General features: G+C 38.3%; 2 protein-coding genes and 2 long non-coding RNA genes across 16 annotated transcripts in view; 2 read left to right on the top strand and 2 right to left on the bottom strand.

Annotated features, from left to right (window-relative positions):
- The first annotated feature begins 46,718 nt into the window (after positions 1-46,718).
- On the top strand, positions 46,719-105,122 carry DEUP1 (deuterosome assembly protein 1). The gene is made up of 15 exons (XM_033514393.1): positions 46,719-47,024; positions 63,623-63,832; positions 64,807-64,871; positions 68,676-68,847; positions 70,140-70,235; positions 75,379-75,513; positions 78,274-78,384; positions 80,769-80,981; positions 85,711-85,856; positions 86,474-86,576; positions 88,180-88,377; positions 89,369-89,455; positions 91,886-92,085; positions 98,275-98,575; positions 104,626-105,122. Exons 1-15 carry the CDS (start codon positions 46,719-46,721, stop codon positions 104,794-104,796), a joined length of 2,514 nt encoding a protein of 837 aa, XP_033370284.1. The 3' UTR covers positions 104,797-105,122.
- Positions 105,123-111,426: 6,304 nt separating this feature from the next.
- On the bottom strand, positions 111,427-138,913 carry SMCO4 (single-pass membrane protein with coiled-coil domains 4). 13 transcript variants are annotated; one of them, XR_004498334.1, is made up of 9 exons: positions 138,716-138,913; positions 134,602-134,722; positions 127,904-127,970; positions 127,158-127,293; positions 126,811-126,918; positions 125,872-126,005; positions 124,381-124,493; positions 123,219-123,305; positions 111,427-112,501 (listed from the first exon to the last, which is right to left on the bottom strand). XR_004498334.1 is itself a non-coding variant. In XM_015621850.3 (3 exons), exon 3 carries the CDS (start codon positions 112,368-112,370, stop codon positions 112,191-112,193), a length of 180 nt encoding a protein of 59 aa, XP_015477336.1. In that variant the 5' UTR covers positions 112,371-112,501; positions 123,219-123,305; positions 124,381-124,493; the 3' UTR covers positions 111,427-112,190. The 13 variants fall into 13 exon arrangements, 1 of the variants encoding a protein (XP_015477336.1); XR_004498360.1 differs by lacking the exon at positions 127,904-127,970; XR_004498333.1 differs by lacking the exon at positions 134,602-134,722 and having other exon boundaries at positions 138,716-138,911.
- Positions 138,914-139,018: 105 nt separating this feature from the next.
- Positions 139,019-139,823, top strand: LOC117244728. Its single transcript, XR_004498325.1, has 2 exons — positions 139,019-139,440; positions 139,568-139,823. It is a non-coding gene; the product is annotated as an uncharacterized LOC117244728 (long non-coding RNA).
- A 4,330-nt stretch (positions 139,824-144,153) lies between these two features.
- Positions 144,154-144,179, bottom strand: part of LOC117244730 — a 7,997-nt gene continuing 7,971 nt past the window's right edge. Inside the window, exon 4 of the long non-coding RNA XR_004498327.1 lies at positions 144,154-144,179. This exon is cut by the window's right edge and continues 106 nt beyond it. This is a non-coding gene — a long non-coding RNA (uncharacterized LOC117244730).

Genomic DNA, 144,179 nt, shown 5'->3' with positions numbered 1-144,179 from the left:
GAAGTACAGCTCAGAGCAACTGAAAATCCACATCACAGCATGCACTGAAGGGACTTCTTTCATGTGTCTTGCGAGGATTGTCCCTCCACCAGCTGCAAGGCTTTTACAGCCCTTGTATTTCTGTGAAGCGGTGTTCAAAGAGGGGTGTGAAGAGGAGGATGATCATATGCCTGCTTGAGCTTCTTGAGGTAAAAGTAGTTGTAGGACATTGCAAAACCATAGCCAGTTAGTGATTAAAAGATGATACTGAAAATACTGTTTAAAGCTCCAGGAAGTTTTAATTATAGGAATTTTAAAATAGCTGCACAGATAATTTCCATTTACTTCAGAGGACAAATCAAATCCAACTAAAAAAAAAGAAGAAAAGCCTCCTGGAAAGGGTTAGAAAGCATGAGATACTAGGAAATCGATGATCATTCAGACAATTGAGCACTGGAGTAAGGACATCTGTAGGATATTCCTAGGATCATTTTCTTACTCTGAAATTTGCAGCTGCTGTATACATACAAGTACCTGCATTGGTAATGACGTACTCAGTGAACATGGTAATCAAGCTCTTTCTCATCTGCTCTTAGCTTTATTTAATGTCTGTGAAAACGGAAGTGTATCATTTGGCATTTATCATAGAAACTCAGGTCAGCTGCTCATGTTCAGGAAGCATTTAGAAGCTGTTCTTTCATGCACAGGAGCCACCCTATTGAACAGCGTAAAAATCAATGACACACCGTCTTTATAGCCAGACCCAATGTGAGTAGTTTAGAAAATAACTGATGGCCTGTTTCTGACTGCATAATGTATTCAGTGTGTAAGCAAACAATTGTCTGCCTGGACAGCTGCACTTTGGCTGTTGTGCTTGAGAACAGCCACCATTTCCACCCCCTGCATGCAGCCTCCTGCCCACCAGATGTGCATAAGCATGGTTTCAGGTTCTGCCCCTCTTCTGAGCTTCTCTGCTTCATGCTGGAGGTAATGCTCTTCTGGGTATAAAGCCCACTGTGGTGGGTTGATCTTTGCTGTCCACCAGATGCCTGCCAAAGCCACTTTATCACTGCCCTCCTCACCTGGACAGGAGAGAGAAAATATGATGAAAGGTCTGTAAGTTGAGAAAGGACAGGAAGAGATCACTCAGCTTTTACCATCACATGTAAAACAGACTCAGCTTGGGGAAATTAATTTAACTTATTGCCAATGAAACAGAGATGGATAATGAGAAATAAGAAAAAAATCTAAAAACACTTTTCTCCCAACTTTCCTTTCTTCCTGGACTCAACTTCCAGGACAAGGGTAGGGAGGAGTAAAAAATTCATTTACTTCCATTCATGGAGTGTCAGTATCACAAATTATCAGCCATTGTTTCATCTTTCTGTTTAAACACAATGAAATGTTATCTTCCATTCATGGAGAAGTTCTGCTACACTGTAATTAGAAGACAATCTTACTACAACCTGACAGGAAGCATTTTTCGCCTTAAAGATCTAACTCTTTGTTGACAGCAGTGTTTGCTTTTGAACTGTCAGTTGCATAAAACTCCATACCAAACCCCATAAATAAAGCATTTACCAGAACAAAAGGTTTCACTGACAACACTATCTTTTTCTGGAGTATTGACTTTGAATGGTATTTATCAATACAGTGAACACCTCCCCTTCTATACAGAAGTTCATTCTGCTCTTTATTTCCCAAAGACAGTTTCAGAATAATAAGCATATCCATCTTTCACATGTGCTGCACATTTAGACTGAGGTAAATAATAATTCATATTAATTTAATGTTGAGTATTATACTTAGCTGTGGACTTCTAACAATAGAATGGATTCTGGTACCCATTTACAGCTACAGTTCTGTATGTAGCATAAAAAGAAATTACACCATTAACTTAATCCCTTTTTCTCTTTTTGCTAGCCCTTTTCATTATCCCTTCCTCCTCCTTTCTCAGCTGAAGAATCTGAGATAAGCGTGATGTCTGCAGCAAAAAAAGCAAAGCATTTAACAGTTCAATAAAGGTGAGACTACAAAGAGGGACTGAGGTGACAGAGAGCTGCTTCATGGAAGCCATGGCTGCTCCTAGTAAGATCTCTGCTTCTGGTAAGGTCTCTGCCTCTGTTGGTTTGCATCAAAGGATTACATACAGTCTGGAAATAATTCATATATGTGTTTCTGTGTATATATATATAATGTGTGTGTGTGTGTAGAGATATAGATATATAGATATATATTTGGAAATCCACCAATTTACATCACCAAATTATATTCTAAATAGGAAAATTTTGGTGGAGACTGCTATTGATTAACAAGGGGAAATCATGACTTTGAAATCCAGAAGGTGCATGTGTGCCAGTCCTGGTTTGTGGGTAGGCTGCATATCCCAAAAAATAGGCATATAGACGGACTATACCAGTAAGCTTATTAGATGTAAAATCAATGTTCTGTGATAATCTATATTAAATTCTAGTCCAAAACCTGCATAATTCGGAGCTGAGGTTGCACTTCCCCAGGCACATCTGGCCCATGTACTATTCCAAACAAGGTTGAATGTAGCAATCTCATTTTGGAGGGCGGTAAACATTATAGAATCCTATCTCATGCTCAGAAAAATAGGATCATGCCTTGTTTTGGTTACAAGTACAGAATTTGTTCTCTGGTATAGATGCATTGAAGAGGGGGTCAACAAGCACATGGCTCCTGAAGGAGCCAAGAGGATCCAGAATTTCCCTTTTCTGAACAAGAGCAGAGCATGAGCAAGGGGGAGAGAGAAAGCAGATGTTTGCTGTGCAAGGTGCTTCTTTCCTGTGTAAAACAATGTTGTGAATCAGCCATATCCGGTGTAGCCAATGGATACAGAAATGAATGCCAGAATCTTTTGAGTCCAGTTCTCTCTGCCACTCCAAGTAAAAATGCCTGCAATGTCCTTTTCCAGTCACAGCTTGCTCTACATCAACCAGACCCAGTGATAACCACTAATGAAAATGGGACATAGTTATTTTTCCCTTGGCTTGTTCAGACAAATTAAGACAGTATGAAAACAGAAATATTAGCTGATGACATTTACCAGCTGGTTCTGGTGGCACAGTAGCGGGAGTCTTGAAGGAAAGTATGGATGTGATTTCTGTTCAGTTCACTCAGTCTGAGTCAACTTCCCTTCTATACACTACACCACTATAATTAGTAGCAGTTCAATTGCATTTCACAAATTAAAGTGTTGTGTAAATTCAGCACAACACTTCTGCTTGTAAGGGAGAACCCAGGCCAAGGAAGCATCCTGAGACTCCATAGAGAAAGACTATCACTTCCTGCAGACCGGAGCGGAGAGAAGCAAATGAGCAATGTCTATTTATATTTCTGTATTCTAGGTATGTGGTAATTTTAGCCAGAAGTAGGAACTAGATGATCTTTAAGATCTCTTTCAGCCCAAACCAATTTATGATTCTAACATTTTGCTAATGAAAGGCTGTAAATGTAGGGAAGAGGCAGAAGCAGAGGAGGAGACCAGATATTGCTGGGATAGGAAACTATCCTGAACATATCTTCCCTTCACTGTATAATTAAGTTGGTTAAGAAACAGGAAGGAGAGAGGAAAGGATATCTGAATGCCTAGTCAAAGAGTACAAAGGATTTAAATGCTACTTAGTCCTCCATTAAGATTTTAAAACTGTACTGAGGACACAAAAGGCTTTTTAACATGGCCTAATGCTCCTGTGTTAGCAGAACAGTGGGTCGTGTAACTGAAGTGGCTGCCTCATCCTTCCTAGATATCACAGGTACAACAGAGGACAGCAGCTGTTTTGGGACATCTATATATATTCTTAATCAGGCTCTGACCTCTACAGCATTATTCAAGGTTAGAGCTCCAGGGTTAGACAGGGCTCTTACTCCTTCTGGCATACAGACACACCTGTCTGAATTTGGGCAGCAGCAAATAATGAACAGCACTGAACAGAAGGGTTGCAGTGGTGAGCTTGGGGATACCAACCCTTACTCTTAATACTGGACTGCACCTGGGCAACTGGTAAAATATCTGGAGTGAAGGACTAGACTGTGCATGTCAGGGGATTGAACTTTGGAAGCTCAAATTTATATCTGCCAGAATATGCTCCTCCTTCTCCAAAGCAAAATCCACCTTCTCCATGTATCACATTTGAAGCACAATCTCAGCAACAGGTATGCAAGATCTATTACCAATCTTTGCAGTGTGGCTAGTTAAAGTACCTTCTCAGACAAAGAAAAGTGCTTAGTGCTTGGGGTTTTTTTTGATAAATAATCAGTTTTATGGTATTTTGGTGGACTAAATGGGCACAGAAGTTAAAAGCATTGCTAAGACTCAGTGTGAGGCTTTGGGTGCTCTTATTTGTTCTTTTTTTTTGAAGAATGTTAGTATGATTCTGTCAGCTGCTCTGTGCACAAGCCAGCTCTATCAGCAGCATTACTAAACACACTGTCTTGGCTAAAGGAGGAAAAAAAGTAAGAGAAAAAGAAAAGACACAAAATAGGTGCAGGTGGGGGGGAAAGGCAAAAGAAGCTCCAAATCTAATATTGGCACATTGCCAAAGCTGGTAAAGGTGGAGATGAGGCATCTTTTGTGTCCCTCTGCCTGTCTCAGGAAAATTACTCTAACTCCCAAGATGGGATGTGCCAGCATACTGGATTGCACTTCCAGGTCCTACCAGGATGTTACAGAAGTCATTTGTCACAGGTCCAAATTACACTGTTTGTGTCGCTATGTTAAAAGCTTCAGCAAAGAGTCGAGGGTTAAACTGAGTATTTTCCTACTTCCTTCATCTGGTGTTCTTAATTTCTTACATTACCAGCTTACTCTTCTGGTTACTCAAACTACACCCTTTTTGGTTAATACTAGTATGTCTCTTAGTTTCAAATTATTCAGTTTCTTAATTTTTTACTTGGTCTGTTTCTACAAATAGCTTTAGGTAACTGGCTGGATCAGATTCCTGTTATCCTGGCTAAAGTTAAATATGAGAAGCCACACAAAGCTTTGAAAAATTGTGATTTTTTTTTCTTATTAAAAAATGTGTCCACAAATGGCTCAAAGACATTTCTATATTGTGTAGTATTATGATAGCACATTCTTATTATTAACATAGTATTAATCTCCACTGGGGAAGACATGAAATTCCATTATATGCCACTTCAATAAGGAAAAAAAAGAGAAGTCGAGGAAAAACTGAAATACAGAGAAAAAAAATCAGCTTGCCTAAAGCGACACAGAAAGTCTGCAATATTATAAGGACTTGAGTTCCATCCTCCTAGCACATAGGCTAATACCACTCCAGCCCAATAAAAGCCTTTGGCAGTTTTATTTGTAACAAACTTCATGTAGACGAGTTAATGTGAACAATGTTCATTTCCATCAGCCCTGCAGATGAAAGAGGAGAATTTCCTAAGGCTAAAGCCATTTAGAGGCATATAATTAACACAGTTATTTTTAAAATGTCCCACTCCTTCAACAGTTCATCACTACCACGATATCAATTAATAAAAAAACATGCAGTTTGGTGAATAACCAAACTGGTAAAAGTAGTCCCAGATGTGTTGGTGTGCAGCTCCAGGGTGGTATGTCACAGCCTGCAGTGGCAGCTAATAGGAGTTCTCTAAGTGCAGCTCCAACTCATGCTCCCAGTTACTAACCAGCTCTTGCCTCCCATCTAGTGGCTACATCTATGCACCAGATTTTTTTTATTTTTTTATTTTTTTTAATTAATGTCCTGAACAAGTAAGAATCTTGTCTGCAGTAGAATAATGTAAGAAATTAACCCACATTCTCCAAAATTTCTTAATAACTTTGCATAACTTTTTTGAGTAACTTCAGTAAACTCAGATACTCAAATATTTTGGTTCCTTCAAAAGTCACTACAGGATCTTCAGAGCTAGGAGACTGAAAAAATAAAATTGAACATGGAATCTTCTATTACCTCCATGACTTTGAGCCCTGCAAGGAATCTGTGTACACAAACATTTCACTGCCAATGTTAAAATAGAAAGCTTACTTCTCATCTCCAAGGAAAAGGTTAAAATCTTGTGTGAAAACTCTCTCCAGAACAGCAGCCTATAAGGAAAAAACTAGGGGACTGAAAGAAGAACTACAAAATCCCAAAAGTGAGCACAGACTGTTGACTTTACAACCTGCAACAACCACAGAACCTAAATGGACCTCCAAAGATCCATTGGACCATCCAAAGGTCCAGCCTTTCATGGGACGGGGAACCTCCATGAGATTAGGACCCTGTCCAGTCATGTCTTGGAAACCTCTGGTGAGCAAGGACTTCCCTTCCTCCAACCCTGAGCCAGCCCCCTCCTGTTTTGCACAAGCCATCTCCAGAGGAGGCAGTCTGTAGCTACATCACCTGAGCAAAAAGCAGCACCAGCTGAAGTCACACCTATGTGGTTCACACAACCAGGGCTGCAGCAATGAGGTGGCAGGAAGGATGACAAACAGCAGAGCCTGGCTCCTCATTGCTCCCAAAAAGCAAATACGTGTTCTCAGGGAAGGCTGCAGCTGGAAGTGCCACTCAGCATCAGTAGTGTACAGAGTGCTGTATGTGGGGAAGGGAGGGCAAAGCAGAGATGTTTTGAGGGGATAACAGGGCTCAGGACCAGCCTTAGCGCAGCTGGCTTCTCATCCGTTTGGGACTGTTACTTTTATAGGACATCGATAAACATTAATCATCCATCTTGTTGGCTAGAAGAGCAGGAAGAACACAAAGCAGGGAGTTAACCCATGTGAGAATATGCTGGCATGTATTGCTAGTCAGTAGGTATTTGTAGCACTTTTGTGGGAAATATCTCCTTTAGAGTTTATTTCAATATAGGACCTATCTATTTCTGGACTGTATTTAGCATCTAAGCACAGCTCAGAATTGATAAAGCCTGAGATACTTTATATTACCAGCATGTACTTCTACTAGCAATAACAGTAAATTAAACAAAGCCTGGGCACAGTCTTTAGACACAGCAAGTGATTGTTTAAACTGTTTAATTGTTAGGATAGAGCCTGGGGTATTTTTATACTCAAAGTTTCCTAAACAACTCCCAGGCATAATTTAGGACTTGGCATATGCCATGCATCATTCTCAATTAAACTGTCTCCCTGTTTTGAAGGGGAAAATGGCTTGCAAGTCGGCGCCGGTGCAAAAGAAGTCATTTAATGTGGTACTACAGGTGTTACCTTTGGCTACATCCATGCTGCTGGGAAATAAAAGAAGCAGACTAAAAGTTTAAATAATGTTCCACTAAATACATAAGCTCTAGAGTTTCAGGAGCTTCCATAAACAGCTTCCCCTCATCATGGGCTGCAGAAATCAGATTTTTTTTTTTTTCCCCCCCAGGAATCAGCTTGCAGAGTTGAAAAGTTCTACCAGTACTTGGAGCAGTTATTTATAAAAATTGTCTGCTCTCCTAAGAATCTAAGGAAATGCTGAAATTTAAATGTAGAATGAATTTCTTATTTGTCTTGCTGTTCTTTAAATAAAAGACAAAAATTCCCTGGTGGCATCTATTCTTAAGTAAAGAATTGTGTTCTGGATCTTTCTGGAGTAGTGGTATAGGGAAGCATTTCCTTGATAAAGTCAACAAATTATGAATCACAGAATGGTTTGGATTGGAAGGGACCTTAAAGATCACCCAGTTCCTATCCCCCTCTCACGGTCAGGGTCACCTTCCAATAGACCAGGTTGCTCAGAGCCACATCCAACCTCAGCATTAATTAGATTAAATAGTTAATTCATTAATTAACTAATCTGCACAATTATTTAACAAATATTAACTTTAAAATATTAACTAATAAGCTCAATTTAGTTAATTTCAGTTCCAAAGAGCTCTAATAACTCTGAGAATGTGTCCAGCATTTTTAAACAGTCCTAATTAGGTTGTATACATCATAAAGGCCATGCAGAAAGAAAGAAAATGTGTTTTACCTAGAGAATAACAGGAATTACCAGTGTGCCATTGGTATGTAAAGAATTAATACTGAATGATTATAAGTGGATACACAAAAGGTTGGAAATTTGAAGTCCTCTAACAACTGGCCCCTTAAATGCACCAGGTAGCCTGATTAAAAAAATATTATCTGAAGTACAAGCAGCCTGAAAGAAACAAAAGTACTGCCTGAAAATGATGTGCTAAAATTTCTAAAACCCCCCAAGGAATTACCTAATTAAATTTAATTCCAAAAATCAGCCCTTTTTTTCACTTTTCAAATCTCACTTGATCTATTTCTGTTTTACAAGTTAAATGGCAGCTTTGCAAATGGATTGGCCTGATTCTCAGTCTCTTTTAGAACTCTTATTCTCTTCTATATCCAATATGATATAAAGGAGCTTCGCCATAGGTAGTCTGATCCAGAGTCTGACAAAGATAACAGTAACCTTCCCACAACTTAAATAATTTTAGTGTGAGGCACTAAATAGTGACAGTTCTCAAAGCCTGAAGTACTAATATGGATAGATGTATCAATTAATAAAGAATCTTATACTTATTTAAGCACAACCATTTTTATAAATACTTCTATAAATAAATACATGCAGAAATAATACTTTGAGCCAGTTAATTTAGTAATGATTTCCTGCATTGAAACTAATGAGATCCCACTGGAATGAATATTATCATAGTTGATCCAAGGCAGAAGCATAATCAAGCAAGACTGGGGAAATAACACACTATCATCATAAATGCTAACCAGATTTGTTTAATAAGTGATGCTTCAGGCAAAGTCCCTAAGCAAAATAACCTTAAAGCACAAAGATTCTTGAACCCTGTTTCTACTACTGAAAGATGGATGTGAAAATCTATAAATCCGTAGAAGAAAATGGCCAGAGCAAGGTCACAGAAGAGGCTGTTAAAAAAAAAATTAAAAATATGCAAAAAATAATCATGGTATGCTTTCCTTTTTCCACTGAAATCAGCTGTTTTTCTAGAAACAGAGTTCTTCTAGACACCATACTACAGTGATGGCTGTGGTGTGACTGGTGCCTGAGATAGAGTTTGAAGTCTACCTGGCAACAAAGTCCCAGCTGTGTCTTTGTCTCAGGTAGTAGTTTTGTGTTGAGATCGATTGCAAAATAAGAGATCCTTGCAGATATCAGCAAATGAAGGTCTTTAGTGTGATGTCTGCACAAAGATAGCATGTAGTTATAAAGCTGTTTTGCACATGTCAAGCCCATTGAGTTTGTACCCAAAGCATATAACTTGCTAGGTTTTGAAGCCTGCCTAAACCTGATTTTCTAGTGACCATCATGGTTTTGTGTTAATGTGTACTGTAGTGCAAATGTAGATAAGCAATGCTAATTCCACACAGGAGAAAATATATCATTATGTTATACTCTAATAACCTTTTGTAACTGCTTCTAAACAATCAGCTCCAAAGTCTTTTTAACTCCTTTTATCACTATGAAGGTATTACGACCTTAGTCTTTGTCTTGGTTACATACTTAATTAATTCACATTGAACTCTTGGGAATTGCTGGTCATATTGACACAGGAGACCATTTTATTTTTCTGGTGCAAACAGTGAGATGCTCATAAGTCCACTGAGGGTAGTTTGGGAAGCAGATGTTAGAGATGGGGTGTTATTAGTTTGTATGAAAACACGGTTCTCATCTGTGCTGCTTGCAATGCTGTTATGGCAAATACAGGGTTGATAAGCAGTGTGTGAAGGGCAGTGTACATGCCCTTCTCACTGCTTTTCTTCTGCCTGAAAAAGTTAACAGCTACTTCAGTTATGAACATATTCTGCAAAGAATGTGTCTGTATAGAAACTATACATCTCTAAGTCTTGAGCTGCTCCTTTTCAAACTCAGGGCAGTTGAAGCAGGAGAAATGGGTAGGCAAATAACAGCACTAAGTCAGTGTAACTCTTCTAAGTATTCTGCACCATCATAAAGATCCCTTTGCAACATCCACACATAACTATCCAGCTAATTTTAAGCAATCCTTAAAAAAATAAAATTTTTAGGCCTTGACTTATCTTGAAAGTAGTTTCCATTCAGCAATGAGTTGTCAATAATAAATATGGCAATAGTTGTATCCATTCTTCTGCTTTTAAGATTTGGGTGTTTCACCATTCAATAATCAACACAAGTGTCTTTATCTATTCCAGCTGGTCTCTTAAGAGGGGGAAATTTTCAAGCAGGGAGAAAAAAGCCTAAATATTCCTAGAGAGAAACCACATGCCTAAATGCTATTTAGATACAGCAGGACAGGATGATAACAGAACATGTTTTAATATAAGCCAATAGTACTTCCAAAGCATGTATTTGAATACTTTTCTGGAAGAAAACAAGTTTGGGGTTACAATGGCATTTGGGTGAGTGATGTTTGCTTAAATAAATATTTGCCTTTATTTGAAGACAGAGAGTGGGTGTTTTTTTGTTTCCAGTTGCTTGTCTTAATATTCAGCCGTAGCAAGGCCAGTTTCTTTGATAATATTCTAATGGGTTTGATCCCTACAGTATGAAGACATAACTAAACAATAAATGGGACTGTTCACTCTTAGCTGCTATGGCTGCTTAGTAAGGTTGTGTTTCTTGAGGAAGAAGAAAGTTAAGGAACAGTCCTAATGAAATACTGTCACGGCTCCCATTATAGTAATTAAACTCTGAAAATTACACCAAAATGTCTAATGTGGAAGAAAACAGCTGCAAACAACATTGCTCTGTGGTGCCATTTGGTGACAGCAGTGAGGGCCCTATTCTGTCATCAATGGTCTGGTGTGATTGCAATGGGATCATCAGCATCAAGGGAAGTTAATCTCAAAGTGGTAATGTGGTGCAGCTGAACAAAACTGTTCCCATATCAATAAACAGTGTTGCTTTTTTCTTTTTTTTCCTTTCCCTAATTCTTTTCTACATGAAATGGACTTGTCATTTAATGTCATTTGCAAACTTACTTAGCTCAGTCATAAAATAGTGATATTTCTTCCCCTGCTGCTTCCTCCTGGAGGATTGTCCCAGTCTGCTGAGTGGGAAGAGTCAAATCTACATGCAAGACTGTACTTCTTTGGTCAGCATTTTCCTGAACACAGAGTGCAGGTAAGTCAGCATTGCCATTCCTAAAACAAAACTCAGGAAGAAGCAGGCAGGTAGGTAACATAGCAACAGCCCCAGGCCATTCACACATGCTTCTTGCTAAAAAAAAAAAAAAAGTGCTTTAAAAAACTTTGTTAACCAAGATAATCTCACTCCATATGGGAGGGCATGGGAGCATTGAAAAACAATGAAAGGATCTTCAGGTCCTTCAGAAATTGAAGAGGATCCTCACCTTTTTCAAAGAAATGATCTCTTAAGTAAATCAATGATAGGAACTGATCCCTTAAATCAATAAAACCAGTAGAAATAGACACAGTAACAGAACAGCACCACTTCAATTTCACAATCAAGCATGCTGAAAAAAATGTCTTGTTTTTCATTAAGAAAAATGTCAGGTTATAAACAACAAAAAACAGTTGAGGAATATACTTTTAAATCAAAATATCTTCTCTACAGATGCAAAGATGTGTGTATGTACATGTGTGTTTAGCAGGCAGTTTGGAAAATCTGGATAAATTTTTCCCTGGTGTATCTACCACACCCTTCCTAGAGATGAATGACAAAATGTCCAGCTCTACTCTAAACAGTGAGAGCTGTCATTCCAAATTAAGTGGGCCAAATAAATCCTGGATTTATGACAGATAATGTTAATTAATGCTTAGTGAACTGGTGTTTCACCAACAGAAGGTCAGCAGTAGATAGGTCACACCAGCCTAGGCTCTTGCCCCTGTACTGTGACTTAGCTTGGAGCTGAAGGGCACACAGGGGACAAGCTGGAGAGCAGTGATGACAGTCATGCTGTGGCCATGCTATTCAGTCCTCTGTATTATGTTCTGAAACTCCTTGTAAGTTAGATATAGTCCAAATATTATTAAAAAAAAATAGGTGAGAAGCAGTTTGGACAGAAATTATTTTTAAAATACATTCTTCCAAACCAACATAGAATGGAAAACAAGTTCTTAAACAGCTTTTGCATTTTAATTCTCTTTGGTTCTAGCTTCCTTTCTGGAAGCACATTTCTTACAACACTGGCCACAGAATCATTTGTTTCTTTGTGCCTGGGGAAAATGAAGTTTTAGCTGACTATTTGTTAATTTCTGTTTATTTACACAAAATGTTTCCCCCCATGTGATAAGCTGTGTTATTTTGCTTCCCAGTCCTAAACCTGAAACATTTTCAATGGAGTTCCCTTGGGGACAGAGGAATGGAGCCTTAGGATCACTAATTGTGTTTCTAAATATGTCTCACAGTAGCCTAGCAGGCTGTAAAGAATTCCAATATCTATAAGGAAGAACTGGACAAAAATAAAATCTTATTGACAAAAGCCAGCACATGGCTAATACAGATGAATGGTGGAAATCTGCCAACAATGGCAATGTCATTTCCTTCCCAGCTGTTCTTGGGGGCAATGCTCAAATTATTTTCCTCATTGACCCCTTTCAGAAAAAAAAAAAATCCTTTCCTACCCACTATTTATTGACCATATTTAGAATGGGACAGAATGAAATTATATTGACATAGGTTAGCCTGTAGGGTTTAATTAACACTGCTGAGAAGTCTGATGCCCAGAAGGCAGAGCTGCTTTCATATGGCTTGAGCTGGTAGAGCCAAAGCCAGGAAGAGAGCCCAAGTGCCAGTGACGAATTCTGCATCTGTCAGAGCAGGGCTGCTGGCAACCTGCTGGAGTTGATCTGTAGGGTTAGCATGTGCTCCTTGCCAAAACACACCACATAGCCCACAGCCTTGAGGTGTAATACCTCGAGTTAGAATCAAAGTGAAAATAGCCAGGCAGGGAATATTGGTGAATGGGTCTTTTGTGTTCTACAGAGAACAAGGGAAGGGCTCCAGACTGCTTTATTATACATCAGGTATGCACATGCACACAAGAATCATCTGTCTTCATCCTTCCTACTGCTTTGTTATCCAGCCCCTGACTAGAGTTCAAGTAACCCACCCAAGTCAAAGGTTTGATTGCCAGCAAAAGATGCATGAACTGATAACTCTGTGATACAGAGGTGTGTAGTAGGTTGCACTGTTCCCGTCTGAAGAATCCTGGCGGTCAGATCTTAGAGCTTTTTAGAAGTCCAGTGAGGACTGAGAAGCGCTTTTGGATAGCAAAAAGAAGAGCTACTTGCTCCCTGCCTTAGAGAGATACCTTTTTACCCTTGCACATGCTTTTGTCACCTTCTTTGTCCTCATTTTAGAGAGTATGAGACAGATGTAACAGGGAAGCCTTTCTCCAGAGAGGAGGTACTAGAATGGAAGTAGTACAGCCAAGTGAAATTGTTCAAGTCCTTCCCATGGAGTTCACTGGTTCAGTCTCAAAAACATTGGCATGAGAGGTACCTGAGCCAGTTCTGAACAAGACAGTTGAGGTACCAAAAACTGCTTAAGAGCCCTGTTTCAGCCTGCAGCAGTCAAAGAAAGTGGGGCAGACTGAGAAGGGATAGCAGTGTGCAAAGAAAAAGGCTGGAGAAGCCTGGCCAGCAACCAGCATCCCTTGTAAGCTGTCCATAAAGTGTCTTCATGCACAAGCTAAATTTTTTGTCCAGGGTTTAATTTATGCATGTGTACTAGTCTGCTACTGTAGGGGGAGCTTTGGGGGTACAAATGCCCTTTCTGAAAGAGTAATTTGGCCACTAAAAGGAAATTACAAACTAATCACAGGAAAGAACTGTAAAAGCGGCCTTTAAGCAAACTATCAAAGCTGTATAATGTTCACACACACAGCTGGCCTGTGCTACTGCACAACCGCCACAGCACACACAAAATCCATCACTCCTGACACTGCATAAGAAATATCCCCTCCCTATCATAACTAAGAACAGAAGATGGTCCTATGTGACCAATTCTCCTGCTGTAGGAAGGGTTCACACTATTTGCAGGTATTTTTTCTATGTAGAGATTGGTCATTTTGCAGTAGCAACACCCTGAAGGAGTTTCTGGGCTGGTCAGATTCTGCACCCAGGATATTCGTCAACTCATTTTCATTTCTTGGTAGTCACAACTGGACTTCAGCTATAATATATATAACATATTCTATATACCACATAGAAAGTACTGTGTACCATATATCTATGTATCTTAGCTTGCTGTTTGAAACTATCATGGCAATAAAAAAGTATGAGGCATCTAAGAGCAGATGAAGATCCAAATAGTTACTTACATTTTCAGGCCTGTAGGAATCCTTTGAAATATGGTTTTAGATTTGAGCTGCATAACAAGTGAAGCCTGTTTGAACCTGAAACTGTGAAGCTCTGCTTGGCATAAAAAGTAAAGGAAATTTTGGTATCATTTACTTTTTCTGGGACTAGGCTAGATGAGTCTTCTGCTGCTGCTTCAGCGTCAGATCACCCAGGAGTGGAGAGATAGAAGTAGACAGGGATGATTTGACAGTGCTTAATGAGGGGACATTTCTCACTCTGCCATTGGATTTTGGCAGCTTATTTTGCAAGATTTTATAAATCTTGCAATGTTTGCATGAGGTAAACAACAAAGAGCATTCACAAGTTAAGCTGACACTATCCATCCAAGTTTTAAAATGTGAGTAGCTTCATTACCAGGGAAAGATTTTATTCTTTAGGTATTTTTACTTTAAAATTGTTAAACCTGTTTATTCTCCTAATTTCCCTGGCCAATAGTCTGGGGTTTATATTTCCATTTCTGTTAAAAATCTTCTGATACTAGTTCTGAAACAGAACTTTCCACATATGTGGGGGAAGGCATTGCCCATCTGATTAACTGTGGAATTGGCAATGTGAAAGGAAACAGATGAAGTTATATTTTTCTGTGCAAATTTGCCTTAACCAGACTAAACTCACTGGCCTAAGTAATTAGTAGAAGATAAATGCAACACAGATAGCTGCACTATTTTTAGATGAAAATATCTTATCAAGTTAGTGCTTGACTTGATGAAATTCATCTGATATACAGTGATTTTGCTTTTTTTAACTATCACAGCTCTCTTTTCCTCATTTATTGTTCTAACAAAACTGTTGAAGGAACTCCATTTAAATCTGGAGCCCATGGAGTTAGACATATAAATTTCAATCTTAAATGAAGTTAACATAATTAATGGCAATTTTAAAATTTTCCATTAAAATACGGTGGGACCTGACTCTCACAGGATCAATAACTATTTTACTTTTTAGTAACTATTGTCTGGAATAAAACAAAATTAAAGGAAGTCAATAGATATGATTTGAGGACTGGAGGTTCAGAATTCCCATAAAGCACATGTAAGGTTGTCAGAATGGTCAAACTGGGTACATACACACAAAGGTGTTCTTCAAGATTTGAACTTGCATGTCATCTTACCCAAGAACAGACTTTCAAAATAGTTCAGTTTCCATTTAGACCCAAAAAATACACAGTCAGGTACTTTTTGGTCCATTTCAAGTACTGAGGTGGTTTTAAATCCTTATTTCCACAGCTTTCCTGAAGCTTGAAGTTTGCAAGAGTGTGGTTCTTGTTATGATGCTCATTCTGGCCTGCCAAAGATATTTGGAAAAATCCCAGCTAGCTCTCTGCCAGGCAATACTCAAGTGGATCTGAGAAAGATCCCCAGCACAGCTCCCAAAACACAATGTGGGTGAGACTGCACCAGTTTTTGCCTTGTTCCTTCAGGGGAGAAAAGCTGACAGCTCCCAAATGCCCTCAAGCCATGTGTCCAGCTGGCAACATGTACCTGCAGTTCATGTGCTGAAGACACCACACCGGTTGGCTCAGAATCAGCTCTGACAACATTACAGACACCCCAAAATGTGAATATGCGGAAGAGTAACCTCATTGCAGGGCTACAGGGGCACCAAACATCATCCAGAGGAGACTCATGTCCAAGCCTAAGGCAGCATTGATGCCAATGGACAGCTTATATTCAGCTGGGTGGACTCGGCCAAAGGTACCAAGAACCACACTCATTTAATTGTGTGAATGTGCCCTCAGTATACAGTGTGGATGCTAATGAGCTGTAGCTCTCAGAACTGCAGCCCTCTTCACATCCACACTTCACATCAGTCCCCTTCCTCTGAGGACACAGTCAAGTGAACTTTCAAGTACCTCCAGGAGATCCACAGAAGTTGAAACCATGATAAAACTGCTAAGTTAAGCTTTCATCTTCAGTTTTGGAGTTTTGTATAGTTTAACTTATTTTATTTTCAGACTTATTCCTCATTTAGATGGTAAAGCTTTCTACAGCAAAGAGAATTGTTTTAGTTGTCTGGAAAACAACTGCCCTCCCTACCAAGCTCTAAACCCAAAAGTACAACTACATAATATAAACCATTTCTAGTAGCACCTTGACACCTTTTTTAAAGAATAAGATTCTGCATCAATGCTACATTTGTTCTGCTGAAGTAACCAGACCTGCACTGATTTACACCAGCTACTGCTTTGGTCTCTTTTTAAAAGTACAGCAATTCTTTAGACATATCCATGGTTAATGGTACAGGCCTTTTATGAGTTAGCCCAGCTGGCATTAATTTTTCTTTGAGATTTCTTATTTTTAGATCTATACATTAGGTACAATTAAGCAGTCTTTAATTTGAAACTTTTATAACCCATTATATTACTTCTAAATTGTCAGCCAGATGATATAACAGGTAGCATGATGGATACATCTGGCATCAATTAAGACTTAAAAGCTAATAATGGTCTAAAAATATAGATGATTGGAATTGCGTGAGAACAATTTTGTCAGAGCATCTTTAGACATGTGTAGGTCTATTATTCTAATGGTAAATGATCTTATCCTATGGCTGTCTTGCTCTTCTCAAGTACAGCTGAAAGTCAGACAGATATTCCAGCCAGATTTCCAGAAAGTGGAAGAGACCAGCAGAGGGATTATTGTTCTCTAAAAGTAGAACAAGGGTTCCTTCTCAGTAATGTTTGTTGCACATTGATTGGAGGCATCTTTACATCACTCATACATGAAAAACAGAGAAGTTAGAGCATGTAGAAAAGAGCTACAAGATGCACACTGAGACTTGCAGCTTTTACATCTAGCAGAGTTCTCCATGGGAATGGGAGAAAAGAGAAGATTTTTGGTTTGTTGACTAAAACCTTCAGTGGGATGAAGTTTTTATAGTTTTTCTACCTTTTCTCTTTTTGTTTTCTCTATCTTCTCAGTACTAAGAAGAGTTTTGTTTCCCTCTTGCCAAGCTGCTTTGTTATTTTTCAATTTAAAAAATGCAAAAAATAAAACTGTTTTAAATAGTTCATTTCATTGCATTTATTGCCAGAGGAGTGAAAGAGGAGGAAGCAAATATTATCAAACCCATGAAAAGTTTTAACATTTTATTTCTAAGAGGTGAAAGAACAAGAGTTTTTTGTTTAATTTTTGAGACATCAATAGATGTCTAAATGAGGAGAAATAACCCACCCTCAGTTGAAGGAATCCAGCTGATAAATTAATTTCCATAGGAAATTAAGCTGACACAGAGATTCTTTGCACTATTTTTTCAGTCTGTCCAGAATAATTTCTATAATTTCTATTCATCCTGTTGCTCTGTTCAGGACTTTGCATGAGCATAAGGTAGTCTCAATTTTGTTTAATTGGAACTTTGTTATCTAATGTACACCAAAATGATTGAAAGTGTTGGACATAAAAGCCATATAATGTCTGAATAAAGAAATTTAGTCTCCAAAACTTTCTAGCTGTAACTTAGGTGTCTCTCATATCTCTGTCACTATACAGCAACTTCAAAAATATTTCACCCCTGGAATCAGTAGATCATTAATACCTTTCACACTTTGTAAGTAAGTGACAAAATAAGTGCTTAGACTATTTAGGGTATTCCTAGAAAGAAAATAAAAAGTAATTCTTTCCAGAAAAAAAAAACATTAAGGGAAAAAAGTTTACAAGAAGAGGTTTCTATGTGTGTATGTGTGCATGCATGTATATGAAGAAGATTCTAGTCTGACAGGAAAATTACATACTTGGCAAAGAAAAGCTTCCAAATATATATTTTCCAAATATTTGGAAAAGCTTCCAAATAGTCTTTCTGGGTGGATCTGAATGGCTGACTGTCACGTGTAATGTTTTGAAAGGTTTGAAATATGTAATTTTGCAAGACTGCAGGGCCCAGATCATGCCCATCTCTGAGAAAATGGCCTAACAAAACCCTGGGTAAGAACTAGCAGTTGCCATTATTCACAATAACCCTCAATTTGCCTTGTTCTATCGTAGCAGTCACCCCCTGAGATACCAGGGATCCAGAGTCTGGAAACCATTATGCATTAAGCAGCAGTGTTTCTATTACCATCTTTACCAGGTCACACTGAGCAACCAAGGAGGTAGAAAGTATATTGGTATTTTATTCAAGAGCTATTCCAGCAGCAAAGCTCAGAGCTCACATCTGACTGATAGTCAAAGATAGTCAAAAGGAAACTTTTCATCCACTATTAAGTACTTCTAACTCCCCATGCTCAGTGCCTTCAAACCCTTTGTAATTAAGTGACCAAGCCACACCAAGCACTAGATTGCACATTTTTATGCTGTTTCATATAGCTGTTAGGTAGTGTGTGGAGCAATAAACATCAGGGTATACCACAGTTTGTATGAGTGGTAGCGCTGAGTTGTAAGAGCAGATCTGCTTATTCACTGGCAAGTACCTGGAAAGCCTTAATTTCTGCACGTGGCACAAGAGAAGATGCTGAGAAGTTGTGCCAAAGCACTGTTATTTCCCACTTCCACTCAGCCTCATGCTTCTCCACAGGCAAGGCTGTGTCATTCTCTGAGGAATACCTGGGACGCCTCCTACCAAAACAGAGTTAAATGCAAAATGCAGGTGGCCCAGTCTCCATAGCACACACCAAAATAAGCTGTCCATTGGAATCTAAAACCCATTTCCCAGGTAAAATGTCTCAATCATGGCACTCAGCAATATTAACTTCAGAAAACAAGGTGAAAAAATCTATCTCCAAAAGATGACTTAAGAGTAGGAAGGGTCTCTGTGAGCAGAATTAGTCTTCTCTCCAGTGGAGGCACACACATCCATCTCACATGGATTCCTTAAGAAGCTCCTGTCAAGATTCCTGCCTTTGATTGTCACAGGCAAAGCAGCATGGCAGTGTTTTCTCTTCAATGAAATACTGTGCCCGGTGTCATTCAGCTTCAGTGCTGGGTGAATCAGGCAGCAAGGAAAGAAAGGTGGTAATGGCACTGCAAAAAATCACAGTGAACGTTATCTAAACCCCTGTGCACTACAGGACAAGAAGGATAAATTCAGCAGAAACAGGTGCTTTGAAGGATGGTCATTTCAGTCAGAGGAGGAGAAAATTGGAGGGGAAAGCTCAGAGATGGGCTTGTTTAGTCTAACAAAACAAGAGCTGAGACATAGCTGGCAGAGAAGATAAACAGCAAACAGAAAATATATGTATGGTAAATCAAGAACAGGTAGCTATAACAGGTTATGAATAAGTTTTAGTCTTTGGATTGGAGGAATGTCTTTGAATTCTGCCTGAATTAAAACTACTTTTCAATTTCCTGGTTAAAAAAGAGGATGATGCATGATGGCTTTCTGTACCATGAGAACCTGGACCCACTGATCCAGAAAGTCTTTTTGCAGTTCCCAAACCTCTATTTCTGGGCTGAATTTTTTAAAAAAACTCTCCAAATCTCTTGACAAATTTTCACAAATAGTGAAAACATGAAGAACTATACAGGGTTCAAAAGACCTGAACATTTAATATGGAAAAGAAGCTGTTTGTTTGATTTTTATTATTGGATTTCCATATCTATTTGAAAAGTGACACCTAACCTAAATGCCTCTGCAAATCACTTTCCCATTCATGTCACAATTTCAAAACTTTGTGAATAAGAGTAATTGAAATCTGTCCACACCACTGACTGTTACCTTCTAAATAATACCAAAGATCAAATAGATGCATCAATGAACATGTAGGTCTAATTACATTAAGTATTACAATGTTATAAATGGAGTAATAATTATGTTTAAAGCAGATTATACTATATGGAAAAGGAAATTTTTATTATATCATTCTTTTGATTTGAACAACAATCAAATTATATCTATGAAAATGCTGAATGCCTTAGTGCATAATTAAATGCACAACAATAGCTGGATATTCACTGTAAGCAGTAAGTATTCAGGTGGGAGCAAGATTTTGATATAGCCAGCAGCATTAAGCAATTATTTATAGGTAACAAACTAATTTGTCAATAGAGCAAAGGAGAAAAAAAAAAATATTTTCCATTTGTTACTGTTTGGAATCTGTCACCAGCTTTCCCTTTGATCTGACCTTGTCTCACTGGCAGTAGTGTGGAGCGTTTGCTCAAAAAACTCAGTTGCTGTAGAAGCAGTGCAGCTGCCTTGTGACAACTCCATCCTGGGGTATAGTGCTAACACCGGATATTGCTTCATGAGAAATTTCACAGAAATTGTCACCAAGAAAGTTCAAATGTTTCAGAAAAATAAGTCTAAATCAAAGTTGCCTGCAAGGGAGGGCTGCAAACATTACTGCGTGTGTAATAAATGTCCTAGTAAATGGTTATTTCAAGAAATGTAGCAAGCTGAATGCTTATCCATGACCACAGGTTAGAAACACTTTTCATGTGCTTGTGCTTGATTTACAACTACAATATATTTGTAATGATTAATAACAGAATTAATTCTTTAATAAACCTTTGAGGAACATAATCTAAAGACCTAAACAAGTTTTAAATTTTGACATTCCTGGCAGTGATGGTTGTGTCAGAGGCTTGTAACATATTCCCTAAAGATGATAATAAATTGTGATTCTTGGAATTTTAAAAATGTGTCATGTACTGCAGCCAAAGATAAATTTTGGTCAAAAAACAGTGCATATCAATGTAGATGATGAACAGATTTTCTCACACGATCCTATCTCAAAGTACTGAATTAGCAAATAAGAGTTAATATTGGCTAATGTGACAGATACCTGTAATGTACAGAAGTTACTAAATCACAAACATATGCTTCAGTAAATGAAAAATCATGAAATAGGGAAACACATTTAGAAGCAGTAATTTTTAAAAAGTTCAGGAAAAGAAAGTGGACATCATTCTCTGTACCTCTCTTGTCTCTGGCAGCTCCCTTGACCATCATCCCACCTCACATGCCATAACCTCTCACAGTCTCCGCAAAGTTAATCCTGTAGGGTACTTGAAGCAGGGGAAAAAAAATGAAAGCAGAAGCTGGATTGACATGTCCACTCTATAAGGTCTGTCTTCATTTCCCTGAGCCTTCCTCATGATAAACAGAGGAAGAACTTGGAAGTAATTCAGTCTCGAATATCACTGCTATTCCTCCTAACTCCTTCTATGGCCACTGCAGTATGTGGAACACCAGAATTCCAGTTGAAAGATAAATAGATGTAAGATGAGACAAGGAATTATCTACCCTCCTGTTTACCTCTTCCATTTTTGTAACAAAGTGCTTTTTACCATGGCTTTGGCTTCATAGGGTTTATGTTCTTTTGAAGGGACACAAGGTGGTGGGGTGGTATCTTTTATCTAGTTTCAAAAAGAGCAAGCATTGTCAGGAATACACTTGTTAGGGGAAGCTGTAGATGGGCTTTCTGGGAACTTCTGGTTTCTTCCATTAAGTTTTTCTGCCCTGCTCTCCAAGCAGCAGAAATAACATGGCACTTGCAATTCCACCAGAATCCAAGAAACACAGATGTCCAATGGAGTTGATTCTTTTGATGACTGGCTTTTGATGATTGGCTCTTTCCTTCAGTTTACAGAGTATATAACTTTACAATGAGAAACTAAGTCTTTTTAAAAACTATTCTTTTTCCTTGCAGGAAAAATGGAGAGCCATTAAATAGCAGTGGCAACCATTTCCAAGATTATGAGAATAATATTTATTTCATTTTTATACTGGTGTCTGATGTGATTTGAAAAATATATATACCGTTTCTCTTAATGTAACCTTGGAACAAAGACAAGAATGAAGAAAGCTGCCTCTGTTTCAGACCTTGCACTATGCCAAAATAGTTCAAAAACACAGTAAATTATGCAGCTGTCAGGTGACATGTGGAGATAGGGATCAGAAAAGTTCAAGCTCCTCTAGTTTACTCCAAATGATGTTTTCCTCCAAAGATGATTAGGCTCTTAGGAAACACCTGCAAATGTAGACCTAATTAAAACCCTGACTTGCCTACAGAGCAGCTGACTACCTTGCCAAAAATGCTCTTTCTATAAATTTGTCCTTGTTGCACTTCTCTGTTTATTCTCTGAAATTCTCATTTTGCTTCTTCTGTGGACACTTCCCTGAAAAGAATTGTAAAGTCCATGCTAAAAACTGGTTCAGCCTCATAAATGATAAACTGCTGGTTGCCTTCTAACTGCACAGCACACCAAAATTCAGAACAAACTTTTATACTGAAAGCACACAAACCCAACACGAACTATGAAATATTTTCACTGAATTTTCTAAGAAATGTTGATGACACCTGGTCTCATACATAGTTACAGTGGGGGAGATTTCATCTCTTGCAAAAGACCCTGGTTTTTTGCCTCCCATCTTGGGAAACAGGCAGGAGGACACCAGTTCTTGTCACAGCTGGTCTCACTGCCACTCCACATTCGCAATCCATATTATTATCCATTGATCCAAATGATCCACATTATCCAGATATGCTGAATATTCTTCACAGGATCGTCCTTTTTTGCTGTGAGGGCTGATCGTCTGCCATCCGCCATCAGTAATAACCAGACCTGCTCTCAGACCTGCCCGCTCCCGTTGCTGTGGGCTCTGCTGCCATCAAGTGGAAACCAGCACGAACTCGAAGGACCTTACCTCAAATTCTTAAGGACCTCTCCACAAAACCCGGGGGGTGCTGGTGTTTTAGTGCCTCAGGAGTCGCCCTGAGGCTGCGGGGATGGATGGATAGCCCACAGCAGAGCGTGGCTGATAGCAACGCTGGCTCCTCCAAAATACTCCGCCAGAGACTGTGCCATAGGGCAAGCAGCGAGCAGTCATTCAAGTCTGCTCAGTGACAAAGGAGCTCCTACTCATCCTCACTGAAGTGTTTGAGTCAGCAGGGCAATTTCTAATGCACATAGATGTACCCAAAAGCTCGCATAGACTGAGATGTCCCTCTGAGTATCAGGCAGAGGTGCAGCAAGGGCAGGAGAGATGGGGGCTGAGAGTGAGGGCAAGGGCGATGCCATTCCTGAGCACAGAATCATAGAATCATGGAATGGTTTAGGTTGGAATGGACCTTATAGATCACCTCATTCCAAACCCCTGCTGAGGACAGGGATACCTTCCACTAGACCAAGGTGCCCAACCTGGCCTTGAAGGGATGGGACACCCCCAACTTCTCATGTCCCACCGTACCCAGTCAGAAAAGCACAGTAGGTGAAGAGACAAGGACTGGTGTCAGCCATGGCCCAGGGGTGGCCAGCCCAGCCAATGGGCACAGGCAGGTCTCAGTCTGAGCAAACAGCACAAGTACAGGCTGGTCCCAGTGATGCCTTCCCATCACTGCTGCTGAAGCTGAGCTGCTTTGCAGAGTAAGCATTCAGACCAGCACCACGATCCCCTTTGCTTCCCCTCCCTCTGGGCATACATATATCTCACAATCACATTTTTGGTGCAGAGAGTGACTTCTCTATTTGCACCACTGACAGCACATGGAGACTTACCTGGCTGGTTTCTATGCGCTACAACATCATTTAGAGTCATATTCAACCCACAGATGTGAGTAAGAAAATGTGCTGAGAAAGAAAATAGCTAAACAATTTCTGCCTTGTAGATTTTTGTGCTAGTATGTATTGGATACTGCAAATTATGCAGAAATCTTTTCTAGACATTAATCAGTGAGTGATGAGTGCAAGGAGAGCAGCAAACAGCAGCATTTAACCCTTCACAGAGGGGCAACCCCATTTCCCTTCCAGCACCAGGCACAGTGCTGGTTGAAGGTTGGCCAACTCTCCAGCACAAACCACATCACCAGCCACAGTAGCCATCCAAGCACCCTAAAATGTTAAATCAATGTTCAGCTGCTGTCTCTCACAACAATTTCTGAGACTAGCCTGTATCTGACAGCAGGTTTCACCTGTGAGCCAAAGACACTTTCCCTAAGCCAATTTAACCACATCTGCAGAACAGGCTACAATTCCACATGTTTAGAATTAATGTGGCCCACTGAGAGGTGGTTTGTTTTCAGTTTGGTATAGACAGTTTATATTGCAAATCTCAACTCTTTTAGGAATGAGATGACACCTCAGTTTTTCTGGTTCATGTTTGCCCAGGATTCAAGAATTCAAGAATTCTGTTCATCATGCAGATACATTTTAGCAAATTCATATTTAGCAATTCATCCATGTCAGTATTTACGTGGTAGCACTGCTTTGATCCCTTGACACATTTAATGCTGGATTTGTAGCTAAAGAGAGAACCTCTGTATACTTCTGTAAAGAGAGAATAAGGCAAAAATAGTCACAAAGGTCTGGTTTTTATCCTAGGTTACTATGTCATGTAAGTCTTTTTATAAAATGATCAGGTTACATCCTAAACAGACTCTTCTATTCCCTTTTGTCTCCTTAAATTTTCTTCACAGGGAATTAAAATTTTTCCTAGCTTAATTCTTTCACAAGGTCATTTGAGCTTTTTCATCAATGTTGTCTTCCATTTTAAATCATCTTCACTCAGTGAGTATTTTCTCCTTTCCCTGACATGTCTCTCCTGATGTATTTATATGGAGCAAATATATTACTTGCTAACTTTGGTTTGGAAGGATAAACAAGCCAAAGTTTTGCCAGATTTTTCTGCATTAGTAATATCAAATTGGGTTGTACTTGTCTTCCATTGCACAAATTATATGACCAAGTAAAAGAATGGCAATTGAAAGTAAGAACCAAAAATACTGTGGAAAGGGCAAAGCCACTCAAAGCCCAGTAAATAGGGGTGGGAATGTGGTAGGTGTCTCTGTTCCACAGCCATACTGGAAAACCACAGCATGTATTTGGCCTGAATGGAAATATAAAAACATTTACATTCAAATGTTCTACTAAGAAAACAGAGACAAATAGTTTTGATTTACATGGAAGTCTCTTCAGTCCCAAATGAAGTGCTTAATTTAGTTGTCTTTTTAATTATTTAGTCTTTTTGTAGGCCTTGCACTCCACTTTCTTTTTTAAAAAGAACTCTGTAGGTTTCAGGTACATAATGTCAAAACAAACAATTTAACAATACCAAATATATAATACTGAAAATGTTAAAATTAAATGCTTTGACATTTCCCCAATTTATCCTCCTCTTTTGCAGTCTTAACTATTTATTTGTTTTGACTTTCCCTTACAGTTTGCTTAACTAAAATGACCATTTTTGGCAAAGTTACTGATCCTCAGAACAGAAAATGGTCCGTATCTACCTACTGGATGTGCCTCATCTTACCCTTCATCCTGTCAGCAAAGGTGGTTTATAGCATTATCAGCAAAATGACAAGTGAAATGTAGAGGGTGATCAGGTTTCAGTTATTATCTGATTCTCCAAATAGAAAAGCTAAGAAATACCAAATGTAGTAGCAGATGGCAGGTTAAAAAAAAGTATTTTTACCACCAAGTTCCTTTATACAGAATATTATGAAGACTAAGAAACTTACATGGAGTAAAGGGATAAATTTATGGAAAAGAAAGCTTAAGAGGGTGGCTGAAAACACAGACATCACCTGTGGCTCAGAAAAATGCAAAGCTGCAAACTGCTGAAGGTTGGAATAACATTTTGGCAAATGATTGTTGCGTGCTTCCTCTGTTCCCTGTGGATGTACCTCTGGAAATTTTCTGAGGAAGGATACTGAGCTAGACAAACCCTTGATGTGACCCACTCATCTGGTCTGAAGTGCGTTCGTGCAAATAACGCATAGGAACAGAATTAATGAAAAAACCAAGCTCGGCTGCTCTGCCCGTTGAGCACAGCTGTGTTTCAATGGTACAAACCTTATTAAAAATGTCAGATTTGATGTCTGAAATGCTCTTCTGAGTTCCTACTGAAAAGTGAGCAGCTGCCCATCTGGGAAGCTTTAACAACCCAGATATTATCTGTTTTATTTCCCTATTGGTAAGCTTATGATAGCTTGACCTATCAAACTGTTTACTGTGCCATACCAGTCTACTTTATTTCTTTTTGTCTTATGAAGGGATTCAGATATGTTGAAAACAGCAGTGTCAATAAATAAGCAGAAGGCATCTGCTAATGTCTTGTGCCAAGAAAAGGAGAGTGGGGAAAACAAAATAATTTAATTTAGACATTTACTCAATAGCTTTAAGCCCATCAAACACCAATACTTTATAGTTCCCTTCACTTTGCATAAACATTTAGCACAGCATCAGGGGAGAAGCTGCTCCTCAAACCCAGCTCTCCCCACTCAATGCTGATTTCATTGCATCCTTTAAAGAAAGGGCTGGCAGCATTACTCTGCTTTCTCTTCTGAAATGAGCAGAGAGAAAATTAAACTGATTAAGTTTTGGTTTTTTTTTGAAGGCTCAGTCCTTTAGCTGGGTTCCTAAGCATCATGGTGACAGCTGTTGGTCTCACTTGAATATGTAGCCTTGAAAAACTACTTGAAAAATCTGCTCTGTGATTAATCAATAGCATGTTAAAATCACTGTCATTGGAGTTGAAGAGCCAATTGTGGATCACTACAAGAAGATTCAGGCTAGAGAGAGGAAATTCCTGGTTTTGTAACACCTGTAATAGCTTTTCCATTAATTACAACTCAAAATAGTAATTGTTTTTGCCACTTTTAGAGACATAGGAAGTGTCTTCTCAAATAAAAAGATAGTAATGCTACACTACATTTAAAAGTTAAATTGGTTCTCAAAGCCTTGATTCATGGATCACTTGCTAGAGGTTTGTACACATTAAAAAAAATTCAGTTGGTGTCTTCTGAATCTCAGCTGCATTAAAAAATGCAAATACTCAATATTGTCAAAATAGTATTTTGTCTGTCAACAGCTCCTGATTTCATTACTGGAATGGTGTAATTTTGTAATTGGGACTTTATTATCCATGATGGTGAAGGGGTGACAAATGTCACAAAGGGTTACATGAATCACACACCAAAAATCAGGGTAAGGTTGCAAAAGAAACATTATGTGATGACTCACTGCTTAAGGACTATGTTAATTAAATATTAGTCAGGGCCTGAAGTGTCACACTGAGAGCTCATTTCAATTTGTGGCCCCAGTTACAGCTACAAATAGTTGGAAATGAGCCCAGTGAGACACAAAACACCCTGCTGAAGTACTTGGGTACAGCTCTTCAAGGTGTGCATGCTACTGCATGAAGGGAGAGAAAATGAGGGTGGAGAAAAACAGTGGAGCTGTAATAATTTGTGATTGAGAGATGCTACTGTAAGAGGAATAGTGGGGGGCAGGTAGGTGTGGGGAAAGAAGAGAGGAGACCACTGTTATTAGGGAATCTGCCAAGAGAAATGATGGGCTCAGGATGAAGGAAGCCCATCCGTGCCCTGCACTAGTCTACCCTTGCCTCTAACCTAGTGCTCCCCATGAAGTGCCAGCCACTTGGACTGGACATCCTCCAGTGAGGCTGGGACTTGCTTTCAGCCTAAAGAAGAGTTGTAAACTAAGTCAGCTGTTGGAGCTGCAACTGGGAAGCTGATCCTGAGGATCTTCTCTGAAGTGGGATGTTGTACTGATGCAGCAGTGGCTGCTAGGTGGGTGTTCAGGAAATCCCACCTGGGTTCCTTCTTTCACCAGGGAAAGGTTTCATTTCTGCTTCTCAATTCTCATTCTGTAAAATAAGATTATCTCCCTTCATGATTTTGTGACAGTAAATACATGTCTAGATATTCTGGTTATAAAAAAAACACACAGAAACTTGCAAAAGGAAGTCAATATCTTTTTGTTTTCAGAGTAGGCTTCAAAGTTTTAAAGCAATAAAGAGTATTGGTCATTCACTGAAGAAAGGAAAAGCTGATGATAAAAGACAGCCTACAGATAAAATATTTGATAATGTATGTGGTAATTAAATACCACGTAATAGTGCAGCTGCACAAGAAGTCTGATGTAGGATTGTGCAGCGCTAACCTTGCAATTTTAATAACATTCATTTACTTCTGACTGGGTAGCATATATCAGAGATATCTCAGACCACCAAATGATAGAGCATTCACTCCTTAATTGCTCTAAAATATGCAGTAGGTCTTTGCATGTAGTTAGATGTGCTTTTTTGAAAGTATCTTCTTTCTAAGGTGCTATCAAATACTTCAGAGATTAGAATCTCAGAAAGCACACAAGGAACTGAAATTAGTAGTTGCTTCATTGTAGCTTTATGCACCAGCTAGCTCACAAGTACAATGGTAGGGTTGATGAATCCTTATAAATTTTTCTGATATGCAAGTCATACCTCCACAAATAGACACACACATGCACACGCTTACCTCTCTCATCATACCTTTCCCTTTGTCTGAGTCTCTCTCATTGAGGGTATTTCAGAGTTTCAAAACAACCTCAGTTATGTTCTCCTGTATTTTTCTTCAAAAATGTTTTCCAGTGTTTGCCATTCCTCCTGTTTTGGTGGCCTCTGCAAATCTGACAAGAGGGCACACTCTCCTTTCCACACTGTTGGTAAAGATGCTAAATGGGATAGATCCCAGGACCAACCCATGCAGTATGACATGTGTTAATGGCCTCCAAGGTAGAGTGTCATCCAATAAATGTGACCCTTTAAGCCTAATCATGCCACCAGTTCTTCTGATTTTGTTTTACCTCCCAGCAGCTCACAGTGCCCTAACTTGAATCATACTTGTTTTATCCATTTTCCTTTCCACATCCCTATGTAACATCAAAAAATCAAAAGGCTGATGGTAGCAAATGTCGATAAGGTGTATATAGGAATTTGTGTTCTCCTGGGAGACAAAGGAAGCTGCATCATAATAAACTTCCTTACAATAACACTAAGTAGTCTTATTAATGTAGTGATTGTGAAAATGCCACAAGCCAGACAAAAATCCAGGTTCACACCGTGCAGGAATACAAGAGTACAACCGTCATTAGCAGAGACGCTGAAAGAATAGAAGATGCCTTAGAAAAAAGGTACTGAATGCTAATTCTCTGCTGCTCCTGGTTATTTCAGGGAAACTGGACTCTTTCCAAAGTCAGGCACTTTGTGCATTGCTGTGCAACAATGAAAGAGCCATTTGGGGTCAGCAGTAACTGTAAAATGAATGGACAGCAAAGGAGTGCCTCATTACTCAGCTTGACTGAAGACAGAAGAATATTTGATGATCACTTTTATATTCTGTCTCCGAAGCTGACCACAATTAAGACAAGCCAAAATGTTGATGGCTAATGGGATGCCACTGAGATTCAAATGTTATGTAGAATCCCATGGCATATGAAGTCAGAGCCAGCAACAGCTTTCTGTGGTCTAATTAAAAACAATTACAAAAATTTAATGAACACTGTGTTAGTGCAAAACATTACCCTAACAAGAGAAGATGGAACTCTTGCAAGAGCTGAAAAAAAGCTCAGCTGGCCAAAGGTTCAAAAGGTCAAACGTATTTCACCATTGTTTTTAGTTTCCTGCAGGAATTATAAACAGAAGGACCTTTGAGAAACTTAAGCAAGAAAAATAGTTACAGCAGTACCTGAAACTACAGTGGGCAGAGGAATTTCAATGGCATTCATTGTAGCCTGAAAGAAGAAATTGCTCACTTCACTGGGTGAAATGTATTAACCTCTAAAAGGCAGTGAGTCAATAAAAATGATTTAAGACTTCTTTCTGGCCTGAAATTCCATGAATCTATGAATACCAGATGACACCTGTGCAAAGCCAACTGCTTATCATTCACACCATGGTCTGCTTTGTTTCCTCAAGTATTAAAAGGACAATGTTCTTCTCTATCTGCCTACTTGCACATCTTAAAAGAGTTTGTAATCATATACCAGAGACTCTGACTTGTTGCTGCCCTCCATGCAACCTACTTGGGAGCTGTGAACTTGGGATACATGCACAGAATCAAAGCTGTGCTGCTACCAGCATGTGATAAAAGTGAGAATATGACTAGGCCCTGCTTCTTTAATTTTTATCAAATTCTTCATTCCAAATGATGGATTTCCCATAAATCCCATAAATCCCAGAGTTCTCACAACACTGCCAGGACATAAACAGCAACAGTGACTTCAGATTGTGATTCCTGGTCCAGTCCCACCACAAGACGCAGAAGGAGACAAGGGCATCTTCGAGTGAAACATTTCCTTAGCCATAAAGTTTTGAAAAGATCTTCCATGAGCTAGGGAAGAAAATATATTAGGAAGAATGAATGGTTTTCCGAAAGTCAGACAGATGGGGAGGGTGACAGACAGAGAGGGAGTTGTTTGGGAATCCTCTCTTGGTGCTCAAGCTTTGGTGTTATGGAAAGCACTCTGTGTCTTTCTCTGGCTGCAGCAATCAGCTGCTTCCCTGGAAGATGAGAGGAGATTTTATTGCCCTGTGCCACAGCCTGATCAGAGGAGTCAGTCTGCAACTTGTGAAATGCCAAGAGTTTTCTGTTTTCATCTCTGCTGCTTTTCCCCCACTTTTTCCACTGCAATTAACAGTTACCTTCCTGTGCAACTATGCACCCTCATATCTCAAAGGTTCTGTGGCAGAGTTTTGTACCCCTCTATCCAACATGCTGTCATCCTCCCAGCTTTGCACTCTGTGCTCTGGACCACAGCCATGGCCATTGCATTGGATTTCTAACAAGAAGCAATTGCTACCACTGTGTGAAGCACTCTTTTTGTCTTCCTCTTCTTCTTCCCCCTTTGTTTTGTGGCTTTTGATGTATAACATTATGTTAGGGAACATGGATTGCCTAGATGCCAATAGGAGATAGCAATGATTTAGGTAGCCAACTGGCATTACCCAGTGATACATTTGCAAAAAGCTGAGAAGACCATTAGCATGGGCAATGTGTATGTAATCAAACCATGCTCTGAGCAGTATTATTAGCAGAAGAAATAAGGACGATTAATATAGAGGTGGAATCCACTAGGGTGAAACCACATAGTTACTATAGAAAGAGTATCTGGAGAGAAAACCAGACAGAGCACCAGAGAGACAAAGACTCTCGGGGAATGCCCACCAGTACCACCAGTACCAGAACTACCACCTCACCTCCCAGCTAGCTGTCATGGAAGACTCACTTTTCTGTATCTCTTCCCTTTTTTTGTTTCTCATATGCCATTTCTCCTTTCTTTTTTTCCTTTCCCATTTCCTTTTTACTTTCTTAAATTTGAGGATCATTAAATCTTTCCTTGAAAATGGCCATTCCTTCCAGAGCTGATGTCACTCAGTTTTTTTTGTTTTGTCAGTCATATACAGACACGCTCTCTGTAAAACATCTATGTGGATGTTTTTTGGATAAAACAGCTGGGTAATGAGTCATTTCAGTGATATATTGCTGCTGCCTGGGGTGCACAGGGTTTCCATTTTGAAGTTTTGTAACAATTTCCTATGAATTAATACAAATTAATACCTAACAAGACTAAAAGATCTTGCTGCTTCTTGTCTGTTCTTTCTGCATATAAAAACTCTTGTCCACAAAGTTCTGTATCTTTGTCTCTAAGACAAATGCTTCTTTCAAAGAACTGTGCTCTCTGCCTCTCTGGCTTTCCTTTAACAACATGGAAAAATTCCTGCTGGATAGTTACTGTCTCAGGAGTACTACAGGTCATCTCTGAAAACTGTTTCGTTACTCATCTGTGGGAGGCAGCAGGCACCAGTAGACAAGGCAGTATACAGAGACTCAGGTTGCTGGGGTACATTCCTGCATATGACTCCCTTTTCCATGTTTTTTGTCAAGATAAGCCACCTTTGGGCCTTAATTTCTTTATCTGTGGCAAACAGAGCATTGGTACAAGGTTCTTACAGTTATTACTGCAAAGTACCTCGATGCTAAAGATGAGAAGGGACTTAGATAAGTACAAGTGTTCTTGTGAGATTGAGCTTGTTGGCTACTTAATCTTTATGAACAAATAGGTCCTAAAATTAGACCATTATGAGTTCAGTTTATTTCATTTTAGCAAATCTAGGAACTTAAATGACAAAGGAGAAAAGAAGCTCATGCAAAATGCATGGAGAGGTGACTGGTCAGGTTCTTCTGCTGTTTTTTATACAGTCTGTTCAAATGAAAAATCCATCATTCACATTCACAGCTAATTAATAGAAGTGTGACTTTTTTCACCTGATTTATCCATCTAGAAAGTAGGAGTCTAATTCAGACATCTAATTTTCTGCTATGTTTGAGAAGGAGACACTCCAGGATAAGCAGTCCCTCCAGTTGTTAGGATACTATCCTGCGCAATGGTATCTTAATCTGGTATCTGTTTTTCTACTAAACCTACTGTAACTACAATGCTCTGGAATAATTTATACAGTTTTGTCATTGCATTTCTTTGGTTGCTCATAATCTTTTTTGTGAAAAAGCAGTCTGCTGAAATCTTCCTTCTCAGTTTGGTTTTTTTTTTTCAAGACATGTCTTGTTGAGTGACTCCAGAAATTCTTTTTACTATTCCTTAAATTCATGATAAAACATTTTTTCTACATATGTGGATTTTTTTTCTCATATCAAGTATTTTGAATCTGAAGTTCATCTATTTATTGCTTGTGCTATTCTTCTATCTTAATCATGTTCCATAACACAATGTCATAAACAAGTTTTGTCAGCATGTTTTCACATTTAATCCTAAAAGAGTGAAAATAGTTAAGACATCAGTCACTGGACCACTCCTTAAGGAACTCCACTCCTGACTTTCCTCTGCATAGTGCATTCCCCTTCAAAGGCACCTATTGCTGTCTCTCCTCTAATTCCTATTCACCTGAAATGTCTTCCACTAATTTGCATCTTTTCCAATTTCCCATATGGCTGGTAGGCCAGACAGATGACATCAATGCCAATTCTTTTGTCTAGAAAATAAGTTAGCAAAGAAGGATGTCAGGCTATTCAAATGCAACTCGCATTCAGTAAACCCAAGCTGAAATTTATCTCATTCTCCATTTTTTCATTGTCTTTGCTTTCTTCTTCCATGGAAATATGTGTCAAGACCCTGAGGGCACTCATAGTACTTAATTGCCTGATCAGCCTTGCCTGAGGTCTCCACCCACCCCTGCCAGCTCCTCCACAACTGCCAGCCCTGCTTGTTCCCTGACAGTATTTTCTTAAACTTCTCATACCTTTGGGATCAGAATAATGGGCCTGCAGTTACACTCAGAACCATCCCTAAATAATATCACTGGGTTTTTATGCTTTCCCTGACTTGAGGTCTGTGTGGACGGACTGCTATTAGACCAATAGTTTTGTGTACTCTCAGGTTTCTTTACAGAGGAATCTGTAAAGACCATACTCTGTCCCTGACCTGAATTCACCAATTTCACTGACATTTTTGTGTGTGCCTCAGTTCTGGTAATTTTTACTTCTACATTCTTAATCACAGAGCTATCCTGCCTTTCCCCATATGTTGAGCATGATCACCTTTACTAACAAGAGAGAATTTGTTAGTAAACAACAATTAATGCTTCATCAGAAAACTTATTGTAGACCTTCCCTCAGTTTGTTTGTTAGGTATATGCCAAAGTTAGAGGCCATTTAGAAAATTTGAATGTTTAAACACTTCACTCTACTGGAAATCTGCACCCAGTTGCCAAGGTTGCTGTCACAAGATTAGTGACATTCTGCACTTCAGCTCATATAATGTAGTCTTCAGGCATCTCAAGAAGCTGACACAGGTGTCAAGAGACACTTTCCAAGGCTAAATATTGGAGTTTGCATTTTAATACAGTACATTATTACCAGCAAATATTCTCATCTAGCAGCCATGCACCATATGGTTATCTAGTTTCAAACAGATTGCTAACCCCAGACTGCCTTAATTCAAATAAATCATGGCATTCTCTTAATATATTGGAGACTGCATCTGTTATCCTGCACCTGTCACTGCTGCAGCAATAGAATGATTTATGGTTCTCAACTTCAGGCTGTTATGAAGTGGCAGATGGATAGATGCACGTGCCACCATCAGCTGGGGGACAGATGGGAGTGTAGCCATGTCATAAACTTCAGACATTTACTGATAATATCAAAGCTCTTTTTTCTTTTGGGAAACACACCTTGGTTAATGGTTACTTGCCAACATTTTCATGATTGTTTGATAACTGGAACTGTGCTTAACATCTGGTTTAACTTGTCATACATGACATAAAATTTGCTTAAAAAATTTGTCCTCACTGGAGAAATGAAGATCAGTACATAGCTTTGACATACAAACAAGAAAAAGATTCTCTAATTATTTGTTGTTTTGCAACTCAATTTAAAGGTGATTTTGGTGGAATTTGTGTGTGTGTGTGTGTGTGTGTCTATGTACAACTCGGAGAAAACAGACCTCCTACTTATTCAAAAACCAGCAATGAAAAATATTCATAACTTAGCAAATAAAAACAACTACAATCTTATTTTTAAGTTGCTCCTTCTTAAAGATAGGATTCATTTCACCTAGCCTTAAAAATCTAATAAAAACATGTCTCTTGTGGCCCTATGGGCAATGAAGGGCAGTTCCACCCAGGTTAAAAACACATGCCAAAGAGAACTCCTTTTTAAGTAAATGCAGAATACTTTTTTTTTAATTGTTTGCCAAAATTTTATTGCTTAAAAGAAGGTCAACCCCAAGACTTTTTTAATCATTAAGATTAGGAATATATTAAGGTTAGGACATTGTGTGACTTGCTCAGTTTAAATTATTAATTCATCTGTTTGCCCTATTATTTTTTTTACAAGTCCTTGCCCTAGCTTTCATCAACCAGTTGATTGAATAATCATATATTACCAAGAACCTCTTGTTGATGTCTGCTCTTTTCAAGGTATTTAAACATAGCTGTTAATATTTTCAATTACAGACTGTTTGAACACCATGGAAATAATTCAAGTAGCTTGAAGTATTTCCAAACATCTTGAAGACATTTACTTTGAAGACTCTTCTTGTCATTTTATGATTTCAGCTTTCATAATTATCCCCATTGTATGCTTGGAGAGCAGCAGAACATGGTTTTCTCCCTTATCACATAAGCATAATACCTTAGACAACAAGATGAGATGGATCAAAAATATATTTCTATATAGTCTTTCTTCTCTTTCATGACCAAATTGGAGCAACTGAATTTCTAATGCCATGTAATGTCACACATTAGTACAGGCAGACTATTTTCTATTGTGCTTTTCATTCATACCAAGGATCTGTAAATGACACCTGAGGTGGTCCAAAATTTTCTGTAACAAATTATAACATATGAAATTTTAACAAACCTGTAACGAGAGTCTTTCATTCACATTACTTTTTTGATGATTGCTTACCTGGTTCCATGCCAACCTGCTTGCTTCCTCAGCAGCCACCAAAGGACATAGAAAAATTTCAGCTGCTTCAGGTTTTGACCTCTGTGACTATAGAGGATTAAACACGACAACTAAATTCACTGTTTCTTCAGAAAATTATTGGTGGAATAATGAAAGAGCACTTGATTAGTTACATCTACACTTTTGTTCTTAAGGGCTTCATCCTGTCCCAAACAAAAAACCCTGTTAGAGCTGCAACTGCAAAAATCCCAGACTCTCCTACAGGCCACCAAGCAGGTTATTGTGGAACAGAAGACTTCTAGATCCCTGGAGTATATCTGCAGCTAAATACTAAGGAATTTTGACTCCATTAAAAGTTAATTACTCATCTCTGTTCTCAAAACTATTTTTTATGATGCAGAATTTGCTTTTTCAGCAAGCTATGAACTAGACACTGTGCACTAACAGATGTTACTATATATCTCAGTAGACATCTCACAGCTCACTTGAGTTTTCATATTTGTTTGATGCCATGCTGCAAGATTTTCAAGATTTTTACTAACGCAAATTTGCAGCTAGAGTACTTTAAAGGCTTTTCATAACAGCCTATAGACCTCTCATTCCACTGATTTCAAAAGTGCTTTTGCATTCTGTGTCATGAAAACAAACATTTCTGAAGTTATCATTATTGCCTCTGTGGCAAATACTCTGCAACAGGAGACCATGGTCTGTAGTGTAGAAATTTCTCTATATATTACAAGAATTACTGATTCTACGGTTGGGCTTTAGAGCCTAGAAGGTATTCAAAATGCAAAATTATTGTTAAACTGTGAGAAAATTAGCATTGTTTTCTAAAAATTGCAGATACGGATTTCCATTTCTGAATGGAAACTGGTCTTCAATATAACATAAATAAACTTTAGGACAGCAGGAAAAATTCTGCCTTCAGAAACACAGTAATTTCTCTGTATTTTCCTAACAATGAATAGATTGTAAATCAAGACAGATTTTCACCAGTACTGAGCAATGGAAAAGTACCAATCTTGGAGAAGATATAAGTTAATTTTTCTATTAAAATTGAGCTGGCTCAGACAAACCACAATTCTCAGTCAACAGCTTTACCCATATGAGAAACAGAAATTCTATGCCAACCTTATGTTTTCAAGTGAAGATACATTCTCAGAGTTATTAGTTATTTAAGGATGTCTCCAAAACCTGTGGAAGTCTGCCATGTATTTTAATAGACTTTGGAAAAAGTCTTTCAAAATCATAAACAGATTAATAGTAAATAGAAAATACTCCAGAAAGCAATCTCAGTGATCATTCATTATTTTAGAAAGCCTACCTTTGGAAAACTACCTATGGAAGTTATAAACACATTTCTGATTTATGAAACTACATGGGCAGAGAAACCTGCACACAGAAATAAACGTTCTTTGTTTTTTGTCTTTTGTTTTCTGCATTATATACACAGGTTATTTCAACCTGAAACTCAGCAGCCTGAAGAAAGCCCTAAAGTTGGTAAAAATTCTAAATAAAATAGAAAAGGCAAAGAAATCGTATGTCTGAAAGTCTAAGAGAAAGCTTAGTTGAGTTTATAATGTTTCTATAGATTACCAACAATTACATATAAATGGACTTAAGAAATCAATGGTTGTCAGTTTGATATTCTTGAAGGAAATTACTAATGTCACCAATTTTCTAAAACTAGTCATAATTTTTGTGATATTTAGTGCTATTCTAATAGTTCTAGATTCTTTGAATACAGTAATAATGTAGTAATTCCAGGCTTCATGAGAAGCCAAATTAAGTTTCTAATCCCTAGAGCGAAAGAGAAAGCAGCATGCCAAGGCACAAAACCAAAAGCTAACAAAATGATCAATTAAATCTACAGGGGTGTTTTATCCCAAATCATACTTTTTTGAACTACTAGGATTTAGCAGCTCTTAAGAACTACTGTTAAGAATACAAAAATGCTAATCTTGCATAACTTGGGGTCTTATATTCTCATTATATTATTATATGATTATATTCTCATTCAGGCTTTGTTAATCAATGTCATTTGGGGGCTGGAAGAAGGATTTTGTTGGTGAGCCAATTTTTCTTATGTTACTGGCAGTCCCTTTATTTCCCTCCTGAGATGTATACTTGTCTCAAAAGAAGACTGGAATTCCAGGCAGTGCCCCCAAAGGAGTCATTTGAGCAAAATCATTCAAAGAGAGAGCAGTAGCAAATGTTAATACTTGGTTCAGAAAATGTGACCTGCTGGGGGAAGTTGAAAGAATCAGGATTGTTTAGACTAAATAAAAGAAGAGACACCAATTTTGTACGCTCTTATATAAAATGTTGCCAAAAAGCAGAAGAGACCAACTCATTCTTCATTCCTGTGACGGACAGGATGAGAAGTCACAGGATATAGCTGCAAGAAGGCTCATTTAGGTTAGATATTTAGTAAATTTTTGACATATTTAATATTTGACACAGTTTTACAATAGCATTTAATGTGCCCCTCACCCATCACTGAACATGTGCTAGGGAAAAAGCAGATGGATAGAGAAGATATTCCTTATATTACTGGTAACAGAAAAAAACCCAGCATTCAATTCTAAATATGAGTAGCTTCCTAGGTTCTTTAAAATGTGGAAAGAAAAAGACCAAGAAGGCAGAAGAGTTGAAATTAAGAGGTGACTTACGGATGATTTTTCTGTACTTTTCAAGTGTACATTTTATCATAATGAATTCATAATTATAATTCTAGATATAATAATGCAGGATTCCCCACATGCTGAAAGAATTATCCCATCATTCCCATCCAATTAACAAAAATTAATCATTCTTTTTTTGAACCACACTAATCCAGTCCCTTTTAAGACATTAAGTTCTAATATATAAACTCAATCACAAGTTTCATATAGGAAGAGTTTGACGTAAAGGGCTCATTATGCCAACCAGTGAAATTATAAATAAACTTCTGCAAATTGCAACTTCTTTTTTTAATCCACTGGAAAAATTATGTCATTAAATTTATTTACTCTTTTTACCTGGAGATATCAAAACACTTGAGAAATTTTCATTACCCTCAGGACAATCCAACAAGGTAGCAAAGTGTTAGTGTGACCTGCTTAAATCATAAGAAAATTGAATGACAAAGACTCTTTCCTCAAATCATACAGAATATAAGTGGCTATCATTAGAGCAAATTAAATAATTCTTCTTTTCTATTTACTAGATAGTGCTTCCTCTCTAACCATGATAATGTCATGATTGCTTATTTATGGCAGAATCGGGCAGAAGTAATTCCACTACACTGTAATAACTGATGGAAATAAAATGAGAATCTGGTCCATCAGGTGTGGCATTTCTACTTCTGCTGTCATTTGCTCTTTCCCTCAATTTTAACATACAAATTTGGTGTTCCATAAAAGTATCTGAACAGATCTGGCTTCCAGAACATCCAATTCACTGAAGCTGAAAGTGGAATACTTCACCAGGGAGAACAGACTCAATGCAAGTGGTTAAAGGTCAGCTGCAAGATATTCTGCTTTCTAAACTGCGTGTGGAAATCCTATTACTTGTGCAGCTCCATAATAGAATAGCTGTCCATTAGACAAAAGTAGCAATGCAGAAACCTCATTGTGATAATACTGTCTTTCAATAATGTAATTACTTCATTTACCTTAAAGCTTCATTTAGGCTGGAAAAGATTGAGTTCACCCATTAACCCAACTGTAAGTTCACTACTAAACCATGTCTGTAAACACCCCATCTACACATATTACATACCTCCAGTGATGGTGATTCTACTACTTCCCTGGGCAGCTTGTTCCAGTGCTTGACAACCCTTTCAGTGAAGGCTTTTTTCCTAACACTTAATCTAAAAGTCCCCTACTACAGCTGGAGGCCATTTCTTCTCATCCTGTTGTTTGTCACCTCAGAGAAGAGACTGACCCCAACCTCTCTTCAATACCCTTTCACGCAATTGTAGAGAGCAATAAAGTCCCCCCAAGCCTCCTTTTCTCCAGGTTTAATCATCCCCTACTCCTCACTGAACTTGTGCCCCAGACCCTTCTCCAGCTCTGTTGTCCTTCTCTGGACACAATCCAGCTCCACAATGGCCTTCTTGTAGCAAGGGGGTCAAAACTGGACACAGGAGTCAAGGTGTGTCCTCAGCAGGGCTGAGTACAGGAGTACAGTCACTGCCCTGCTCCTGCTGGCCACACTATCACTGATACAGACCAGGATGCCATCGGCCTTCTTGGCCACCTAGAAAACACGCACTGGCTCATGTTGAGCCACTGCTGACCTGCACCCAAGTCCTTTCCCACAGAGCAGTTTTCCAGCCATTCTGACCCAAGCGTGTAGTGCTGCCAGTGGTTGCTGTGACCCAAGTGCAGGAATCAGCACCTGGCCTTGTTGAACCTCATACAATTGGCCTCAGCCCATCAATCCAGCCTGTCCAGATCCCTCTGCAGAGCCTTCCAGCCTTCCAGCAGATCAATGCTGCTGCTGTTTGTGAACTGACTGAGGGTACACTTAATCAAAATTTCATTTTGGTGAATCCCAGTGAATCAGTCTTTTCTAAGTTTATGTTTGCTGTAATGCAGTTAGGAAAAATGGTATGATCCAGAGAATGTACCCCCAAAAATGTAGAATTGTAAGTTTTGTTCCCTTATCTTGTTCTCCCCGGTTCCCCTTACTGGTTGTGCAAATTCCCTCCACCCTTTTCCTCCTGTCTTCAAAAAGGTATCGATACCTCTTCCTTTTTTCCTCCTGCTACCTCACCCCAAAGGATCCCAAGAAATAAAGCTGTAACTGCCATCTCAGCAAGGGAAAGAGCTCGTTTTTAGGCTCTTCTTTGGCAAGCTAATCTATCTCCCCTGTCTCCCTGGCTGCTGCGGGGCAGACAGTGGTGGCAGAGAGACAGGGGACATTAGAAATTATAGCATACTTTCAGTTGTCTTCAATACATTTTTGTCTCTTGAAGAGTTTAAAAAACTATATTAGGTTCCTGAATTACTGTTTCTAGGCTTCATCCATACCTATTACAGCATAGAAACTAAAAAATAATAAATGCCTTACACTTCTAATTGACATTCAGTAACTCTAGTTTTTCCTTGTCATTCTGGGGTGATTCTTAGATGTTTCTGAATACTTTGAGAACTTCATTTCCAAATTACCCTAGCAATGAGCATATACCAACTCATGACATTTTCAACTACACCAGATTTCTCAGAGCCCTGTCCAATCCCACCTTGAATGTTTGCAGGGATGGGGCATCAGCTCCAATCTGGGCAAGCTGTTCCAATGTTTCACAGCTCCCATAAAAAAACTGCTAAATTTTACCTTCTCTGACCTGACCTCTCACAGTTTAAAAACTTTACCCCTTGTCCTATCACTTTCTACAAGTCCTATTAAAAAGTCTCTCTCCATCTTTCTCCTTTTAAGTACTGAAAGGTCTCAATGAGCTCTCCCTGGAGCCTTGTCTTCTCCAGGCTTAACCCCAAGTTCTCTCACCCTATCTTCATATGAGAGGTGTTTCACCCTCTGGTCATTCTTCATGTCCCTCCTATGCACCTGCCCCAACAGCTCTGTGTCCTTCCTATACTAAGGACCCCAGAGCTGGACTCCACTGCAGGTGGAGTCTCATCAGAGCCATTTTCTTTGGCCTGCTGGCCACGCTGCTTCTGATGCAGCCCAGGATACACTTGGCTTTCTGTGATCCAAGCACACACTGCCAGGTCATGTCCTTTTCACCCACCAGTCCTTCTCTACAGGGCTGCTCTTGAGCTAGTCATCCCCTCAGCCTGTGTTGATACTAGGGCTTGCCCCAAACCTGGTGCAGCATCTTGTACTTGGCCCCTCATGAGATTCCCATGGGCACACTTCTTGAGCTTGTCCAGGTCCCTCTGGATGACATCCTATTTTCACAGGTGTGTCAGCTGCAGCACTCAGCTTGATGTTGATAAAATTCCTGAGGGTACACTCAATCCCACTATGTCAGCACTGAAGACATTAAACTGCACTGGTCCCAACACAGACCCCTTGAGGGACACTACTCACCACCGATCTCCATACAGACACTGAGGCATTCTCCACCTACCCTCTGAATGCAAACATCCAACCAATCCCTAACCCCCTGAATAGTCCATCCATCAAATCCGTATTTCTCTAATTTTGACAGAAGATGTTGTGGGGGACCATGCCAAAGGCTTAGCAGAAGTCTAGGTAGATAGCACCAGCACCTCTTCCCTCATCCACTGATACAGTCACTCCATTGTAGAAGGCCACTAGTTTACTCCAGCTCCTCCCTGTCCTCCATGTGTCCCTATGTGTCCCCTATTAAACCATTCAGATTACTGTGGATAGAAACAGATCTACAGCAGATGGGAACAGACTCTGGTTCCTCAAATGAATGTTTTTATCACCTAGCAGAATACATGTAGTAGGTTTTGTCCAGCTCTGCTTTACTTCTTCTGAATTACTGTGCAAAGTAGTTGTGTAGTTATATTAATATCTCAGTGGTTTTCACTGAGTGCTCACTTAGCCATCTCTGCACTGCTTCTCAGAGGCCCTCTTAATATGGTTAAGCAAATAGTTCTCAAATGTCTTAAACTTTCTTCAGTGAAAAGCTCTCAACAGAAAACCATTATTATAAAACTGGATCCACATATTCCTTTGTGAAAAAAATACAACAAATCAAAACAAGAGAAGTGAGTTAGTTCTGTGATATTTTTCAAATAAAACTATATCTTTAAGAACACAAAGGTGTTTGTTATTTTATTTCTGAATTCTTCACAATGACTTTTTGATATTGAGGTACCCATAACAATTCATTGTTGTGACAGCCTCTAATATCTAATAGCCCTTTAACATCTCTGTGCACTCCAGTCTCCCATATCTTTTCACAGTAGGATCTATATATCCTCCCTGCCCCAAGGGTACTAAAAAGTCTGTAGTTCTCTTTTTCTCCTATTTACTTACTTTTTCTGGGAAGACACTATGATTAATGTCTCCCTGGAAAACGTCAGGTAGCATTCACTCCACTCTAAGTCAGCCAAACCAGTTCCCTTCTAGATTTATTAAACAGATCAGTCCTTCTATTACTACCAGCACAATTATTACTCATTAGTTGCACTGCAGGAGCACTGCAGCACCTCGGTTCATCTTGTTATGGCACTCCAGCAACATATAGCAAATAACTGAACCTGTTCTCATGGATCTCAATCATAGGAAACATTTTATACAAAAATTATTACAGAGGGGAAAACAGAGACAATGTAATTTTGGTGTCAGGTAGGCAAGATCCTCATTATATGTAATTACAAATAAATGCTGTCCTCTCCAAAATATGAACATGTCAGTCTGGAAAAGGCAATGCATCCTGGAGCAAAGGGAGAAACCTGTTTCTTTTCTCCTGGCAGGAAGGGTTATAGCAAAGCAGAAACAGAACCTGCAACACATTTGTAAATTCCTTCCACCCTATATTATGATTTGAATTACCAGATGTCCATGGTCTCCCAGCTCTTCATAACCAGCTTGGTATTTGGATACTGTGATCTCCTTAAGGGCATAAACAGACCCTTGAATCCTTAGAAGTCCCTGTTGAAACAGAACTTCCCTGACATTACTTTTTTCATATCCAGTATCATCTGCCCTCTGGTGCATTCACATTCTGAACAGTGAGTATGGTCATAGTGCTCAAAGGGCAGTAATATTCTGAAAAATAATATTCTGGAAAGAAACCTCAAATGGCACTGTATGGATGCAGCTTTCACTTTCTCCTTGGTGCCTCTAATGCAAGCTGTTTACTTTGGCATATTTGAAAGACCACGCTGTTATTTGTCCCAAAACTTGCCACAGATTGATTTGATAATCACAGCAAATTTTTTGTGTTTCTTTTTGTCTTCAGTCCTAATAATTCACCTCATTTATCAATGGCAGTGAAGGAATGAAATGCCTCTTGCTGAGCAGCACTTGCAGAAGTACAAGTCAAAGAACTTTATCAATTTACGTGTCCAGAAAGTGCTATGAAACACTCAGCATGATTCCTATATGGTGTGTTTCCGAATTCACACAGCTGTAACTGCTCTATTTTGCCCACTTTTCTGACTTATACTGTATTTTCAGAGCAATCCTTGACACAGATGCATTCAGCCTGCTGAGGATACCCTGCCTTAATATCCGCACTGAAAAGCAGATGACCACAAACAGAAAAGTTAGCTTCAATCCTTTGTCAATTATAAACTTACATTCTGTTGTTAAGAAATTAAATTCGAGGAACACTCAGAACCATGTGATCTAGAAATCTACCTGCACTTCTTTCCTGCAACATTTAACTGAATTTTCAGGTGAAATCATCACAAATGTAAATAAAATGGATTGGTGCTCATCTGAAAAATTCTGCTCATGGTTACCATTTACATCCACTTTCAAACCTCTAGAGCCTTAAAGAATTACTCTTTTTCTATTTTTTTTTACACAATCTGAACCAGTGTGACTCATTTGCCTGTGCTGGAGATCTTGACATATCACAACACAAGAGCTCCTCATCTCAGAGTCAATATACAGTTAATTTGAAAAAGGAAATCAGCCTGCCATGCAACAAACTTAATAGAAGGTATGGATAAACTCTGAAGTGTCTGAAAGACCCATAGAACATAGCACTTGATCAACAATGGCAGATGATCTGAAAGGTGTGTAAAAATGAGCCATTAACACTGGAATTTGTATTCGTGGAATTTGATGTCACAAGGACGTAATTATTTTTTCAGTTAATCGTAACAGAAAATAGCTGGTTTAACACATAACAAAATATTGCAGCTAGCATGGCAGCAAATGCACTTCTATAATTTAGCTGCCTTTATTTTGGTACTGCATCTTACCTTTGTAGCAACACAACTTCTGCTCTGCAGTTGTGGTAAAATCTACAGCAAATATTGTTTTATTTTCTTTTCAGCTTCAACAGAAGTAAAAAACTGAAGCAAAGATTGTAAATAATGCATAATTGTCTTATTTTGTAAGACATATATTTATAATTTATAAATACATTTTATTATTTATCAAATAGGGGTAATGGATTTTTTTCTTTATACCCTTTTAAATCTGTATGTTCATAAAACTGCAAACCAGATGCAAATTTTACAATCCTCTTATTTTTACAGTGATTAGTATGCATTTCATCATAAGTATTTGTTCATTTTTTCCTTCTAGTCCTACTTCAGTGTGGAAGAATCTCATGTACTGATATACAATTTGGTCCACTACAATACAGTAAACAGAGCACTTAGATATGTTGATCCTTTTAGTCTCAGTGAAGCAAAAACATGTCGCCCTGAAAATCAAACCTTCTGATAATGTTTCCATAGTTTTAGTTACTTTCCCATGAGAGTCCAGTAAACATAAGCTGTTTATCCCATTCCTTCTGAGAAATGTTTTTTGATGGACGTTTTGCAAGACCACTGTGATTGGGAAGGTGGTGATTTGGTTATCCAATCCCTGGTTATTGCCAAGAATCTATAAATACTGGAGTCAGAAAATAAAGTTACTTTCTTTCCTGACACACCATTGAGACATGTCCGTGTGAATCATTCTGTGTCCTTTAGCAACAAAACCATAAATGCATACTAAAATTATGGGCTTGAGTTTAGATGTTTCAAAGGAAAGAAAAGAGGCACTATCTTAGGCAGCAAGACAGCTGTTGTGTTAAAGTGCAATATCCCATAGGCCTGACACAGCCCCTGGATCCTTTAAGGAAATTCTCTCTCTTTACAAGTTCAGACTGGGCCTATTAATGTCCTGTTTTCATCCTTCCTGTTGCAGTCTGTTCATACTTCCTCCTGCACATAAAGCATACCATGTGATCTGTTTCTTGAGCAGAAGTAAAAGCAATATATTCAAATCCTGTAACATCCTAGTTTCTTTGATCACAGCTGGGTGGCAATATAGACTAGAAAGACTAATGACTTATAATGAAAAAATATTCCCCACACATTCAAACACATTTACCTACCATTTGAACACCTTTCTCAAGTAATTAAAAAAATTCAAACAGGAGTTAAAACCAGTGGGTACCAGATAACCATGATAGTAATTAGCTGTGATTTTCTTTCAAGCCTTTGTCTACCTCAGCTATTTGGATTGCACTTTATCATTAGACTGCCTTTTCTTTTCATGGGTTTCTTCATTGCAGGCTCTGAAAACCAATTATAACTATATTTTTGAAGGTCATTTAGTCTTTAAGTCTATAAGGTAATGAGGACCAGGATGCAAAACTCTTTTCCTGTCATCAAAGCATGTCTTCTTCCTACCAGTCCAAAGAATCCATCTCTCTTTAGTTTTTCCCTCTGGTTTTGAATTCTTGTACACACAATAGCTTGATCTAGCTCCAAAAAAAGTGACAGAAAGTACATCCTAACAGAGACCCTCCATACTTTGGTTTACCACAACTATTTTTTCCTGAAGTCTTATAACTTCAAGGTTATGATGCAAGAACTATCTCACAGCATTAGCACCAAAGTCCAACATTTGGCCGCCTGATTTCTGAAAGACACAGAAATCAGACATGAAAAAGATAGACACTGTGGTAAAACCAGGTTCTTGCTCAAATATAACTCTGCCTCTTGTGTTTCATAGTGCTTTCTCCAGCTGGACCCTCCAATGTTATATGGAAAGTAAGAACACTGACAATGGACTTTAAAGGGACAGTGCAAGAGAATTTTCATGTTAATACTTCTGGCAATGAACAGAAGAAAGCAATAGTAACATTACGTAAACTGATAATTTTGGTAATTTCTAAATACTTCTAACATCCTTTAATCATAACAGTCAGTCTTTTTGTACATAGAATTTTTTCATCAGAAAGAGGAGACAATAAACTGAATCAAAAGCTTAAAAATGTACTAAAAATGTGGCAGCCATTGAATACAATGTGAGACAATGGGAGAGGAAGAGGGGTCCAGCAAAGCTGGTTGCTATTCAAGGATCATTTCCTTCAGGCTCAAGAAAGATCTACTCATACAACTTAGAAATCAAGCAAAGGAGGCAGATGGCCAGTACAGGTGAGAAAGGAACTCCTGAGTGAACTCAGGCATAAAAAATGTGTGCAAGAGGCGGACGCAGAGGTGAGTTAGGAATGCCAAGGCCAACCCAGAGCTGAATCTGGTGAGGGATATGCAAGGCAACAAGAAAAGTTTCCACAAGTACATCTTCAGCACAAGAAAAACTAGGAAGAACACGGTCCCACTGCTGAATGGAGGAGGAGAACTGATGACAGATTACACAAGAAAGGATGAAATTCTCAATGTCTGCCTCAGTCTCTACTGGTAAGCCTTGTCTTCAGGAATCCCAGGCATCCCAGGCCAGATGAAAAGCCTGAGACGTGAGGGAAGACATACCTTCAGAAGAGGAGGATCGGATGAGGAAACCATTAAAAAAATTGGACATACAGAAGTCCACGGGGCTGATTGGCTGCCCCCACAAGTACTAGAGGAGCCAGCTGATGTCACTGCAAGGCTACCCTTGATTGTCTCTGAAAGATTAGAGCAACTGAAAGAGGTTCCTGAAGACAGTAAGAGAGCAAAAAGAGAGCAAAAAAGACACTTGTCTTCACAAAGAGCACTGAGAAAGATTCAGAGAACTACAGGCCAGTCAGGTTCACCTGAATCCCCAGTAAGATGATGAAGTAAATAATCCTGAAAAACATTCCCAAACTCATGAAGGACAAGAAAGTGACTGTGACTAGTCAGCATGAATTTACAAAGGGGAAATCATGCTTAGCCAACCTGATAGTAACCTAACTTGATGGATGAGGCAAGAGAAGTGAATGTTGCTTAGCTCAACTTTCATATGGCTGTTGACACTGACTGTCTCCCTTAATATCCTCATCAACTACCTGACAAAGCACAGGTTAGAAAAACAGACAGAAAACTAGATTGAAAACTGTCTGAACAGCCAGGTCCAGAGGGTTGTGGTCAGCTGCAAGAAGTCCAGTTGGAAGCAAGTTACTAGTAGTGTGCTCCAGAAGTCAATACAGGGGCCTATGCTTCTTTAATGACCTGGGTGGTGGGATAGAGTGCACCTTCAAAGAGTTCAGAAATAATACAAAACTGGGAGGACTGGCTGATAGTCCATACTGGTGTGCTGATAGAACAGACTGGACACATTGAATGAGAGTAACCTTCTGAAGTTCAGAAGAGGGAAGAGCAAAGTCCCTTACCTGGGCAGGGATGAGGCAGTGGACCAGTTCATGCTGGGGACTGACCGACTGACACACCACTGACAAGGCAGACAAGGACCTGGGGTTGCAGCAGACAACAGTGCTGACCATGAGGCAGGAAATGTGTCATGGCAAAAAGAAGTCAGCAACTTCTAGGGCTGCATTAGGAAAAGTGCTGCTAGCAGGTGCAGGATTCACTCAGGTGAGGCCAGATCTGGAGTACTGAGTCCACTGCTTCCCAGTACAGGACAGATCAACTTTGTGGAGTGAGTCCAGAGCAGGGTCACAAAATTGATTAAGGGAATGGAACTTGTTTCATAACAGGAGAGGCTGAGAAAGACAGAACTGTTCAGCATGGAAAAGAGATGCCTCAGGGAAATCTCATCAATAAATAAATATAAATACCTGGTGAGAGGGAATGAAGAAGAGGCAGTCAGACTTTTTACATTTGTGCCCACTGTGAAGACAAGAGGTAATGGGCACAAATTAAAAAACATGAACTTCCATTTGCTTTTCTGCACTCTGCATGAACAGTGGGATTGGACTTAATCCAAGGAGGTTCTTTCCAAACTAAACAATTCTGTGGTTCTGTGACAAAACAGCAATGAAAAATCAACTAATTAATCCTAAAGTGATGCTGTTCATAAATTAAGACACAGTAAAATATGCCGAATGCCTCATTCTCAGGAAATAAAATAATAATTTGGTTTTACAGAAAACCTAGTATTGCAAATGACTGAAAGAAAAGCACAATGTTTCTACAGAAACACTATGTAGCTCTGGAAACCAAAATCCTCTGTAGAATTATGAGTATCAGTCATTTTGAATTATATTAGAATACATTATTGTGAGGAAAGATAGCAGAGTGCTAAATCAAAGGAAATACAAATTCTGCTCTCTTTTAAAAGCTCTGCTTTTCTCATTAAAAAAAACCTTAAGAAAATTCAAAGCTTACAGAACTTACTATTATTGAAGCACAAGATATCTAATGGTAACTAACAAATTAAGGTGGTCAGGTTGAACAGTCTAGTAAAAAAAAATAAAAATTTAATATATCATACCTCCTATGATGTTTGTCCTATTTAAAAGTGAAAAAAATTATGAATTTTGAACTGGGAATATAGTCCATGTCTTGTGATTCTGTTTTCTCTCTTTCTTGATTTAAGTTTTAGAACAGGCATCTCTATATAATGTCTGATTAATGAAGGCTTGAGATCTTGTGTACATTCTTAGGAATCACTACAATGCAAATAAATAGGATGGAGGGAACAAGGTGAAAAAGACATAGAAAGAAAGAAATTTAAAGCATAGTCCTTATTTCAGATTGAAAAAGGAATGGAAGGCTAGTGCCTGAGCTTCGGGAGAGTCATAGCATACTGGAAAATTTTATTAAACTATGGATCAGCAAAGCCATGAATCAGAAGGCCAAATCTTTTCCTCTCATTTCCAAAAGAGAAAAAAAACCTGTTGGTTCTGAGGTCAGGCAGAAGAAGGCAAGGTCTGGCTGGCCTAAATACTCATGTCTGGTACTGCAGTAGACACTGTAAAGAAACTAAAATACCTAGCACATATGAAGCATAAAGGAAAATATTCAGAGAGCACACGAACCCATCCAGATGAGAAAGAAACCATTTAGGGGCACATACCATTACATTATTCACAGTTACAGAGCTTCAAAAGATAATACAAAGCTCCCTAGATTTCAATATGCAGTCACAGAGAAATAATCATCTAAGAAAGCAGCACAGACTCACATTAACTTTGTGCCCAAACTAAAAGCTAATCCATAGTATTGCAGAAGATAATGCCTGTTCAAGATGTTAGAGAAATACTCACATGTAATTTATGGATTCTTGAAAAAACCCTATGGATTAGGACAGAATTATTTAAACCACTAATTATTGGTATGACTGCAACCTTGGCAAAAGATCTGCCAATAATAGAACAGAAAAAGCCTGAGTTAGTGATCCTGCTGGCAGAATTATTGTTGAAAATTCACACATTAAGGCATACACATTACAGTGAACAGTAGAACTCTCAGATGGGTTTGTTTCCATACTTCCTTTCATCCAAAATTATAAAATCAGAATAAAACCTTCAGCTTCCAAAGCAAAGTATAATGAATAAAAAAGCTGAAAATTATTTTTACTTGAAGAGGAAATATGCCTCTCCCAGTCTGAAATCACTGTTCTCTGAGAATAAATTATATTCTAGAACCAGTAATGTCTGAGTATGATCTATACAATTAAAAGCAACCAATACCAAGTTTGCCAACTACAACACTTCACAGCTAACTAGCTACAATTCCTAAAAGCATCAGAAAAGACAGTGAAAATGAGGAAATATAAGAACATCAAAAAAGTCATACAACCCTAACAGCAGTACTATCTTCTTAATCAAAATTAATTATGTGTAACTCATCTGAAAAACAGTAACTTCCAAGGGAGGAAACCTTCTCCATCATTAACTGGTGTTTAGAAACACCCCATTTAGATCTCAAAATTGTGGATAAATACACTGTCAGTAATAATGTGAGAACAAATGGGGGACAGAACAGAGAGCACAGTGGAGCTTATGGTCAAGATATCTTGGCATTGGCTGGGTACAAGCCATATGATAGGAAACCATGGATGTAAAAGGAGAGCTAGAAAAAGTACAGCATATGCCAATATCAAGGTTTTTGAAGCTACATAGTTTTGTAAGGCTGCCAAGTAATGAGAACAATATGCTGTCTAATAGGCTAGTAGGAAATTTTTGCTTGGGGCTGTCCCTGCTTAGGGCTGCAACAATATAGAAACAGAACTTTGAGAAGAATCAATGACTTCAATAAACAACTTCAACTCAGAGTCCAACATCTTTTTGCTTGGGCTTTGATTTCTTTTTGCTAGAGCTTCTTGCTTGGGCTACTTTTTGCAGCCCTCCTTTGAAGTCCCATCTCTCAGTTGAGCAGCAAAAAATCACCTGGGTTTGGGGTTCTCTGAGAGGTTGCTGTTCTCTACAGGTAAACCAAATAAACAACACTTGAATAACTACTCTTAGAAAAATGTCACACTTTTCAAACAGGTATTAAGTACATATCACTTCCTGTTCCCCCACATTCAACACTGTATTCAAAAAGCAGTCTTTTTAAAAAGAAAACAGCAAGTCAAGGAATCAAAATTCTATTAAATAACATCTTTCACTTTCTGAGACATTGTTTTGACAAGCTTCTCTATATTGTTTCATTAGCAGCAGCATTTTTAAAGAAAGAAATGTCACATTAAGTAATAGGACTACATATTCAAACTACCTGTGTATTTTCTGCAACATTAATTCCTCAAGATGGTGGAAAGTATCACATTGATGTTAAAAGTGTTTCCTGAGTTTAAGATTCAGCTCCCTTAGCTTTAGACATATAACATCCAGTTTTCTATGTAAACTAGGCATTGTATCTTTCCTTTATAGTCACTGAACAGAAATAAGGACTTTTAAGGCAATTTTCAACAACCACATTTTAATTATAAACATAGGAAGAGACAAATTTGGCCTAGAAATACTTATTTCTGTTCACAGAGAGAAAGCCAGAAATTTCAGCTATAGACAACAACTATGTAGATCTTTCCAGGTCTTGAGACTTAGTTTAAATTAATTTGACCTAAAATCATAGAAAAGCAGCATCATTTATAGCTAAATTTTGAGGAATTTGTTGCACACCTAAATGATATCTAGGTGTTAATTGTTTGTTTAGGTGCAGGTACCTTAAAAACACATACATTCCACATACGTTTTTATGGAATACATGTATTATCAAACTGATATAATGTAAGTGAAAAAATGGCACCCAGTTTGTCTGCAATCTACTTCACTTCCTACATATCCTTTATCTCAGGTTAAAAAGGCAGTGAAAAAATCACGGAATATGGAGCATGCCTTTTATCATAGCAATCTTTTCTTTTTTCTTGTCTATTCTTCATCTGTATCTTCACCTTTGTCTTGACCTCGTTTAAGATATCCCATTCCTTCAAGAAGGAAGGTTGGACTAGGTAGCTTTCAAAGGTCCCTCCCATCTCAAACTATTTTATGATTCTATGATTCATCCCCTTATATTATAAACTTTCTATGTGAAGAGTCTCTTACCAGAAGCTTTCTTAACTGGGCTTGAGGGCTAAACCAACTTCAATTACTTCCCATGTGTATTGATGTATTGATGTGGACATCAATAACAAAAAAATGTGAAATTACTATAGAACTGTTGACATACTATGAGCCAGCTGCTAGACAGTAACTTGTTAAAAACCCTAGAATTCAGCATCCAGAACTCACTTCTAGAGAAAATATATTTTAGGAAATAAAAAGAATGCAATTGAACTTGACTGAAATAGAGTTCACACAATTGGCTCCGAAGAACTGTAAAACATTATTAAAATCTATGCTTGGCCTTGTGTAATCAGCTACAAGGAGTTATTGAGGTACAAAGGATGAGGCCTGGGAAAAATGCTTAACAGCAACAGGTAAACAAGAAAAATTAAAATCTTTAGTAGTAACAGGCAGTATGTCTTTACTGAAGCTAATAGTGCAGAAGCTGTATGTGCAAAATGAAAAATAACAAAAAGGGAATTGTAACAGGAAACTGCTTAATATGAAAATAAGCTATTCTCAATTGACCACTGATTCCTTTAGGCATTTTTCAAATGCAGTTGAGTAAAATTCTCTTCCCAATTCAAAGATTTCATCTTAGGCCACTTCACTCTGTGTTCCACCAATTATTCACTCTATGCCTTCCTCAAACTGTGCACAAACCAAAAATACACCAACAAGAACTGGCTTTCCAGATAGTGAGAAGGATGCAGAATTATAAGCCTGAGTGCACACTAAAAATGATAGAAGATATTTCCAAATTCACCATTTGTGTAACACATGTCAAGTTTCATAACTAAGAAAAATAACCTACTAGACCCTGAAAAAAATGCAAAAGGCAGAAGCAAGAAACGTTCCCAGGTTTGGCTCCATGTGGCAGTAACAGATGACTGGCCATGTGGCTTGGAAGTGCTCTTAGAAAAAAAAAAAACAAACAAGAGTAACATTCACTTCCCAAAACTCAAGGAAAGGACAGCAATGTGGTGGATCTGTTTCGACATCACTCTAATGCTGCAAATATGGTTACTCTCTTTGCACTGATAAAGAATTCATCACATCACAAGAACACATGCTTTTTTTTTTTCCCCAAAGGTTTGAAAAAATGCAAGAAGAACATAAAAAAAATCTTTATCAGCATGTCAGTTGGTGCTTTGATCTATGGAATTCTTTTCAGCAGAAAACTTGGTGGGAAAAATCCTTTACACTCTATAACAAGAACCATCAAAGCAGTTTAATTTTAAATGGTCAGAACTGGCTGATTTTTAGCACAATGATGTTAAACTGCAACAAAGACATTTACAATGTTTCTACACAAATAAACTATTATTTAAATAAATATATTAAAAAGTGTATTAAAGACCTAATTTTCACATGTGGTAGTGCTTAAAGGCCATATAAAAATTCTAATATCCCACTGATTCTGAAAATTTGAATGCAACCCCTCTGATTTCAATGCAACTCTAACAGTCATTTTGTAAAATAATCAATTAAATGTGTTGAACCACACTGGAAAACAGCATGAAAATGCAAAACACCTTTTCACTACAGCATATTAACAGAAACATTGGTTGGCTTAGATTTATCTTTCTCTGTCAGGCAAGATGAAATTGCATTAAACTACTTTTAGCTAAAGTGAGTAAGAAGAACAATCTGTGAATGAAGAATGTATATGAATACTTGGCCATGGCCATTGAGTTACTGAATCTCAGACAAGAGTGTTATTGGATGACATGATTTGTTAACCAAGCCAAGAGTGTTTCTTTCATATTCCATGCACAATAAACAGGAAATGGTCACTGCTGCAAGAGCCAAAAATAAAGAATAGATAAACAAATGAGAATATAATTAATAGTATATCAGATTTCTGTGTCTGGAAATTAATCCAAAAAGTATGCTGAAAAGTGTATGAAGCCTATGACAAATTTCAGAGTTGAGTCAGGACTCATGAGTTCAAAGAACCACCCCTCTTCTCTACTTGTTAAAAGTTATGATCATAAATTTGGCCTAGATAGTTTCTTTTTTTCGCAGTAGCCATACATATGATGGCAAAAAATCCATTGTTCTCAAGCATCCTCAGATACTTCAGGTGATCTGTTATCCTACTGAATAGCTATAGTGACATAAATTTGGTTTGTCAGGAAGCATGAAATGTTACAAAAAAATTTCTACCATGTAAGTGTGGCTGGCCCTATCTGACTGGTCTATATGCTCTGTAAAATAAGAATTTTGGGGGTTGGAGAAAAACTAAGAAACTAAAAAACTTGAAAACTAAGCAAATCTTGGACACCACTATCGTCAGTTGAGAGAAGGGGACATCCAAGTCAAGATCATAAGCCAATTGTATTCAGTATACAAGGAGTTTATATATGGTTTTACTTATTCGGCACTTATATAGGGTTCTATTTTTGGTAACAATTTCCCATTGGTTTTGCATTCTTCATGACATCAGTTGCCTAATAATCATTACAAAGTTTCACAACATATCTCTTGAAATCACTTCTACCCCAGGGAGTAGTTATCTGTGTCTGTCTCTCCCATAGTTTCTGTTTGATGAGGCCCAGCATATGAAGCTCCTTAATCAGTTCCATTGTGCTCTGTTTTATTCCCCACACACAACCACTGCTGAGGTTCCAGATGACTGAGAACTGGCCAATACGATGCCCATTCACAAAAAGGGTGTGTAAAAGACCTCAGTACCCAGTTAGGTTATGGAAGGGTTTATACTGAGTGCCATCACACAGCAGTTACAGGATGGCCAGGGTATCAGACCCAGACAGTATGGGTTTAGGAGAAGTAGGTTGTGTTTGACCAGCTTGGTCTCCTTTTATGACCAAGTGACCCGCCTGTGGATGCAGGAAAGGCTGATGTTGTCTGGACTTCAGCAAGGCCTTTGACATTCTCTCCCACAGCAAACTCCTGGAGAAGCTTGCAGCCCACGGCTTGGACAGGAACACTCTGTGCTGGGCTAGGAACTGACTGGATGGTCTGGCCCAGAGAATGGTGGTGAACAGTGCTGCATCCAGCTGGGGGCCAGGCAGCAGTGGTGTCCCTCTGTCTGTGCTGGGGCCTGTTCTGTTCAATATTTTTATTGACAACATGATGAGGGTATTGAGTCTTCCACTGGTAAATTTGCAGATGACACTAAGCTCAGAGTGTTGATCTGTTGGAAGGTAGGAGGGCTCTGCAGAGAGACCTGGAACATTTAGATGAATGGGATCAAATTTATCCCATCAATGGGATGAAATTTAATAAGTTCAAGTGCCAAGTCCTGCATTTTGGCCACAATGATCCCCTGCAATGTTATAGGCTGGAGATGCTGTGGCTGGACAGTGCCCAGGCAGAAAGGGACCTGGGGGTGCTGGTGACAGCTGGCTGAACATGAGCCAGCAGTGTGCCCTGGTGGCCAAGAAAGCCAATGGCATCCTGGCCTGGATCAGGAATAGTGTGGCCAGCAGGAGCAGGGAGGTCATTCTCCCCCTGTACTCAGCACTGGTGAGGCCTCACCTGGAGTGCTGTGTCCAGCTCTGGGCCCTCAGTTTGGGAAGGACGTTGAGATGCTGGAGCATGTCCAGAGGAGGCAACGAGGCTGGTGAGGGGCTGGGAACACAAGCCCTACAAAGAATTGCTGAGGGAGCTGGGATTGTTCAGCCTGGAGAAAAGGAGACTCAGAGGTGATTTTATCACTCTCTACAAATCCCTGAAAGGTGGTTGTAGTCAGGTGGGGGTCGGTCTCTTTCTCCAGGCAGCAACTGACAGAACGAGAGGACACAGTCTCAAGCTGTGCCAAGGGAAATAGAGGTTGCATATTGGGAAAAAGTTTCTATGGAAAGAGTGATAAAGTACTGGAATAGTCTGACCAGAGAAATGGCGGAGTCACTATCCCTGGATGTGTTAAAAAAAAAGACTGGATGTGGCATTCAGTGCCGTGGTTTAGTTGAGGTATTAGGGCATGGTTTGGACTTGATGATCTTGAAGGTCTCCTTCCAACCTAGTCATTCTGTGATTCTGTGAAATACCCAAAAATCACATCAGTGAGGTCTATCTGCCTGTTGAAGAAAACCTCCTGAAGAGTGATACTGTTTCAGTCAGCAGAAACTAGACTGAATATAAAGATGATTAGAATTGGCCTTTAAAGATCATTATGGCTTTGAGAGAAGTAGGTAAAGTAGAAGGTTCTTTATAATACCGTAAATTGAGTGGGGGAAGCTATTTTTAGTCCTCAGTTTTATATTTGGGTTTTCAATTTAAACTACTGGGAATGTAGAGAGCTGAAAATGTTGCTTTAATATCTCCCCAGCTGTGAACTTTCTCTGATAAGATGGAAAATACTAGTATCACCTTATATGCATGCAGCTGCCTTTGTCCCAGAGGACCCTAGGACATCAACAAGCTATTCATAAGGAAAAGTATATTCACTCAATCACAGATTGCAGCAATCAAGTATTAGGAATACAAAACAAATTAGAATAGGAGACAAAACAAGAACATTTTGGGTACTTATCTCACACAAATCCCTGTGCTTATAGCTCATAATTAGACAACCTTATAAGATAATAACTTAATTATTCAACAGTTGAATTTCAAAAGTAAGCAGCATTGGAAAGGGAACAAAAATTGAGCCTTTCCTGAGATGTAGAGGATGCAGAATACAGGATTTCTAAATTTCTAAAAAAGGTAATTTTTTATCTCAGTGTTCCTAAGCATGTGCAAAGATGTGCAAGATAACTGTGGAGGATATGGAAAGTTTTAAAGAGATGGAACTGGAATTGTTTTAAGGCAGAGGAAGAATATTCAAGATTGTGAAAGGATGACTAGAGAACAAATCTATGGTGGCTCTAACATTACTAAATAAACATGTTATTTAACAACAAGGTAGTAACCATGCTATTTAGTAGTTGGTAATAAGTAATTAGTAACTAATAATAATTTAGTTATTAATAATAACCATGTTATTTAGTTATTTAGAAAACAATTAAGTTCTTACTGAACCAAGATCTTTTCTGCAAACTTGTTCACAGTGAATCTGGTTTTATGCAATATTATGAAAGTAGCTAATGAAGTTCTGGAAATTCCTTTCAAATCTTCTCCTTAACTGGTGCAAAAGTTTGAAAGGAGGATTGATTCTTCATTTAGTATTTGTTGAGTTCCCTGTTTGAGCTAACCTGTAACCCTTTCCTGCTCTAGTTGCAAGGCAGTGCTCTATAAAAGACAGTGTGCTTATATCCACAATGGACTTGACAATTAAGTAACACAGGTGCATCATAAAATTGCACCAAAAAGCATAAGCATTGTGTAGTGGATATGATTTCTCCTTCAAATTTTCCTTTGCCTGGCATCAGTGTACAGCTCCCAACACACAAAGGTGTTGTTACTGGCAGAATCTCATTCCTCTTACTTTAAAAACTACTGTTGTCCAACTCCCTTCTTCATGTGCTCCATACCTCCCTTGTCTTTCATCTACCTAGTCCTTCCTCAGCCTGTCTCAGCTCCTCCCTTAACCCTGGTGTTTCTCATGCACCACACTGGTATCTGTAAGGACTGCTACAGGACCATCTTCATCCTCAAGTCTTGTGTTTCAGATACGAGGAAGCAAGCAGAAGATAAATCTTATTGCTCAAAGAGACAATTAAACCAGGGCTGATTTCTTTCCCACTTCCTTGTTTTACCACTTTACAGCAATGGTAGCAGTGTCTAAAGTATGCACACACAGACAAAAACACACAGAAAATCCTGATCTAACTGCTATTTCCTAGAAAGAGCAATGGAAAAGGTAACTTGTCAGAGGCTGAAGTTTGTGACATTCAACAGTGATGTCTTCTGTTTCCTTTTTTCAAAAACAGGCTCAAACCCTGGCAAATTATTCACGAGAAAAACATAAAATTTGAAAATGTCCAGTGGCCTGAGGAGACCATTCCTTGGATATACACTTTGCTGTTGGTATCTTCATTGCTTTGCCTTAAGATCTGATGGAGGTCAGGCTGAACCCAACAAGCAGCAGCAGAAGGCAGGTTTGAATGTACTAGTGAGGAAAAACACAGCCCCTACCCCAGCTGGCTCAGCCTAATTGGGGCAGGGAGGTCAACAAGAGCAGCTGCTTTGAGAACTCTGCCTTATGCCCCCAAAGCACCAAATAGAAACTTGGCCAAGCAACCCTCAAGCCATGAAGGGGCAAAGGACTGAGTCAGGTGTAGTATTTTTCTTGCCACACCTACTGTGTTGGAATATGGAATACTTCAAGAATACCTCTCCAAAAATCTTTTGCTCAAGACAATCAAACACCCAAAATAAGTGTAAGATTCAGACACCTGTGTTCATCCTCGTTTGCATACCCAAGTGTCTGTGTCTTTCTCATGGGTCCTGTACATTTTTCCCCACTAATTTTATTAGCTACCCTAAATAAAAAACAAATTGACCATGGCTTATATCTGTCTGGCCAGTTAACCTTTCAGATAATAGCACAGTGCTTATAATATAATAATGCTTATAATATAATACACCTACAATAAAGTTGCAATGTAGTCTTTTGAGATGGTGGTGTTCAAGTTGGGAGGGAAAGTCAATCATTAAGGCTCCACCCTTAGAAGTAATTGGGTACTGATGAACAATCCTCTTTTCCATCTTGTAGAAAATGTAGAGTATTTCTGTTAGCTCAAATTTTCTAGGAAAGCTTTGCTTGCTTTTGCTTTTTTTATCAGCAAAGTGAGGCAAAGTTTCCATTGTTGGTGGTGGTGTTATGCATTTGGATGAAGTTGGCCCTGCAAGGAGCACTCACACTAACTCAAGTCTCATCACTGTGAGCTGCCTGTTAAGCAGAATGGGATATTCAAGCAGATGCAGTATTTGCTCAGCCCAGACTCAGCCTTGAGCATGTAAATGCTCAGAGCAAGAAGCAAGCAAATACTGTGCTACTGTTATTTGCGGTCTGACTAGAATTATGGCTCTCAAGGTCAGAAGGGTGAGTTTAGATGTTAGGTTGATAAAAAGCTCTTTTCTGTTTCTAAAGAAAAGCAAGAGAATGACAAAGCCAGTATCCCAAGTGCCTGCCTCTGAGTCCCCAGCCAAATACCTCTTTACAGTCAAGTTAAATGAAGGCTTAACTTTTCCAGGCAAGCCAAATAGCTCAGGCCTCATGATGCATTTCTATAGAAGGTAACACAATAATACTTTTTAATTGCTCTACCACTGTACCCCAATACTAATTCTGAAAATAATGACACTCAGATAATTAGAAAACTAAACAGTGACTCCAAAGATAAAATAAATAAAATTAGTTAAGGCACAGCACCTGATCACCCAAGCATAACCTGAAAATGTCATCTTAATATGACCAATACAGTGCTGTATTCTATATTATACATTCTTATGCAAGTGAGCAATGTGAACTCCTATGACATCTCCTCAATTGCTATCTCTGAAACCCCAAATGACAACTTAAATGTCAGCACTGTTAATTACTTCTCTACGAGGTATTTCAACAGAATATTCACTTGTTGTGCTTGATTCAAAAAAGAAAAACTTATGCAATATTACAAAACTTCAAATTATCTACTCTTTGGTCATTAAATTTAAATATGACCAAAAGCAGCTTGTACAATTGTTAGCACATTTTGTGCTGTTGGAAATTAAAATTATCAAGCTATCAAAAAATAATTTAAATTCGGGATGAAAACAAACCACAGTTTGTTTCCTGTAATCTTCTCAGACAGTACAAAGTCAAATTTATGCTTCTAGAGTGTTTATTTTAATTTTTTTCCTATAACTTGCCTATCTTAACCAGGATAATTTTTAATAAATTCTCATGTCAGTATGGCACAACATAAAAACTGAGGCAACTGTGGCAGGATATATAGCAACAGATGAAATGTACAGTCTCAAATTTAGCAGTCTCTTTTTTAATTTTAAAGATCACAGACAACCGACTATTTCATTTGAGAAGCAAAAACAAGTTAACCAAGAAGAATTTTTGTCTATAGAGCTAGAAACCATACACATACTGTCACACCATAAAATATTTTTTATATTTTTATGCTTCAGTTGGAATAACTGCAAAGGAAAGACTATGCCGTACTGAAAGATGTTGCAGTAATGCTAAACACTGTTAAGAGTTTCCAGAAAAAGCAACTTTAAACAAGTGATTGTTCTTTTGTGCAGACAGTATCTAGCATTATACAGATAAAATTCAACAAAGATCTTAAGTCAAAACAACCTCATGCAATGCTCCAGGCTTGAGTCAGAATGTCTGGGAAGCTGTCCAGTGGAAAAGGCCCTGGGGATGCTGGTCTATAGGAGCTGAACACGATGCAGGGTGTGCCCAGGTGGCCAAGAAGGCCGATGGCATCCTGGCCTGGATCAGCAGTGGTGTGGCCAGCAGGAGCAGGGCAGTGACCGTCCCCCTGGACTCGGCACTGCTGAGGCCACACCTCAAATGCTGTGCTCAGTTCTGGGCCCCTCAGTGCCAGAAAGACATTGAGGGGCTGGAGCGTGTCCAGAGAAGGGCAGCGGAGCTGGGGAAGGCTCTGGGGAACAAGTGCTGCATTGGGGGGGCTGAGGGAGCTGGGGGTGTTTCACCTTGAGAAAAGGAGGCTTGGGCAGGACTTTATTGCTCTCTACAGCTGCCTAGAAGGAGGATATGGCCACGTTGGGTTCTGTCTCTTCGCCTAAATAGCAAGGGACAGGACAGGAAGAAATGGCTGCAAAGATGCACCAGGTGAGATTTAGATCCTACATTAGGGAAAATTTCCTCAATGAAAGGCTTGTCAAGCACTGGAATGGGCTGCCCAGAGAAGTGGTGGGGTCACCATTCTTGGAGGTAGGTAAAAAATGTGTAGATGTGGTGCCTGGGGCCATGGCTTAGTGGCAGACTTCGCAGTTCTGGGTTAGAGGTTGGACTCCATGATCTTTAAGGGTCTTTTCCAACCTACATGATTCTACCATTATTTTTTGTCATCCTTAGAGACTGACACAGAAAGACTAATTTGTAAGTGTCACAAAAACAGGCCTAATGAAACCTTTATCTCCTGTCTGCATTCTCCCAGAGCACTAAGCTTAATTTTCAGGTTTCCTTTTACATGATAAATTCTTACAATTCTCCACTCCAAGGTTTCAGCCTACAGTATGACATATCAATTGGTTTACCTGGCAAATCCTACTAAATCCAAACTATTTCTGTTCTTTCCTTCAGTGATTTCATAAGCTGCTTAAGAAAAGAGTAGTTTTCAGTTTAAACTAAAACCAAAATATTTTGAAACAGTAATCTTCATCTATGTCTATATTATGTCAGGATTTATCAACTCCTGCCAGTAAATTAGTTAGGCACTTTCAGAATCTTCAGGCACATTTTATGCCCGTCTCATTTTCAGAAGCAGAAATCCCTCTTGCAAAGGTTCTTTTTAAAATGTCATTCTTCTGTTATTGCTTACATCTTAAGGATTTTTTTCATAGATTTTATTGTCTCTCAGTGACTCCTGCATAGTTGTTGATGGATGGCTTATACTCAGCTATTCCTTTACTTTTCTGTAAATTAAGTTGGGGTGTCCATGTGCATTCAAACTAACATACAGAATGCAATTAATAAACTTTTATGGAGCTGCTATGAATCCATCATATAAATATCACTAAAATAATGTGGTTTCTATGCTAAAGAAATGAGTCTGTTTCTTATGAGAACTATACTGAGCTTACTGGAACAAAATGTTCAATCAAATCTGTCATCTGAGATTGCAAAGTAAGTTGTGAATATATCCTGTAAATACAATCTGTATTTAAAGTTAAATACACAAATGTACTTAGCTTTTACATGCTATTACATATTGCACTACAAACCCAACACATGTCAAAGAATTCAAGTGACAAATACCTAGGAAGGATAACTAGTAGGTATATAATCATTTATCACTGAAATCATATTTGAATTATGCTACTCCATTAACACCACCACTTTTATTCTGCTCCGAAAATATTCTATATTGAATTGTGCATTATTGCTTTAGTATTAGAAACTCTCAATCCCTAGTTACAGAGTCCAACATTTGGACTTGTTAAATTTCATCCCATTAATCATTGTCCAGCACACCAATCTGAAATCCCTCTGAAAGACAGCTTCCTAGCTAATGCCTAGTTCCCCTTGTTTTTGTAAATAGATCAGTGTAATACCTTGTCTTGTTTGACATTTGTTCACACTCCGTTGTGTACCTGCCCTGATCTACTTTCTTTTCCTGCAGAAATCTGCTTATAGTTTTCCATTAATTTTAATCTAAAAGCTGATTTGAAATGAGCTTTTCTTTTTTGACTGTCTATCACAATTTGTAAGGCATGTTCTTTAAAGTCAACAAATAACAGTTTTGTGTCTCATAAGGCAAGCCCTAGTCAAGAGATTATGTGGATGAGCAAAAGCAAATAGAAAAGGTCAGCAATTTGATATGGGATTTTTTTAATATAGAGGGGGAGGTATTTAGATATACATAAGAAAATTAGAAACACAACTCCAGCTAGTGGCAGTGGAATTGTCCTTCTAAAAAGCTTTGAAAATGTAAGTAAGAAATTTAAAAATTATTTTTCTGTATTTTTTTAAGTTGCCTCCCTCCCAATTCTACTTAGGCATGACAGATGGAAATTAAATTTCTGAATAACTGATTAGCACTGAGAGAGGATAAGACAGGGAGGAAATTAAAATATATACACTGGGAATATGGCTGAAAAGTTCATTTCGATTGAGCAGATGAAAAAATGGAGATTTGCTGGCAGTTGCATTAGAAGTCACTTCTAGTATATAGTACTTTAAATCATCTTAAAGCTCAGTATTTAAAATAAATATCCCCAAATTTCACTATTTAAAAAAAATCTCAAAACTATTTCAATTATAAGAAATTATATTTCAACATTAACTTAATTACAGTAAGTAAATAATGAAGAAAAGTGTAATAAAGAAAATGTTTTCAGGGCTCAGAGTGCAGCAATTGGTCCCACAGATTTCTCCTGTCATCCTGAGGGGCTTGGCTACAAGGGAAAACTCTTATTTTCCAGAATGAATGGCAAACCTCATCAGGGAGTTCCTGTCACTTGTTCTAGGCGACCCTGCCTTGGCAAAATGATCTCCAGAGAGATGACCTCCAAAGGTCCATTCCAGTCCTAATAATTCCGTCATTCTGTGACTTTCCCAAAACTTTGTATATAATTTTATTTTAGTCTCTTATTAAAAAAATTAAAATTAAAATTAAAAATCATATTTCACAGCTTGAAACAGCATTTCTGCTGACACAAAAACCATCTGCCACAGGACAGTATGTAAGAACCCAATGAAATAGATTATTCCTTTGAATGAATTGTATTGAATTTGAATGGTATTTAAACTGCTGTTCACTTGGCTAATTTCAGTAAACATAGTAAGAAAAAAAAAAAAAAAAAGAAGCCAAAACTAGACACGTAGTGCACAGAAATAGACTAGCAGGTCCTGACACTGCTCTGTGAAATTTCAGGGCAATACATACAAAGTGAATGGTACCATCCTGGTAGAAAAACTCACTGGTGTTTGAAGAGATGTAAACTCCCCCAATTTATTACTGTAAAGAGCTGAAATAGCTGTGATGCCTAAAAGCATTTTGTTCAGTAGGGCAGACTGAAGGCCACAAAAATGGAAAGACATCAGGCCAAGGTCGTTTGCAAAGTAATCTGAAAATCATTTGAAGCCCTTTGGCAAAAGCATAGCTAGTCATTCAGGGAGGAAAGGGTAATGTTCATCCTTTTCATTATCTAGTAATAAGTGTTTTAAGGGGATGGGAAATGAAAAAAAAAAACAAAAACAAAAAAAAAAAACAACCTTGCCTAGTGATTTCTTAAATTGTGGTAAAGAAAAAGCACATGTTCTTTACCGTCGGATCGAAGGAGGGACGCAGGGAGTGACCGCGGGATGTCCGCGCCGCTCCCCCTGCGCCCATAGGGGCAGTTCTCGGCCCTGTCCCGGGCCTGTCCCGGCCCTGTCCCGGCCCTGTCCCGGCCGCCTTCCCGCCTCGCCCGCCGCCGTCCGCGTTACCGTGGCGACGGGCGGGAGCCGCGGCGGGACGGGCAGCGGGGCTGGCCGGAGTGCGGGGCTCGTACCGCGGCCACAGCGGCAGCGGGGGCGGCAGGAGCGGAGCGGGGAGCACCGCAGGTAACCGGAGGGGAGGGGGCGGCCGCGGAAGCCCGGGGGGTGCTGTCCGTGCCCCGGTCTCCTCAGGTGTCCGGCGCAGCCAAGGCTGTCCCTGTGCCGGTGTCACCTCAGGTGTCCATGTCCTATGGCTCGTCCTGTGGCAGCATCACCCCTGGGGCCCGGTCCTTTTCCAGGCAGAGCCCCTTTGGCAATGTCACCTCAAGTGCCTGCTCCCTGTGGAGCCAAGGCTGCAGTGCCATGTGTCATTGCCACACGTCTGTGGGTTCTGGTACCCGTGTGCTTGAGAGCCCCACTGCTCTTCCCCACGAGGAATTAGGGCTGATTGATGCTCCCCCGTCACCCATAATGTTCTTGCATGCAGGCAGGCATGTCCCCACATCCCTGTGTCCTGCTGCACCCAGAGAACCGGACTGGTCTCAGCAATAGCATTAGTTCTGACCTTCCCGCCGAGGTATTTGAGGGCTGCACGTCTTGGGCTGCATCTGCCAGGCAAGGGAGTGACCAGTCAATAGGAATCCGAAATGCTGTTTGGGAGCGCTTAGAGCCTGGGTGGAGATTTGTCACGGCGTGCAAAGGAACAAAACGTTTGATGAACGCAGCCATGAATCTATGGCAAATTTAGATTCATGTGCTTCAGAGTGTCTACGCAAATCATTGACATCACACAACAGGGAATGATCCGAAACAAATTTCCATATGGAGACTCAGGGCTCGGTTCAAGCTCAGCATCACCTCTGGTATCTCAGTGCTGCACCAAGTGCAAGAATTGCTGTCAGAGAGCTGAGCTTACTCCCGAAGTTTTTGTCTTGCCAATTCCAGCCTGTAATTAGAGCTGCACTCCCCTGTCCTTGTTTTTTGCTATGAGAAAATTGCATAATATGAAATGAAAACAGAACTATCCAGTTTGTGCTTTTTGGCTATGTCAACTAATGCATTTAAGAATCTGAATTACTTGACTTTTGGTGTTTTAACAGGTTAAAACAACAATCAGTGTTATGGAGGAGGACTTAGAAGTGCTTCAGGACCAAGCTGTGACTATGTATGTAATGACTTACTGTCCTGGGAGTTGAATATACAATGGAATTGAATTATGTAGGTTTATTAAAAATGTGAAACACAAAATATTAATGATTTTGAAAGCAAACTTGATTCTCTATTTCTTCTGCTTTCCATGCAAACTGGGGAAACTGCTGATAATTAAGACATCTTATTGCTGTGGCTAATACTCTACTCACTGTTTCTGTTAGTTATTTAAATGTTTTAAATATTCATACCCGAACTGGGGGAGGGAAGGGGGAATGAAAGCTATGTGGGGTTTTATTAAGATGTTAAGAAACGTTATTTCAAAATTTTTTTTTAAAACTACTTGAAGTTGCTAGGCTACAGCAGTATAAACTTACATATCACAGCTCTTAAAACATTAAGAATCTTGAAAACAAGATTCATTGCTAAAGCCCTAGCCTTATTCTGCACAGATAATAACCACAACTGTTCTCCCCAAGTATTAAGTGCACTTTTCATAGGAACACATAATCATTTTTTATTTTTACATAATCCAAGTTTAGTTCTTTTAATGTTAATCTAAAAAAAAAAATGATACTATTTAGTTAATCTAGAAAATATGTTAGCACAAAGTCTTTCTAAAGAAGTGAGAACATGAATAATATTTGATGTTGGACCTCATCCCATTCAGCATCTTCAAGGAACACACAAATATAAAAAGTACTTCCCTACTTAACAACTGAAACAGAATATTTATCCATCATAATTTTGTAGGTAAACTTACTAACTGCTTTTCAAATAAACCTGTTTATTCTGTCATTATTTCCAAGAAACAACACAACGTGATACAATGCACATTAAACGTAAAGGTATTTCTTAAAATAAGAGAGGCATGATCTATCATATCTTATTCTGGCCCAAGAAAGTTTTTAATGGGATTTAAAAGTGTGCTGTGTCATACTGAAGAATAATGCATGCGCTTTTCATGATAGATATAAATTGCTGCAGTAAAATATTCTGATTAGTGTGCCCCCCCCTTTTTTTTTGCTTTGAGGGAATCCTTTTTTCATATCATATCTATATGATTTGCAAAAGTAGCCATATAAAAGCTTGAATTAGAAAACCCCAAAGGTACTGCTGTTCTTTGGCTACAAGTCAGAAGCCTATTTCAAAAATTCAAGATTCTGCCTCGACTTTATTTTAATAAACATAGGAAATTTCCGGCTATTTCAGATGAATCTAGAGGAATTTCTCCCATCATAAACCATCATTCTTGCTAGCTAGTTATTTCTATTAGCTATACAAAGAATGTGGAAGAGTAGTTTAGGATACACCTTTGCTGAAATGAAACAATTTCAGTCTTACGCTGACAGTATTCCAGGGATAATGCAGTGCCTTTAAAATTTGGGAAAATGGCTGAGTAATGGTGGTGAAAATAAGGACAAATACATTCCAGCTGCAAGGACACATGAATCACAAATTGTCTATCCATAGATGTGCATGATTCAGTATGGCTGCAAGTTGTTAAATAAGTTAGTTGTAGTTCTTATAATGGAACTTCAGGGTAGAAGATTCTGTCACAAATGGTTTGTATATTTCCTATTTTTAGAGCAAGGTTTGCAATAATAAAATGAATTAATATTGACTGTGGAAGCTGTGGTAAATATTGAAACCTAATGAATATACTATGTAAGACTAAGTTTTGTTTGTGTTTGCATAAATATGGCCATACTTATTTTCCTATTTGTCTAGGATGTAAAATGTAAATAATAAGGGAAGAAAGTATTAAGCCAAGACAGACAGTATGAACCAAACATTTCTTAATTCATCTGTTTTTTTAATATCTGTAAAATAACTTTATTCTAGAGTGTATGGACAATACCATTCTTTCTATGTCTGTTAGGAAACACTCAGAAAAATGCAGACATGTGCAGAACCCCAAAGCAAAAGATGGATAAATAGAGCTAGAAAGGTCTAACTAGTGCAAAAATCGTTTGTGATAAAGGCCTGGAGGTGGTAAAACTTTTTATCTGGATTTTTGTCTAAATTTGCATGAAGATAAATAGTTATTAATGGCAGAAGAATATGACTCATCTTTATTTTCACTTACATGGAGACAGGATAAAAGAAGACTAAGAGCTTACCTATACCACTTTAAAGTGAGATAACTTTAAGTGTTTTGAGCTTTTTCAAAGTAAATGAACCAAAAAAAGAAATAGCTGCCACTTGCTGAAGTACAAGTCATTACTTCCCTGTATGATGAATCCATTCCATTCCCAGCAAACTGGGAATGCTGACTCTGCCTGAGTTAAAAAAAAACATGCCTACTTCTTTGCTTATGAGAAAATTCGGTTCTTTGTGTGTTTGTTTACATGATGTCTTATTAAACAGAAGTAACCACTGCATTCCACATCCAGTGATCAAAATATATTCTCATGACTGTGGTGCCATATAATTGGCCATATTGTGAGGGGGTAATTAGCACAAGTGGATTAAAGCAATAGTTACTGTGGCAAGCAGCACCTCTCTTCTAGTGAGCGGGGATGTCTGGGGATCTGTTTTCAATACCAGAGCCTTGATACAGAGTAGTTTTGGTAGTAGAACAGCAGCAGTAATCTACAGCTTCCAGTACAGATTTCCTTTTGCAGCTGCCAAGTGTGCTTAGAGGATCCAGGTAAGGAATTAGAGAAAATGAAGATAGGCTGAGAAGCTCTTTCACTCCCTTTTATATAATGATGGCTTTAGATTCAAGAAGCATGCAAGAGCTGTTAAGAGAAACTTTTTTTAGAAACAAATGCAGAATTTGCCATGTGAAGGAAGATCTGAAAGAGGTGGGTGAAATTTAAGAGTGAAGGGTGTCAGCCATGGTGGATCTGAAAGGGTAATCTGATGATCTAGGCTAGAAGTTGTATTCTTACTTGCATAACAATATTATTATTATTAGATTATCCATGTGACACAATAAAGCAAGTGCCTGCTTCTGAAGGCTGAAATCACATACCTGAGTCATTGCTGGTGGTTCACCAAAGTGCTGCCATATGACATTTGAGGAGGCTGGAAGTGCACTGGTCTTTAGAGCAGTATCAAGGAAAAGGTAGTCCTGATGCAGCAGGTAGACCTTATAAAGCAGTATAGCTTTATCTTCTGTTTTCAAAATCCCATTTTATATTCCACCCAGAGGCAATCAGAGTTTACTCATCATTAATGCTACTTTTGAGATGCGTTCCAGGCACTTGGGAGGGAGGTGTTTTTGTTTTGAGAGACATACATCACTTGCTTACACTTTCGTTATTGTCATTCTGTGATTCATATTAAATATCAAAACGGCACTGCAACAGTTTTAACATTAAAAAGTCATTAGGATTTATGTGTGCATTTAAAAAGCCCTTCCAAGCTTAACATTGATACTCTTACAGTTTCAAGGATTTGTGGATGTAAAAGAAGTTTTAAAGAATTCAACTTTTAAAAACCATGCTATGTTTTAATTGTGGTATTATAAATCTTAACAAATTCGCTCAAATGTCCTGTAATAATTATCAAAACAATTTAAGCACCAAATAAAAGATTTGTGATAAACCCATATCCATCATTAAGGAGCTGTATTTTCAGTTCATTGCAGTCAAAAGTTGAGCATGCAGGCAAACTCAAGATTGATGAAGTGAGGTTGCACCTACACTTGAAAGCATGATTTACCTTTTCTATTTCTTTCTTTCTTTCTTTCTGTTGCTGAAAAGTGGTTAGTTTGATCACAATTAAAATAGAATTGTAGCAATGTAAAAAAAAATAATTTGTTTTCTCCCTTATTCTTTATTTGAAAAAATAAATCTCTTTATGTTTTTAGAGCTTCTCCATGTGAAGCTGAACTTCAGGAATTAGTGCATCAAATTGACATCATGGTAAACAGAAAGCAAGTAGAATGGGAAAGAAAGATGAGAGCTTTGGAAGCAAAGATGGATATCCAGGATCAAGAATTAGCAAGTACCCAAAGCAAACTGGATCAAAAAGGTCAAGAGGTATTTAAGAATATCACATTCCATAAAGAAAGTATTTATTCTGGTAGTTTCTTATTAGTATGCTTTAAATTCTCTATAAGACTGTTTGTTCTATCATGTAAAATACCAAACACCCCTTAAAGGTCACTAATTATCCTTAGTGTTTTGTTTTAAAGTGTGCTTCTGTTCTGAAAAGTGATTGTAAAAATGTCATTTAAAATCTCATATTTCTTGTATTTCCCTAAAGTCTACATCAAATATTCTTGAGTTAGCTGTAAAAAGATAATTTGATGTTTTTCCTAAATGCCAGCACTTCTTATCTCATCAGAAATTTTAAATGGAAGAATGCAGTTCAAATAGGTTCCCAAAATTATGTCTTTGTTACTCCTGTTTATACCTGTTTTTTAACATTTTACAAGATATATCTTTGTAGGATAATTTTATTCATTGTGAAGATTCAAAATGTATTACTACTTAGACTTTCTTATGAAACTTCAAGCCCCAGTGTACTTGATATTGTCTGTACTTCAGTGGCTTTTCTGCTGAATAATTATTCAGAAGCATCAAGAAATCCTTGCATAGCATTCAGTTCTAGTTCAAGCCAGCTGAATTTAGGTGTTTACACAAGGGCAGCCTTGTGTGAGCTAGGTGGCTAAATTGCCGTGGGAGTTTAAAAAAGGGAGTGACTCTCCCTAATGAGCAATTAGGAACTTGCCCTTAGTCCCTGCAGTCAGAAGAACCAAGAGAGGAATTCAAGTAGCCCATCCTCAAGGCATCAGTTTATTTACTGTGCAGAGACATTATCTGAAATACTTTAGCATATTATACTGAGCTTCCAAATGCCCCTCCAGAGAAGCACAGGTGCCATGCATATTTCTCAGGTCTCTGTGAAACTGTAATAATTCATGATACTGCAAATGGCACTGCACTTAGGGAGCTGAAATGAGTCTACGGTGTCTTCTGGTAATTTATACATAAATACTGGAAGGTAATTTGTGTCATTTTATAAGCCATGCAAGGAAAATTTTCACAATGGGGAATACCACAGTTGGGTTAAAAAAGCTTTCAGAAATGGTCTTTCATGACAGACTTGTACAATAATAATTTTTTACTGTAAAATCCCTAATTTGATGTTGACACAATCTGGGTCTGTGGTATGCAGTTTTATTACCAAGTTACTGAATTAATACTTATTTTTAATATCTCTCCTTAAAGAAGCAGTCTTCTTTCAAAGTTTCAAATTACTTTCCCAAAAATCACTTATTTTGAAGAATGTCAAAAAAGGTACATTTGAATGCTTATTTTAACTTTAGGTGGGACTACTTCAACAAGAATTGAAAAACTTAGAGAAAACTAAAAATGAAATGGCTCAGAGTTATGAAACTCAGCTTCAAGCACTGAAATCTCAAGTAAGAAAAATGTCAGTTTCATTATTTTGTGATTGCAGTATAAAAAACTTACACATGCCAAATTGTATAGATGTGCCATTATGGATTTGGGAAAGATGAATCGTGTCATACAAATGATGATGGCTACAGCTGCCTACCAGGCTCCATTATAATTTATGTACTGTCGTGTCGAAACTCTTCGGATAGATTTTGATGTGGATGTGACATCTGTTATGAAGACAGATACTTGATTTCCTAACTTCAGACTAATACACTAAAGCCTTGGTGAATGAATAAAATAGGTAATTGGATTCATGTTAGTATGATTCTGAGGCACATTAGGGATTTTAAGATTTATACTGTGCTTGTCATGTCTTTGCTGTAACTTTTGCTGGCTTTATTTTCCCTCAACTGTTAAAGTGGCCTGATAGCTTTCCATAAGGTTTCTGTTGTATCAAAACTGGTGTAGCCCACATTGATGATGTTGGGAGTTTTTTATTTATTTCAGAGTGTTCTTGCAGCCCCAAAAGCCAGTTATATCCTGGGCTGCATAAAAAGAAATGTGGCCAACAGATTGAGGGAGGTTGTTCTCCCCCTCTTTTCTGCGGTGGTGAGGCCCCACCTGCAGTGCTGTGTCCAACCCTGGAGTCCCCAGTACGAGAAAGACTTGGACCTGTTGGAGTGAGTCAAGAGGAGACTATGATCAGGGGGTTCTGGACAATCTCTCCAGTGAAGACAGGCTGAGAAAAAGGACAAGGGTTTCAAACTGAATGAGTGCATATTTAGATTGTACCTGAGGAACAATTTATTTTTTTCAGTGAGGGTGATGAGATATTGGAACATTTTTCCCAGAGAAGCTATGGATGCCCCATTCCTGGAAGTGTTCAAGGCCAGACTGGATGGGGCTTAGAGAAAGCTGGTCTAATGGAAGATGTCCCTGTTTAAGGCAGGGGAGCTGGACTAGATGATCTTTTAAAGGTCCCTTTCAACCCAAATCATTCTATGGTTTTATGATTCAGTTTGGCTGTGTTTGCTCTGCACCTGTGTTTTTGTTTCTTCAGTATTTTCTACTTCAATCAGGAATCTAAACTCTTAGCAAACTCGAGTTGATTCTGTTTCTCAGATTTTAACAACTAAAGTAGACAACTCTGCATTGTTTTTCCTGCTACTTTTCTGTTCCCTTCACTGGATTCTCCTACCAGAGACATAGTGATATAATTCAGAATTTCCGGTCACCAGACTTATTATATAGTAAAGTCAGATTGCATAAATTGAATATCATTATTTTCATTTAGAAGTGGTAGTACACCTGGGTTCATCAGATGAATAAATGTATTACTTATTCTTAAGGTTATGTTGTCTTTATATTTTCTTTTACATATGAAAAAGGATTTGGAAACCATTTCTGTAAATAGGCAGTGAATGCTTTGGCTGTTTTGTAATTATCACTTTTAATCATTTGGGAAAGTAGCTAGAAATAAAATCTGGTTTATAATTTGCAGAATTACAGAAAATGTTCATCTTAGCATGATTATTGAGAAGATAAACACACAATGAAAAAGTGTGACATTTTAGGCATAAGTAGTAAGGTATCTTTAGCAATGCAGAACTATCCTCAAAATATAGTACACCTCTCTTCTTTATAACATTTGCTGCAATATTTTTCATTTCTTAATGAATTTTATCTCATGCTAAAAATACTTGCGTTTATATTTCACATTTTTGGTAATATCTTCACTAAAATTGAACCTTCTGAAATTGAAAGTCCAGGCTATTTTTCATAAAGATTTTTTATTTTAGAGTTTTCAATTACCTGTTTCATGGGCAAATGCAACCTGTTTTCTATTTTATTTTTTTAAAGAACCTGACATTTTTTAACCTACTAGCTTTTCTCTTTAAACCTGGTTATATTTCTTGCCCAAATTCTCCTTTTTAGCAAACCTCTCAGACCACTTAACCTTTCTTTGAGTTTCTTGGTTGCTTCTTCTTCTGTCTTTATGCAAGAACTTTGGATTTCTAACACCTAAGAATATACATCACCTTCCCAATCCATGTCTCCAAACATTTAATTCTCTCAGTCATCCTATTTATTTTTCTAAAGGTTCCAGCACTGATGCTGTTTGCATTTTATTTTCCAGTCCCCATTCCTCTCCTTTGAACAAACCTTATTTCTTCATGAAATATCCACCTCGTTCACCTTGGCTGGAAAACTGTTGAATGCCTGTGTTGGGGGGCTTGCCTTGATTCTCTATGTGATAAACAGAAGTCTGCCCATCAAACAGTTCCTAGCACATATGCTAGACAGTAGGACTGTCCCACTCTGCTCCTCTAGCTTTTGCACATCTCCTTATTGAGTTTCTTTCCTGAATTAAAGTGCTGCAGTGTCTGCAGTGGAATGACTTTAATGTCCCCAGTTCTCAGCTACACAAACTCGTATCTAAAATATAGACCTTCTTTGACAATATGAATCTTTGCCTTATCTCCTTTGATCCCCTTCTTTCGGTTCTTATTCTCACTTGGAAGTTATACCACCTTCTGAACTGTAGAATCTTACGAGCTACAATTTAGTTTTGCACAAAAACTAAACTAGTGTGTTTCTGTTTACCAATAGCATTGTATCTCTCTCTAGAGGAGTATTCTTAAAATCCCTCCCAAGATTTGTTCCTTCCTCATCTTGATAGAAATAGTGAGGATCACTTTTTCTAGCTATCAGAATGCTAGGTTATTCAGAATAAATTTCTTTTCTGTGGTCCTTTGTGCTTTTTTCCCTTGGTACTGCTAAAACCAGCTGTTTAATGAGCAGTATTCCCTCTGAATTGACTGTATGCCTTTTGAATGCAGTAAAATCTACATTTTTCTTGTATCAGGGAAATAATTCCTGGTACGTAATCTGAAACTCCTAGGCCACACTGCTGCATTCATTCAAACATGCAGCATTTTGTCATAACTAAATAGCAAAAGCTTTCAAGGTGTATCTTCATTACTTTGATTCTTATTTTTCTTTTTTTCTTTTTTTCTTTTTTTTTTATATTAATGTCTAGTAGTTATTCTCTCTTTGAAAGTGATGGAAATCTCTCAGCAAAAGAACACGGAATCATTCTTGCTCTAAGAAGTTTGCACCTAATTTCCTCACTTAGACATGTAAAAGCTACATCTGAGTTATCCCAGAATCTACAGAAAGAAATGGACACCCCCAGAATACTATTCATGCCAGTGTATGACAAGAATTTAAGATAGCTGAAATGACTAAGCATTTACAGGCAGCTTTTTCTGATGCAGACTATCTCAGGCTTGTATGTCAAACTTTCAGAAATCTAAACTAAAATCGATTCTACCCCAGAACTCACTAAAATGCCTTTTTTTTTCTTTTTTTCTTTTTAACATGTACAACATGCAAATAGAAAAACTTGAACCTTTTAAAACAAATATCTGGCCTTTAATGGAAGGGGTTTTGGCTTTTAGTCTAGTTTCCAGTCATCATAGTATCCAGACTATAATTTGCCTTCAATATCCTTCTGTCGTTAAAAAGACTCAGACTAAATTTTCACATTTTGGCCACTCTGTTCCATTTTAGACTGATTTACTGATTTGTTGTATTTCCTAACCTTTTTAGCATAAACATTCCAATACCTGTCTTATCTGAATTTAGTCTTCCCAGGCAGTTCACATATGCCATAATATATTCAAGAGCAAAACTGTTATTTGAAAAAGAGTATCTTTCTTCCAAGGTCAATGAGTTCCATGTTGTTTGAGCCTGGATACTCTGACTCATTTTAAATATTTTATCTTAACTCTGTTCTCTGGCAAAGTCAATTTCATATATAGGCAGCTTCACTGCAAGACTTTTTATTTGGTTTTGAAGGTGATAACTCAGCTCTGTGTGCCCATGTTACAGAATTGCTATTCAGACATTCCAAGTTTGTGAAATCTATGCCTGGGCCTCTTCATATAATGGAATTTTCTCATCCAGGACAATCTGTCTTTTTGTTATCTTTTCAATTAGTTTTTGCTGTCCCATGTTATGATTCTCAAGTTCATCTCAAATGTGTCTAGGAAGTTTGCAGAATATTTTTTAATTAGTTTCTGTTATGTATCTTTTCTGGACTTCTTTGGCCTTGTTTGTTGTCTGAACAGACCTCAATTGCTCATTCAGTGTTGACTCAACAGGATTCCATTCCGTTTCCAAATAACAGTTCACTTTGAGCTGTTAACAAAACTATGACATTTTGTGGATTTTGTTTGGGTATACAAAGAACTTTATATGAGAGTCAGTTTCTTTTTTAATTCATATACTTAAATGTAAAGGAACTAAATAGCAAAAGACAAGATCAGTATCTACTGTAAGCTTCTTTTCTGCACGATATTCTTCCCCAAGTTCTTTCATTCACCTTTCCTTAAGACCATATTTTTAGTGCTTCCTTTATCAATATCCTTGGGTTTGCATTTTTTTTTTTCAAAACCAAATGTACACGTTCCTACCAAACAGTATTGCTGTTCTGTATCAAATCTGTTATCAGAGAGACCCTTTGTTTTGTGCAGTGCACTGAACTGATGTGAAAACTGGCTATTTTTCTGGAGAGGCTGGTCCTTACCCTGGTGCCTTTTCTTCTGTGCCTCTGACTCCTAAGCCAGGCTTTCATGGTGACATCAGTATGCAGTGTCTGTTGTCTTTTTAGTGTCTGATTCTGAGACCCACTCAGTGGTACCAGAAGACTGTAATCATCACAGACAGAGCATTTTAACAATTTTCATCATAAGAAAGAAACACACAAGTTCAGAGTACATTAATGATAATCATTCTGAGTAGTGAAGCACCCTTTAAAAATGTCAACACAAGATGGCAGTAAACAAGTATAGAACATTCCATATGAACACTGTAGAGGAAATGATTCTGTGGGTGACAGTGCCATGGAGAACTCCAGTGGAATTAAGTAGTTGTCAAATGAACCCATTGGAGCAGTTAACATTTATATGAGAGCTTAGTCTTGTTCATCTGTGATAACTTTATTAATTGATTTTAATTTTATTAATTGATTTTTTTGTTACATTGATCAAACATTTAGAATACTAAAACAGCAGTTGGTGATTCTAATTTTAAGAAAACTTTGTCCATGTGGTCATCCTTGATAGATTCTGCATATTGAACTCTAACTTTTGATTTTAGTTCTCAAGATTGACACATAGTTATGAAAAGCTACAGTCACATCAGTTAAAACAAAAAAAGCTCGAAAGTAGAGAAAAATATGAGGAAAACTTGGAGACATCATCTAACCCAAGGAATTTATACATGAAACTGGAGGTAAGAATAGTATGACATTATATTTTAATTTTATTATGCTTCTAGAACTAAATTTTGATTTGAAATTGTAAGCTTTATTTCACTCGTAATTGTACAAAAATTGTATCATTGTCTTGCTGTGACAAGAATGGTTCTTAGTTTTAATATTATTTAATACCAATTTTTTTTGTAAGTGTAACTATAAATAAATTTTACTGCTTTCCTGGTGAATAGATGTGTACTGGATAACACAGTCTCTTGAGGCATGAGAGCTTATACATATGCACGATACTGTCACATAATACCTACCATTAATTCAAGTTTTGTAGACCTCAGGACAACCTTGACCACATTGGTCTACACAGAAAAAAGGATTTAGGATTGGGAAACTGCTTGTTATACATATATCTTGTCAGCACCCATATGCCTGAGGCAATCTGTGACCTTGACCTCAGTGCCTGATTTCCCTGGGCAATGTATGAGGAAGGATAAACACATCCTCCAGAATCCAGCATACTGACTGGGGGAGTAGATAATAGATGCTGAGGACAGGATTCAGTTATATTCCCTATCCCTTTGGACACAGGCTGGATTTTATTTGACTTATTCTTGAATATGGGAAGATGCTGATTTTTGTTCTTAATTCCCAGCCTTGACTTCTCAGAGGTTACTTTATGATCTGCAGAATAATCAGGTATTTATTGGACCAACAGGAAAGTTAGGCAAGACAGAGAACTTGTAAAGAGTGTATGCCCAAGTGGTGTCTTCTCTCCAAGTACTCTTCTGGCTGCATTCACTGGGGCAGAAACTGACATCCAGTTGTCACTTAAAACTGAGCAATATAGTGTCTAGGTATGCTAATTTTTGCTGCTTCTTTTTTACCTATCCAATAAATTTCCTGATATCCTGAGCTAAATGAAACAACTTCAAAAGGAAGAATTCCAGAGCCTGTTGAAAAATAACATTTGTCTGATAGGTATAAAACTAACATGGGAAGATTATACTTCAGGTTCTGTCTTGAAAGATTTTTACACTGAATCTTCCATTTATGGGAAGAACAGTCTAACCAGTAATCTGATGAAGCATGGAATGATCACAAAATTCATATTTTCTCTGTCCATCCTTTGTGAAGAGCATAATAAAGTAGTGTGTGCTCCACATGCTTACTGTGCTGGGTGCTGTAGGCAAAGCAAGGAGAGTGGTACTAGGTGATATGGGAGCTGCCTGCCCAGCTGCTAAGCATTGGGTAGACTTAGGCATTTATGATGTAGATTTATGATGTAGATGATTTGGACACTTTGAAGACTTTGCAATCAAGAAATTCAGCTCTAGAAGATTTTAAGTAAATCCTACTTTTAACCCATATTAAACAGGGTCTTAGGATCTGTGTTTTGGACTTGCCTTTTATGTTATTCCATAAGATCTAGGACTGACTTCTGTGACCTTCAGGTTCCTGTGTCTACATAGACACATCCCAGCTCTACATGATGTTGGCTGTCTCTTCCACATGGGAGTTCTCACCATCAGAAAAGCTACGATGCTTTGGACGGCAGCATAGCTGCATGTCAACTCATGCCAACATCAGCTACCACAAGAATAATAAATGGATTGTACATCTATCATTGATATATCACTACTGTCAACTAATTTGAGAATAGCCTTACTCAAGATTAAAATGTGAAAATAATGTAAGACAATGCTATAATTTGATTAATTATGCAGTATAAAAAATGAGTACTTGGAATATATTCAGCAAATTCAAGTATTCAGGAAATAATTACTGTGATGAAAATCTACTAAGCTCAGCAGTGCTTTAGTAAGGCCTTGAACCTGCAGTCCTCATTAAGTAGTCTGAAACTCCATTTCTATCATGTTTTATAAAATAGGAAGATGTTTATTGTTTTAAATGTCAAAGCAGATATTAGGGCAGCTATGAAAGAAGATTTGTATTAATCCTCTATGTTGAGAAATAAGTTTTTTCAGTAGCCATAAAAACCCTTATTGTTTTAAATTTGGGGAATATGCCAGTTTAGTTTAATTATAAAATATCATCTGCCCTTTTGGAACAACATTTCCATTTGTTTTCAATATATAAATCAGTGTACTGTTATTTCACTAAATTTTCAGACTAAAAGAGCAACAGTTCTAGTAACTGAAGTTCTGCTTATTTTTAGGATATTGCCTTCAAAATGTATTTGTGTACATATAAGGTTTGGCATGAGCTTAAAGCAAATTCAGATACACTATAAATATGAATGTAAGTGCAAATACAAAAACAATATTAGATAAATCTAATATAATAGAATTTCTTAAACAGTTTTTTGTTTAAACCAGATGAAATCAGAACCTGAAGCACCAATTTTAAAGAGAGCAAGAAGTAAAAAGTGAGCACTTTGTGCCTGAATATTAAGGGTTTGATTCCCTGCCGATTACCCTGCTCAACACTGATATAGCTTTAAAGTCACAGGAGCAACTATCCAATAAAATTTGTGTATCATAGTAATAATTCTAATATTTTATAGTTTTTATTCAATTATTATGTTTACACTCATTGCTCTCAAATCAATAGCCCTTAAGACTTGTCTTTCTCTGGTGGGGATGACTGGATGGCTGGTTTATAGAATTGTTCTTTCCTTTAACTTCTTTCCAAAATTATGGAAGGATTAGGTATTAATTTAAAAACCAGATTTTTCTTAGAACGATAAAAATTTTAAAAAAATTTAGATTGAGGAAAATAGGTATTTTGTCTATGTTTACTAGCCTTGTTTTGTTATCTTTCAGGAATATAAGGCAAAATCACAAGAATGGGAGAATGGGACAACCTGTGTAAATAATTCTGTTTATGTAGATATGCAACCAAAATTATTGCCTGAGAAATGTAATTTATTTCAGGTAAGATTTCTACCTTCCTGTTCTAGGAAGAAAATGAACTCTTTGCTCACCTAGAGCTTACTTTAACTTAATTTTTAAAAACTAAGCTTACAGTGAATCTTACAATGCATGTCTATATTGATAGTGAATATATGACAAGGCAGAACCATACTGGAAGATCTAATGATACATGATCTTATTTTCATTTAATTGTTCTCATGAAAATGAGAAAATGAATAAGGATCATGATGAAAATTATAGCATTTCTATTTTTTTTTAAAAAATGAAACAATTACAAAAACCAGTGAATGTTCCTTTTTACTTTTTAAGCATATTATGGAGATGCTTTTCCATGCTATTTACTAATATGCAATTAAGTGTGACAAGTTATTACAAAGTATCTTACCAAGTAAGTACTGCATGCCATTAAGGTGTTAATGCAAGTATGAAGTTCATTCAAATCTGATAGCCTTCATTTTTTTTAAGATCATAAATATATGCTAGTATCATTTATGCAGAAAAATGAATTTTCATATGCTATTCCAGAACCAGTCTTGGCATTGTTTGTTGGATCACTTAGCCCCTTTTTTCATATTTTTCAGCCTTTTAGTTACCATGCAGTTCCTTGGTTGACTTTATGATTATTTTCTACTTATCAATTTGTTTATTGCTTTTTTTATATATAGACTATTGATGCTGCATATTTTTATTTTTTAATTCCTTCTAATTCAGAAAAACATTTAATTAAATAATGTCCTGATGATGTATCCTTCTCTAAAAAAAAAAAAAAACTTACAAATTGACTGGGCCACAAGACAGCTTGAAAATTAAGTAAAGGGAAGCCAATTATGTTGCTCACTGATTCCCTTTTCCACTGTTACTAAGCTCATTGGATCTTAATCTAGTGAAACACTTTCTTAACAATTCCTATGAGACTCTTTACACATATCCAGAGTTTCCAAGGATTGCAGTTATGTTTTGGGTTTAGCTGCTGAGAGCATTATATTCCAGCAATTGCACTTCCATACAAATGTGTTCAAAAAGCAAGTCTTTGACTAGACAATTTACTGATGACATGTTGATTGTACAGTTAGACAAGTCAAAATAGAGTACTCAGGGTGATCATTCACATTTTTCTGTTGAAGCCTTCATTGCCATCAGTGAACTTGCTTTGAAGACAATTTCCTTCACAACTGTAACATAACACCTACTATTTTTTGAAGTACAAGTCTGATAGACTGTTACCCTTAGCTGTTTCAAAAGTGTTAATTGTTCCTGCATCTTTGCCGCAAATTCATTTTTCATGAGATCTTTGATTTCTATTTGGAGTCTTGCACTATATTTTTCACAGGATGCATTGACACTTTGGTATATCCAAGTCCATAACTTGCATGTCAAAGGGACCTTATTTTTTTATCTACAGAAATGAAGCCAATTATTTTTGCTTTTTATTTGATATGCAGCCAGTGGTCCATTTTACTTAGGTTCTCAGCCAACACAAATTATGGGGATATAGTCAATAATGTCAAAAACTGTCTAAACTATGACTTCTTGCAGTCCTTGTCAGTGAAATATGGTTTTTGTAACCCTATTTATTTTTACTTTATATTTTCTTGCCCAACTTGATCTCTGCATATGATATATGATTTCCAGGTTGTATTTTGTGGTCAATTTTTCAAGTAATTCTCAGTCTTCTGAAAGATTAGTGCTGCTTGTTAATCTCCAAGTAGTGGGATTCATGTGGATAGTTTTTTAAACAGCAAAAACAGTTGCCATAGTAATTATGCTTCTTCACAATGCCTGTGGATTCAGAAATACTGGCAATACCAATTTTCTAAAGTTTTGTTTTTAGGATTTTAATTGGTGCAAAAAGCTGCATGGGGTGTAGGAGTCTGCCGAATGTACGAATTATTCTTCCCCAAGTTTAAGGATAATGATCTCAAAGAAGTACAGTTTCTGTAGTAACTGAGCTGTTTGTACATGACCTATGTAATGGTAGCCCTCTAGTCAAAGGTTAATATCTATCATGAGGCACACACACACATACAGCTCCTACTGAGTTCAATGAATCAAAGAAGAACATTTCTCTCAAATTATTTCTCACAGGTAACTGCTTTGAGTAGGTCATCATAATCACCTTTTTCACGTTTGAGGCTCATTAAGTACTAGGAAAATACACAGTACAGGAGAAAAAGATCCTTGAAAAACTCCTGTGCCCTTGAAGGTTCTTGAAACATTTTTTTTTACTGAAGGCAAGTAATTCAAACTGTTTGAATTGTGCCATCTTTTCTAAGCAAATCCAGGTGAAGATTGGTATAGCCTTATGATTTCAGTAGTAATGGTTTGGTCCTAGCAATTTACATACAATAATTGAGTTTAATTTAAAATATTTTCTTGTTTCATAGAAGCAGACCCGAAATTATCAACTCCAAATATGCAATAAGAAGCAAAACCAAGAAGAGCTAATTACCTGTACCCAGCCCAAAAGTGAAAATGATGATTTGATTATTGAAAAGCTAAAGGCAATTGTGAATGAAATAGCAAGAAACAAGAATGAACTAGTAGAAGAAAATATGAAACTCCGTGAGGATCTAAAAATGTACCAAAATCAGTGCCAGGTAGTAATAGGTTTTATGATGACTGTAGACTAATGTTGGAAAATCAAAATGAGATGCCTACATAAATGTACATTATTCTGTGCATGAACACAGAATAACATGGGAACGTTATGGGTTGTTTGTTTTTAGTAAAACAGAAATAAGTTTGATTTGTAGTGGTATATTTTTTCTCTTGTCTATGTATCTAGGTTTTTATAACTCTTCTATATCCATGGGATCTACATGAACTTCCCCTAGTCTGGTTCTTTGTATATAAATGATTTCTGTGAAATCTCTTTATCTGATTTACATCTTGTTCATTGTGTCATATAGCTAGTAAATAAGCATATACAAACATGAATGGTATGCTTTGTTAGTTTTGAAAGAAGACTATGCAGTCAATTTTTTAAAAAAATTAAGTTTCTGGCCATGTAAAGAACCATCAGGTTTTATCTTATCCCTAGTTTACTGTTTTTCATCATAGCACTGATCTATGAAGAAAACATTTGCTCCCCTTCTTTTGGTCATGGTATATGATTTCTGACAAGATTGAGATAATACAACATCTTTACAACTTTTTTTATTATCTCTGTTTGAAACATATCAAGAATGAGATTCTCATGGATATTTTTTTCTGGTGACATATACCAGTTATGCTTTTGCTTATTTATTTAAGCATTTCTAGGTTCAGTAATATATTGAATGGCCTATAACAACTTCAAATCTTTTTGGAGTAAGATTTATTTCTGTTTATAGACAGTCTTGCAGAGTGCTAACAAGTATATGCAATATACTTTATAGGAATTAGCATATACATGGCAGAGGTTAATTTCAGATTGTGTTGTCAGGTGTTGTGAGAAGAACCAAGTTTATACATGCCAGTTGCACATTAGTTCACTGAATCTTTTGCCTGTAAACAAGTTATCAGTGTGCAATCAAAACTTCTGTTTTGGGGCCTGTTAAAAAGGCTGCCATCTATAGCAGTGGGACTAGAATATGAAGTGGAACAAATCATGGCAGTTGGAGCAAGTGGATATATGCTGTACAATGGAGAGATTGTGCTGTAGCCTTGAAGAAAATCTTCAAGCAGGAAGAATTTAGGAATCACGTATTCAAGAGAATACAGGAGCTGTAGGAAGCTTGAAGACACTTTAAGTAGAAGTGGAGCGAGATGTACATAACAGTGTCATCTAAAGGGCAGAAAGTTGCAGAATAACTGTGTTGGTGGTGTGGAATGCTGCTATGTTGGTTAGAAAAGCTGCATTTGGAAATAGATGCATAAGGGAAACACTGATGTCAATGTATGGTGAAAAGGGGTAGCTAAGGGAAAATATTTTTTTAGGAATGTCTGTATGAGAAAGAAGAAAATGCAAGGCCCGTTGTAAGCCAGAAAAGGTAAGCAGGCTTGTATGAGAGAGAATCAGGTGGAGGATGGCAGTAGTTGGACATGATATAGGTAAAGGAGGAAGGAGTGGATGGGAATCTTGGTGTGGAGAACTGTGATGGCAATGAGAGCAATAATTGTTGTGCTTCATATATTCCTCTATGCCTGTGATCATCATGTGTGCTTCTAATTATTTCACTTATACTATTAATTAGCAAATAATAAAGTAAAATGTATGGGAGACCAGCTTTTTGACTTTACAGAAAATACAAAATTTAAAATATGTAAATGGAGATTGCATTCTGTTTCTCTACCTTGTGAATTATCTGACAAATTTATCTGCAGCCATAACATGAGAGGTAACCTGAAAACATCACATAAGGGGCTTGGTTCTTGAAAAGTCAGCATTAGGTCAGGTGCTGGACACTAATTTACATTAAAATGCACCATATAATTGTATTTAAAATGTTGAGCAGTGTATTGGATTTGTGTTGGAAGGTTTTGGTAATGAGGGCACTCCAGGGATGGCCTCTGTGAGAAGGTGCTGGAAGCTTCCCCCGTATCTGACAGAGCCAATGCCAGCCGGTTTCATGATGGGGCCACTGCTGGGCAAGGCTGAGCCCAACAGCAGTGATGGTGGCACCTTGGGATTAATGTATTTTAGAGGAGGGGAAAAAAACCCTGTGCAGTGGAGAGAGAAGAGTGAGAATATGTCACAGGAACAGCCCTGCAGACCCAAGATCAGTGCAGAAGGAGGGGCAGGAGGTGCTCCAGGCACCAGAGCAGAGATTCCCCTGCAGCCCCTGGTGCAGCCCATGGTGAGGCAGCTGTGCCCCTGCAGCCCATGGAGGTACAGGGTGGAGCAGAGATCCACCTGCAGCCCCTGGAGGGACCCAGCCAGAGCAGGGGGATGTCTGAAGGAGACTGTGGGAATCCTGTGCTGGAGCAAGCTTGTGACAAACCTGTGGTCCTGTGGAGAGAGGAGCCCACACTGGAGCAGGCTTGCTGGCAAGACTTATGAGCCCCTGGGGACCCACAGTGGAGCAGCCTGTTCCTGAAAGACTGCACTCCATAGAATGAAGTCATACTGGAGGAGTTAATGAAGAACTTCAGCCTATGGGAAGGACACACCATGAGTAAATTCATGGAAGACCATCTCCCTAAGGAGGAACCCACACTGGAACTGGAGAAGAGTGTGAGGAGTCCCACTGAGGAGGAAGGAGCAGCAGACAAGGTGTGATGGACTGACCACAGCCTCCATTCCTCATATCCCTACAGCACTGGAGGCAAGGAGGTAGAGGACTGAGGAGTGAAGTTGAGCCTGGGAAGAAAGGAGGCATGAGGAGAAGGTGTTCTAAGACTTAGGTTTTTATTTCTCATTAACCTGCTCTAATTTATTAGCAATAAATTAATTTCTCTGAGTCGAGACTATTCTGCCCTTGGCAGTAACTGGTGAGTGATCTCTCCCTGTCCTTATCTCAATCCAAGAGCATTTCTCTTGTTTCTCCACCCTGTCCAGCTGGGAAAGGCATTGACAGAGTGGCTGTGGTGGGTACCTGGTATCCAGTCAGGGTCAACACACCACAAAGAGCTTTGAGTAGAATTAGAACAAGAGCTGATCAGGAACTTTTTGGGACTTTGTTTTGATTGGGAAGCTAGTAGAAGCAAAACTTTTCACAGAAGGAAATAAAAGATTTAATGTTTTTTTCAACTTGAAAAAGGCAGGCTATATGAGATGTTTTCTAAAAAATTGTAAAGTTTTCTGCTTCAAAATTAATTTTCATTTTAACCAGATGCAATAAATATTTTCTAAAATTATAAGTGATACATAACTAATTTTTTAACTGATATGTAAAACTGTGAAACTCTTGACCTGAAGTTCTGCCAATTATTATTGCAGCTGCTGCTGTGACTGCTGTTGCTCCTGCTACTATTTTAATTCACATGAAAATACAATTTATGTAAATATGTGTGATGACAGCAGTCTATCACAGAAAATATTACTTCTGCCACACAATTGTGTGGAATTCATTTTCCTTATCCACGCCAGAATGAAATCAGAAGGGTAACTAGCCATCTCCCATATTCATATGTTATAAAACAATTGTGGCTATTTCTTGAATGTTGGAGTCATGAAGATGAGTATAAGCAAGTCTTACCAACAACTTTAACAGTTCATTAAGCTTTATTTCACTTGAATATACCCAGAATTGCATTTTGATGTTTAAAAAAGCTCTCTTGGCCTTAATGTAACAAAGGATAAGATGAATGAGTCCTTATATGCAGCCCCCCCCTAAAAGAATCCAAAAAATGCAAAAGCACTTCATATCTGTCCTCAGCAACCCTTTCAGCGAGAGGAAGACCACAGGCTTCTTGGAAGGAGGGTCATTCTCATAGGAGGCTCTAAGGGAAATAAACCTTTGAAGTTCTTCCTTGTAGTGCAGTTTCTAGAATCCAGTTCTCTTTTGAAATTTTAAAGGCTTTATTTTTGCTCTTAAAGATGGAAGCTTTATTCAGATAAAATGAAGAAATTAGGAAAAATGTGAATGTTTTTGGTGTAATAGTTTGAAAGGTAAAGGCTTAATATCCTTGGAAAAATCTTTTTTTTAATGCTTTTGGATCTTAGGTGAGAAGCAATACATATTTTCTGGATATTACTGTTGCAAGCACTGATTATTATTGATACTTTTGTTATTTGTGGGTTATATTTCCAATTTCTTATATTTAGTATGTTTTCAGTATATTTTTCTGGACTTCATGTTTTATCATGCCAAATGTAGTATGTGTCTTCAGGTTGCCTAACACACGATCAATCAGAAATTAAAGATAAAAAACAAAAAGGTTTGTCAATTTCCTAAGAAAAATCTTTTTTTGATTGTTTGAAAATTTTGTGATGTTCATTTAAATAAGCAATTAACTCCATGCAGATGGAACTAGCTTTGAAGAAGATTTATGCAGCCTTGTAGTTTCTAAAGTTTATAAATTTGGAAATGCTGTTAGGAAAATAGAAAATGGAAGCCACTTATGACACCAATTCTGGCATGTGAAACATGTTCCATGATGCAGAACCTTCTGAAACAAGCAAGCTATATATTTTAGGTGCATTTAGTACAATAAAGAACTTCTGAATTATGTTTCCTATGATAATTTCAGAGGCAGATACATTGGAATGTTGCAAGGGCTAAAACATATTCAGAATGTGATTTTTAGATGACATGGAAATGACATGGAAGCAATATGTTTTTCAGAAATTTAAATCATGTATGTACAGGTATTGAATATGATGTGTCAAAACCCAGCATTTAAGGCTGGTTAACAGCTGGTTAAATTTTATTTAACTGTTCGTCCATTTGCTTGTTTCTTTAGAACATGGAGGCAGACGTCTCAGAAATGAGAAATGAGCTGCAGTCAAGGGATGGTCTCTGGAGAAAGATACAAGTGGAATGCCAAAAATTGTATACAGAACTACTGAAAATCAAAGAGTATAAAGATATGCAGGAAATTCAAATAAAGTATGGATGGTGAAGACATATTTAAAATTACAAGTACTTCTGAGCTAATAATCTTTTTCTTACATTTGTTTTAAATTAAGTCTGTTTGAAAAGTCAGGATTCAAATGTCATCTTCTGAATTGTAGACTGGATATTTTCATTGACAATTATATCATCCAATTTTAGGCAATAGATGCAGTCTCTGTTAAAAAGCTTTAATGATGCCTAGATTTCTACAAATCAACACATTTCATATATTTCTACCTATATCTTTACAGTCTTTCATTTTCTCAGCTTTAAAACACTTTGGAAACAATGCAGTTAAGATTCTCCCTAACCTCCTTTGAATAAAATTGTCATGATTTTGTGGCTAATCTAATTTGCTGTTGCCATTTCAAAATATATGAAATACCAGTCTAGAGGAGCTTTCAGTATTCTTTCTGCACATAGTTGTATTGTCCTTAATTCTTAGACATCTCCCAAAATCCAGCCTGGTTTAGGCCAAATGGTGGTTATGTCTGGGGGTATTTTTTCATCAGCAAGCAGTTCTACAGTTTTACACTGTGGAGAGGATACTGCAAGGTAAAGAGTATTGAATGTTCTGGTTGTTTCATGTTTTGTTTCTTTCTTACTTAAAGGCATCAATCATCTCATGTTCAGCTTACTGAGCAACTAGAAAATAAAAACACTGAGTTATTGCTATTTGCAGGAAGTCAAGAACACAAAGAAGAGCTGAACAAGGTATTTCATATAATTTCCAGGTCTTAACTGCAGTACAGGATTTTTAGGAGAGAGTACTGACCTAGGATATGTGCATATACTGTAGAGAGCAGGAGGATGCATTGTAGGTTCAGGACAGCATAAGTGTTTTTATATGAAAAAGATTTCATATATGGTTGCACTTAGTTGTGTAGCTGTAAAACCGGCATTCTGATTCTGTGCCTACCTACTTCATTGAAATGATGGAAGAGACCATGCCTACGCATTACTGTGATACAGATAATACCATGCAACTAAGAAAGCCTCCAAAGCTCTGATTAATTATTAGCCTGTAGAGCTATGCTGTAATTTGTAGGTGGTCTCAGAGGTAGGATATGCAAACAGATAACTGATAGAAGTCACTGTGGCAGATACACAAGGCTAAGCTTAATCAGGTACCTGCTGCACAGCACAGCTCTCGCATTGGAACAATGCATCACATTGTGTTGCACATTTCCAAAAGTGCTGTGAGCAAGCAGCGTGGCATGACACTGTGGCATGGTGTATGGCTTGGCAGGCTGAAATACTTTGGAAGTAGAGGATGCTCAGAATTTGTCTTACAAGCACGTTGTGGTTTTGCCAAGCAGCAATGTAAACAGAAATCACAGAATTGTTACGGTTGGAAGGGTCCAACCCCCTGCCACCTAGAGCAGGTTACAGGAATGCATGGCAAGTGGGTTTTGAATGTCTTTATTTGGATGCATCGAGTTGGGTTCACCAGTTTTGGCATGACAGTAATGATCTAGCTCTTAGGTTTTTTGCATCTACATCTAGTTTTTGACAATTCTAATATTTCTGTACTGTTCGCATAAATAAAAATTAAATGCAATCTGTTACTCATATATAGTACTTTAAAAGTTGTTAAAATGGGTTCAAAAGTTGTTATGCTGGTTTTTGTTGTTTTGTTTCTTACACAATAAAAAATCTGTCAGTACTAAATTGTTGGCTATAGTAGAAAGATTAGGAAAACAATTTTTGTATTGATACTTTGGAGAACTATACACAGGCGGTATGGAAGAAAGTTTGACCTTAATGGCAGGAAAAATTATCATAAAGTGATTTGCCATGTATACCCTTTATTTCTAGCACCATTTCTTATTAAAGAGCCAAGATTAATGTACTTATGTTGCTCCTAAGTTAATTTAAGCTTTGTCAAACTGTTTTTAAACCTAACTTAACTTAGGTGCTGTATAAATAAAGAGTACTTAAATTTATTGAATGGATATTACCTAGGATATTTTTTACCATAAATTCCAATTCTTAACATAATTGTTATTACTTTCTTTTAAAAGGTAAATTGAAGTGTATTTTGTTCATTACTAATATTAAATATTTTAATGCCTATTTAATATTAAATAGGCAAATGAAAGTACAAGAGAAGTGTTGAAAAAAAAGATGTAAAAATAAACAGATTGCTCTGCACTGGCTTCCAGAGACATTTTGTTTTACAATCTCAGAATCTCTGATTCAGTTAGAAGAGTTGGTGTCTTGGAAGCAACAGCAGAAAAAGTCACTGATAAGTAGCACGTCATGCAATCATATTTACTGCACAGCATTTTTTCTTTTTGAAATGTATTTGCTACAGATAAGAAACCATGTTTATCGAGAAGAGCAGTCCCATTGCTCTGAGCAGGAAAGAATGAAGACAGAAATCTCTGACCTGACAGAGGAGCTTCATCAGAAGGAGATCACTATAGCAACTATCATGGAGAAAGCTAGTCTTCTGGAAAGACAGTTAAAAATGGAGTTAGAGACAAAACACAAATTGTTAACTAAACAACAGGTATGCAAGTAGGCAAAGCAGCCCACATCATTTTACTCCACACTCTTGATAATGACATTCATTATCTGTGGAAATAAAGACATCACATTTCTTGCTGTAGTTTTTATCAGTGGTGCTGTAATATCTGTGAAGTATTACAAAAGCAGCCAAATTGATACTGGAACAAGAAATCACCAGTAAATGTCAACTGTATATCTAAATTGAAATTTGCTCTGACCATCACATCTAGTTATCATTTAACATCTAAAAGATCTTGAAAACTTGCAGTTTGTGGTAATTACATATGTTTTAAGTTTCTCATTTTTCAGTGTTTTCTAAAGCTTTTTGAAGAATGTTACAAATCTGCATAGAAAATTTGAGTAATTTTATAGCTGGAAACTGTAAGATACAGTGGGGATCTTGGTGGAAAATTTTTGTTTTATAAACAGATTTGTAATCTTCATTACTTAGTTTGTAAAACAAAAGAACAATCATATTTAGAGGTTTCTGGGTATCTCTACGGTTTCTGAGAGGTTCACTATGTGTGGAAAACTGATTGAAGTAATACTTTACTTTAGATAATAGCAAAGTTAGTGTTTGGGAAAATGAGAGATATCTCTTGTTGTGTGGCACTCTTTACCAGGTATTTCCATATCACTAAAAGAGTAGATATTATTTCTAGACATCATGAAGAGGATTTCATCGAGTTTCAGTGGCCTGTAAAATCTGTCCCTATTTCTATGTAGTAACTGCATTTGAACTTCTTGTTTTCCTAAGTCATTACTTCTTTCAAAAAGGTAAATAAATTTAGAGGCATTGCATTTTTATATCTTTTATAGATGGTTTAATACTTCTTCCTACATTGGTATTGCTACTTTTAAAAATATAACAGTAGGTTTTGTAATTCCTAATGTACATTTTGTAAAATTAAGCTTAAATTTATCTATACCCAGTGTTATTCCAGTTGAGTGTAATATTCTTGTATTTAACTATGAACTTAATCTTTTCCTAGTTGTTGGAATTCCATTACCAAGTTATCAAATCTGAAAACACACATCTAAAAGAAATGGTGGAAAACCAGGAGTGTGAGAGTTGCATGGTAATTTTTTTAACCTATGAAGTATGCAGAATAGTTACTTATATTTATTGTAAATTTAGATTAAGATCATGGCAGATTTAGAGATTCCTGACTTGCATAGATTAAATAAATAAAAATAAGCTGTGCAACATAATCAAAACAAAGTGGCATTCACACACAGCCTGAAAATGAGTAGAGCTAAGAGTAATTTTTACCTTAATTGTATTAAACTCCAAGTAAGCTAAATTTTTCAGTAACTGTCTAGACACTAAACAATTTCTGGGAGCTTATTTTTTTTTAAGTGATATCACTTATTTAAGTTTAGTCATCATTCTCACAGACAAAAATATGTCCCTTTTTTAATACCTTACCCCTTTGTTCACATGGTATTTAAATAGCAGTGTAGAAAACTGACACATTTTGCTCCCACCCAGCTTATTTTCAGTTTAGTATTTTTATCTCTCCAAACAGGGGATCTTTAAAATTTAATTCATAAAGAGTGTGCCATAAGATTATCTAGAACTATGATTTATGAAGGTATAATTAATAGTATATACCCTGTTTTCCACAAAAAGCCTCAAAACATCCCCACATCCCCTGCTTACAGAACATCTGCAGTTACTGTATTTATCACCAAAAAAAAAAATCCCACTGGAATATTAAGAATGTCACATTTATTCACACCCTTCAAATAGCATAGATGTCCATCAGTGATGCTTTACCTACACATACATACACACTATTATGGATATCTGTATGTGTATATATATTACTGTGGAAGCATAGATGGCTGTGTGTATGCATGTCTAACTCTTCTCTGCAGTGACACTTTTCTTGAAGATTGAGAAGAGCTGTCTGACAAGGGTCCTTGGAGACATCACGTTTGTTATATTTTAACAGTAAAATCCAGTTACTATGTATTCCAAGGTCAATACATGTTTCAATAGAATTGTGGACTTAAAAATTCTTTCCTGCTTTACTAATATATTGTGAGGATCTAAACATTAGCGATTGTGATATATTTGTTATTAAGATTGCAGGGATTGGAGAGATTTTTATGGACATGTTTGTGCTGTACAGTGGAGCACTACACAGACCTCAGTGCCAGCCTTAAGTCAGTGTGGTGTAATGCATCATCAGGCAGGGTTACTGTCAGGGTTTAGATGTCAAAAGCAATGTAGCTGGGCCAGCTCACTTTTGGGGTTCATGCCATTATAACTTTACCGCTGATTCTAGAGCTATTAGTGGTTGGATGACTTAGCGTTCCCTTCTCCCTAGATTCCGCCACTCCTCCTGCTTTTGAGATGTAGCTGAGCCCCTGCTCCCCCATAGTTGCATGAAATACTAAATTTTCTTATACCTTCTGGCATTTCCATGCCAGCTTGGCTCATGAATTCTCCCTAAAATTAAGCAAAGCAAGGTTCACAGGAAGAGATGGCATCAAATCAGTGCAAGGAATAGACAAGCTTTCAAATGTCGAAGCACAGTTGTGCCAGCCATGTACTAAGAACCAAATAATGAGTTACTGAGTTCCAAGAGAATAAGGTAAATCTAGGAACATATAAAAGCACAACTTAATGAAATGCAAGGGATTTTAGTCTTTTGTGTGTAATCTGATAAACCTTTTGAGAATTTCCTGGTGAAGACAGTATATTGTTATTGCAAATATATTACACAATGCAGTGCAGTACTCTGCAGAGAGATAGTTCCAAAATAGCTGGCTCAGGTGTGCACCGTAGCCTTTGTAGATTAAGTGATAGGAGAAAAAAAAGAACAGTGTATCCTGGCTAGACAAGTTCCAGAGCTAATATCCATCTTCCCTTCTTGATATCCAAGCGGGTGGGGGTCTTTAGCCCCTGATCACAGTGCATGTGTGGTTTGCATTTTCAGTATTTTGCCTTGCACACCATGTGGGCTAACCCAGCTGAGAAGCAGGGTTCAGTGACATGGACAGTGAGCACTGTGCTTATGTGGCTGTACTGCTTCGGAAACTGAAGGTGACTGTCTCAACACACATATTAAAGTGTACACATACTCTGTATCTAGTATAGTAATGAACTCCTATAATTTTGCTTGTTATTTTTGAAGGAATTGTTTCTGGAGGGAGCAATACAGTCTGCAACTATAGCTGTTATGGTTGTTTTTATGTCATCCATTTTACAAAGCAAGCGATACATTTACAACGGTAATATTTTGAATGCATGTTTGCTGAGAAATTTTAATTTGTTTTATTGTGTTATAGAAACTGTTATCCCTTCTTTTCCATTTAACTACTGTGATTTTTTTTTCTGGAGGCAATTCTTTTGGTTTGCCCTAAATGTTGCATGATTATATATGGTAGCTAGGTCTTTTCTTTAGCACAGAACATTGTTTTGTGTTTGCTTGTTAAAAATATACCCATTTACTGTGGAAAAAATAACTGCTTAATGATGGTATTATCTCTTTTCACAGTGTATAGATTTATGTAACAAAGAACATGGAAATTTCACAGCTTCTGTTCGCAAAATGAAACATGAGAATTTAAGACTACAAAATAGCCTTGTTAAACTACAAAATGACACAGAAACATCGATACTGGGTTGCATGGATACATATAAGGAAACAGAACACAGCTACCAAACCCATTCAAAGGTGCAAGAAACAGAAGAGAGGTAATGTTTAGATTGTTTATGAAATTTCTTTTAAGTGTTTTGGATGGTCTGACTAGGCCAAACTGTCAAGTTCTTGCTGTTTCTGTTCATTCAGAATTCCCACCAATATAAATATCAGACCTAGTTAGTATATTTGTACAGACTTCCTACATTTTTCTGGTTGGCTGATGGAAATTGGCAATAAAAGAAGTCTCAGAAGTGTTTAATATCTGTAATTAGCACATGGAACTTTAAAAACTTTTTATATGCTGCTCAAGCTGTTCTTAGTTCCAGGTTTTGCAAAATAGAGCAGACTGTATTTTTACTACCAAATAAAAACAAGACAAGAAAAGGATAGAAAAATCAACATGAGAGGTAAACTTCTCAACAGGAGGTTCTCTTAATAAGCAGTTTGAACTACAGGCCCTGCTGAAAAGCTTTATGTCCTCCAGTTTCATTTGTTGGAAGTTTCAATAAATGTATTTTAATGCCTTGTCTGGTTTTGGTCTTCTTGGGTGACCTGATTTTTGAAAGAAACATAATTTCAGATGCCCTGAGTAAGTCATTACTACAATAAACTCCTTGTTAGGGAAAAATAATGAGACTTGAGAATATTCAGACTCATAGAAAGCATTGTAGTGATGACTCTCTTCTTCTTTCCCTGTATTCAATGAGCCACTGAATTGCCTTCAAACATATTATAATCATGGCATTGCAATAAAAAAAAATAAAAAACAAAAAAACCTTCCTGGTAAACAGTATTTCACAGTACAGGAAAATAAAAATTCATAGGAATTAATATGTTTATTATTTGTAATAAGGAACTGACATGATAACACTAACATGAAACAGATATGTGGAGTAAAGTTGAAATAGTTGGAGCTAAAATTCGACATGTTAAGATTTCAAACTCATACATTTAGGTTTTGGAAAAATTTAAAACAATTTTCTTTCTGCAAAACAGAGCAGCATCCCAGTATAGGTAGATCAAGTTTTGCCTAAATTCTAATGTCTTTTTAAGGAGTGTTGTTTTGTGTTGGAGGTAGTATTCATGTGAAAATAAATAGATCTATAATATGCAGGTATACATGTTTACATACATCCACCTGTCTTTGGAAGTGGCAGGTATGGCTGATTTCCTGTGAATTTTCAAAATATGTTGAAGATGTTGTTGAAACAAATACCTGTAAACCAAGGTACAGATTATTCTGCACCAATACGTCTCATAACTTCACAAAATTGGTCAGTGCACTTTTTGCTCATGCTTAACTCCTCTCAAGTGAGAAGGAAGTAAGATTTTTTTTCTCATTTTCTCAGGATTTACACTTGCTGTACATAAGAGACTTTGAAATTTAATTTATGAGAATATAAATATTTGAGACAATGGAACTACGCATGTAATTTGCAGGATTGTGATTTCAGAGCTGTTGGAAGATCAATCAAAACTGTGAGAGAGACACCTGTGAGAGCTGACCTTTCTCACAAGAAAAATCTCAACCAGACTACTGAACACAATATAAATTATTATTATTGTAGTTAATATGATGAAACAGATATATTGAGTCTGGATTTCAGTATCTAAATCATGCATTAGAATTCCTAAATGAAAAGCTATTCAGATTTTCAAATAAATACACAGATTTTAAAACATGCAAATTTGACATGTACTGTGTATGTACATCACCTTGCCAGTGCTTTTATGATTGGGCCCACTTTGTACTATCACTTCTCTGTTCCCAAGCAGGAAACTACCTAAGGATTTTTCCAGAAAACTAAAATTATATTTTCAACCATTAGATGTATGCAGATAAACTAGGAAATTGATGTTAGTTAAGTTAAAATCTGGGGTATGTTTTATTTTATTCTGAGCGTAAACCTGTTATTTCTGGTTCTGTTTCCATGGTAATTATGGCACTGGAGAAAGGGCACAAAATCCTTTTTTTATATGGTAAAAAATTAGAAAACATGGTGTTGGTGCAAGGGACGGGTGTATATTCTACAATATTTTTCATCTGTGTCTCTCAGTCAGTAGTGGAATCCTGGGCACAGGAACCATCATGTCTTAGAGAGGAGACCTCTAGAGAAAACACAGGAAATTGCAGGAAGTTATACTGGCAGGCCAAAAAGCAGCATGATTTCTTCTTTTTTTTCAGTATACAGTGAATTTCTAGGTATTAGAAAGAAAGATATGCAGAAGTAGCATCTTTTTGCTAAAAAAGGACTATGCCCACATTCTACCTATAACCATCTGCATTAATTACTGTTTCCTTATGTAATTACCTTACTTCTAATTGCAATTTACATAAGCTTTCCTCAGTCTCTTGATTTCAATCCTTTAGTTAGACCTTGACCATATGCAGTTGATTTAAATTGGTTGGGGCATGGTTGAAGAGGACTTTCTCTGATGAAGCTGATATGTTCCATTTTTCTTCCAAAATTAAAGCATGCCTGTGAGTTCTGAAATGAAAAGCTATTTATTTACCACAAAAATGTGCACAAAATAGATAACTGATCAAGCCAAAGCACTTTCATCATGTGGGAAAAGTGAAGGGTAAATGCTAAGACTTAATACCTTCCAAGGTAGCTGGGGATCGCTCAATGGATGTGTGTTTGGAGTGAAATATCTGTGTGAAGGAGGTTTTTTCTACTCTTTGGAGATCATACAACTCTTAGTCACACTAACCACTGTCTCAGTTAGTGCAGTAAATAAAGTGGAAGCAGTGAAAACAAAACAATTCTTCAGGAAAAGGCTTTTTATCAATTTTAAAATCAAGCTAGCTGTTATACTTGCCAGGTAAAAGCAACAGCACAAATTCTTGAAGACATTTTGGTCATTAAAGATCTGCAGTTTTCTTTCTCAAGAGTATTATGCTGATTATGTCAACCAGCTGTGTAAGATATTTGGGGTTTTTTGCATCACTGAAGTCATTGGCCTCACAGGGACCAGGCAGATTTTATGTACGAGTCTGGAAAAGTAGATCCTGTCTGTATAAATTCCCTTTGTGAGGACACTGTTCTTTCACTACTTGTCCCCTATGTCACCATGTCAACAGTGATATTATTTGTGTGGTATGTGTACATGTTAAATACTCTATGACACTAATCTCACTGAAAGCATAAGTTGTTCAGCTGTAGTAATAATAATGTATTTGCACTGGTAGTATTAACAAATGGACAGCTTCCTACAAATTTGCAGATTGTATTTAAAGTAGATCTGTATTCTTAGATGGTATTTTGCACATTAACTGGTAGAAGTTTAAACCACAACTGTGAAAACCATCCAAAGTAAAGGCCCAATATCACTATCAAAGCACCTTAATGTAGTTGTCGTGTTTTTCCAAAATACCAAGCAGGCCCAGCAAACCTATGGATTACTCTAGGAGGGGGAGAATGGGAGTTCCTTTTAAAAAAGATCAGTCCTTTTTTGGGGGGGAGTGGAGGTGCAGTGACTGTTTTTATTATCTAAAGGCTACCATAACCCAAGTCAAGTAGGCACTCAAGTCTGAAAATTCTGTTCTTAGAGAAGTTATAACACAACAGTAATAATTGTTATTAAATACATAGAGAAGCAGTTTTGTGGGAAGAAAAGGAAACCGATCACATGGACTTCACTGTGGGTTTAGAGAGAAAATTACTTCCAAAAAGGTCAGAACATGAGATTAAAAAAACCTGTGATTTTATTATTCACGCCATCTATCTTCAGTTGTGGCAGGCTTTTTTTCATGGTGCCCTTCATCCAAACTGTGGATGGAATGGACTTTAAAATAGGAAGAAAAACAAAAAGAAAAGGAATTCTCCTGTGCCCAAAAAGCAGAGTATATTTATGTAAAGAAAAGCATGAAAGAAAGGAGAAAACTCTGCCTCCATAAAGGCAAACATTTAAGGTGATTTAGAAAACTAGAAGGTTTGGTGAGTAGTTTCAGAGAGTTTTATGTTAGCATGTATAATAGTATTATTACTATAGTAAAAATAAAATTATAGTAACAAATAAGAATACAGCATCATGCTTATAATTTGCTTTGCCATAGCATTCAGAGTATCTCTAATCACAGCTTCTTTTGTAATCAGAGAAAAAAAATATGTTCTTCATTAGTTCTCTGAGTTGTTCTGCACAGTCCATATACTAAATATTCAGTTTCATGTTTTAGGTCTTTTGTGGTTTAACCTGGCAGGTAAACAGCACACAATTGCTTCTTCACTCCCCCACTCACAAGGAAAGAATTGGAATTTAAAAAAAGTAATATTCATGTGTTGAAACACAATTTAGTAGGACAGAAAAGGAATGTAGTAGTAATAATAACAATAACAATAGTAATAATAATGCTATAATTAGAATAGGCGAAACAAGTGATGCCCAGTTATAACAGCGCAATTGCTCACCACCTGTCATGTGAGGCCCAGGCAACCTTCCCCCAGCTTTTTATTGCTGAGCATGCTCCCATATGATCTGGAATATCCCTGTGGTCAGCTGGGATCAGCTGTCCCAGCTGTGTCCCCTCCCAAATCCTCGTGCACCCCCAGCCTCCTCACTGGTGGGGTGGGGTGAGGGGCAGAAGAGGCCTCTGTGCATGTGCTGCTGAGCAGTGACTAAAACATCTCTCTGTTATCAATACTGGTTCCAGCACAAATCCAAAACACAGCCCCATACGAACTGCTGTGAAGAAAATCAACCCTATCCCTGTGAAAACCAGCAGAAGGGCTTATGTAAAAGCAGGTCCATCAATGCTCCACAGCCACTGTCTCCCAACATCAAGCATTTAAATTAAGATTAGAAAATGACAGTATGATCTTTCTGCAGAAAACACTCTTTTCCCTACACTTGGAAAGTTCTTTTATTTAAAAAGAAATAAAGGTACTGAGTGGCGCTGCATACACTTGAATATTTATTGAATTATATTTTACATGCTCTTTAAAAGCTTTTATAGCTGCATTTCAAATTAGTAGAGTGTTTTAGGATAGTTGCAATGATAGAATCCGTTCAAACTGCTATCACGTTTTAGTAGTTACCTCCCAAGATTAAAATTTCATCATAAGCACAGACCTCAATACAATGGAAATTTTTATCTCAGGTAGAAATACTGTAACATAAAATTAATAGAATCTGAAATAACATTTTTCTGCATGTTTTGGTGTCTAATACAAGGAATGATACCATTGAAAATTTGTGTAATTTGCAGACATCTGGGCAAGAAAGTCTCAAAACTTTCTGCTTTTATCAGTACAGTATCAGAATTGTTCAGTTAACTATTTTGAATGGGAAGAATTTTTTTTTTTAAGTTGCTATTAACCCAAATAATTTTTACTTTACAGAAATACAAATTATTAGAAATACATATTTGCACATCTATTCTGATCACTGAGATACAAGAGTTTTGAAACAACATATTAAAATGCTTAAAAATTATTTTTAAGCTTGAAGATTTAATTTATTGTTACAAAAGCATCCTATTGTACAATTTTTTAGAAAGTATATTTTTTAAATCTAATAATTTTTATATTAATCTCCAGAGTGTTATCATTAAGTCAGTGGCAAAACTATCACTGCAGTAAAAATGCAGAATCAAAGATTCTTGTACTATTTTCTGTTTAAGCATTTTTTCTAAGTTCTAGCCTCTTGAACATAGTTGTTTAAGATAATATTAGATCAAAAATGACTAATTATCCAACCACAAATAGGATTTTTCTCTCCTCTCACACTTTGATATTTCATTTCTTCTATTTGTGTGGCTAAATTCACTCTAGTTCCTAGACATGGCCAAAGAGTGCTTGCATAGCTTTTTCCACTGGAAAGCCAAAGGAATGGTAGCCATTAGCAAAGGACAGGTAACAGAGGAGTTCCTTAAAGAGTATTGGCATCTTCAATACCTGAAGTGAGTTTGTTTTTTAGCTCCTTCTGCCACAGTTGTACCAACCAAGGCAAGGTTCCTCAACCCAAGCTCCAGTGAAAGGGTTTAAATTAGGGTGGTTTAATTCACAGCTGAAGCAGACAGAGAAAGCACACTCAGACTTTTACAATAATCTAGGGGGAAATTGCTAAATTGTTGCAATTGGGTAATGCTTAAATCTTATGCCCATAACTTCATGCATGAAACAGTTTAAACAACTAAGTAATCAAAACTGTATAAATAAATACAATGAAAAACTCTTGGCTTTGCTGTGATAGCTTAGGAGGTTCAACTGGGTTTCATATTTCAATTCTTTTTCTTTTAGATCTTTCCAAAATAAAGATTCATGGGAAGTGGAATGTCAACAGACTGCTATGCTTACTGCTGGTGGATATCACAGAAACTGTAGTCCTGCTCTGTATGGCCAAGGCAATATCACTGGTTCAAACAGTGACAGCACTTTATCTTCGCATCCACTTCGCAGAGGTCATGAAAAGAAAATAGTTCATAAATCTCCATTACCACCAGAGGGGTATCCTTTGGGCTTTCCTGGGCCATTTCCCGAAGTGGGCAGAACAGGCAGCTTTCAGAGCCCTGCTTACAATGAGGAAGAAATCAAATTATCGGTAAGTAACTGTTTTCCTGTAACACATTTATTCTCAAAAATCCATCTGTGGACCAAATGCAGCCTTGACAGAGCCAAAAATTAGACCACTCTTGTTGTCATTGTTAGTTACACAGTGCCAGCCCAGCAAAAATGGAAATATCCTAACAGAAGTGCAGTTTGTCTGGAGATTAAACATCCCCTACTGAGCCATACCTCTGTTCTAATAATGACGGTGATAATTACCTGCCATTATGTGACTGTGAGAAAGATTTCTACATATTAGCTTACTGGCTTCTATATTGGGGTACTTAGCTTTGTATTGCCTATGTAAGAGCACTCTGCTTCAAGTGTATTTCCATAATAACTGAAGACTTACTGCCTTAAGTGCTGTTAGACAAATCAAGTTCCTGTTTGATCTACATCTCTTTGATTGATGGATGAAATCAGAAAAATCACAGCAACTATTTTCCATATGTTAGCTATTGTATTTGAAAAGAAACAGAAATTATAACTACTGTGATCCTTATTTTTCAAGAGTAATAGGACAGCATTCTTTCTTTTAGTCTTCATAGGCTGGAGACTATTATCCTCCATGACAAGTGGGACAAATCCCACTTTGCCTAGGACAATTGAAGAAAACCCTTCCATAATTATTTGGCTTTAGAGCTCCCTTTGAATTTGAGCTTTATCCTCTTCCTTAGTATCTTCTCTTCTTCCTTAGACCTCCACTACAGGCCACTATTGTTTTCCACTTGACAACTAGCACTTTCCTGACCTCAAACCACGAAACCATACCATCAGTAAGCAGTGGAACTAAGAATGTAAGTGAGGAATGAACTACAGGCCTCCCTCTGCCCAGCTGGGTTACATGGATCTCTACATGAACCAGGAGATCCTCAGCTGCAGGGCTCTGGCTGAACCTACAGAGGGAGAAGAGGGAAGACTTCAGCATTTACTAGAGGGATTGACAGGCAATTGTACCTGTGGTTGTTGTACCCCAGTTCTGCTGTCCATTTCAGAAAGAAATGCACATCCCTTCCTATCAGAGACATGGCTGCTGCAGAACTATCTCCATAGTCCAGAATCTCACTGTTGATGGCAAGGACCATAATGATGGCATGCCTGGGAAGCAGGGATTGCAGTGCAGCCCTTCACTTACTGTGGTCCCATCAGCTCTGTCCCAGTAGTCTAAGACAGTGGGAACCATGTAGTCCCAGATGTTTGATTTCAATTCCATTTTTACATTCTTACATTTCCCAGGAATTTTAAGTAAATGGCTTTTGGTTTCTCACAGCTTGAGAGTTTTTCTCTTTAAACTCTGATCATGAAAAGAGTCATTTGGACTTTTCCAGATGACTCTGATAAACACCAGCTCTCTCTTCTGTCAGAAGCATCAGACGAGACACCAAATCACAAAGCTTCTGTTTCCAGAAAGCCTGGGAAAAATGTCCATTCTGAGACCCTTCTGCAAGATGCAGAAAGTATTACCCAGCTGGGAAACTATTACCCAGCTGGCACTCAGGCCAGCTGACTTTCCAGCTGGTGTGTAGGCAAAGTACATAACATAACTATTAAACAAGAGATGTTTCTCATACAGAGTCTAGGTCCAAATCAGTGGCATTGAAGCAGATACAAATTCAGACCACTGAAATCAAATTGTCACTCAGGTTGACATTGAATACCACAGCTTTGGTGCAGAATTCAGTAGTCTGTTACTCCAGAGATCTGTATTCAAATGCACAGCTGTTGCACTGAGAAGAAAGAGGGGGGAAATACACAGTATGTTAAAGCAGAGTTCTTTGACAGATTTCTGAGGACTTGAGGGGTATAGAACACAGGGACAGGACCCACATGAAATCTTCAGTATGTTCAAAACTTCAGAGAATGTTAGAAGGCACTAGTTTTCTAAAGAATATTTGTATGCCAAATTGAAAACATCAAATTTCCAGGTGATGTCCTGATACCCACCAAAATAACTCTATTGGTATTGAGGGAAGAAAGAAAATAGTCTGTAGGGCTTTAGACAACGGCTTGTATCTCTCTCCCTGGTAGAGAATCTTCAGACAAAGATTAGTAAATGTTCCGCTGGAACTTCTGCCCTTTCACATTCTTTCTTAGAGGTTACATGTATAGTGTCATTCTTGCCTTAGAATAAACTAGAAAGCTCAGCTGGGATTCACTGGAAATTCCCATAACCCCAAAAATTCTTGTTTCAAGGGTTTCCTAATCTGGAAAATACTTTTTCCTCTAAATAGTACTTTAGACTGTACTCTCTTCCTGAAATGAACAACTTCAGAAAATGATTGGTTGATCTTTTAGTCATAAATACTTTCTCATATTTCTCTTCAGATGATAGACAGTTGTTTGTTCTGGCTCTCAAGGCTTGGAAATACAAGACTTAAGCTGTAATAATTAAAATTTAAATTAGGCATTAGGAAATTTTCTAACATTAGTATGGGAACTTGCTTAATAAATAGTTTGCAATGGAAAGTTGTGGAAATTCTGCCCTTGGAAATCATTAGGAATTATTTTGACAGTCTTGATCCTACCCTGAGGCATGCTATAGTCCATGCCTCTCCCTCCTAGGTATTACTATTTCCTAGTTATGTAGGCCCTCTAAAAATCTTCCTATGTCACTCCAATTTTCTAGGCAATTCAAATTTAATTTTCATATATGAACAGAAGCATGTTTAAGATAGGCATCTGTACCTGCTGCCTAAGAGATATTGTAGTGTAGGGTTACTCTTAAAACATCCCAAATTTAGTCACTATGCGACTAAAATTAGCCAGACCAATTTCTACTCTTGTTATTAAAAAATCTTTCCTGCAAAGAAGAAGCAGCTAAACATGAGAAGACTCTAACAATGGGGTTTGACTGCTCATGATTTGACCAGTAAATGCTAAAATATCTCACATTTTAAAGCTTTCTTGCTGCCCTGCTGAAGATGCATCCAAGAATGTTGGGACAGCTCATGGGGCAAGTAAGAGATTAATTAGGCAGTTCTGTCTCTCCCTTTGAGAGAGCTAGCTTCCTCCTGAAGGGCTCCTCCCCAGCAACCCAGAATTAATTCTTAACTGCTTTGGGTAGTTCTTATTTAAGGAGAAGACATACTTAGCACATATTTCATCTATAAAAATATGTATCTCTGTCAGGTGCACTCCTTCATTTCCAGGCAGAAAGGTGATTCTCATTACTGATATACACCAAAGAAATATGAGATCAGCTGGCACTGTAGAAATGAAAAAATAGAGTCCTCGTTGCTTTATTACCCAAACAGGTTAGATGGAAAGCTTACAATGAACACATCTCTATCCAGTTTCAGTTAGAAAACCAAAAGACATAAAAGCAGTAATATCTGAGAAAAAGAAATTCAAAACCAGAGACCATGAATCTCATCTGAGACATGGATTAAAGCACTTTCTTTGTGTTTTTTCTTCCTCAGAGGCCAAAAGTAAAGACAATAAAGAACATAATGAAAGAACAGACCAGAGGCTTGAAAAGCAAAGTGCTGCTAACAAGGAGTTGCCTTTTAGACTTGCTTAGATAAAACCCTCTCTCAAAGTGCATGAAAAACAATGCATTAGGGTCCTATCTAAAATCATAGTCTGTGATGTCTGACCCTCGGGTAAGGAGCTGTGGGGAGCCATGACCTGCTTATTCTAAGTGAGAAACATTCTTCTCTCAACTCTGAGGAAATTCAGAAATGTCTCATTTGGAGTTTACAGTGTATTTCAAGAAGAAACACATCAAAGTATCAGTTAAAGAGAAGAACATTTAACAGTTTGGGAAGTTAGATTGATCGTGCAGCCAGTCTGTTTCCAATGACAAGTCAGTAATTATAAGCATTATTAATTTGAATCTTTAAGAATATTTTGTAACTTGATATAAACTTTCTGAGACTGGCAGCTGTGTAAATCTGCAGTCCATAAGGAAAAGTCTGACATGACATTTTTCTCTAGGTGATGACACCTACTAAATTTGAATTTCAGATTCAAATTTTCCCAGTTTCTCATGCTTCTCACTGCAAGTATTTTATTTGTTCAGCATTGAATCAGTGATTTCATAGCTGGTATTCAGTAAGGGAAACACATGGTGATTCTTTAAGTAAAACCTCCAAATCCAATGTATTCTCCATAATACAAAAGCCTTCTTCAAATGATTCAAAATAGCACTAACAATTCTGTCACTGAATCTTGACATCACAAGGAGATGTATTTGTGACCCAGCCCATGAAGGAATAAATAAGCATGAAGCCATGGCATTCGGAATGTCAGGAAAAACTCTTCATATGGGAACAGTGATAATTTATGAATGAGAAACCATGCACGTGTTTATGAAGAAAATCAAAGACAGCTTATGTCCCTCCATTTTCTTAAACTTTAGAGGATTGGCGTTCTTTCTTATTCTTGCTAGTACAAGGATTGAGTGAGAGAGGGGTGTTATGGCACAAAGTGGTTAGGTTTCTTATTAATACATGTCAAATTAAGTACTTTTTCTTGACCATCATTTTAAAACATTAATTTGGAGGGATTGAGAAAAGGGAAAGTCTGCTTTTTCTGTGAATTTCATTTTAGGAGCCCTATGCATCAGGAAGCCTCTCTCACTCAAGAAGGATGGTATTGAACTCAGAATTTATTTCCAGCTATCACTTACTTCTGTACTTTGAAAAGAAAAGGCATTTCCTATAGGAAGTCCCTAAATTTCATCTCAGAGTCCACTGCAAAGAGTTTGAATGGATTGGTGCTTTAGAGCCTTTTTCTAATTAGTATCTTTTAGCCTTAAAAGCTTCTAAAGACCAATTTTCAGTTAAGTTGAAAACAAAAGTAAAAATCTGTCTCTATGTTGCTGTGGAAATAAGGAATACCTCATTCTGATACAGTGCAGCCTGGAGTAAAAATTTATGGATGTAATAGAACTGGCCTTTTCCACAGACCATCTGAATATTTGAACTCCTATTTGATATGCTGATACATAAACTTCAAACAATTTTATATTCTAGAAAAATACCCTGAAATTCTAAACTAATAACTCAATCAGTAACTAAAACTATTGAAGATATGGTTTAACTAAGATTAAAGATGCCAATCATTTTTTCTCAATATATGACAATATAAAGATAAAATATTACCTTTCTTTTAATATTAAAACTCCTATACTAAGTTTTTTCCTCAGCCAAATCTTAAAAACTTATGTCATAAAATTGCATTTATCTCTACAAAAAAGCATTGAATGTATTTAAACAGGCATAGTATATTTAGGAAAATAAAAATTATTTCATGTATTTCATACATTTCTTTTGATAAAGATATCCGAATGATGCATCTGAGATATTAGCAAGAAAATTAACAAATATTGGTGCTTAAAAATTTAGAACTTGTTCCAGCAAAGATTCACACATGTCCTTTGCTCTGTACAACTCTGCATCCCATGACAACCATCTAAAGGCTGATTATTGGTGTGGTTTGTGTCTGAGTCCACTAAATGCTCATTAAACAGAAAGAATATTTTTTTCAGTGAACTACTTTCAGTGAACAAAAATTTAGTACATTCTCCAGAATGTCAGAGCTTTGAGTTAATAGTACTGAAATGAGCACAGATTTTCTGCTTTTCCTCAGAAAGCAGAAACAGAGAGCTAAAATTCCAGAAGACAATCAGCAGCATCCAACACTAATTGTAGTCTGTAATTCCAAAAAAGATTGTTGTCCTCTGCCCCGGTCTACAATATCCAAACAACTAACATAACCTGTAGTTGATAGATTTTGGAGGTTCTGCAGCAGTTTAATTCTGTCTAGTGGGATATTTTTATTTTTAATGGCCAGTCTACATCCTAATGCTATGAGTATCAGAGGTAATCAAACACAATGTTCAGTTCATGTCATTTAGGCACATGGATGCCTTCAAAAATGTATGCCTTTAAAAATGGTGCTTTCTTGAAGAGGTGTAAAGCATTATACTGTTATTAGCTCCTATATAGGTCAAGATGTTTGTCACATCTAGAATTTGATAATGCAAACATGTTGTAGCACTTGATGGCTTTTCCTAACCATGATTTTCTATTCACTGCTCAGTCTCCCCCTGTGATGTCCTTCCTTGCAACAACAGAGAAGTTCCTTCAAGAGGAAGAGAAACATGCAAGAGAATTTGAAGAACGTTTAAATTCACACCTTGAAGAGCTGCAAAGATATTCTGAAAACACTCTAAAAAAATATGCCAGGATGCAGCAAAGCAGGCATACTTAAGCCAGTCACACAATTAAGGAAAGCAAACCAAGTAATCACCCATGAGTTTCTCAGAACTAAAATCTGCAAATAGCTGCTTAATGTATTTAGGCACATTGCCAATAGCATGTATTTGTAACACCAAGTTTTCAAGAAAATAATCATTATCCAACAGATTTAATTATATTGTAACTTGACTATATTACAAAATAAACTCTAAACATATTCTAAAATATACAGGTGGGTTAAATTGTGTGCAGCAGAGACCCTGTTGCAGCATTGTAAATCAAGAAACAAGACACTTAAAATTCTGTAATGTACAGAGGGCTAATAAGTGGAATTACTCCCTTGAAATTAGAATCAACCATGAGAAATTCTCTAGATTGTACAAAAAAATAATAAAGGCCTTTAACCATGTCTAGGCTCCTGGCATGAAAAGCTTATCTATGCTCTGGTGATTCTTGGCTGTGGAAACAGCCCCTGGGCCTCTGGAAATGCTGCTCTGTGAGAAGAACATTAAAGGACCAAGCACATGTTCTGAAGCCATCCATATTGCCCCTTTTACCAGACCTATAGACTTCACCAGGGGCAGAACCTGATCTCAGGCACTTTACATTAAGACTTTACGATTTTTAAAACCTGTATTCAAAAGCACCTATTTTTTATTGAAGTTTTTTTTTTACCATGGTGGCTTATTGTTTAACTATATTGCAATAGTGAGGAAAACTTTAAGTTCAGGCAGCATGTGATCAGTCTTAGGTAAGGGCCTAAATTCTTTACATTTTCCTACATCATAGGAAAACATTATATAACCAAGCAGAGTTAATTCAACTCCATGTGCTGAAAATCTACATTATATTGAGATTCCTTTTATTTGCAATTCATACTGAATTCTATTGCTGTGCAAGCGAAACAGAAATTACAGACACTGTTGATGAACCACCAATTTCAGTGAATGAGATACTGAAGAACTGCTTTCCAGCATATACTGTTGCCAACTTCCTGGGAAAATCTGGATAAAAATAATACCAGGCTGTCAAACCGCTCCAGTTTGTGAGTAAAAGAATTCTCATTAATATTCAGGACCATGGCTAAAATGTAAATTGTTTTTCGATGCTATATTTTCACTAAGACAAAATATACTACATCATACTTACACAAAATACCAAGATTTTAAATACCAGTTTGGCTCAGCTTGCAGTAAAAAGAGCAATGAAGATGAGGACATCAAAGAACCTTTTACAGGAAAATTCAGGAAAATTACTAGACTCAGCTGGAGGAACAAGGACTGAATAAAAAGATGACGGAAGGACATCTGAACAAACTAAATATATACATATCCTCAGCTTAGGGGGAGATGCAGTTTTAAAAGAATTAATGAAGAAATTCAGAGACCTCTGAAAATAAAGCTAAATTTTAAGCTGGGGAAGATGTGTAGAAACAGAAAGACAGAAAAGTGCTGTCTTTCAGAAGAGCAAAATAAATAGCCAGTTAGCCAGAATTTTTTGCCACTCTCAGATTCAAACATACAGGACGACAGTCTGCTCCAGATCTTCAAAGAAATGGATGTGTCTGCCTCCATTTCAGGCCTGAGGACACCTCTCAAGGTGTAGATCTGTGAGATGATGAAGAGATGATGAAGAATGAGCAAATTAAATCATCAAGAAATGGGTATGATGATTTTTTTTCCTAAAGCTTTTTAATATCTGGGCAAGCTACTAATTTTGGATAAGAAAATACCAGAGTTAGTTTCAGCCTGACTTTTGTGCAATGCCATATATTAAACTGCCTGTGAGAAGCACTGAAAACTGCGAAGTACCTGTATCTGAGCAGCCTACTTGTTATTGTTACTGCCTGCTCAGAGAGCACTGTGCCACAAACGTGTTGAGACACGATGGATCAAGGGGACATTTTTAACACCTACTTGCCAGAAAGGTTGTCCTTCTCTTTCTCAACCAAGCAGCAAAAGTTGCTCATCTGACAATCCCCAGTTTAAATGAGCCCATTGCTACCACAGAAGAGCTGGAGCCACACCACTGGTCTGAATACTTTAGTTGCATTAAAAGGCAGAAACTCAACTGAACTGGTGAGAGATTTCTGAAGGAAGATACATGTTCATGATGTTATCGTGCCAAAAAGAATGATGTTCAGCAGAAATAATAAAGACTGAGAAATTACTCATTTATGAACAGGGATTGGACATGGATGTATATTGTTAAAAAAGTAATAATCAGAAGGGTCCAAGGCTATAAATCCCAGAAAACACCAATAAAAAGGAAAAAAAGAAAAAAAAGAAAAAAAAAGAAAAAAAAAAAAAAAAAAAAAAAAAAAAATATTAATCATTAGGCTCATTTGACAGGACAAGGTGCAATCTTTGGGAGCTGCAAGTTGCCCAAAAAATACAGAAAATTTTTATTCTACTTTGTGAATAGCAAGGCAATGGAAAATTTTTGTAAGCTGCTGGACTTTGATGATTTTTCAAAGCTGTACTGAAAAGCAAGCTTTTGGCTCCCAGTTGAAAGACTTGTTTTAAATACAAAGAACAATGGTTCAGTCTGCCACAAGCTTTTTTTTTATTATTATTTTTGGCTGAAGGAAAAACAGAGGTCAAATTCACGCAGTTGCCAACATATTTCATCAAGATGTAATTTTGAAATAGTTGGTGGAATAAGAGCTGCCAGAGCATTGCTGTCCAATTCACTCCCCAAAACTTATTCTGAGGGGGTTGAAACAGCAGTTACTGAATACTAAATAGCCATTTAAAAGTGGCTCACATGAAAGTCAGATATTTAGCGCATTTTCTTCCATTTCTTACTCTCTCCTTTTATGTATGGGAAATTAATGGAAGAATGTCAGACAGTGGGTACTCTGAGCCAATGTAGAGAGGAATGCAAACTGCAGCAGCAAAACACACTGCCAAATGAAGACAAAAATGAACAATCACAGGCACGGCTCTCTTGCTTTTCCGATGGGTAGACTTAAACAACGGCCAGTAAATCTCTGCTGTGATCAGAGATAGCACAGGAAGTGCCTAACCCCACAGTGTCACTGTTCTGGCTTTATTGTACTGTAACTGGTTCTAATTCCTGATTTAACAGCAGTACAACAGCAGACAGAATCAAGCCCACCAGCACTTAGTAATTCAAAGCTCAACTAAACACCACCGGTGGGAATGAGAAGGATGCCGTCAACAGAGACTGCTGAATGCATGAGTCCCAGGTGACTTCACATCTATGGTCTGTCATGCCAGTCATCAAAGCCTGGATTACACAGCCAGCTCAGGTGTGTGCTGAACTCTACTCACTCCTGCTGTTCCCTGCTCCTGTGTCTCCCACAGACTCAACAGCTGGGAGAGTGCACTGGGGAGAAGGTCCTTCACCAGTATCACTCCCCTCTGGCTTTACAACCTACAACAGCCAATTATATCATTCACAATCTTTTTTTCCCCCATTTAATTCCACTGAAAATAGCTACCCACTAGATTTTACACACAAACTGCCTTTTGCTAGGGAAATCTGTTGTTTTTTTTTTTCTTGTCACACACAGCTTCTGCTGAGAAAATGCTAGGTTAAGCAGAGTTCCTTGGAACTGGCCAAACCAATGTGGGAGCTGTGTGTTGTTCTTCCCTCACTGTGGGGATCAGATCTCAAAGTTCGCTGTGTTGGAGTTACTAGTTAATCACATGGACACTCTCAAATCCATAAATAGGCTGTAATTTAATGTACTGCATCTAAGTTTCTGCTTGTGGATTGAGCAATGTCCTTAGATTATGATACGCTGCATTCCTGTGTCCCTTCCTAAACCAGCAGATCAATCTGTTTCTTTCACCTCTTCCACAGCTACAGGACTGTTCAAAGCTGTACATGAACCATCTGGGCACTGAACATACAGAGTCTGAAAAAAGAACAGCACATCTTCACTGGTGTGTGCATTTAAACTGAACATCAGTGAGTAAGTAAATATTTTCTTGTAGATGGATTGAAACATAAGAGCAGGAGCCAATTTCTCTGAGCTCTTAGTTCATGTAGTTCTTCCTTCAGACCACAGGCAGTGCTGCTGGCTTCTCTCACTTGGCTTTGGGGACCTGGGGCCACGTGTAACACAGCTGGGCATTTACCCACTGCAAGAATACTTGACACAATAGCTTTGTTTTTTTAGCACTTCACAGACATTTATAAAACTCCATTCAAACCTTGATGTTTAAGTATTTGACTCAGATTTGATTTATGCTTTGAAAAATCAGGTTTTAAAAACTGCTTCGATAACTTGATTTATCAGAAGGCAAAGGTAGGTTTTAATGACTTCACCTGATAATGAGCACTCTTGGAAACTGTAAGACAGTGCTGAAGAAGTGTCTCAGCAGGAGTTTTCTGGAAAATGCTTGTAATAAATCATTCAATTTTGCCCACAAGCTACTGTATGCTGGGAAAAGGTTTGAAACCCTATTTCTAAAACATTTTTGAAGGCAACTGACAGTTGGAGTAATACATACAGTTAAAAAACCAGAGGCACAGTTACACCTTTGGCTGAGAAGCTCACACAAGTTGACATTTGGGCAACCACCATTAATTTACTTCCCCATTATTACTCAGTGATTTTTGACAGTTTCTGTCTGCAGAGGCTTCATACCTTTTCTCCAAATCCACATTCTCATATTCAATACTAGTAAAAGGGAATTTTGTAGAAAATGTCAGAATCCAACTTCATTGTTTACTAGAGAAAAAAATACTGGTTTTTTTTTGAGGTTGAACTGTGAAATCAATTCCAGCTTCTACATAAAGAACCATTCAGAAAGTGTAACACTATTTTCCTCTCAATTAGCACTCAGTAAAATTAGACATTTCAGAGAATTGAAATACATGTCTCTAATTAGGTATAGATTTATATTAATAGACATTTGTCCCTGAAAAGATTATTATTGTGACCCAAAGAATTTACTGATCACCAGAGATAAAGAAAGGGCATAAGAAAAAGCAGCAGAAATGTAACATCTCATTAGAGGAGTAATCATAAATGTTACCTAACCCAACTGACCTTTTACCTATTTAGTTGTTATCAGCCAGTTCATCAGATCATTGCTCTTATGTCACAGACTCAACTTTTGCAATGAAGGTGGAGCAAAACCACATAAGGACTCTGAACAATTTTAGGGAAGGCTCTCTGAATTATATAATCATTGCCTGGGCTCATAAAAAGCCCTGCAGGTAGAAGGGACTGAAATAAGCTACTAGTCAGAGATGAGGAAGTCACAGAAACCTCATTAGCACCATCACAAAGTATTACAGGACAAGAAGGGTCAGAAAACCCCTGGTTAAGAATCTATAGAAGAGGACAATGAGGAAGAATCTGCGCAAGAGGTTATCAGAAACAGCACTTCTATTCCAGACACCCAAGACAACAAGCACCCTGAAGGACACACACATTTAAATTGCACACACTTTTGGTCACTTGCTCAGGCACAAATTTTATTCAAGCTGAACAGCGCAGTTGAAAAAGGTACAAGCTACCAGTTCTAGTGCAGCCATCCCTGACTGAGGATAAAATAAAAATAGGACAAGGATTTGGTGCCTGGGAGAATAGAAACAGCTGGGAGATGACAGACTAAGCAATTACCTTTACAGATTCATCATTTCAGAGCTCCCCAGTTGAAGGAAGCAGTTGTCAGTGCAGAGCACAGATAATTCCAGTGTCAGCACACGGCTCGCTGAACACAGGGGTTTGCCAGCAGACTTCCTGCTGGTCACTCTGTGGGTAAACGCTCTTGCAGTCAGACCACGCTGGCCATGCTGTCTGTGCAGTTCCTTGTGCAGATATCCCAACTATGATGCAAGCTGCGGGGGGGAACAACCTCACAGTTCATCCAAACTCTTTAGGTTTTAGTAAACTTTGTATTTCAAAAACATTTCAGTCTTCAGCACCAGTTTTATTCTAGACGCTCCCAGCAGCGGTAGCACAGCGTCAGGAGCCATGGCCATCCTCACACCATCAGGTATCTCTGCATCATTCCCAGTGGAGCTGGTTTATAGCCAGCCATAGGCTTGCCCTGCTGTGGGAATGTGGGCCTTAGGGCAAAGTACACTGTAAGGACCTGCATTTGCTCCTAAAGTAACTTTGGCTAGCAGCAGCATTCTGCACAGGAGCAGTACATGGACGTGATGCAGGAAACACAGCCCCCTCTTTCACTGGCACCTACCTCAGTGAAGAGTCCTGCTGACTTCATTGGTGCTATCCCTGAGCCAAAAGACTACACATGAGGGAAAGACTCAAGGGATCTTTAACTTTCAGCACAGAAGTATTTCCTGCCGTGCACCAGTGCATTATAGCATCATGTTCTTCCTTGCCTGGCCTGCACTTAAGCAGCAGTGAAGAGTTTTCAATCTCCTTTCCCAAAACCTTCCGAAGGTTAATGCCTATCGAGTGCCTTAAAATACTTGGATGAGAAAGGGCTGTACTAGAATACAGGGTCATTGAGGCATTTTCATGAGAATTTGTAGCTTAATTTCCTAAAATTAAACTGGCCAAGCTGTGCTCACAGCTTCCTTCCAATGAGGGGATGGGGGCATGTCACAGGACAGCAGCTCACTTCAGCAAACAGATCAGAGATCAAGGTTACACTGTTACTTTTCCCCGTCTTAATAAATAATCAAGAGCTGTATGCCAAACCACCTTTTTATTGCCACTTACACAGTTTCAAATATTGAACATTCAGATAAGAAACTATCTGCGTTTATGTAGTTTGTTACTAGTTACTTCACCATAATGTGGCAGAATCTCCCTGTCCAAATTCTGCAAGATCCCATCCTGAAGTATTCACTTTGCATGTTGGCATCCCGCACCAAAAAGAAATTCTTTTTGAGTGAACTATATAGTGGTTGATGAAAAAATTATTACACAATGTAGGCTTTCACAATGTCACATTTTTTTTTGCAAAATAATTTGAAGATTCCAAGTAAGACTTCTTTTATTCAAAAAATAAATATATCCTTTCTGAATCAAAGCACTTCATATGACATTAAGTACAAAGAAGAAATGTACTTCTTTGGAAGTTCTGAAATAGACATACAAGAGCTCATGGGAGCAACATTATCCATAACAGTGATAAAAGCTGAAAGCTGATTTTTTACAAATTTATAGCAGAACACGATTTCCTTTTACAATATAGAGCTTCAAACAGCTTTAAGAAAAACACCATTTTTAAAAGTCTGAAAGGCACATAACTCGACCATAAAACGTACTGGCACATTCACTAATACGTTTTATGTTACATTCCTAAAGAGAATCTGTGGGACTGTAGCCAAGAGAAAGACTGAAAATACCAGCAAGATCCTTTGCAAAGTACTAAAAGAGTGGCAGAGTGTTCCTTTTGGCTCTTGGTAAAATTAATATCCCAAAGCTAGGGAGTCTGAAAAGCTGCATCATTCAGTTGTATTTGGACGAGTCGCTACATAAACAAACACAACAATCAGCAGTACTACGACAGCCAGTGTGGGAAGCACCACGGTGGTGATTTGTTGCCGGGCCTCTTGCATTGCCTGTTTTCTCTCCTTTTTATCTTTGGAGGTCTCTTTTTTAGGTTTTCCTCTAAGCTGCCTCATCCTCCTCTTTGGATCTTTTTATTGCTGAAGTGAGGGACCAAAGGGAGTGAAACAGCAGAAGATTGTCCAAGGTCTTTTGAAACAAGAGGCTGAAGAATTCTTTTCTGTTGAGTGGCTGGCTGTGCAAGAAACTGCAAAAGAAAGAAAACAATTCTCTTGAGCAAGATCTACACATATTCCAGTCATCAAAAACATTTGCAGCTACACTTGGTAAATCTTTCATCCAATGGACACTAATGCAACTTCTTCCAAGGAAACAAAATCATGGAGTTCAGCTCATCCCCATAACACTTTCCCCATAAAAACCAGAGTAGTTTGTCATGGTGTGTATCAGTCCAAGAGCCCTGAACTTGTACTCTGTTAAGCCAGAAACAAAGCCCAGCACCCTACATTTTATCCTCCAAGGCAAACAAGGTAACACAACTAGAATCCTAATGAAAATAACCTGAATTAGTCTTGCATCAACACAGGGTTCAAGCTGCCCCTTCTTGAAACAGCAGGAGGCTCTCTGCTCAGGGGCTGTGGCTCCCACAAACCTGCAGAATAAGGAGGGGCAAGCACACACCCTGCCACAAGCATTTATCATCCACAACAGGTAATTACTGGCATAAAGGATACTCCAACAGGAAGAAATGTGGAGAAAAATCTGCTTAATTTAATACTTCTGTTTCTGCTGCCACACAAGAAATCTAAATCATAACATCACTCAGTGCTGTCACTCTTATTGCAGCTGTCATTGATGACAGAAAAGAAGCCCAAGCGATAATGAGTCTGCTAACAAACCACTGGTGTAGACAAGCAGTCATCAATAAAGAAGAAGGTAGTTGTTCGAAAGCATCTCCTAGACAATTTTTAAATACAGAAGTATCTACAAAGTGAGAGAAACAAAAACACAGCACAGTACGAAAGCCTCTCTGAAATGAGTCAGTAGGGGCTTAGTATTTCCATAGCCAAAGTTTTTTTGCCCCTGATCTGCCTAGAGCTGTGCAATTCCCTGACTGTGCAGTAAGGGTGGATGCCAGCCATTGGTTATATTTTTCTCTATCACATCCCCCAGTTCTGCCCTGGCACAACAGCTGGACACAGGCCACAAGTAAATAAACAGATTTGGAAGGTAATAATTACTGGTATCAAATACTGAGCTGAATTTAAGTAAATGATGAACTCAGGTTTTTCCATCACTCTAATATACTCAGAATAAAATGTATGTAGAAATTAGTGGGTTACTATAACTTCCTCTTTTCTTTCCCTTCTTTATATCCAAATGTAAAGATTTTAATGTGCTGCTGTAGGTGAGGAACATACGTCAACAAGCAAAGGTGCAAAGCTCAGTTCACCCCAGACACGATTTCCTCTTGATGTGTCATCTCTGGTTGATGCTACAAGTTGTCTTATGACTACTTTTTTAAAAAACAAGAAGAGGTTTCACTGAGAGTGTAGTACTTTCTTTTGGTATTACCACTCAATCTCATTTGTCAGCCGGATCACAAAAGCAAAACGGAACTAAAAACACTCACATACAAAACAAAAATCCTCACCTAGAGGTTATGTGCAGCTACAAAGGACTTTTCATCCTTTTTCACATCCTTTCTCTCAACCTGCCTGCTGTGAATCTCATCCAGGCAATTATTTTGCATCATTTAAAGTACAATGTGGAATAACTCTGCTAAACTTGAACTGATGGAAGCAACCAGACTACCATAGCAAGCCTGTGGCACTAGAAAACCAGCAATAAGGCAAAGAATCAATACTTTTAGCTTTATATGGTCCATCCTGGATGCAATCTAAACAAATAAACAAAACCGAAACAACAATAAAAACTCCACTCCCAACAAAAAAAAAGGCTCAAGCATGACATGATCTCAGTGTTCAGCTGGCTTCCTCAATTCTGTATCCCCTGCCTATACATCTTTCAGGAGGTTGTTTTTTGACCATAAACTTTGCAAATACAGCTCGCACTCTGAGGCAAACCCTTCATTTTGGTTTTAACAAAGCACAAACGGGGAACTTTGGTGCCTAGGATATTTTTCAAAAGAGAAAACAATAAAATTCATGTCTTAAGAAGAATCAATTCTTCCTACATGGTACAGCATTAGAATCAAAATACATAACAGATTTAGAGATCAGAAGTGGTCAATGAACTTCATGATGGGGAGGTAAACAGGAATTGGATGGAGCAACTACACACAATACCTTGTTCCCATCTTTTAATCAAATGGGCTACGTAATTTCTAAACTTCCATAACTTTCTTCTCAGCAAATCCTCAACTCTTCCTGACTCATGGTGGACCTGCAAGCCACGGGCTTCTGGTTTGGTGTTACCACTTCTCTAACTCACTCCTGAATTTCCTCTGGGGCAAAACAGATTTTTTACTCCTTCCATTTCCATTCCCTCTCCTGCTCTGCTCACAAGATTTATTACCAAACTCTTAAAAAACTACTATGGAAAATAAAGTTTTACATTTGTCCTTTGGGATAATTAGCCAACTAGAGCATTTCAGAGTGTATTTTGGTATTATTTTATATTTCCACTGTTAATGTATGTCTGCAGGTTTTGTATCTGATTTACCCACAAGACCCAAGAAGTGATGGACAGTAAAAGCCTCTGGGACTTTCTGTGTACCACAATAACAAAGAGGAGTTGCCATGAAACCAATCTCTCTAACAATAAATGTATGCCTTGCTCTGTGCAGCATCGCTTACTACCCACACATTAAAAACATCAGGATGGCTTTTTTAAGTCTCTTTCGAATGGATATTTCATTCTGAAGCAGAATTATACCAAGTTAATTACACAGACTGGCTAACATCTGACAGCTTAGAACTGAAAGCCTTCCCGCAAACGTCAGCACCACTTGAATTGCAAGCTGACACTCTCCAGTTTGGGAATCTGGCATCAGTCTCCAAATACATTTCCAGTAGACTGCGTTACTTGGCTTTGCTACTGGCAGAGATGGACTCACTCAGAAACTGACCCAGAGTTTTCAGAGAAATGAGCCTTAGGGTTCATCTTAAATGAACCATAAAATGGAAGTGGTGAATCTCTGCAAGTTGCTGCCAGGGTCCTGCTAGCACCAGGTGCCCAGATGTGACTGCCAGGATGGACAGTTACTGCAAGAAACAACACTTTCCCACAGGACAAGTCCAGGATGTTGTCAATTCTGCTATGTTCATCCTGGAATGAAACAGCCTTGAAAAACTCAGCTGGATATGAGGAAACTCTACAGCCCATGCTGTACAAGCATATTCAGAGTGCTTTACACTGCCAAGCCTTTTACCAGCCCCTGTGGACTTCACTGGCTACCAAAAATTATGGGAAGCAAGAAACAGATCCATAAAGCACATCAACACAGTGACAGGGGCAGGATTACAACATTAGGGTCTTGTTCCCTGTGGCATGCACAGTCCATGAGAACAAATTATCTGACATTACTGAGCTACATCCTCCCCCAGCCAGCAACCACCCTGCTTGTGCTCTGGGAATGCTGAATGCCAGTGAAGAGAGGAAGTAAGTAATACAGCACTGGGATGGGTGTAATTAACAGTCTCATTAGCACTGCTCATTTAAACCATTGCAGAGCAGCCACTATCAAAAGGTCAATGAGAAGGTGATGTCCCACAGGTTCTTCAGTCTTGTGCAAACTCGAACTTTGGACCAGCTGCAGAAAAACTGGAAGCTCACCTTTTCTCCTCAGACAGAAGCTGAGTCTCCTGCCCATACCAGTCCCCTGAACAGAGGAGGGCTCACTGCCAGAGGCTGCACACATCCCATCCCCCTAAGGCTACTTCCCATGGGTATTAACTGCTCAATGGGCCCAAACATCTGCCAAGAGGGAAAGTGATCACCAGACTGGTTCTACAACTGCCTTAACTGGAAAGCCAGAAATTTCCTCAGCTGGGACACAAGTAGAACACCAACAGAAGGGATTAACATTCTGGCAAAGTGACATACCTGTAGTCCACAACACTATGACAGCAGCCTGGCACTAGCCAGACATGGTAATTTCACTTAACTTTTATCAATTTTGAAATTTAAAATTCGATAATAAAATTACATGGGGTGATGAAGCTATTTTTAAATTCACTATAGGAAAGTTTTCCCAAAAAGCAGAAACCTGCTGGCTAGAAAGAAACAATCTTGATTGCCAATTCAAGAAAATGAGTGTTGACTTGGTAAAGTTGTTTGATATGCCCATGTCACAAAGCCTACCCCAGCTTGATACTGAAGAGCTAAGGTTTCCAGGAGAAAAAAACAGTAAAAAAAAATCAGGCTACTGAGGAGAAACACCGTTCTTCAACGTAGTACAGATTCACTAATTTAGTATTCTGGGTTGCCTGCTAGAGCAATTACATTCCCCTTTGCCCATCATCAACATGTTTTTTTATATACAAAAGTGTTCCTCATTCTGTCTTCTGGGTTAAGTTACTATGAACTGTTTCTGCAGAGCTAATATAAAAACATAAAAACATGAATTGGTGGACTGAGTCACTGAAGTCACTCATACCAATGCTGAAGTATTTGCCAGCATCTTAGACCAAGTCAATTGTGGCTAAGCAGGGATAATTTTATACCAAAAGGCTGTAGTGGAACTGGTAGGGACTGATATCCTTCAAAATATACCAACAATCTTCCAACCACACCTGTGCCAGTCTGTTATCTCTTGTTTTTGGTAAAATTAACTTCAGTAGCCTGCAGTTAAAAGCTCCTCACACCACACAAGGCTATTCCTGCAAGTCTTGAATGCAGTCTTGATTCAGGATACACCAGTGCTCATGGAGTATTGCAAATTTGCATATCCTTCCACATGCAACATGTGCACAAAAGATTTTGTTTATCTGCACTTAGGGTAATTGCATGTCTCAATGTCTAAAGAACTTATTATCACCAGCCTTACAGCATGAATGTATTAACCATGTTCAACTGACTAATTTTCCTCCAAAATTACAAGTGTATGCAAGCCAATTTAACTCAACCTGGCTTCATGATCCTGCTACCGACACTGCAACACGCCTGGAACACCAAAACAACTTGAAATTCAAACAAATTATCTGACAGGAATTAATTTTTATAATTTAAATTTTCCCTTAGGGGTATGGATGTTACTGAGACATTAAAAATAAAATCAAACAAGAAACCAGCAGACAATCTGGACACAGAGCATTCAGACAGCCTGCCAGCAGTTGGAAAAAAAAAACACAAGACATCTAAGCAGACAATACTCTTCAGATTATTTGAGCATAAAAAGCCCCCAAGCCAGTAGTTCCCTATCACCAAGACACACCAGCATCAGAGTTGAGAAGAACCCAAACCAACAAACTTATCAGCTTGTTACTTATTCTTACTACTAGGCTGATTACTTCAAGGTCATGCAGCCAGAGCTGCTGCACAGAGGGTGGAAGAACCATTGGCCCCAAGAGCTGGAAAGAGGAGGTGACATAAAGGCTGCCCAGGGAGGTGGAGTCACAGTTCCTGGAGGTGTTTAAGGTAAGACTGGATGTGGCACTTAGTGCTATGGTCTATTTGACATTCTTTTTTTGATCGGAAATTTTCCTTACTGTAATTCTACAGTCTGGCCATTGTAGGAATAGCTTCAGCAAGACCACCAATTTCTAAGGTGATTTGGCCAGATTAGACATGCAGCTAAATCAGAATTTTGAAAAATATTTCAGTTGGAGTCTGCAACAGATGTACAAGCAGGAATACCAGTGCATGGAGCTCTAGATGAGGTCTCCAGGGAACAGTTCTGTACACAGCCTTTCCATCCACCAAGGTCCAACTCTATTTTACCTCACATTTTACTTCTGGCAGATATGCAAAACATAACAACCCTTACATCTTCTCTGGAGAACATTTTCATCACTTTGTGTGGCTATTATCCACGCAGAACATGCAGCAGCACTTGGACCAGTTTGCACCCATATCCCATGCAGAGACAGAAGCTAAACCTGCCCCCTGTGTTTGTGCCAGACCCGTTAGGCACCAGTGCCTTAGAAGCCTGGCTCTATGCAGGAAGCTGCATGGGGAGAAAAAGAGGCAAAAAAGCCTCTTAACAGTTTTTAGGCAACTGCAGTAGTAAATGTCCAGCAGTATTTCCATCACATTGAAGCACAATTGTTACACTTAATTTTTAATAAACATAAAATTATAGTTTGAAAAAAATCTTCATTATTTGACTGCTTCTATGTAATCACTTGTGTGAGAGACAGAGTAAAGTTTTGCCAATTTGACTGAGTTCTGAACCCTAAAGTCAAGGCCTGCCCAAAAGATTGGCAAAACACTTCATTCCAAGTCACATCCTCCATCCCTCTCCCAATCTCCCTGGACAACCCACTCTGAGCAACACAAAAGCAGCTCCACGATGAAGTGAATATTCCAGCCACAGGAAAGCTTCTTATGGTACTGGAACACAGTTCTAGAGGAACCACTAAAGAGGGGAACTTATTGTCAATTGCTTAAAAAACCCCCAATTTTTAATTTGTACAAGCCATCCCCTAACATAATGAGCAATGACTGCAGCAACAGCCAAAAAAATAACTTTCCTTTTCCGTGATCAAAATGCTCCGGACCACCCACTCCTTTTAAACTGAAGCTGCACAGCAGAATTGATGCATACTTAAAAGATAATGCTTCCTAAGCTAAATTTGAAATCTTCTCTTTCAGTGACACTGTCATGATTTCAGAGTCTGCTAAAAATGAAGAAAAGCATTAAGAGAAAAATTTTTGCTCTGTGAAAAATGGATTTTCACGTTACAGCATGAGGCCAATTCTTAATATCATAAAAAATTACCTCAGTCTATTTGACTGTAGCAAGGAATTACAATTAGCAAATAAAAAGAACCCTTTTTTCAAAGGTGAAAGCTTTTAATTATACACGTAGCAATATGGAACTATTAAGATTCTGTTTGAAGTCAGTGTAACATTATTTTTTAGTGAGAGGTGGTGGCTTTTTTTCTAAAGCTGAATTGACCCATCATTACTGCAACATCACATTTACTGTAAATGCAGCTTTGAGAGTCTCCAAACTACTCACAGCATTTGGAAAATGAAAGCCATCACTGAATGCTGCCAGAAAGTCAGAGAGAGCAAGGCCGCCAAAGCAGAAAGCTATTTCCATATGACTCTCACAATTCTAAGGACTTGGGTATAGCAAGCAACCTCGACTGGAAACAAAGAGCTGCAGATCTCTGCATTTGGGGAGACATTGTTAAACAGAGGCTAGGTGATGTGCGGTGCCATCCTATCTGCCCTGAATACAGCAAAGAAACTGAGCAGAATGCAATTTAAACAAAATAAATAAAGAGGCGAGTTCTTTTGCTCCATGCAAAGTTTTTTGCACAAGTGGATAAATAACCTGTATTTTCCCTGGTAGAGAACCAGCATCAAGACAACTTTTCCAACAGGCAGTCCAATGTAGAAATACAACTAATGTTTACTGAAAACACAAGAAAAATAAACATGTCATTTCTGCCACTGCATGAATTAAATTCCTAGGGGAGGCTGTAAAAGAAGAGCTTGCCATTCTGCATCTCTACATATACAGATGATCTCGCACATAAATGCAGTAAACCACAACATCTAGCATATGACTTGATATTATGTGTTTGCTCAGCTGATTTCATAAAAGGTAATTTTCTCAGCTGCTCCTGACAAGGCTCCTTTGGATACAAAACATTTATCTTTACAGTGTATTTACAGAAATCTAGTCAGTTTCTAAACAGCTACACTAAATAAATAATAAACTGGTCACTAGTGTAAGAATTTCTCAAAATTGAAGTGCTGCTTTTCCAGACCAACCTCTGGCATCTGCCAGAAGGGTCAGCAACAGGAATCTGGTGTGAAAACAATGTTTCTGTTTTCCAGTCCAGCTGCGTCAGCCCACCCAAATCTCGAATGTCACTGCTCACACCTCAAGCTGAACTGTCACCAGAGGGTAGCAGTGCTCATCTCCTGAAACGATGACGACCTGGATGGGAAACACTCTTTATCTATATGAGGTCTGGTTGTTGCCTCCGCTGTTCAAACTAAGGGGTTCCCAACACAGTCACTCTGAGACAGCATCACTATGAACACCTTTGAGACAGATCCCCGAGGCATGTGCCAGGCACAATGCCAGAAAGTCCAAAGCCTGATGTTACAGTTTCATAATGCAAACAGGAGAGCTGAGGGACTGTCACTGCTTTCCACTACAATTCTACTGTCTTTAAAACTTCGGGACTGAAAACTCAGTCCAGGCTGAAGACTGGCAGGCAGAAAATCCTTGCCCACAGCAAGGAAGAAGGGAATGTTAAATCTAAAACCACAGAAACCACAGAGGCAAGAGCTGAGCCTGGGCAGCAGGTGTGTCTGTGTACACCTGTGTATGCACTGGAGAGGGGAAGGATGCAGTGACTGATAGAAAAGCTGGAAGAACTGTCCCAAGATAGCACAAATCTAGAACATCCAGAAATGTGTACTTCCTGACCACAGGACAATCTGTGTATGCTGGATCAAAACTAATTGTGAAACAGTTTGTTTCTTCAGATGGCACAAAGGGAAATCTTGCTCTTCTAGCTCAAACATACAGAACTATCTGGCACAGGAATAAGCAAGATGGATGTTCACCTGGGCTCCTGAAACCCCCAGGGATCCCACAGGGAAAATGCACAGCGCTGCACTCACAACACCACTTACCATTTTATTTTATACAGTATCTTTGAGTATTCACAGATTTAAAGCAAGCCTGATGGAATGTCAGAACACACTGAATGAGGGGTTCAGATCTCAAACTCATCCCCTTTGGGGCTTGTCTGAAGTTCTGGTTTTTCAAGCTTTTCTTGGCACAGATAGTTTTCCAGTAGGAGGTTGAGGAAAGACTGCTGGCAACATGCCTGTCTCTCCCTGCTTCTACATGTGCCAGGGAAGGTCTTCATGACACTGGAGAGTAACTAAATCACACAGAAATCGACCCAAATACAATCGATGAAGTGGGCACCTGTTACTCCCCTCCTTACTCGCTTTCCAAGCTTTATTTTAGAGCTTATGCAGTGCTGCCATTTCGCAGATTTCATTCCCACCTCTGCTGCTGCTTTCTACACGCTCACATTTGATCTGGATAATCAAGTTATCAATGAATGAAATAAAAGCCTCCACCTTACATTAGAAGAGCACTACAGGTTTAGGCTAGAGCTCTTCATCCATCAGCCAGAAATCTACACCTTTCCCAAATTCCTTTCAGGTACAGAAATGTTCTTAACATCAGCGTGAAAACAATGCAATCAGGACACCTTTTTTTTGAAGGGAGGTGGGGGGAGGGAAGATAAGAACTGAGACTTACAACACAGGATGGGTGGGGAAGTTTTTGTTCCTACTACTGGTCTCAGTAAAAGCTTATTCTGTTTACTCCCCAGCTTAAATCTGAAGTCTTATTACATTTCACTAAACAATCCCACATTGTAATAAAGCAGTCGGCTTTCCTGCCATGATTGATAGACTCTTTGCAATTATTTAAGGGGAAGGCACATAATTACATACAGCTGGATTAGGCTGATCAAGTCCCTGTTAGTGTCTGTCAATAATAAGACAGTGTGACATTAATGTAAACTAATTTAAATGCAGAAAGTTTAATTAAGACTTAATAAAATTACAAACAGAAAGAAGAAGGTTTTGCACAATCTAACCAAAGGGAATTCCTCAGCAAAGGCACCCTATAAACACAAACCTGTTTTGCCTCATCAGCTCTGCAACACTGGTTCTTGCACCACATATTTATATATTCTTATTTACAGTTCTACTGCCAAGACTTTCCCCCAGCTCAAAAACTAGGAAGCAAAAGTAAATGCTGTGGAGACATGTGTTAACAGAGTCCATTATGAGCAAGCCCAGGTAGTCAGAATAGGATGTCTCAGAAGTTCTTCTACAACACTCAGCAAACAACTATTGATCAGTACCACAGTTCAACACAGTACCAGTACAAGTGACCTCCTTTTAAAGCACTTACCAAGACCAAAACATCACCTTCTCCTATGCAACACTAGTCACATTCACCTTTCTCATTTAGTCCCTTTTTCACTCGGGTTATTTTTAAAGCAATCTGCTACATTCACTGCGCTCTCAGAGTCACCAGTGACACAAGATACTGCATTAACCCCTGTAAGCTCAGTGCAAGACTAAGCTTCACTCCCTGATGCTGTTTTCCAAGGGTAGTCATGCTTGTGCACTGCCTTAGCCATCCTTTTCCTGCAACTCCTAAGGCTGGAACTGATTTCCTAATGATAGCTAAAATACTGAATGCTTGGTATGGCACACCAGCCCTTTGTATAAGCCCAGGCATGCAGGGCCAGGGAGATCTGGGTATGGATGCCAGAAGTCCAGTTGTCTACAAGAGTTCCCTTTCCCCCTTCACTCAGTGATAATGATTCATTCTGCATATCAACATGTTATCACCATTTCCAACCTTGCTCTTTCTGTGGCAGGCATTTTCCAAGACAGTGACCCAACGAGAAGGGTGCAGGACCAACACTGTGCCACTGCCGTCCTTCTTTCTGTCATCAAGGATACCTGTGCTTTGTTATTAAAAGCTAGGCTAGCAGATCTTACACAGAGCAATCCACTCCTCCCCAACACATTTATTTTCCCATGCTAAGATTTGCTGGTATGCTCCCTGCCAAATTAAATCAATTTGAGTATCTTGTAAAAGAAAAAAACATTGCAGATTTTGATCTATTTTTATTGGTCTTCCAGTTGAGCCTGTTGCTCTGATCTGGTTTACTTGACAATTCCTTAGCTGCTATGCTCAGTCACTTTTCTGTGGAGGCCCTACAGTGTTTCAAGAATATTAGAAAGTTCTGAATAAGACACAGGATCCTCACCATGGCCTTATCCAAAAAGGCTGCAAAAATTCTGAACGAGTCCATTTCACAAACATGAACGTTTCCTTCAGAATTAGGTCTTGTCAGCTGGGGGAAGAAGAAGAGGGAAACAAGGAAAAACCTCAGAAATACAAGTGCTAGAAAGGATTACAGTGCAATCTCCTGGAAAACATACTAAAACTCAATACTGTATTAAAACTGATGAAAAAAATTAAGCCCTCCTGTGTTCAATCCCATCCATCCAAAGCTCTTGGCCAACCACTCCATGCTAGAGACAAATCACTGTTAGATAACCTTTTCTGAACAAGTCTATCACTTATTTTAGTTTATGTTCTGTTTCCTTTGGCAGCACAGCTATTTAAGTCATCCTTCTAATCCAGAGCCTCTGGTAATTTTTCTTTTCTGTTATAGGGCAATTCTTCAAAGCATCATAAAGGCAAATTTAATAAGCACCTCAATTTGTATTGCTTTCTATTTATAATACTGCAAGCACCTGCTGCTGCTGAGATCTAAGCACATATCTATCTATCTTACTCTGCATAGACTGATTTGGATTAATCTTAATAGTTTCATATTTTAAAGCAATTTCATGAAATATTGCTCCAAGCTGCTGGGTAATTTGGTGGTTTTTTTCCTCTTTGGGGTGTTGCTTTTTTGTTAGGTTTGTTTGGGTTTTTTTCTTTTGTGTTTTGTTTGGGGTTTTTTTTTGTTTGTATTGTGGTACAGTTAGTTCTCCCCATCCCCCTATTTTTATTAAGACCAGCTCTTAAAAATACAACTTATTTTGCTTCCTTGTTTGAACCAGCCAGATTTGATATGTGTATATCTATATATATATATAATTCTACCGGAATATTCAGTAGATCCCTCTTGTCAATTCAAAAGCAGACACTCAACAATCAAATCAAGTTGCTCCTGGAACCCCAACAGTGGAAGTCAAGTCAGCACTGAGGCTCACGGATGGTTTTGGGAGCTGTGCATGTGCAGGGAACGGGTGTTTAAAGGTTCCTGCCATGATCCAGTACATGTAGGGTTTGAATCACGTATTATTTGACCTTCTCTCTAAAGAGGGATATATTAGTTTTTAATCTTATCCAAGTGCCTGCAAACACCAAGTGACAGCTAAGGCTACACAGTAGAGAAGTTAAGTCCTATGTCTGACCTTTCAAGAGGGGCTGAGGAATCATGTCCTTAGGCACCTCTTCAGAGTCTGTCTTCCACAGCTTACAGACAGAATATTAATGGCTGCACCCTGGGCTGTGGACATCCTGGTATCTACAACATCAACACCAACTGCTCTTGCTGTTATTTCATTTGACAAGATGACAGATAGGAAGTTTAATGCAGTGGGGGGAAAGGAAGAAAAAAGTTATGATGCAGCACAAGTAGGTGAGCAAGATAATGAAGCCCAGACAGAAAGTGCAGAAGAGGCCTCCTAGTGCACAGGAAAAAAAAAGAAACAAAATGAAAACAAAGACAAACCAGCACACAGAAGAAAAGCTGCATGCAAGTAAAATACTGAAAGAAGTGGATGGAAGAGTCCATCCATCAGAGAAGACAGACATCAGTGACAGATCTCACCTCTGCACTGTGTGTCTTTGCTTTTAGTGGCTGACAGCCGAGGTTCGTACTTCTCAGCTATCTCTTGCCTACAAATTTATGTGTGATGGAGCAGCCTCCACCACAAACAGTCAGGAGACCTCATGAAAGACTTCAGAGGATACTCTGCAGACAATTTAATCTCAAGAGTGATTCTCATTCCCATAAACTCCTACTCCAGAGGGGCTGTGCTATTTCACTCCCTGCAGTCTATAATACCGGCTTTATAAGGTAGCATTTTAAGAATTCCCATTAAAAATACACCTCTTTCTCAACCAAAAGAGAGTCTGATTGCTGTTTTTATTAACTCTAATCATGGCAAGATTGCTGTTAACCTCATGACAAAAGCACGCTCATGAATGTGTAAAATAAAGTTTCCAAAACTGTTTTTAACTGCATTTGTTGGAAAATTAAGCAAATAGAAAGGCTTGGAGACAGGAAACATCATTGCAAGATAATCAGTAGCATGCCTTGCATGCTTCCTCTTACTTATCAACAACAAAAGCCAATACAGACATCATCTTGGGAATCCATTTTTAAATTTTCTCTTAACATGAGAAGATGACGACAGAGATTTCCTCAGAAAATAAATGAGGCACAGGGAGACCTTGCATGTAATTTACAAAGAGGAGATGCCATGTATCCTTCATCTTCTGGCTGTGGACTCCAAATTATTGTCCCAAAACATCTGTAACCTTCATGTGTTCTCATCTTCTTTCACAATTACTTCTTCTCATGTGGGGAGGTCTTGAACTTTTGCAACAGCTATACTGAGTAAATCAGCTATGAACAGACATGCTATGGATACTCCAAGCCAACAGCTAATCATGATTTCTAGTCTTTCAAGCGAATAGGACAACTTAAAATGGCAAACATTGCTCTATCTACTCATCCATAAATTAGGAGTGACAATTGCAGATTATTACTCATTCACTCAGAGCGTTTGTTTGGCCCTGAGAGAACTGGCTTTATTCCAAGAGCTGGCAAACACTGGTTAATATACATGTAAATGTTTTATTTCTCTTGGAGTAGGCAATTTCACAAAATGAAATACCGAATTAAAGATGACCTCAGTCCTTCTGCTGATGCCTGTCTCGGATGCAGTGCTGCTGGAAGCCTTTGCAAGCTTTTTCACACCAAGTCGACAGGGAAAAAGACACCTTTTCTTTTCAAAGTGAGACAATTTCACTGTGGAAACATGAAAGCTTTTATATAAATATTAATCACCACATTTGTCCTGGAGTTAAGTGGATGGAGACTGTCTTATATAAGGTTGCAGTACTGACTTGAAAATAGTGAGTGAAATGATTCTGTAAATACTGCTCCAAACAAGCTGTTCCTCTATACAAAAACTGTAGTCCAGGAAGTAGATTAGCAACCTCGATATTTAATCCAAGGGTACTATAACATAACACTTCACTCCTGAGAGTGAAGAAGAGGAATTTTGTCCTTTGAATTTCTGGTGTCAGTGTAAAGAAAAGGAAAATATTAATTTCCTCCAAAACTGTAACCAATTTGAACTGGGAAGAAGAGATGACACTGAGAAAAGGAATGGAGGTTCAACACAGAGGGGGAAATAAACTAAGTATCTGAGCAGAAAACCAGTCAGTGGCTTAACAGAGCCTCTTACTAACCAGAACAAAACCTAAATATTCTAAATAATACCAAGTGTACTGTACCCATACTCCTGGAGCATATGTCTCCAAAACCCTAGAGAATCAACAAGTACATTCTGTGCATTTTGAGGTGAGGACGCCTCAAAACACATTTTGAGTATACACCACCTCCAGCAGGAATCTGAGAACCATCTTTTTTCTACAAAGGCCTGGAGGCATCAGATCTGCTTACTCCTCCTATGATACAGGCCATCAGCCATTGCTTACCCCTCTTTCCCAGAGAGAAGTGAGATTTCTTTTCACAAATTAACCGAGATTTGAAACTAGAACTACAACTACAAAGCAGATTTCTGAGAACAGGGAGAGTGAAGCATAACCTCTTATCCATCATGCTGTACCACAGGTATCACCTCACTTTCCTTGAGGGCAAGCTGAAGTTTCAATCAGCTGAGGATGCTAAAAACAGATCAAAATTGTTCATAAACCTAAACAGAAATGACACTATTAATATATTTCAAAACAGCAAGTATAGAATGAAATACAAAATAAGGTACAAAGTTTGGCCAAGACCACAGTAACTTAATGGAACCCACAAGCAAAGAGCATACAACAATTAAGAAACCCCCAATTATCAAAACTGCTGCAGTCTAAATTCACCCCCTCCAAGTGAAAGGAATAGAAGATCAACAAACACTGATGGGAAGCAATCACCAACAGATAACACCTTCAAAATATTCAGGACTATATTTATGTGGCAAGAGCTGATGAAAAGTTCAGTTCCCATGTGGCAATTCATCTCCATTGCTATTGCAGTACTCCACAGGTTTCATTCAGCCAGGTCTCCGCACGGACACGAACATCTATGGATATGGAAGGAACACCAGATATGTATTTTCTGGAGAAAAAATACATCAAAAACTGCAGACATTAGAACTTCCTTCTTCACATTCTGCATTTTAACAGGAAAACAATTTAGACTTTACAGGCTACTGCATTAACTAAAGCTACTTTTGAAATATTTTCCATTATTTCTTCCCGAAATACATTTTTTTTTCTTCTGACCTGTAGAAAAATATTGCTGGAACAAGCACACTAACTAGTACTTGACATTACTTTGCTTTGAAACTTGAACCTAATGCTGCACTTTTCCATGCTGCCTTCACACAAAGCACACTCTCCCCTCTCTTGTGTGCTACTCCTTACATGGCACCTGGAGATCTCACCAGGAAACCTGCTGGAACAAAGGGCAACACAACAGAACACGACAGTGCCGGCCTCAGTTCTGAAGAGGATTTTAAAATTTATAACAGGGTCTCACTTGGGTGCTCAGTGCTCTACGTGGCTGAAATGAATACACAAGCCAGGCGGAACTGCAAGAGAGGCGCCTCTATAAAAGGCGACAGCACTATTTCAGATAAGCCACCAGTTAGACATCACTGATTACCACACTGGACAGAGATTTTAACTCACCTAGAGAGCAGACAGCTAATCGGATTTCTTAATGGGCTTCTCTCAGTTTCACTGGGGCTGATGCATGCTGCATACAGGATTTGGAATGAGATTTTTCCCAGAATAGCACATATTGTTTCATTACAGCATTCTGTTATCATCTTGGCTTACGCTTATATAAAATACCAGATGTAAATTACATGTACAGTCATTAAGAGGTTAATCATTAAATTCAAGCTATGCCAGGGCAGCAACAAAGCCGACCTCTTGAATAAATTGAGCTTAGATAGAGGTTACATTGATTTTCCTAAAGAGGTTTCATTGCTTAACTCTAGATTTGTGATTTCTTTTGAGAGCCGGAAGAGCTAATCCAAATTTACTATTTATTTATTATTTACTATTTACTATTCATTATTTACTATTGAGAAACCAGTCCATTTAAAATGCAGACAATATGATAGATCTCCCTCCCTTTTGCTGTTCTCTCCCCTCTGAGAAAAGCTCAACTTCACAGGACTTCAAACCTCTCGGAGGAAGGGAGGAACCCACAAAAAAACCCAAAACCTAAAAACCTTTAAAAAAACCCAGTTCATCTTTATTCTACAAGCTTTTCCTCCAGCACTGAAAACCCAATGTGCATTTTCTCCCAACTAGTTTTATCCCTGTGTTGTTCTTAATGCTTTCCTGGAAAGGATGTTTTTTTTAGGACCCAAGTGAAAAACTTGATGAAGGGATGGGGACTGTTTGGAGCCCAGAGTCACTAAAAAGGCTTGAGGTAAACATTGGGATATGCTACAAGATACTGAGCCTTTCTGCTATATTTTCTCCTTTCTAACTCTGATCTTCCTGCTTTCATTTTTAAATAGGTATCAGAATCTACCAGGTGACTATTACAAGCTATATCATTAAATCAAAGAGTTTCCTCTTCACCTCCTTCAAATACAATAATGATCATCCATAAAAACGAAGTCATTTGAGTTCCCCATTTCCCACAGATATGCGAAAATGCTTATTCAACCATGGCTATTATGTCTGTGACAAAAAGCATGTGTTACAGACTTGGGGGTTTCTTAACTTTCTGAAATTACTGTTTTGACTTACATCTTTGGGAATGCAAAACTTACTTAATTCTAAGAAAAACAGCTAAGAAAAAGCAAAGAAGAGACAAAGTTATTCAGAAAAGAAAAAATATGCAAAACCTCCAGAACACACATCTTTTACAAGGGGCAGTTTCTTACTCTCCTGTTTTAAGAGCCTTGCCTCTTTCACACTTAAGCAAAGCTTCCCCAAAACAGACATCACTGATTGCCTTCATTTGGAACTTTCATGTAAACAATCTTGAAGTAAGAAGTGGGAAGCCAAAAAAGTATATTAAATCACAGGATAGATACATCCTAGAACCTTGTATGTATCTCTTCCAAGAGAGGTATAATGAAAAAAAATTCGACATGAGAAAGAAATAACAGTAGGCAAGAATGTGGAACATGTAAGGCTTTTTGCTTAAGGTCCCTCATGTCTTAAGAATTTATTAAAAGATGATGTTAGAGCACCTGAATTTCAGCAAATTGCTTCTGAGATGGCTCCTGTTGCAGCAGCTTCTGCTGGAATATTTCACTCTGGCTGTCAGCCAAATCTTTGCTATGCTGATGCCAAATAAACGATACCCAATTTCAACGACAGATGCTGTTGTGCTGACACATAATTGATACCTTTATATTCAGGGCTCCCTGGAATTCTGAAACACTTTATTCACAAGAAATATAACTGACAGCAGAATTCAGAGGGACTTCCATGCACATTGCTGGTGCCACTGCACTGCTGGTATTGTGAGACTGCATGGTAGAGACTGCCAACTGTCCAGGGTGGTCAGGAACAGGGGAGACCAAAAATTTTCCAGGGCTAAGGAAAATATGGAGAGATTCAACCCAGCAGTAATGGTTAACCTGCTCAGCCAGAAACCTACATGACCAGAGAAACAGGAAATCTGAAAGTTTTCAACACAAGCCGCATATCCCTTTCCTGCAGAGTTTCTAACTGCGTAGAAGATGGAAGTCAGAGAAACAACACAGCATTGAATAACAAATATTTCCATAATCTCCTTTTCATTTTGACTTCCTTGGTTTCCTAGGCAGGAAACAGATTAGCAACCGTTAAAAATATATTTACCAAAGTTATGTTCCAAAGAAAACGTTATATACACTGATCCTTGAATGTTCGCTCTCCTGTAGACAATTTCTAATAAACTTTCATAAACAGCATTTATTTGGAATGCAACTATATCCCTCCTCAAGGTAAACACACCTTTGCATCCACTGTCATTCTTACAGGAAAAAATGCTTACAATATTACAATATATGCCTGCAACCTGGGGATTCTTTTGATTTTAGTAACAGAGCATCATATTTTCACACAATGGATAAAAACATGGATGGAAATATTCAGCAAAAGGTTTGTACCCACTCATTTCACAAGAAAAAAAACAAAAACAGAAAAAAAAAATTGGCATAAAGGAGCAAATAAATGCCACATGGCAAAGTTTTCAGTCACTTATCCAGATAGTATATGCTGTTCAGCAAATATGCAATGTGGTATACTCTACCATGATGACTCTCTTAAATTAAAAGAAGGTTAAGCTTAAGAATAATTTTGAAATGTATTATATGGGAATTATCAAATATATTTGAAGTTTGCTGGTGAACTAACTGAATACCCGTTTTATTAACTGTTTCTTAAATTATATTTTACTACACTGATCACAACCCAGAAAGCTTCTGCAGTGTGATATACTTTTGCTGCTTGTGAGGCCTTAACTAGGTCTCAAATACTGTCTGTACTTCTCTACCAGTACCACAGGAAAGCTTTCCTCCAGTCAACTCTTTTCTTTCCAGTGTATGAAGAAGGGACTGATGTTAATTCTTCAGACTTTGCACACTGCAGCTCTTTCCTTTAATTCTTCCTCTCCTATGCTTCTAAGGGTTGCTAAGGGCAAAACTGTCACAAGACCTCTCTTCACACTGAATTTCTCCTTCAGGAGTGCCCAGCACAGAGAATACAGATAAAGTATTACAAGGGAAAAATGCATTTATCAAAGCTCCTATCTTTTAAACCCCCAAATTTTCCAGTTAGTTCAGCAACACAGAATATATAAAATATCCAGGTTTATATCCTTGCAAAAGCACAAAGGGCTTGAAAATGTCAAGGAAGTACATAAAGCAGAAAAGCTTTAGGGGTCAGGGGTTCTTTTTTCACTGTTCTGTGAGACATTGGAAAAAAAAACAACCCAAAACATATCCAGAAGTTAAAACTTTAACAGCAATTGCACAGGTACTTTCTTCCCAAAACACCTCAAAACAATCAACTAAAAAAACAAAACAATAAACCACAGAACAAAAAAAATTTAAAAAGACCACTCCAAAGAAATCACATCCCTCCCCAAACCACACAGAAATTTTGTCAGTCACAAAGGATAGCTGGGACTAACCTACCACTGGAATTTAGGCATTTCAGGAACATACACAGAGAATTATAAAATGGTTTGGATTGGAAGGGACCTTAAAGATTATCTTGCTCCAAAGAGAACATGAAAAAAACAGCTAAGCCAGCTGTCAACAGCTTTGATTTACCAGAACCAGACATGGGGTTATGACAGGGCACTGCACCACAGGCAGACCCAATCCTCCTCACTCCTGTTCAGAGGGGATGAGATGCAAAGCAGTTCCAGATGCTGGTCTGAAGGCCAGTCCCTCAGCACTGCATTTTACACTGAGCACAGCATGGAAATAACAAAGCTCAAAGGCTTACACAGAAGATCCTGCTTCTGTCTAATTACTTGGAAGGGTGTGCAGGAAAGTATAGGTCAGACTGCAAGGCACTGTATAGCTAAACCGTGTATGTGTTAGGAGGGGTGTGATTAGTTCAGGAGGAGATCAATGCTAAGATGCACAAACCAACTCAACTATTTCTACTTGTAACTGAATCTATTCCAAATATTTATTCCTAAAGGTCTTTAGGGGAGCTTGAAAACTCCCTCTGCTCCTCCCTTAAGCACATACTAAAGTCAGTAACTTTCTTTTTTTAAAAAAATACATCATATTCAATAGTAATAACCCATCCAGTTATTAACAAAGGCAAGAATTTAAAAAGTCAAATGGATTCTCACTCCTACTTCTGCTATTGGCTTCTGCATATTGTTCTGTTTGGAAACAGAACAGAAAGGTTTCACTTTCTCCCAACTCAGGAAGACAGTGCTATAGCTGGAAGACATAGGAAAAAAAACAATAAAATGATGGTATACAGATATTTCTGTTTCTCATCCTCAATTTATTATGCAATTTAAAAGAAAAGCAGAAGTGTGTTTGATAGAGATTACTGTACAATGAGTTTAACATGCTAAGTAAATTACCAACAGAAATAACTAAGTCATCATCAACTTTCAGAAATGTAAAAACTTAGCAGTAGTTCAGGCAATCAGATTTCAAATCTTACTTTACAGATACCATTTCCTGTACTCTTAACTATTTCTCTCACAACTGTGGGAAAGATTTAAACAATGGAGGGAAACCATTTGCTCTGCAGACTGAAATAATAATTCAGCAGCAAGAACCAGCATCAAAACTTTCGAGTAATGGTATCAAACCCTAACATTAAGGCAAAAAGTTGGCATGCAGCCTTTTCCTCTATCTTAAAGTACTTCATCACTAGTAACTCTAAGACTCTAAGCCTTCAAACATATTTCAGAGGTTAGAACAGTAAAAATACAAGCTTCTCCTGCAATAGTTATGAATTCAGAAAACTCAAGTTTTTCTGATGTTGTATAGCATTAATACCTAAACCTCTCAAGCCACTTAGACACATTTATCCTGCAGCTTTTGTCCTAAAATATTCTAGAGTTTAACTGTATGTTTTTCCATTTAAAGTAGGCTGTGAGGGTTGAGTTGATGGCCAGACCCAGCACAGTAAGTGCATAGGTTTCTGAGCAAACCTAAATTTGCAAAGACAACTAACCACAGACGAACTTCCTGCGCCCTTTTGTGGCATGACTGCAGGCTTAGAGCCATAGTTTAAACTGGCACCAGTAAGTCTAATAAAAGGCTCTGGGATCTCATGCCTTATTTGTATCATGACAGCCATGTACCTGATCTGTGTTTGAGGGTTTAAAAACTCCATCCTGCACCTTCTTTCTTTTTGTTATGCTTCTAGCTGGGTGTCAAAGTCAAGTAGAAGATCTATCCTGATAAAATTATGCTACTGACATATAATTACCAGTAAGCAGCCATGCTCAGAGCCAACATTTGAGAGGCAAAATACTACAGTGAGTTTTGGTAACAGATTTATATAACACACCTCCCCCTCCAGACCTGACACTAAGCACTGTACCATGGTCAGAGAACTCCTTTCCAAATATATAAGCAAAGCCAAGGTGTCAAACCAAACTGACACTGAGTGAAAAAGCAGTGAGACCAAGTTCTAAACCAAAAGCAGTCTGAGAAGGAGATGGGATATACACCCTGAAGTCTAGTACATCCAAACCCTGATTATCCATACCTCCAGCATGATACAAAGCCCCAGATCAACATGACCTAAACACAAGGGCTTTTATGCTTAGCAACTAATAAGGCTTGAGGAGCCTTATTAGAGACCCTTCTCAAAAGAGCCTATCTGAAGGCAGATGGTACTTTGAGAGTTAAAGCCTACCAGCCACCTCCTCTCATTTAACATTTTTAACTCAAGTTTACCATCATGCAAACACAGCTCTTCAACTCTTTAACTGTAGTACATCTTTATTCTTCATAATTTTTTAGTGCAGTCTATGGAAAATAAATAAATAAATAAATAAATCACAGCATTACAAAGGCAGAACACAGCCACAATCCAAACGGATTGGGTTTGTTACTGCCAGAGTCTAAGAGGTGCCCATGTAAGCAAACATAAGGCCATATCATTCTGCACTCCCCCTCACCACACCAGCTCATTTCAGCCTGAAAGAGTCATTTGTGCCTACAGCAGGGCAGGCCACATTTCCTACTCTTCATGTGACAAAGATACAAACACATTGGTTGAGGCAGAAGCAGCTTTTGCACTGATGTTGCTCTTTATTTTCCACTCTTTTTGTGAAATAGAGACAATTTCTGAGCAAACCCTTTTGAGAAAGAGCTTTACTCAAAATCACTAGTCCTCTGTCTAGCATAATAAGAGCAGAGAATGCAAATTAGTTTCAATAAAAGCAGCCAGCAATCAATAAGAAAGGGCTGGTCTCTAAGAGTAAAACTGGTTCCTCTAAGGATAAGAGTTAAAAGGAGAAAAATGTAAGAACATGCATAAAGGAAGCATAAATGTAAACAACATAGGCCATGCACAGGAGAAAAATCTAACAATGCAATAAAAAAAAAAATCAGACAAATTGTCACAGAACAGCTGGGGGTAAATAGGAAAGAAAAATACCAGTGCAAATAAAAGGACCATGAGAAAAAGTTGAATGGAAAACATGTGCAATCCAAATAAGATAAAATAAAAATCATGAAAGGGATCAGAAAAGAGGTTAGCTGGCACTAAGGCTTAGGGCACCAGTCACGAGTTCATATTCTAGCCTGGTTCACAGGCTTTGGTAAGTCAAATAATGAGTTTCAGCATTCCTGTTTCCACGCATCAGGCCATTTCACAAAACCTTGTAAACCTGTCTCCTCTGACCCTCTGCTGTAACACAGAAAGTCAATACCCACCTGAGCAGATCAGAGCCCACCCACTCTGCATGCAGTCAGACTCCTCTGCTATGCCCCTTTACCTTCAGGTCAACAGGCACCTGCAGAGGACTGGGAAAATCCCCAGCATTATTGTTACTACCTATTTAAAGAAAAAAAAAAAAAATAACCCAAACACTCAAGTTACTTCCACTGAATTTCCACATTATTGTGTTTCATTTTTATAAGTCAGTTAAAGACTGCATTATGGTCACAGAAGCAGCTCTTACAGACAGGAGAAAATACAAGGGTGGCACTGTTAGCAACCTCCACTCAGGAGAAACCTATCAAGTGACGTGCATACTGCAAAAGTCAGTGTCACAAATCACTTCTCCTCCATTTTCCACCTATGAATCCAGCTCCAGTTTCTGGTTTTATCAGCATCTCCCACCAAACCTTGGTTAAGGTGGAAGTGAGGTCCCTATCTTGTGCATGCCTTTACTCCAGCCGATGAGCAAACAGGAAGGCAGGCGGGTACTTAGCTCAGCAGCTTTTTATCCCCAAAGAATCTCACCACAAAACTAAACAGGTAAACTCCTCTGGCCCAAATAATGCAGCCCCCATCAATGAAGTAGCTACTTAAATAGCATACATGAATTGCAAAATCTGGTGTTTTCTACACTCACTGGAAACTGCAGTGGAAAGTTCGCTGCACTGCACTCTATTTCATTGCCATTAAGTTTTGACCAGCATACTGATGGACTGGAAAGATAACCCCTCTGACAAGTCACTCGTATACTTAAAATTATTATGCTTGTACTTTCAGAACTCTAATGCAGAGGAATTTGATTGGGGCATGCCCTACCTTTTGAGAAATTCTACAGGATTTTTAATGACAACAGTAGTCAGAAAAGCTCACACTTTTAAGAAAGTAGGACTAACTTCTTTGTATCTAAAATGGGTGTACAATACAACGAACAAAGAAGGATAAAGAAGACCAAAAAAATCCCTATCTTGAAACTAAATTAGTGACAGGGCAAAAGACAACAGAGAATATTATCACACATTCTCAGCCCTTGAAGATAGACACGTGCTCAAAGGGCTCACAAATATCTCATCTCTGGCTGCTTTCCCCACTCAATATACAAAGCCTGGTTCCTCTATTACCTACAGGAATTATTTTATGGTTTGTCTTAACAAGTAAAAATATTTCTCTCAAAAAACCCAAACAAGCAACCATAAAGGGGAAAAAAAAAAAAAAAAGTTGGGTGAGGTGGTCTGTACTGTTGTCGGATTTTACATCTACAACTTCATGGCCTGTATATTCTGATAAAACAATTACAGCATTTTAACAGCACACTTCGCTAAGGCAGAGAGCAGTTAAGACCTTTATATATTGAAAGTGATGCCCTTCCATATTTGCATGACCTATCAGCCACAAACAGGATTAAGAGCTCAGCAAATCCTCACACAGGCTACATCTGCCAACATATAACTTGATCCCACAATGAGCAGAAAGGAAGGTAACTTCTCAAGTAACTTCTCAGGTAACTTCTCAGCTGTATGCAGGACTTACTTGGAAGCTGTTACTGCTATAATGTAGTAAACTTTAAAAACCAACAAAAAACCAAAACAAACCAAGAAAGAAGCAACCCAAAATGGCATCATGGACACCACAGGATCTTTTACCCTTTAAAAAACAAACTCAACTTGTTACAGAATTTGTGGGCTTACAGCCCTGCCACTGCTCTGATGGCAGCCATCAGCCTTGAGGATCTCCAGAGAAGATAAAAGGCAAGGTCTCTTTGCAGGACAACTTCTCAAAGCATGACAGCATTTGCATAATGAATCAAAAATTAGAAAAATCTATATTGGCATGCAACACAAATTGCTACTGCATGTCATGGATGTCAATCTACCCAGGCATGCTTCTTGCAGTGAATGATGGAGAGATTAGTATGGAGACAGAGATCATTTTATTCTGAGGCACCTGGACCTGTATGAGATGCCAGATCCATTCTCAAAGGGCTCAGATGGCTTTGGGAGCAGCTGAAGCACATCTGTAGCAGTAAAAGCAAAGCCCAGTCCAATTCAGCAGAGAGAATTCATGGTTAGCTCCTTCAAACCCCGACAGCACTACTAAAGATCAATGTATCTCTCTGAGCATAGTCCCCATGGCAGCAGTGCTGCCTTCTGAATCAGGACCCATCTCCTGTGACTTCATGGAGGAGTTCAGTCAGCTTCTCACCACTGCTTCTTGGTGGAACACCACCATTGGGACAAGCCTTGTTGGTCTTCAAAGTAACAGGAAAGGGAGAAAGATGATAGAGAAGGAAAATTTGTGAAAACGAACAAGGAAACTGCATTACTTTACACATTGCACATTACACATCATCAAAGATATCTACCATCCAATAAGATAGGTTGTATCACCTAATCAGTACATGTATATTTTATATATATACATGTAAAAGCATTTGTGTTAATTTAATGCATAGAAAAACATTATTAGATTTTTAAAAATACAGAATATCTGATGTCTCACACATATCAGTCCCATCAGACTGTGAAGACCAATTATATCCCAAAAAGGTGTAATGTGTGCTCAGGAGTCCCTAGGAGAGCTTTCCAGTGTCCACCCTGGCAGTGTCTGAAGCTGCCCAGCTCTGCAAATCGCTCGTCTTTATCCCTGTAAGTCTGCCAGTGCTGTCCATGCTCCTCTGTACTGCCCTGCATTTGTGGCTAACAGCTCTGCCAAAACCCTCTCAAGGAGCAGAATGGAGACCTATGCAAGTCAAGGCTAGAAAATGGACTAAAGAAACAGGTAGTTCCTAGTTCTCCCAAAATATTGGGCAGTATTTGATAGCTTCACCTAAAACTCCTGTTGGCACATGCCCCTTCGACATTTTCCACAAAGCATGAGGGAAACCAACAGCTAAAATTTCTGTGCCAGGAGCAGTTCATTTATCTGAGAAAAATCAGCGAAATCAACAAAGGTTAAGAACAGTTTTCTTCTTAGCTTCATCTTAGGAGGTCTGTATGTTATAAACAGGCCATTAAAAGGCAATTAAGAGAGAGAGAGAGAGAGAGAGCAAAAAGTTATTAAAAATGTACCAACAAGAAACTCATTTCACTTTTTTTCAACAGGGCATCAGGGAATTCCTGTAAGACTTCTAGTTCATTTCAAGGAGGAAATTCTGAACGAAGCTAAAAATAGCTGATAATCAAATTTTCAAAATTGAGAGGAACACGGAAACCCCCAGAGGTTCGACCCAGGGTGGCACCACCCCACAGACCGATAAAAATACCATACATATTTCAAGCAGGATAGGAACCACGGAATAGAAATCACTCTGATAAGAGAACATTTTAAAACAGTCGAGAAAATAAGAGAAAGGTTTGAACTACAATCGGTTTAGAAACAGAGCAGAAAATAATTTTTTTTAAGGTAACTAACAATAAGGAGAGACGCAAAACTATGCACCGAACTCATGACAGCTCATCGCAGGGACAAAACACGCACTAACAGAGGCACGGTGCTTTAAAACAGAGATGAACCCCACGTTTTTACACTCAGAATAGATTGTTTTCTTTCTTTCTTGGGTCACCTTTAATGCGTCCCTGAGATTTATTTTTTCTTATTTCCAACAGCCTGCTTAAACGGGTCTCGGTCGTTTCCCGGCACAACTGCACTAGCGATTAGGAATCGAAATTAAGCGGATAAAAAAAAAGAAAAAAGCAACAACACACAAACCTCCCAAAGTCTTCTGCGAGTCTTTGGAGCAGTTCTTTTCCTCGCTAGCCTCTCAGCGGAGCTTCCCGGGGACTGACACGCAGTGCCGGGAGCGTGGCCCGGCGGCGGCTCCCTCCCGCCGATCCCGGCCGGCTCCCAGCTCCCTGCCCGCCCTCCGCCTTCCCAAACTTTCCGGGCTGATCCGCGGCGCCCCGGCCGCGGGACGGAGCGCCCGGTGCCCAAGTCCGCAGGAAGCTGTCCCGCCCGGGAGCCGATCCCGCTGCCCCGCGGCTCTCCTGGGACACCGCGGGCTCGCCCCGTGCCCCGTCACGGCGCTCCCGGCCGTCCCCTTCCCAGCGCCTCCCGCACCCACCGGCCTCCGCCGGGACAGCGGGCGGGAGCGGGGCCGCCGCGTGTCCTTACTTGGAGTTGCGTTCTCCCAAGGGACGGGAAGGGCCGGGCAGCGGCGGGAGAGGAGCTGGATCCGCAGCGCCGGCCGCCGGCAACTTCCCCGCTCCGCCGCCACACGTGGAGCTGAGGAGCGGGCTGCACTGCCCGCCCGCCGCTCGCCGCCGAGGACGTGGCAGCTCCGGCCCTCCCCCCGGCCCTCCCCGGCCGCGCCGGAGGCTCCTCCCGGCCCCGCTCTGCGGAACGCGGGGCGCCCTCTGCCGCCCGCCCGGGCACCGCCCGCCCCAGCCGCGCCCGGCCCCGCCGCCCCGGGGAGCCCGGCCCCGGCTCCGGCCGGCGGAGCCCGCGGGCCGCGGAGCTGCGTGCAGCACCCCAGGCCCCCTCAGGTGTCGGGCGCGCAGGACGAGGGAGAGATGTTTGTAAAGGAGAACGCAAAAAATAGGTGGCATCAGGACAGCGATTCTTTTTTTTTTTTTTTTTTTTTCCTTTCGCGTACCAGCTGGACGGAAGCGCCTGTTGAGTTGGTCAAACTCTGCGATAATGAGGCGAAAATAAAAATGGAGGGCAGGCTGCACGTCCTCCGGGAGCAGGGGCTGTGTGGGCAGAGCGGCGGGACTGGGTGTGCTGGGGAGCCCTGTCACACTCAGCCTGAGCTGCTGCTATCTCTGCACCGGCGACACCCCAAAACACCTGCAGCTGCTTCCCTGCTCCCGTGGCTTAGGCTGACTGCCACAGAGAGTGTGAGTGAGAGACTGCTCTGCTTTCTTACTGCGGAGAAAAGACCTCTCACCACCTTCCTAAACAGACAGAAGCTGTAACTGGTGAAAAATAGATCTCAGACATCTATTTGTCTTTTCTTCTTGTCAGGATTACACATATTGAGAATAAAAGACGTCTCTTGGGCTTGCAGTGGTTGCAGTGCGTCTGACACACAGCTTTCTGCTGAAAAGGTTGGTTGGGAGGAATCTTGCCCTTCTTCCGGGTTAATAACAGCTACAGAACTCTTTCCAAGCTTAGTGGTTTCATCCTTTTCCTCGTGCCTTTCTTAAAGTGTTTTCTGTCAGAGTGTTCATGACAGGCACCTTAGTGTAACCTTAATAAACCTTGTAATTGAGTGGTCTTAGACTGTCCTGTTGTTACCTCCTGTTGCTCTTCTTTCTGCTGGAAACATCCATTTCTCAGAGTGGCGGGCACAGTTTTAATCTCGAGGTGCGCTGCCAATTTGAGGTTGGGTTCTGACTTTGAAGTCATAAAGAAGTGCTGTTGCTGATGTTCAAATAATGCTGAACCGCTTAGGGCTAAAGCAGAGAAGAAATAAAATTGTGCTTTTCTAAAACATCTCTCGCACTGTGGTTATCTCAAAGGGCTTTATTAAGTAATGTCAAGTAAAGGGGCACCTTTAAGCATAGCAGCGATTCCATGCACAAACGTACCTTTGAACAGGGAAAATTTTGGCATTAGAGTTGTCTACTCATTTAGTAGGGCTATTATGTATGCTTAATGATCACTTGCAGTGACATGAGAAATATCCAATAATGGTCACCGCTTAAAACCATTAAGAAAAGATAAATTATGGGTGTATATTAAATTCCTCCTTGAGCTGACTCTAAGTAAGAAAATGCAGCCAAGTCAATGTAAGGTTAAAGTGAATGTGTGAATCTTTGCTACATATTCCAGGAAAGCTGTTAAACTTACAAAGTACATAATTTGGCGGTTATTAAGTTACATATTTATACTAAAGTGTTCCAATAACAAACTATACTGGAACTTAGACGTTTGAGCACTAGATCTGTCTAAGGCTAGCTGGCACAGAATTACCTGCTGCTGGGATCACTCCAGCTCTAGCGATGCCCAGCAACAGGATGTTGCCATTTAAGAAACAGAGCTTCCTGTCTGAGCTTTAAGAAGACAATGCATGGGCCATATAGGTTTTCCAACCTGCATCTGTCCAAAACAGCTATGATTAAGTGCATTTTTGTTTAGCTATTGATTTATTCACCTGGCTTCCTCAAGTATCAGATATATGTATGTCTCCTGTCCAAGAAAAATAGGGCTCTTCGGAGTATTGATTGCAGCAGTGAAGTCTGCAGTATAGCTCAGTAGAAGATTTGGCTCACATTTTAAGACATTGCACTGTTCTAGGTAGTAGGTAATAGTAGGTAATAAACCTACACATCCTTTGGATGTAGGTGTAAAATCTGCTGCCAGGATTATAATCTTTATTATTTATTCCTAATGTAGAAAAAAAAAATATTTTCAGGTTGAACTGTCAGTGTGCAGTAATCTCCCCATAAAGCTGCTCAGAATTTATAGATTTGTTTTATGCAGTACTGTAAAAGTGTGGGAAATGTTATTGCCAAATTCAGTATTTGTCCTTTTGTTGTATCCTACTTCTGTGACAGTAGCAGCTCAGTCTTTTAATAAATACATGTGGTTTTAGGTATATGCAGCTATGGAGAGAACAAGAAAAAAATCACACACAAAGTGCAACTGAAGTGCAGAAACTCTGGTGTTCGGTACAAGTTCTAATGCAAAGTATAATTGGATGGGTTCATATACATGTACACTTACAAGGCCCTTTCTCTTCAATATTGTTTCCTTCTCTGGGAACTTAAGAGTGTCAAAACCTTTCTGATTATATCCTTCCCAACTGGCAAAGTATTTTGTGACAATAAGAAATAGATGTTGCTTGCCAAGACTCTGGATTTGTGATTTTCATAGTCTCTGGCAGTTTTGGACTTTTCTCCAACGAGTGGCAGAACCACATCACAAATACTTTCCACCTCTGTGCAGTTACACCCCTGGGTTTTGCTGGTCTCTTTGCCTTCAAGTAACTCCTTTGCCTTTTTTTTGATTTCTTTTTTGTTCCACACTTTCTTCAGATTTACTTTGGGTTCTTGTTTTCCTTATTCTCTGTTCATATCAATCTCCTGTGAGACTTCCCCTAGATCTCATCATCAGAGTCTTCTTTCTCTCATAAGATTCAACGTGGAGATCTCACAGTTATCTCCAACACTCAGACTAGATGATCTGTCAAGCTTTGTGTGGGACAGAGGTGCCATGGAAGTGCCTATTTATCTTTTTCTGACTATGAAAAGTACATAAGAATTAGATCAGATTTAGACATTTAAACTGGGGTGAGATTAATTCCATTTTATGGTATTTCTCTGTTGCCAATGAAGTCAACGACAAACTGAGTCATTTCAGCACTGAAAGATAAGAAATTTTTATGTCCTGGTAACAGTGGTACCTGAGGTGATGGATAAAGAATGCTTTCTTTTCTAACTCACCAGCTACCTCAAAACACAAGTGACCATTTGTTATTATTAGAGAGTAGTTGGGTAGTTTTGGACAAGTGAGAAATCCACATGGCTTTTAGTCTGTGTTTTCAGTGATTGCTTCATGATAGATGTCACTCGCTGAACTGTCTCAGAGACTATAATGCTCTTTCTTCTCTGGAGAGGAGATCTTTGGAGCTCAGTCTGTGTTACAACAAGTATATCAAAAAGGTGCTTTAAGGAGCACAGCAGCCCAGGACTGGAAGTAACTATGTATGGAACAAGATCCTAGGAATAGACTGTTTAAAGTTAAAGCTCAACATTTTCACACTAAGAATGAGATTAAAATCATGAAAGCAAATAAAAAGGGAAAGTAATATACATGCTGAAAAACTGTCAATAATAATAATGTCTAAATTGAGGCAGGATGCTTTCCTGACTTGGGTCTAGAAATGATGATGACCTCTCTATATATAGAAAGCCAAAGTGAATTATTACAGTGCTTTCTTCTGACTTTACAAATTATGGAAAAAGCTCTTCAAACAGAAAGCTGGGCTATATTGACAAGGTAGAAGAAGCTGGTTTGTATTGTCGCCATCCTGCAGAAATCCTTTTTCTGAAACCTGAATAACACTTTCACAGTCACAACAGTTTGCCCAGCATAGAGCCTAAAATAACCTTTAGAAGATGTGAGTTTTGACACAAAACAAAAGACTGGATTCATCTGCTGGTGTTAACTTGGCATAGCTCCATTGAAGTCAGTGGAATTATATTGATTTACAAAAGGAGAAAATCTGATCTATAAACATTTGAAGCTAAGACTAACACACACTAAGACACTATGCTTTTTCTCTTGTACTCCAGGTTGCAACAGAACTCTTGAACTGTAAGATTCCTTTTTTAGCAGAACATGATATGTAACATTCTGAATGACATTATGGAAATGTGACGTCACCAGAACTTTGGCTGATCTTACCCGAAAACCATAAAAATATTATTCAGAAACTTCTGAGGGCGAATTTCTATTTTGTGTGTTGGATACATGCCAGTGTATTTTGCAGGCTAATTCTGTAGTGCAAGTTTAGTCTTTTTATATTTTATCCGCTGTCACAAGTGATCAAATGACAGATAAAAAATTTACTTGATAATAATTGAGTATGTCATCTGCTTTCAAGGGCTCACAGTTCCAAAACTGGGAAAACCCGAACAAGGAGAAATGTATAGTGTCTCATTATACTTTATCTTTCAGGTAGCTAAATATTGTGACTAAAAGTCAGAATAGACAGTTACACCTGTACCATGTTTTACAAAAGTGGAAAGATAAGTCACAGACGTTGACAAGGCTTTCTTCGGTACATTCTATTGAAAAAATTGCTTTAGTTGATCTGCTTATAATTTTTCACACTGTGTCCTCTTTTGGCACTGAACTCTATGAAATTTACAAAAGCAACACCTGCAGGTCCCTAAATCACAACCCTCTTGAAAGTTGATGTCTACATATAACATTCTCGCATTCAATCAACCTAAATGTGTTAACAGCTATGTGACTTAGAGTGAATCCCTGAAGACTTATGCATGAGAATCTTCTTTGTTTGAAGATGTCTCTCTCTGAAAAACCTGTCATACCAGCCAGACTTTCAAACTCTGCTCTGTAAACACCATGGCACAGTGCTGAGCAGCTTCCTGTGAGTTACTAAGTGCTTTCAACTCTTACTGAACTTTTAGGAATTGTAGGAAGTTGACTATTTACAGGAAGAGCTGAGACTTTAAAAGAATGAAGTGCAAACTAATTTTATTAGCTTACATGCTTGTAGTTACTTTTAGGTATATTTTGACATTTTCTATTTTTTCTTCTTGACATAAAAATATACTTAACTGGCAAAGTCTTGCTGTCACTTCAATTAAGATTCTCACACCAGCCATCAGCTTCTTCTGTTGCTGTTGATGTTAGAGGACAAAATGTTTTGGAGGAACTTATGTGTAAAAAGCTTTAGTTTTTAAATTTGTGTAGTGTCATGAATTTCAGCAGATAATTTGCTTCCCTTATGTATATAAATGCTGTGAGATATTTTTTATTTTTCCAAAATCATAGCAGCCAGATATCCAAAGGACCAATTTGGTTGTGGACTTTTCTCTAAACAGTCAGTGTATTTCCAGACCAGAGCTGTTGACTGCTCAATGATCTGTTGAAAGATTTGGTA

The sequence above is a fragment of the Parus major genome, chromosome 1, assembly GCF_001522545.3.
Source record: "Parus major isolate Abel chromosome 1, Parus_major1.1, whole genome shotgun sequence".
In the NCBI taxonomy this organism is placed as follows: domain Eukaryota; kingdom Metazoa; phylum Chordata; class Aves; order Passeriformes; family Paridae; genus Parus; species Parus major.
This window is presented reverse-complemented; position numbering and strand designations above follow the sequence as displayed.

Excerpts from the sequence above, each read along its gene's own strand:
- DEUP1 (XM_033514393.1), top strand. The coding sequence starts at position 46,719 with ATGAAAAGCCTGAGACGTGAGGGAAGACATACCTTCAGAAGAGGAGGA. Across the intron at positions 47,025-63,622 it reads CAGGTTCACCTGAATCCCCA|GGGCAGTTCTCGGCCCTGTC; the intron begins GTAAGATGATGA and ends CTGCGCCCATAG. Across the intron at positions 85,857-86,473 it reads ATGCAGGAAATTCAAATAAA|GCATCAATCATCTCATGTTC; the intron begins GTATGGATGGTG and ends TCTTACTTAAAG.
- SMCO4 (XM_015621850.3), bottom strand. The coding sequence starts at position 112,370 with ATGAGGCAGCTTAGAGGAAAACCTAAAAAAGAGACCTCCAAAGATAAA.